The sequence below is a fragment of the Argiope bruennichi genome, chromosome 6, assembly GCF_947563725.1.
Source record: "Argiope bruennichi chromosome 6, qqArgBrue1.1, whole genome shotgun sequence".
NCBI classification, from domain to species: Eukaryota; Metazoa; Arthropoda; class Arachnida; order Araneae; family Araneidae; genus Argiope; species Argiope bruennichi.
In genome coordinates, this window is record NC_079156.1 from 128610480 (window position 1) to 128754658 (window position 144179).

Here is a 144179-nt window from a genome sequence, read left to right on the forward strand (position 1 = left end):
CAGTCTTACAATATAGATGCGCTGATATATTCATACGCTACAGGATACATACTCCCGATTATTATTACACTGGAAATCAGATTCTCCTGCGTCCACAGAGAATTAGCGAATTTGAAAAAGTTAAAAGCAGTGGTTCCCACACTTTCCTCGCTTGTTTACTCTTTTCTAGACAACATCACTTATGTTTTCAAAAGAGTTCACTTTAAATATTAATAGTATCACTAAATATCAATAACTATAAAAAATTGTAAAAATAGTCCATAAAGTAAAAGAAAGTTATAATATTATATGAAAAAGTTATTAAAATTTTTAAAGATGTTTATCACAGAAATAACAGTATTCTGTTTTAAATATTTAAAATGATACTCTTAATAAAATTTGTTCTGGAATACTTGTTATAGTTTTTACATAGAACTCCAAATGTCTAAAGTATTATTATCACGCCTGTCTTGATGCTTTATTTTTAATCATCATTAAGTTTTTAATTATTAACATCTTAACCGTTCCTTAAACATCTTTTGTCTTTTCATGAATCTGAAGTTGGTATGGAGAACCACTGCTTTAGAGAAAATGCACTGCATGCATTTCTCTTATCAACTTTTCATAAGTAATAACAAAAAACACTATTTACAAAGCATGTAATTACAATTATGTACGCTGACATGTTGATTTTTGGCTTAACAGTATTTATAGTTCAGTTCAATTTTTATCTTCAAGAAAATTGATATACAATTTACAAATGCTGATGAGAACATCAAATAAATTAAAATTATTTGAAATTTTGCTACAATTTTACATAGGGATAAATAAAATTAAATCACTGAAATTTGAATCCACGGCCCATAATTGACCCATATCTTAACTTTCAATTCACTTTTGGTATGATAAGAATCAGTACTTTTTGAAAAATAACTTCAGAATCTGATTTGTACAAGATACATATTTTCCATATCATTCACATTCCTGCTTTTAAATCATACAAAAATTTGAATTAGATACAATACCGCATCTTGATCTTAAACCATTAAAAATAAATGCATTTCTTAAAATTGGCATTTTTTCCACGTTTTTTCTTTTCTTATCCATATTTTTGTTTCCAATAAAAGAAAAACGTATCAATCAAATTTAATGAAATGTTTCGGTAGCTTGGTCTGTGAATTTATCAACAACAATTATCCGAAATTATTTAACATCTATATTTCTAGGTACTTTGATTGCTGAATATTTTGGCTTACAGAAATATCTTTCTTGCAGTTTGCTAGATTCTTTCATACTATACGTATTTTTTCTTTAAAGCGCAAGTCGTTAAATTCTTAAAGAACACCTTTCGAAAAGACAGAAATTGGACTAAAGGAATCCCTGAAGACAGCTAATACCTATCAAAAGTAAGAAAAGACACTAATAGCACCACATTTAGTTCCGATATTCATAAAGTGACGCCACACTGACAGCAAAGAAGAGGGCGGGACTGAACTACTTATGTACAAAAAAACATTAATCTCCATTTACAAAATAAAACATTGCGTTGTTTCGCCACAAGGCCTGCGATGCGAGGAAGAACCTATCCGCCATTCTGCTAGGAAGACACTTTCCAGAAGACCATAAGCTGCCATTGTTCCAAATCGGTAAAAAATTTTTTTACTTCTTTTCATTTTTTTTTCTTCTTAACATCACTTTATTCTTTTTTACATTACAAAACTGAAGAATTATGGAATAAAATGTTACACGTTTTGCTAGAAACGATTCCGAACAGTTTTGGAAAACATTTTTCAGAACATAACAGCAAAATATGAAGAATTACTTTATTTGTTTTTATTTTGCATTCAGATCAACTTATTTTTTTCTTAGAATATTATTAAAAATGAAGAGTTTGCTGTGTCTGAATAGAACTTTTTTTAACTTTAATAATTTTTTTTCATCTTTGGAAGACATTTCCCAGAAGAAAAAAAAATTATATAAAGAGTCACGGTGTAAAACTGATTCGATTGTTAAAAAAATTACTTGTTTAATTTCTGTATTTATTTATTTTTTGTTTCTTTAGGACAATCTCCTTTACCCGTTTTCCTCAAGTGTTTTGGCACATAAAAAAATTGTCTTTATGAAATCTTACTCATCTAAAGTTTTACGAGAAACAATTCCACAATATTTTATCTTTACTAAAAAGAATGTAGTATTACTTTTTAATTATTTGAAGGATAAATTATTAACATTATTACTTTAATTATTTATTGCGATCAAAATTATTGGAAAACATTATTAAATTTTTTAAATAAATTAATCCGTTTTTTGCCCCCCCCTAAGGAGAATGCAATTGGGCGAAAAATTTCTTTAATGAATTTCAGCATTTTTTAAATTTACTACCAACTTAATAACTGATTTTACTTAGACTGATCTGTTGAAAGAAAATCTGCTTTTTTAGTTATCGCTAGAAAATCTTGTCTCGTTTTCAGAAGACACTATAAGAACACAATTCAGTACAGTGCATCATTTTTCAAACTGATATAATAAATAGAAAATCAGTTTTATAACTTTCTTTCTAATTTTACGATGAAGAAAACTCAATTTCATAGAATTATTTTAACATCTCACTAAAGTAAGTTTAATGTTATTTATTTCTCAAGAAAATAACAATGAAAGAATCAAAATTATTTAAAAAAAAAAGAAAAACATCTTTTCGATTCAATCCGACTGATTAAGAATCAGATTTATTAGAATTTACAAATCTGTTTAAATTCAATTTTGTGATACGTTTTTGTTCGATAAAAAAGACAGACGATCGCAAGTCACTACAGAATGCTAATATTCTTGTATAATTAGATGAATGAAGATTTACTTTGTTAAATAATATTGCTTTCACCTTCTGTTAAAATTAATTTCTTTATATTTCGATGAGGAATGAAGACTTTTCAAAAATTAGTAGATTGTCATTTTTAATAGCAGGAAATGACTAAAGCATTGCTATGATATATGATTCAGCATAGCAATCAGAATATTGTACATCATGATGATGTTGAACAATAACATGTGCTAATAGGGCTAAAATATAATGAACGAACTTTTGAACATATGTACGAACACTGACAGAAAAAATACAATTCTGAATATTATAAATATTATTAATTGCAAGAGATTCAAAGCTGATATATTTATGATTATCCTAATTTTCAATTAGGACATAAAATTACTTATAAAAAGAATGAAATTAGAGAAGCACTTTGTAATAATACTCAAAATGTTAAATATACTTAATATTTCTCTAATTTTTGAATAGAATAAAAGAACACATAAGAAGAGTTATATGCAAAAAAAAAAAAAAAAAAAAAAAAAAAAAACCTACGGATTTTTGATACAACATAATTAAATTCCTGAAAGTATAGATCGTAATTTTTTCTTCTATTCTTGAATGAAGATGGCAGATCTTTGAAAATTTTTTGATAGCTCTTTTAAAGCTGATTTTCCAGACCAAACGAACCATTTGTATTTGGACCTATTATAACTGACTATTAAAAACATCCATCTATTTATTTTTAGAACCTTATGTTACTGTTCTTTTCCTAAATTACAATGCACTTATCTGGTTATGACATTACTTGCAAGCACGTATTTCATTGGACAGAGTTATGCTTCTTTATCATCTTTGCTACTGAATAAATTATTTTAGAATATTAAATATTTCAGCTTTCTTTTAAGTAGGGGGATATTTTTTTAGACCTGATATGAACGCTACTAACTGATGATTTCTAAGAGCCACATAATGAATCATTCAGTCAAACAGTTCGTGAAAAAAATGGTTACACGGCGAGCTTTTGTTTGATTAAATGTCCACTTTATCCTATGAAAATGCAGCAAAAGTGGCAGTATCCACTGGACCAGGCTCTTCACATCAGCAAGCAAATAGAGCTACTGATTTCAGTTGGATAGGTCCCCTCAGCAGGGTTGTTCAGAGGGGTTCACATGACCTTCTGCATACCCCTGAAGAGTTCCATGGGCAGGGGGAAGACGATGGTCGAGTTCTTTTCTGCAGCAATTGAATTCAGGGTTTGCAGGTATCGTAGCTGCAGAGCTGATGGCGAGTCAGCGATTACCTCAGCAGCTTCCTTCAGAGCACGAGACGCCCTCTGTTCACCTTCAGCGGCGATTACCTAAGCAAATAATAGATAGATATTAATGTAATATATAATCAGAATACTGTATGTGAGCACAGCTACACTGCCTTTACAAAATAGTTTGTAGAAATCATACAGAGCTGAAAGTCGGTTCGCAAGATAAAAAAAAAAGTATGTCTCTTTGGCCTGTTTATATATGGAACATCTTTATAAAAAACTGGCAGCCTTTGATTAGCCCAGAATACTGACTTTTCTAGTTGTTAAATTATTAACACGAAATATACTTATTAAAATTTCACTATGTTATTTAATAAGACTGAGACATTATTAAATTACTGTTTGGCCAAATTAGAATGTGTATATGTTACCTCTAAAATGAATGATTCAGTTATTTTATACAATTCTTAGTTATTTCGTAAAATATATTTTATGAAATAAAGGATTTTATGCTTTAACGATGCACAAACTCGTTTCATCCTCGCCATCTAATCCAACTTTAAAATTTCGACATTTTTCCAAAAGTCCATGTGAAGATTCAACTTCAAGACGTAAATACAAGAAGATTGTGTTTAAGTGATACAATTAATATGTGCTGCAAAAACTTTGATTTATAATTAATTTTAACTGTTCGTTCATGAGCATTCTATGCCAAAATCGATCGATTTCGATTTCTTTCCTTCCATGCCATTTTGAACGTGCCCAGTTGGTAAATGTGAGTTGAGAAGAATAGTGTTACGAATCTGTGATGCTGCTTCCCAGCATAGTTGCTTCCATCATCAGAAAGACTGATTTACAGTCATCTGTATTGGACGGAGTCCGGGTGTCGCGTCGGAGGTCTCAGAGCTTGGCGACGAATTCGGCGACTTTTGCGTCAAAATAGATTATACCCGAAACATCGAGAATTTTCCCGATCCGTCCATTAGGAACCGAGATACACCTCGAAAGTTCCTGATTGGTTGAGAGGCTTCTAGCCCCGCCTCCTGAGACCTATAAAAGGAGGCAGTCTGCAGCTGCCGGAGGAGTAGTCTGAATCGACGCTAAACAACGGCTCTTCCAGAGATTAGCAGAGCAGCGACGGAGTCAAGCTAGTGCTGAACTAAGCTGTGCGCTACTGTCTGCAGTAGAGTCTTGTTGTGTGTTGCTGTGTGCACGTCTCGGCTGAAGATAATTGTCTTCTCTATGCTGTATATAGTTGTCGCCTTTGTGCTGACCTGTGTGTCGTAGTGTCAATAAACGTGTTGTGTGTTCGTCTACTGAAAGGATTGATTATCGTGTTGTGTATCTCCATACCATACACAACCACTAAATACACACAAGTAAACGAACCCGACGGATTGATAGTGATAGGGGGAAATCCGTAACAATAGGTTTCGACTTCATGGCGAATGTGAGAAGAAGAAAGCATGGTTCGTCCTTCAATGTACATAATAAAGATACCATCCACTGGTAATCCAAATTATTGGATGCAATTCATTTGTATTTCTGTTGTTGTGACTTTGGAGAAATATTGAGGATTTCAAGAAGGCTTTCTTTAAGTGATGGCCTGTTTCTCGTTTAATAGGAAGATAGGTGAACGGGAAGATGAGGAAGATGGTCAGTGCTTGACCATTTTGTAGCTAGGGGCCAATTGTCTCGAAGAGGATGTCAGTCTGGTGAATCGGTCAGTGTTATGGATAGACTAGGCTAAAGATAGCAGTCGGCTACAACAAATCCTGTCGATACTGCTACGTTCAGTGGTGGCAGGGTGGTCGGCTGTACACAAGAAGAAGTGTACATATTCAATGGAAACGCTGAAGAATAGAGTGATCTCAGATAATGGCCTTAAAATAGCAAATGAAGTTAATGGCTAATAATAATAGTTATTAAATGGCTAAGTTGCTTCATTTATCATGTAACAGCCATTACGCATGTAACGATTTTATTAAAATTTGTTAAAAATTTCAGTGATGTTTTTACAGAATAAAATATGAGGCACAAAATTCAGTATGGTTGGTGTAAAATAGGCATCCAATTCGTGAAAAGGGGTAGGGAAGGTGTGATGTACTCTAATGAGGTCTTCACTGGAAGATTGTGAAAGGATGCAAGCATGATTTAGCCTTCAGTGTTCCAATTAAATGGAATGATATCGAATGATGGTCTTAAAAGAACAAAAAGTACCATGGCAAGTGTTGCTAATGGTACTTTTATGGAATAAAATATGAGTTAAAAATTCATTGTCTATAATCAGAGAATTCATTAAGCATTTAATGCCTATAATAAGAGAATTCATTAAAAATTCATTGCCTATAATCAGAGAATTCATTAAGCATTTAATGCCTATAATAAGAGAATTCATTAAAAATTCATTGCCTATAATCAGAGAATTCATTAAGCATTTAATGCCTATAATAAGAGAATTCATTAAAAATTCATTGCCTATAATCAGAGAATTCATTAAGCATTTAATGCCTATAATAAGAGAATTCATTAAAAATTCATTGCCTATAATCAGAGAATTCATTAAGCATTTAATGCCTATAATAAGAGAATTCATTAAAAATTCATTGTCTATAATCAGAGAATTCATTAAGCATTTAATGCCTATAATAAGAGAATTCATTAAAAATTCATTGTCTATAATCAGAGAATTCATTAAGCATTTAATGCCTATAATAAGAGAATTCATTAAAAATTCATTGTCTATAATCAGAGAATTCATTAAGCATTTAATGCCTATAATAAGAGAATTCATTAAAAATTTAATGCCTATAATCAGAGAATTCATTCCTACCTTCGCTCTAGCTTCTCGCGCAGCTTCTGCTTCGGCGGCCATGGCCCTCTGCAACTGAACAGGCAGACGAACGTCTTTTCTAAAAGAAAAAAGCAGAAATGGTTATTCAGACGAACATGCGAATCAGACAATTTTATAAACGTTTTATTCTCATGGATTCTTATTTTAGATTATTTTTGTCTGGTTTCGTTCAAGTTTTATTTTTCTCTCCCTTTTGTGCACAGGAGTTATTATGTCGACAATACTGCACTAGACTAAATGGTAAAAATGTATCACAATAAAAGCATAAACTATAACGGCGCTGTAACTGTAACCTAAAAAATATCAGTCAAAACTGAATAACGTTTAAGTTAAGAATAAAACCCTGCGGACTACAGGAATGAGAAAAAATGAACATGATAACTTTTTCTAAGTAATTTAGGTTTTTATTTTGAACAGTTGAAGGTCTTTTTAAACAACTGAAGGTAATGTTAATAATTAGATTTTCGATGTTTGATTAATTAGGTCAGCACATTAATTATTAATTAGAATTTCAGGGTTTGCAGAAAGTTATGAAATACTAAATATTTTAAACACCATACATTTGCGAATGATTTTTTTACACAAATAACAAAATTAATTTTATGTTTCTAAAGACGGAAGTGAAAATTTGAATGCAATTCGAATTTTTATACCTTTTTTTTAAACATAAGAGATTTGAAATTTTGTATTTAGCAAAGAATTAACGAGTTTTCACTGAGATTAAAAATTAATCGATTAAGTTTATCGATTGAGCAAAATTTTGTTTCTTTATGTGTTACAGAGCCACCTAATAATGAATTTCTGGAAAAACATTTATTCCGTTATTCCATAATGTTTATAATAACAATGCATAAAAAATATTAATAATAGTAAATATTTAAAATAAAAAATATTTCTTTCAGTACATAAATAAAAGTGTGTTATTAAATTTACTATGCAATTTTTTGCAGTTATTGACATAAAATATGTTACAAGATTTCTATATACTTCGATCAGTCTCAAATGATAACACACACTTCTTTTACCACAGACAGTATTACTAACGCAACTCTTCGTTTCTCCCGTTTGATGCACTTTCGTTGCCTGGAGACATAGGCATTAATAACATAACTAAGGTGGAGCAGGCAACGCATGTGTTTAGGGAGGCATTATCAAAAGGCGCGAAATTGAGGAATTAGCTTATGCATTTAAGCGAAAAGACTTTTTTCTCCTTCCTTCTTAGATTCCTCAGATTCTTTTTTTTTTCTCTCAAATTCTTAAAAAATTTAAGTTATTTTAGTCAAGTGAGGGAAGACAAACAGAATGCGGTTTAATTGATAACCTGAGAAACGAACTCACGCTAAATTTCTCAAAACAAAATAACAAATAGGAATTTTTAATTACCAACCAAAACTCCATTTCTGAAAATCTAAGATACTTTTCATAAATCTGAAATTCTGAAATTTGAGGGGGGAGGTTTGATTGTCCACCCTAAGATCTTTTAAGAAAAAAGAAAATTATAATGGCTCATTCTAAGAGTTACAAGAAGTTTCTAATGGTGTATACATGGGGATAAAATGATAAAACTTCAAACTTCTTCCAATAGGATATCAGATTTTTTTTTCTGAAGAATTTATGCAAATTGGGAATGTAGTATTATTTCTATTTTTTAAGAGCAAGAAAAAAATTTTACTTGCTTGGTAAAGTATAAAAAAAGCAAGTCCAAAGTTATCAATATTGGAATCTTCTATGAATTAAAAACTAATGTCTAAGACTTTTTATTTATATTCACACATATGGAATTTTTTTACTTGTTTAAGTATATTGTGAACATCTGAAGTTTTTAAGTACGAGATTAATGAAATGCATGTTTTTATTATCCAGAAAATTTTCCACACAAACAATTGCACTAATTTTTTTATACAATATAATAATTTATTAAAGCATTGTGTATGTATTTATTATGTAAAAAACTTTAACTTTAATTAAGCCTTTTTTAATGCACTTTAAGCAATAACATATAACATCCTTATAAGATATAACCTATCAAATTTTATAACTTATCTAATTTTGTGAGGAAGTATAGTAATTTTTCATTCAAATTTTCGAAACAATTTTATAATTTTTTTTAAATGTTTTGGGAATTGGCCTTATAATACATTTTAAATCGTAGAATCATTCATATTCAATACCTATTATGCAATTATATCTTTTAATATCAAAAGAGAATGTGACTGTTGTAGACTTTACATTTTGTTTACGACATAATTTTTATTTTTTTCATGCTTCAAAATTTAAATTAAATAGTAATACAATTTTACTATGCGCTGTTTCTCCCTCTCTCTCTCTCTCTCTCTCTCTTTTTTTTGTATTCACTAATTCTTCATTGCTTGGAGCAATCAATATATTACGAAAATTTAAATAAGTTCAGTAATTAAATTAAAACTGGATAACATTAAAGAATTAATATTAGTTCGTAAAATGTACATCACATAAGTTCAAAAATGCTTTATATATTATTATTATTTAGGTTTTATTGCAATTTTAATCTTATTGCTTACTGGCATTAAGATCCAGAGGGAAAAAAAGAGGGAATTGTGCAAATTGCAATTTTTCTGAAGATCAGTTATTCTGAATTCTTATATCACATGGTTGTGACGTATTTCATGTCATAGCTAAGATATTGAAATGAATTTGTTTTTAGTGCAGTAGTACTACTACTTGCAACAACTATAAAAATTATATATAAGATATGTCTTTAAATTTCTCAACAGAAAAATTACCTATTGAATTCCTTGCTTTGCTTATGAATTTTCAAGAAAGAAAGTTGAAATTGATTTGTCTCTTCCATTCTGAATGTCTTCCAACATTTCCGCTGAGAAAAAAAGTTGGGTAGTGGCGCTGTTTTGGTATTTGCCTTGGGCGCTATTTTATGCAAGCATGCCTCTGATAGGTATATAATTAAGCAATCAAAAGCTTGAAAAAATTCCAAAATTACGGGCATCTAAATTCATAACGATCAAATGTCGAAGAAAATTCATAAATTTTGAGCTAAAAGCATTATCTTGCTGAAAGCATTTGCTATACTTCTCATTAAAAATAAAAGATAATCTTTTAAAAAAATACCATTGACTTACATTTCTACACGCTCCACTTTGACTCCCCATGGGTCCGTCGCTTCATCCAAGCTAGACTGAAAAATAATAAAATTTTGATTTTATAGCATTTTTATTGCAAATAAAATGCTTCTTTTATCTTAATTACACAATTTTAAATAATCATTACGAATTAGAACAAGTAAGAACAAGACTAGGTCAGAATGTAAGCCTAATACAAGAATCTATATACCTGCATCACATGACTGATGGATTCCCGCTCCGAGAGGATCTCCGAGAGATTCTTTGTGCCGAGAACGTTTCTTAGTGTGGTAGCTGCCAGTAATCGAGTTGAGTGACCGTAATCTTCAACATTGGATACAGCGATAGTGGCGTTGCTGATGCGGTAATACACCACTGCGTCTACAGCAACAGTAACGGAATCCTTTGACAGAATCTGAAAATGAAAGTTAATATTTTCATAGAAACATTTTCCATAGGAGATAAGTGTTCGCAATGATTGAAAATTTTTTTTAATGATGAGTTGATAAGCTATTGCACTTCAGTAATACTATAAGTCAGTAATACTATAAAAAATATATATTGTTGAAAAATATGTCGTGTAGATGGCCTCAGTTTTAAATATTTAATCAAGGAAACTGATTTTAATTCCAACAAAACTTTCCATATCTAGCTATCATAGTTCCTATCTAATTAAATGAGATCTATTTTGAAACATTTCTATGTCGAATTAATGTGAATATTTGCTGAATGAAATGTTTATTCTCTCTTTAATAATCATCATATTAAAATAAAGGAATACATTTAATTAATTAAGTAGATCTTGAAATTTTTATTAAAATCATGCTTCAAGAAATGTGGAGAATTTTTAAAGATATTCACTGATGAATGACGAAAAAAAGGTGCTATCTTCTGATTACTTCACAACAAAACATAACAAATGTTTGGATAGAAATATTACAAATATTAAAAAATAATAATTACACAATATAAACTCTTTATTTTTTTTATTTAATATATCTATATTTTTCTTTTTCAAGATTTTTATTTAAAAAAAAGATATAATAAATTCTTTTTTTACATTGATTATTTGGTTAATATAGGGATCTAGAGTTTTATTTTAGTTTTCTTGGAATACTATCTTTAAGGGGAATAATTTTATGGCTGTATTTTAACTTTTAGGGAAAACATGCTCCTCCAAAAATATATCAATATCATATATGAAAGTTTTGAAAAGTAGATTAATATTTTTCAACAAAGCTGGCATCGTTTATTTAAACAGATAAATAAATGAAAAGAAATGAAAAAAATATATAGTTATTATAATATAGTTACCCATTAATTTGATTAGTGTGTCCTGTTCATATTTTCAGCCATTCATTTATTTATCTTATATTTTAAGTTCATTTTTTCTTATATTTTGATGCCATGTATTTGTGAAAAATATCAGTTTCAGCATTCGCACCAAAGGGAAAATCACCAAAGGGAAATCAGGGCTCTATTTAAAAGCATCCAATTCTCTAGCTACCAATTGAATATTAAAATTGCATTAAACGTAAAAAAATATTCCATGATATTTTTTTTAAGTAGATAAGAAATAATCAGATTTCGAAAATCTCGAGAAGTTTTGATGAGAACTAACTATATGAACTAATGTCGCAACTAAAAATTCTTGTCTTAATGAGAATAGGATTTAAATGTGGAGACATTAATCAATATTAATCAAAAAAATCTTAATTATCATTAAAATAAATCTAATGTTAAAGAAAATCGAAATAAAAAGAGAGGGTCACATGGAATAATATATAAATATTAATAAAGTCTAACTACAGGCAATTATTTAAAAAAACTTTTATGAAATAAAATAAGACATCAAATTTTAAAATAGAGCATATCCATTAAAATACATCAAAATCAAAACTGCTTTTATTACAGCGATTTCAAAATACACGGTCATCTTTAGAAATTCATTTTTTTGGATTTACTTTCTCTTTTTCATCTACAATACAGGAAGTTTCGGAATAATAAAGTCATATGATTTCATAATCATGCAATCTCATGCTGCCTGCGATTTAATACTACTAAGCAGAAAATTTAAGATGCACAATTAATTCCAAAATTAAATTGAAATTTCATAATTAATTATCAAACGAATCGATTACCAAATAAATGGAATCAATTCCTGTTCATATAATAAACAAGTGATCCAAGCCTGAGACTTTTAAAAAATTTCCCATAATACACCTCCTGTTCGTAACAGCATGAACAATTATTTTATTTCTTGAAATAATTGTTTAATTTTTACTTCATATTTATTATAGGAATATGATTCTAATACGTTCATTAGAAGCTAATTCAGATTCGGAATTTTCTAAACTTTATTTAATATCTTTTCTATTTGCATTTGAAATATTCTTTTCATAAACGTTCTGAGATAAAATTTATTTGGTTTATGGAATCTTATCATTAGATCATAAATTTTCTAAATTTTATTTAATAGTTTTTCAATTCGCATTTGAAATATTCTTTTTGTAATCATTCCAAGATTAAATTTATTACAAATTGTATTGATAATTTTTAAATTTTGATCTATTTAGTTCATTTTGCATAGATTATTTGCAACATTTATTTTTATTTTTTGCAAATTCGATTGTAAATACGTAAAAATTGTTTTTATCATGAATATTAGAATTAGGAATTAAAAGAACAAATTAGATAGTTTGAAAAAATTTCTCAAATTTCTTTTTCTCAAAATGTCCTTTTCCTTACTTTTGTTACTCTTTGATTGTTAATTAGAAATTTAAAAAACATTACCTTAGAACAACCGTTCTTTGTTTTCTAACAGCCAAAAGATAAAGATTAAGATGTTTTTTACTTAAAAATATAGTCCAAAATGTAATCTAAGCGTAGAATAGTAATGATAGTCGTTTTCTCTCAAATCTTTCGATTTAATATGGTTAATATGATGTTCGATTTAATATGGCCTTATGGGATGCGGAAAAAGTAGTACATCTCTTGTAATAAATCCGATTTAAATTTGCTTTATTCTTTCTATAATAATTGTGTAGATGGGTTGGAAATTTAAGAAATTGTTCGATTTTAACACAGAGAGAATGAGAAAACACAGAATGCTCAGCAACACTACTGCTGGGCCACAGGCATTTGACACATACACATGCAACATGCAAAAAACTGGAGAGGGAATAGGGTACACCGGGAAGGAAGAGTAACTCTTGAACATGCTCATATTACCCAGGCCATCTCCCTGGATTTCCGTCTACGTTTCGTCTGCATGGGAAATAAGAGAAAAAAACCGGCTCAAACTCTGGTTATATAACAGTAACTGCAGTCGAACCTCCTCAACGCGAAACTAGGGAGCGTTTCAAAAGCTAATCGCCAAAGACATTTCAGGTAAGATTTACGATGGCTATGTTCGAATATACATTTCTCAGAGTTCTAAAAGAATTTCATTTTATGGGGTAGAAATTCTTTAGCTAATTCTCTAAATTTAAGAACATATTCAAAAAGAAAAAAAAATCCTTAATTGGATAATAATAAATATGTTAATATATAAATTAAAAATATAAATTCTTTAGTATATAAATTAAAGATTCTGTTAGTATATAAATTTAAAAATCCCTACTTAGCAAGAAAATAAGTTTATGTAGAAGAAAACTGATAAGCAATCACTTAGGGTTTTTACAACTTAACAAGTAAATCCTAATTATTTGAAAAGTACAAGTTCCGCGGTAATGAGGTTCGACTGCACAATGATTTTAATTATTAAAACTAACTTTAGTTATAAATAATTGCATTTTATCTTCCTTCCCAGTTTTATTGCATGCTCAAGTCAAAACAGTACAAAATTCAAGATGAAGCAAGTTGATATATAAGAGCTTCATTACGTGAAAAATTGGCGTATAAGAGCTTCATTAATTGAAATATTGGTATATAAGACCTCCATTAATTGAAACATTGGCGTATAAGAGCTTCATCAATTAAAACATTCGTTTCATCACAACTGGAATTTGGAAATTTAATGAGTAACGAATTTTAAAAACGATGATTGATTATTCATTTATTTATGATAAATTTACATAAATATTGTAATACAAAATTCTCAATGCTTTTTTTTCTCCTGACTAACCGGTGTTAGTGTGAATTTTTCATTCAATGATGTATTAGTCAAAGTTTTCAGAAATAGTTAAAATTCAAAAATGCTCATATAAATGAAAGGAATATGCTATTTTCGCAAATAGAATAGAATCAAAGCCTGATTTTTAGTTAAAAAATAGAATTTGTTGGCAGCAATGTTTTACATTCTATACAACAAAATGGTGCCATAGTTCGTAACACTAAACAGCATGAAAGATATGAGGCTGGACAGAATGAAGGTTTACAAATGTTCAATGTATTATTAATCACTTATACCTCGGTTCTTAACATTTAGTTAATATGGTAGACACCAGATGGCGTTTTCCAACGTTTTCAGTGATACTGATTAGCCACGGTACATATTTGGCATCAAGAATCTCTGCAGACAAAGGATCACCTGGTTTGTGATAAGATTTGCAGGATAAATTACCAAGAGCATGTTCTTTTTGTGGTGGTAATACATAAAAATATGTTATAGCATTTCATCTGAATTTGTGGCCTTTATTTTCATGATTTTGGATTAATGCTGTTCTGTAATAATTCAGCTGCTAAACTAGTATTTTGTTTGACAGTAAATGGAAATCAACCCAACTTAAGCTCAAGCGATATCTGCACAAACTACACCATTTGCTACAACTGAAACCTGACGACTTTTCGCCTTTATGCAGTATTATGATTGACTGCGTAATCGTATGAAAAAGAAAAGGGATTGGTCGGACGAATAAAACATATTTGTTTTTTTTTATCAATGTCACCACACATTACTATCGGGTACAGAAATCTACAAGTATTGAAAAACAATCCCTGAAGTTAAATGTTAAGCAAAGGAGGTTTTATGCTGCTTCGAGGAAATTGGAGATTCTCTGTGCGAAATACTTTATATCATTGATAAGTGCTATGCAGCACGTTCATGGATCAGCGTCATTTCAGAAGTGCATTCAAAACAAGCACTATCTATCAAATTATTATGAAGCCTGAACAATCTCAAAGCATTATTTCTTAAAATTTCTTTCAAAGATTGCCATAGAATTTTTCTATGGCATCTAAATCTCTGGTACAATGAATGAATAACAAGGAGATTGTCATTGTATTGAATCAAGCTAATAAGATAATATTTCCTGTCGGCATCCGCTTTTCATATGGTTTAATACAAGATAATCCATCCATGATTACAATAAACGGGTGATCGCATTTTCCATAAGAAAAGTAATGTTTTAACTCATGTTTCAATTAATATCTAAAATTTTTCTTATTTTGATTAATGGTGAATTATATCAAAATATTTACTGAAATTCCAATTATTTACTGGAATTTTGGTACTTGCAGAACATTTCAGATAATAAAACTTCTCTGTATGTATGCACTTTTAATAAAAAATTATGACGATAATAGCAACAATGTATGAGTTCTATTCATCATTGAAGTGCAATAATTGTTGCAGTTGAGATTTATCCATAAATATAGACAGAATCGCAGACAACATATTCTGCAAGAGTCTTAAGAAATCTTAAATATTAGCCTAAATAAAAATTTGGATAGAAGCTACACTTTATTAATTTCTCTAACCAAGAGCTGGTAGACACCAAAATAGCTGAAATTGATTTATCTGAAGGGAATGACTTTTTCTAGATCATATTCTGTAGAAACTTAATAATTCTTTATGCTTTTATTAGCATGAACATGCAATAGAGAGATGCAAAAGGAGAAAGGAAAAGCAAGGAAGGCTATTTTTGAGAAGTGTGAAAATTTACATGTTGTGCATGTTGTTAAGTCACACATTAGTAGGTGTAACACAATTATTGTTCTGAACGTCTTTAAAATATTTCATTCTCGAAGTTATACTTTCAAAGCGAAATTTTAACTAACTAATTTCATCAAAATATCAATTAAAATACATTAAACTATTTTAAACTTGTTTTATACAGTAGATTGCCAATAGCTTTCTAATTTAATTTTAAAAGTTAGGAAGATTATCAAAATTCTGTGCTGCAGGATTTTTGGTTCACAAATGAATTTATTTCAGCAAAACTTTCACATTTACTATTCAAAACATTCTTTAAAATTTTATTTGTTGTTTGACATCTTAAATAAATCTTTCTCTTTTGAGAATGCATGAAATTTTTGAAAGATGGTCTTTCATAATTTGGAACCGTGGTCAGGTGAAGAGGATATCTAATGATATATTTTAATCTTCAATTGCCGTCCTAACAACAGCATCTGCTGCTGAGATCGATAATAACAACATAGAGAACATTCTTTTCACGACAACCCGACTTATATAAATAGTGAATATTCATTCGTAATTTTCGACCGCAAAAGCAATACTATGAGGAAGTCAGTTTTAATTCCAGTAAAAATCTTCAAAATAGCTATAAGTGTCTGAATTGTGTTCTTGAAACACTTTCAACGCAATTTAAAAGCCAATAGTTTGGATTCTTTCTCGGGGAACAATATTACAGAATTGGAATTCAGATTTAGACAAATGCAGAAATACAAAAATTCCCGGAAGTTTACGAAGACTTTACGAAATAGTCCCTTTGGTTCCTTTTTCAATAATCTTTAAATGAATTTCGAAAATCTCTTGAAACGTTTTAATTTAGAAATTAATTATTTCATTTGATTTTCAACACAAGCAAGTTTTGGAAGTGAAAGACTCACCTCCTGAGGAGGAACGTCAAAAGAAACTGTTCGCAGATCCACTTTGCAGTAGGTATCGATGCAGGGGATGATGAAGAAGATACCTGCACAAAATGAAAGAAGCACAGAACATTATTATTAAACCCTGATACTTTTAAAATTCTTAAACTCATTGTAAAATACTTAATAAGGGATATTTTTAAATTCTTGATACAAATTTAAAGAGAAGATAAAATGTGACGAGACAAGCTAAAAAGCACAGTTGTATCTTAAGTCGATAAGCATTAGAGGAAATTTCCCAGTTTGAGTTATTCTATCAAACGGCCGGCAAGTTCATCAATATTTTATGCATCAATTTTTATCTCAGAGGTCTTTCAAAATACCTCGATCACTAAGACAGTTCTATTAATTATGTTGAAAATCACGTAGTAAGAAATTCAGTAGATGTAATAGCTATTTGAGAAATGACTGATGTTTTCGTAACTGTACCCTGGTGACTAACGACGGATATTTTCGTAAAAGTATTCTGGTGGCTAATGACTAATGTTTTCGTAAATATACTCTCATGATTAATGACTGATGTTTTCGTAAATGTGCTCTCATGACTACTGACTGATGTTTTCGTAAATGTTTATAATGACTAATGTTTTTTTTGTAAATATATTCTCAATGACTAATTACTGATGTTTTCGTAAATGTTCTTAAATGATTAAGTGGAGAAGAGATGAAATCAGTAACAGTGTTAGATGCTGAAAGTGTACACAGTTTCTAAAATTATCCACAAAATATGTCCTTTCATCAATTTCATCCCTTCTCCATCAATCTTGTACTTTTCATTTCAGAACGAAGCAAATAGCGTCTCTGGTATACCATCACTTAGATTAAAACTTTGCATTGGATAGCGATAACTGCTTAGCATGTCACCTTTAGAACTTATAATAAATGTTTCGACTCGCTTTGAGCATAAGCAATTTCAGTTTAAAATAAACAGGTTCAATTCTAGACAAAATACAAAACTTTTATCATCTTGGTACAAAAAGTTTACGTCGTAGTACCACATTCAATGGTGGAATGACCGTCATTTATATAAAAAAAATCATAAATAATTCAGTAAAGTTTTCTTATTTGATTAGTTAACCTGCTTTTGATCATGTATTATAGTCATGATTTATTTGTTCTGGTACGAATCTGAAAATTTCCTGAAATAATTTAATTGTTTGCACTCATATTTTCCTAGAAATCATCTATAAATTCAAATGTTTATTAACAGAATTTTCTATAACATTATTCTGGATTTCAAATTTTCCGGATTTCCCATGAATAGAAAACAGCATTAACAATAAGACAGTCATGATAACAAAGGATCTCTAGTCAAGCTGCATGGAAAGATTTCTAAGGGAGTGATTTCACGTAGTACATAATATTTTCCCATACATGTTTTGTACTGCCGACCTTATGCTACTCATTACTGATTGGAATAGAATATAAAAGGTACGTGAGTCAAACAATGAAAATACGTTAAATAACTGCACGAGCATTATAGGAGATGAAGCTTCTCCGTTTGCAATTTAAAACAAATTTATTCCCTAGGAAATACATTATCACTTAATGCATATTCTCGATATATTGTCATGCAGGTTCTTTAGTGTAGAACTCAATGATACACACAAGAAGTAGAGCTAAATCAATTTATTAACTCAACTCTGAACTGAGAACACCGTGACTGACAGATCTTCTGCTTTTATACTAGCAAGGAAAGTACCAGAATACTTTTCTGGAGACAGTAAGAAAAGTCCAGAAAACTTACTTCTCTAGTAAACTAAAGAAATGTCCAGAATCTTCTAGAAAATGAAATAAAGGAAAACATAAAATCAAAGAATTAAATATTTACACAGACGGTGAGTCGTACTGCCTCTATCGGGATTCGAACTTATGATCTTTTGATTAAGAAACCAGTGCTATGACCATTAAGCCATGGAGAGTCGACTGCCTCTTTTCAATGCGGCAATATGATGCAGATTGCGAAAACTGCCTTTACTATCAAATATCTTTGCTGTTGTTGTTTTCCTTCAAAAAATATAGTATCTATCTTATTGTGACCTGTTCGCTGATTTCTAAGCTGATACATTTAAGCTTATAATACCAACTGTAAACATTTTAAATTACCTAAATTATATTTTGTTGCAGTAACTACTGCATATATATATATATGGCGCACTAACATTTTAAACAGGAAAGTTCTACTTAATTATGATCAAAACGAGTCGAGTTATAAAGCTTTTGAATATCATGATTTTACAACATTTCAACGCTCAATGAAAATTTCCCATTTCTTGAAGGCGGTCACTTATTGTTCTAGCGTAATGAAATTCAAAACTTCATTACTCGGTCAGTTTTGATCGCAGACGAGGGAAATATTTTTTTTTTTTTTTTGACATATTGGTGCGCCAAAACTATTTACTAAATGTGATTCATATAACGATAGCATAAAAATTTATATGTAATATAACACAGTATAAAAATTTAGAATAGACAATTAAATTGGCCGCATATAATGGCTAATACAGCATTTTTCATTTTTTTTAATGCATGATAATATTTGTGAACCAAAACAGTTCTTCACTATTATTTAATAATTATTCATTATGTTTTAATATGGACGTTTCTTGAAACGGCACTTCCTCATGCTGCACCTCATGTTTGCAATGAAACCCAGGATTTCCTCTGGTTCGTTCCTTATTTTAGTAACATTCCGCGTAAATAACAATTCGTTCCTTTTAAAAGTATTTATGCCTGCTTATACAATTTGCCTCTAAATAATGATTTAAAAATTCATCATCTAAGAAATATGTCACCATTCTAGTAATGATTTTTTTCTTTTGCTTCGCTTTCTGTCTCTTTATTTTTCAACTGTTCGTTAAATATTCACGATTTATTACACTGCATGTCTTAATTATCATCTAAGAAATATGTCACCATTCTAGTAATGATTTTTTTCTTTTGCTTCGCTTTCTGTCTCTTTATTTTTCAACTGTTCGTTAAATATTCACGATTTATTACACTGCATGTCTTAATTATCATCTAAGAAATATGTCACCATTCTAGTAATGATTTTTTTCTTTTGCTTCGCTTTGTGTCTCTTTATTTTTCAACTGTTCGTTAAATATTCACGATTTATTACACTGCATGTCTTAATTATCATCTAAGAAATATGTCACCATTCTAGTAATGATTTTTTTCTTTTGCTTCGCTTTGTGTCTCTTTATTTTTCAACTGTTCGTTAAATATTCACGATTTATTACACTGCATGTCTTAATTATCATCTAAGAAATATGTCACCATTCTAGTAATGATTTTTTTCTTTTGCTTCGCTTTCTGTCTCTTTATTTTTCAACTGTTCGTTAAATATTCACGATTTATTACACTGCATGTCTTAATTATCATCTAAGAAATATGTCACCATTCTAGTAATGATTTTTTTCTTTTGCTTCGCTTTGTGTCTCTTTATTTTTCAACTGTTCGTTAAATATTCACGATTTATTACACTGCATGTCTTAATTATCATCTAAGAAATATGTCACCATTCTAGTAATGATTTTTTTCTTTTGCTTCGCTTTGTGTCTCTTTATTTTTCAACTGTTCGTTAAATATTCACGATTTATTAAAATGCAATAAAAATAATAAATATACAGTTATAAGGTAGTACAAAATCAAATCCATGTAACACATTCTCAGATCTCCCAAATTATATTGTTGTTTCCATTTTTATCAACTGAAAAAAAAAAGCAAACACGCACAACAGTTGTTTCCACTTCATTTAATTGAGGTTTTTCGGTCACCGGATTTGTCCATCTCCGCCCACCCTCAATGACGCTCGTGTCTGCAAAAGACAAGGGCGTGCCTGCACTCATTTTTTTTTTTTTTTTGGAAGAGTAAGATGGAAGCCACATAAATCAATGAAAGAAAACAACAACAAAAAAGGAAAAAGCAAACAAAAAAAGTGCAAAAGTAAACAAAAGAAGTGACCAAGAATAGCGAAGAAGTCCACTCCGCACGATCGATTGCGAGATGCAGGGGCTATTTTTAGCCCCAGCACTTACCCGGTCCTTTGGCTCCGCCCTTCATGAGCCGCCCCAGCCGGAATATCACCGCGCGCTCGTACTCCTGGACCACCTGCAAAAGAAACAAAAGGCAATCAGTCACGAGTGAGAACTCGTGACTACCCATACATAACTGCGCCCTTGCAGAATGCAGGTCGCAGTTAAGGAATTTGCAAAAATAGTTTCGTAAAAATGCATAAAAAGTCACTTCATTCTGATGATATCAGAAATATTGTCAAAGAATTTTAAAAATGCGATTTAAAAAAAAAATCTTGAATACTCTTTTGCAGAACAGTGGATGCTGCATTACGTTAATAATTCATGTCAGCACCTCATTGCAGATTACTTCATGCACTATAACAAGGTCAGAGTATTAATTGAAAACAACTCGACAATAACAGCAAATTAAGCAACTGCATAAGAACCTCATAAATTTATAGAAAGAATTGTTTGCAGTTTTTATGTTATTTTGTGATTTTATTTAATTATAAAAAACGTGCAATCTAACTTCTTCAAATTAAAATTAAATACTGGTTAAATTAATTTTGAATCATTACTTTACATTTTTGGAACATATGATTAATTAATTATCTCTTGAATTAGATGTGTAAAGAGCTTTAATGCCTAGGCACTTTTACTGAATTTGAGGTAGTTGGTAGCAGAGGGAAAAACAGAAGTAACGCACCATGGGTGCGTCAGTTGGGTTAAGATTTCTTATTTGAGATTAAACTTTAACTTGAAGCAATTATTCAGATGCAATTTGAATTTCGGTGGAAAGGGGGAAGTTTAAGGGAACAATGGACTTTGAAATAAGCAAAAATGGACGAAAATGTGAAATTTTATTTTTATCTTTTCATTACCAAAATATATATTTATATTCAACTAAGTGTTATAAAATGCTTTGTTCAATAAAATAAATGTTTGAAGGGTTAAGAGGAAAAATAGTACATCTTAATGACTTTCCTCAAAATGATATTATAATGAGATTTAAATATCTTTGAAATGTTCCAGGTGTCTTAATTTTTGAAGAAATTAAATGAAATTGATAATAAAGATTTCGGGCAAACATCAAAAGAAAACGGGATATGCATTTTATTTTTCAAGTTTTTTTAGATTGTTAAAAGTCAATTTTAGTTCAGAAAAGCATAAAATTCCTATGAAATTTCAGTAAGCGTGCATAAAAATATTTCTAAAAAAATTAAGTTTAATTGGAATTACAAAATTATACATAGTTCTGTTGAAAAAATATTTGCATTGGGTAATAAGAAAAAAATTAAGAAATTTGATGCATTTATATTTTAATACATATGCGTAAAAAATTTCCGAATCCTAAGTGAATAATTCGCAAAAGTATCTGAGTCCATCGTTCTTTTAAGCGGCAAAGTCCGTTTTGTAGTAGATAAAGGAAAGGCACATATTCCAGTGCCGCGCGCATAGTTAATTTGTTCCTTGATTGTAGGATTTTTATGAGTTTTGTGTTGGATTTTTTAAAAAAATTTCTTGAGAGTAATTATCTTTGGAAGTGTTAAGTTATATTCATTCATAATTCTAAAAAGATGTGGTATTTTATAATTCTAAAAAATGTCCAATCTTATTAATAAATATTATTTAGACTGCATTAAGAAAAGTTTGGCCATATATTTTAATAACTATTTTGTTTAAAATTATTTTTAGTTTTCTGATTGCTTTTTTTATACGTGATGTACTGAAATCGACTTTTTAGAAAGTAATCTAAATTTAAGATGAATTTATCTGTTTGTCACAATTTGCTACTTTAAACAACTTATATAAAGATTAAATTAAAATGGATAAAAAAAATTGATTTTTGAATGTTTGGATGCAAAGGCGGTTCAATGATTTGCTTTCTTTAAAGGTCTTTAGGAGACTTAATATTGTCCTGCACAATAAATTTCTTAAGTAAGCATTTGCTTAATAAAATCAATCAGCAGGACATCACTTCCATATAACATGCAGAACTACGTATTCTATTTATATATTACTACATACTGTCTTACACTGTGCTGTGACATTATGTCCTTTTTTTATGTATAAGATGCATAATGGATTGCAAAATTAAATAGATGCGATGCATTCAATACATTTCAAGCTAGCATGCAAAACTGGATAGCTGTAACCCAAAATAAACGCCATGCTTTTAAAAGATTATACATAAAAAATTAATTAAAAACAGGCTAATAACATTTTTTTTAATCTGTCAGCCTGCAGCACAACTCAACTCAGCGGCACTATAGAGATGTCTAATCGGAATTCCATTTCTAGGCTAGATTTGCTTTCTGAATCACACCGAGAATTCAAGAAAAAATAAATTCTAGAAGTAATTAAAATAATAAAAGACTTAATATATTGTATTAATGTTGTACAAAATAGATCTAATTGTCACAACGAGTTTATATTTAAGACTGGAAATCATAATATCATGTTATAGTAGATATTCAAGTTTCTTATTTCCATAATGAATCATTAATGAGTGAATGAATATTTTAAGAAAAGCAAATTCTTACTATTGCAATAATTGCTAACTTTAAGAATCGACAGAACAGCTTGGATTACATATTTTTTTAAGGAAGTGGTACATATATGTAAAAATATCTCTTAATAAAATTTAAATCTTAATTAATTTTATAATTATGCCAACGTCCTGGCACAGGGGTAGCGCTTCTTCCCCGTGATCTGGGCGTCCTCAGTTCGAGTCCCGGTTCGGGCATGGTTGTTCTTCATTTGTTCGATCTCTGAAATGTGTGAATGTACCCCCTTGTAAAAAGGAGCTGTGCAAGCGAATGTGATACTTGAGTAGCTAAGACGTACTCTTGTCTCTAGTTAGCGCTTCTGAAATAAGATACGCTCTCTCCCGGCTTAAAATCGCTGAATTTGAAATCAGCGGGCTTGTCCATGGCAAGTACCATCAGAAACAACAACAACCTTATGTTCAAGGAATGTCGCGTTGACGTCTGATTATGTATAGATGGAGCGAATACAACTTTTGAAGAGAATTTATTAGAAGAATCATCAGCAATTAGGGTGTAATTACAAAATGGTAACATACAAAAAATTATAACCAATCTTTTTTTTTTTTCTTTTATAGAGGGGGAAAAAAAGAAAAAAGAGAAAAACTTTTTTGTAGAGAAATATGCCCTTTATTAACTTGTTTAATTTACATGCAATTTAATTTGTACATAATCGATCATTTATTTTAAATATGCGCTCGCACTCTAAATAAAAGTTATTCAACAAATTTTAGATTTCTTTCTTTTTTTTCCCAGCCATTTCGCGAATTAACAGCTGATAATCGAGATTTTACTGTGCTTCGATTTTCTAACCCTGTTATGAAATTAAATTTAAAAAAAAGCACCAAACTTAACGATACTAGCATGCTATCATATCTGTTGCCATTCTCTTTTATGATATACATTTTTAATTTTTCCTTCTGTATCCCTTGGTATGCTTGCTAAATGATGTCATTGAAAACTTCGCATAATGGAATTGGCATAAAACAGCTATAAGTCATGCTGATTGATTGTCATCCATCAAGCACGAATCATGGAAATTTTGAAGCCCACATGCATACCTTTACGCAGAACAGCAATGAAACGGGGAAAGTGATGATGATGATGAGGTAGGAGAAACAAGTGATCAGGAGTGCACACAGACCCGGGCCTTCGTTCGTGTTGGCTGGAAAGAAAAAAAGATGAGTCGTTACTTCAAAGAGCTAGAATTAAAAATAGCATAAATAAATTCATAAAAGTCAATGCGTCTAATCATTTAAAAGAAAGCAGACACGAGAGATTATACACAGTCTTCAGAAACTGACAACTATTTTTTTTAAAAAAATGGTAGAATGTTATGAACTATAAGGATAACAGATATAAAACTTTTTGGAAAATGACGTGGCCAAGAAAATAGTGCACTCTTTATTCAGAATTGTTTGCTCTAAACTTGCCGTTGGTTTGTCTCGAATATTGGTTGCACATGATTTCTATTAAATCTTTTTAGGCATATCTTGATGCACATGACTCTCTCAATTAAGTATCTTAAGTATCAAATTCGGGCTAACATATATATTATTCGGCTTCTAACATCCTTACACCTATTTTATTTTGTACATGCATGAACCTTCCAAATGGAATCGAGTCCCATGACATCATTCCGCAGCAAAAGCTTGTGTTCGGGTAATCTATCTTCAAATTGCTCACTGTCTTTCGCAGCACTGTAACTCTTCTTTCTTATTCCTCAAATAAATCACACAAATAATAAATAATATCTTTCCTCCTTAGCATTCAATAAAGGAAAAAAGTATGAGCAAATAATTATTTAACGAAGCAATGAAAATTGAATTGCATTGTAAAAATGAACATTATTGCCGAAAAATAAGCATATATATATATATATATATATATGTGTGTGTGTGTGTGTGTGTGTGTGTGTGTGTGTGTGTGTGTGTGTGTGTGCGTGTGTGTGTGAATCAAAATTTAAGAAAAAATTTCATACCTAATAAACTGGGGAATTATTAAAAAGACAATTTTTTTTGTTGCAAAAATATGTTCGGAGTTTCTGCTAAAAACATCCAAATTTCATTAAATTTTTCATTAATTAAAATTTTAAAATACCCACCCTCCAACGAATATTTGTATCAGATTTTGCATCTCCAGGTCAAATGGTGTGACTACTATAACGACAACATACACACCTCTAATATTAGCTGAGATCGAACTATCTTACTCGAAAAATTATTTTCGTAATTCCAGAAAGGAATCATCCATTAATGAAGCGGATTGAACGAACAATTAAAAACCAAAAAACGAAACAAATTTCTTAAAACTGTCGAAAGAATCTGTTCATGATACCAACAGGAGATATTTCGCTAATGAAACGAATTAAGCAAAGTATATGAAAATAAAAAATAAGAAAAAATTCTCAAAAAGTTTGGAAGAATCCATTCGGAATCCTAGGAAAGAATCCTTCACTAACGAACAAACTGAACAAAAAATTTAAAACAATAAACGAATCAAATATTTTTTTTTTTTAAATCTCAAAAGAATCCGTTCGTGATACCAAGGTGGAATCCTCTTCTAATGAAACGAATTAATTGAGTTATATGAAAATAAAAAAAGAAAGAAAGACTCCTTCCGGAAATCTATCTGAGGAGGGAATCCTCTATTATTGACACAAATTTGGACGAATGATTTAGTAAGCGAAACAAATAAATTTTTCAAAAAGGTCGCAAGAATCCGCTCATGATGCCCAGAGGGAGTCCTCCTCTAATAAAACGAATTGAACAAATGACGTGAAAACAAAAAACGAAAAAAAAAATCTCAAAAAGTTTGAGAGTCCTTTCAGATTTCTAGGAGGAAATCATTCACTAATGAAACGAATCGAACAAACGATTTGAAACAATAAACGAAATAAATAAATTTCTCAAAAAGTTCGAAAGAATCCGTTTGGAAGGCAAGGAATGAATCCTCCTCTAATGAAACAAATTGAACAAACGATTTAAGACGATAAACGAAAGAAACACATTTTTCAAAAAGTTTGTAAAAATTCCTTTGGAATCCTCCACTAATAAAATGAATGATTTAAAACAAAACGAAACAAAAAAAATTATGAAAAAGTTTGAAAGAAACTGTTAGGAATCCTAAGAAAGAATTCCCCTAGAAACGTAACGAATTGAAGAAATGAAACGAATTGAACGAACAATTAAAAAATAAACAAAACTAATAAATTTCTGAAAAAATTTGAAAGAATCTGTTCGGAATCCTGGGAAAGAATCCTTCTAGAAATGTAACGAATTGAACGAAAGGAAACGAATTGAAAGAACAATTAAAAACAATAAACGAAACTAATAAATTTCTGAAAAAGTTTGAAAGAATCTGTTTGGAATCTTGGAAAAGAATCCTCCTAGAAATGTAAAAAACTGAACAAAATGAAAAGAATTGAAGAAATAATTAAAACAATAAACGGAACTTATAAATTTCTCAAAAAATTTGAAAGAATCCATTTGAAAACCTATAAGGGAATCCTTTACTAATAAAACGAACGTTTTGAAGCAATAAACGTAACAAATAAATTTCTCAGGGAAAGGTCAAAAGAATTCATTCGGAATTGCAGGAGGGAATCCTCCACAAAACACGCCTGGTCTTTGTAACCTGGAAGAGTGAATCATAGCGGTGTCTGTCAACAAGGAACGCATCTGTTGAACGGTGTTTGTGTTTAGACGAGCGCTTCATTCTCACACACGGAGCTTCGTTATTCTCTCGCTTCTTCCTCAACGACGCAATCCTTCTCCGCCCTAAATATATCCCCCAGGTGTTCCGACGCGCGAACGAGAGGATGGTTTTCCCTCGATGCACTCACAGTTTCTGGTATTTTTTTTAACCTATTCTTTGGCAATAACTTGGGTGGCCCGAAAATTCTTAAAATATCACTATCACGTGAGAAACGTAATTGCGCATGTCTTCTAAACGAAGTTATGCATTAATTGATGCTGAAATATGTCTGGCATTAATATCTTAAAAGTTTGTTTACAATTTGTACAATTGTTCGAATAGAAAGATTTTCGCATTTGATAACTCTGAGTCACTAAAAGCACAGACTGCGGAAATTAAGACAACTCTTTACAATTACAACAATAGCATCGGGGGGCATCTCAGATATGGGAATAAAAAGCTGCCATATAAGTAAGCAAGTTCTCGCTTCTCCCATGGATACAAAATGGCATGGAGATACGACGCGATATTGTCGCTAGACTTTCTATTTTTGTTAGATATTACAAACCAAAAGTTCGACGAATTTTAAGAAACTTGACCTATTTCGACAACTTTATTCACCACTTTGCATATATAGCAAACGAATAAAAGTGCTCTATGTTAATTATTCAGGTATAATTTAAAATAATATTTTCATTTCGCGTGGTAAGGTGTCTATTAAATTTCACTGACATTACTCAATTAAGGTTACTGATATGGCGTGTGAAATATTGATCACCGAAGGCGGCAGTGTGTATATATTTTAAGCTTAAATTTTATATATTTTTTTAATTGTTCAGCTACAAACAAAAGGTCTTTAAAAGACAAACAGAAAGAAAAGTAAGAAAATAATCAAAAGCGTTTATTTATTTATTTTTATGAAAAATAATTATAAATTAGTAATCGCTTAGTTACAGTTCCTTTGTTCAAACGTGTCCGTAACAAATCACTAAATTTTTTTTATTTTTTTTTATTTTTTATTTATTAACAATTAAATCTTTCAAAATTAATTAGAATAGTAAAACTTCCAGGCATGCCGAAAGATATCACTGCACAATGTAAGTTAAATTAAACACCCCATAGTTATAATTCCCGAGTAGCCGGTGGTTTTTCTCATTTATTTAGAAAATTTGGAATCATGCCAAGTTCTACGCACGAAAATAAGGTCACATCCTTCCCTCGAAAAGGGATCGCTAGAGAAAGAAATTTAAGAACGAATAAGCTCGGTGAATTGTGTAAGTCAAAACATTGAAGCAGATGCATCAGAATTTTAACAATGAAACGACTTTTGTATGGAAAAGAGAAAAATGTATTATTCAAAGAAACAGAGAGCTCGTGCTCTAAGGAGAATGGAAAATGTTTACTTATTGTCAAACACAGTAAGCTAAAAGATTAAACGCAGCTGAAAAAAGTTGTTAAAATAACATCAAGTCAGGTGAAAATGAAGCCTTCAAACTGTGTGCTTTAAAAGCTAAAAACATTGTTAAACCTCGTTAGTACAAACTATTGAAGAAAAAAAATGAGTTGGCATTGAGATATTCAGTAAAAGACGAGAGATCTTACTTATTATTTTTTTTCCTTTACTTAAAAAACTCGTAATGTATTTTTGGAACAAATGTTTTTGAAAGGAGGAAGGAAACATTTTAAAGACTCTTTTAGCATGTGGCAACCAATCGTGAAAACATTCTTTTCCTGAATAATCGTTTGCTTTCTTTTTTGCGTATGATAACGAATTGCGGTTTATTGTTTTAAAAATTTCTAAAACATTTGTAAATGCCGATGCTGATTATTCAAATTCGAAAAACCAGGTACTGTGTAATGATAGGTAAATGCTTTTAGTTTCAAGAAATTCTTGAAAGTGAAATTGCAGAAACAATCACCAGGAAAAAGTATTGAAGGCGAATCATCAACGGCAAGGTTCTTTGTTTTCGATCACAAAAATAGCTTTTCATTAATCGAAAGGAGTATTAAAAGTATCGTGTTTTCTCTCTTCAATTTTTGCTATGCTTCCACAAAAATATTTATTTTTTCAAATGTTATTTTCAAATGCGTTTTGCAGCTTAATGTTTGGCATCCTTATTTTAATTTCCAAATTAAAGAAAAACTCGATGGATTTAGTTTTACCATAGATGTTTTATCGCTTTTTTTAATATTCTTTAATTTTGAATTTTTGTGGCATTAATTTGAAAACCTTAATTTGAAGAAAACAGTTTTGACGCCTTCTAAAAATTATATATAAACTGGAAACTGAGTAATATGTTAATTTGTTTAAAAATATAATTAATCTACTCTTTGGTATACAAATTTAAAAAGATAAAGTATTGTAATCATCAAAAAAATTCTGATCTCAAGATTTTGACGAATCTCCTAAGCCGAAAAACGCATTTCTCGTCTTATTCCTATATGTGATCACGGTAGCTGAAAAATACTTTGAGCTAGAAGTATGAAATTTGGTATATAGACTTAACACTACATTTACAGATATCTATCAAATTTTGGCAAAAATCTATTCATAGGTAATCTGTCTGACCGTTTACAAATGAAAAGGATAGATAGAAAATATATAGATCAAGATGGATAAAGTTTGGTACACAGGTTTAAGATCTAATATGTAGATACGTATCATATTTGGGATCAAATCCATTAAAAAACTGACCGTTTGTCTGTCTGTACTTGTCATTCATGTAAACGCGATAATTCAAAAACATAAGAACTTAGATAAAGAAAATTTAGTTTATAGATTGAATATGAAGATTATTATCGAATTCTGAACCCATTCCGTCAAGAAATTAATCGTCAATCGTTCTACACTATCACATATATGTAAACTCAATAATTCAAAAACACAATGTTCATATAAATGAAATCTGACATGTGGCCTTGTGATTACAAGAGTGTAGTTCTGTATCACATTTCAGTTTCATTCTGTCAAAAAGCAAGCATCCAAAATGCATATTCGAGTTTCTGGAATTTGTGTATTAACCGAATATAAGCCAATAATCCCCATGATCTCCAGATTGGCGCCAACGATCGATATTCCAAACCTATTCCGCCAATGGCATGAAATTCGTACACAAGTACAAGTCTTTCTTTATACTACGAAGCATACAATTCTCATGTGTGGGAGTCTGAAAATAAAAATCTGAACATGCTTGGCATTCACGGTCTTGCCCACAATACATACATTTTTTTCAGTGAGGTGGTAGGTAACACCTTTTATTAGAGAACACGCGGGAAAATTCTGGGGAGACAACATCTTCTCTTTTCTTCTATAGAAAGAACTAGCACTCAAATAAAAAATAAATAGCAAAAACGAAAAGTAAATAGTAATAGCTAAAAATGTATGACGCATTTTTCTTGATTTAGCAGAATTATATTAAAATCCAGACTTCAAGCAACATGAAGGCTATTTTGGGACGGACTTCGCGATTTTCATCCATTGGTAGACAACGAGAACGACATCCGAGCCATCACTCTAGAAACTTTCTTAACATAATGATAAGAGGGCATTTGATCTTCAACGTACTTGAATATCACGAAACCAATACAAAAAAAAAAAAAAAAAAAAAAAGAAGAAAAAAAAGAAGGTCTCGAACCCGCAGCCCTCTGATATAGATGCCCAAGACGGCACGAGAATATTGTGATTTTAAAATATTTAGATAGATAAAAGTTGCAAATAAATATATACAGATATTATAAGGTTTTGAAAACCATCGTACTTTTTATAGATTTCTTCATTTTTTTAGTTAAAATAAAACGAAAAATAACTGAATAAATATTCAAGAAAAAATAATGACTTGTGGATGATTTTTGAATGTGGCCGTTACACAATAATAGCAACACTGCATAAAATATTTTATATAACAACTGCTGAAAAAAGTTTCTGCTTCGAACAGTAGAATGATCCCTCGGAACTTTCTTGATGCTCTCTAATAAATGTGCTCGTGAATTATTCAATATGTTCCATTGGCGAACAATAGTTACGAAAGAATTTGTTAGAACGGAATCTATAGATTTTTTTCTTTTTGAGATTAATCGCTGGGATAACGGTCAACAAGTGATAGAAAACTGAATGTATGGCTGTTTAAACCAAAATCTGAAGCAGAACTACAATTGTAGTCACAAAATCGCATCCCAAATTTAAGATATTTATCTTAATATATTATATATATCTTTATATATATGTATGTATGTATTATATCTAAATATTAATATATAGATCTAAATATACTATGCATAGCTTTCCGTTCTTAACATGTACGTGAAACACAGCAATTTCCGCCACTGCTGTACAGAAGTACTCTTAATATGTACATGTGTAGTAAAATATGTACCCTCTGCTGCCGTCGCATTTCTAAAGGCAAAAAATGTTAAGTACAGGATTCTACCAAAATGTTAGCGATACTTGCGATGAGACTTAAAAATGTGGGTGTTGAATGCTGGGGCATATTATACAGGGTGTTCATTAATTATTGTCGGGGTTTCCGTACCTCATAACTTTCGAATAAAAAAAAATTACGCAAAAACCGATTACGTATTCGTAAATTACAACTCAAAGAATTTTATTAACGATATTAAAGTGTAAAGCTTGCACAATTTGCATTCAGCTGAAGGCGATTATGTATTCGTAAATTCGCTGAACAAATTTTGACTCGAATTGAGGATGATGAAAATTACCTTCGGAAATGGTTCTTCAGTGACGAATCCACTTTTCATGTGACAGAAAAAGTGAATAAACATCACTGTAGAATATGGGGTTTGGAGAACCCGCACGATTATCAAAAGTCAAAATTTGTTCAGCGAATTTACGAATACATAATCGCCTTCAGCTGAATGCCTACAAAGTGCAAATTGTGCAAGCTTTACACTTTAATATCGTTAATAAAATTCTTTGAGTTGTAATTTACGAATACGTAATCGGTTTTTGCGTAATATTTTTTATCCGAAAGTTATGGGGTACGGAAACCCCGACAATAATTAATGAACACCCTATATTTCAGTTGCTCCTAACACGGCCATATGGCTGAAAGTATCGAAATAATGACTTCCAAAATATTGCCTTATAACAAAAACTCCAAGACAGACATTCCTTTGAGCGTGAATACATTAAATCACATTTCGTGCATTACTTGAATCATATAGGATTAGCTATGGTTCAGTTCAACCCATTCTAACTGAAGATTTATAGATGAGACACGTGTTAGCCAAATGTGTGCTGAAACTCTAACTTTCTATTTTCTTCAAAGTGCTGAAATCGAAGAAAAATTTTTGAAAAGGATTTTGACGATGATGAATCTTGCATTTATGGCTGCGATTCAAGGAAAATGGATCCTTTTCAACTGAGCTTTCTCTTTATAACAAATGCGACAACAGCTGAATGCATGCATGTTTCAATGTTGCGCTGTACAGAAGTGGCGAGAGCTTTAACTTTTATTTCATGCGTGGGAGAGATCAAAATTGAACTACATCTTTAGATCGAGTTTTCAAGGTAAGTTTTAAAGGAAGGGTTCCCTTCCAGAAACATCTTTATTAAATTTCGTCATCCTCTCTATATTTATCATCTGTCTATATCAATTTATCAAACTTTAAAATCTGTATCCTTTCTATATGCAAAGAAAACTATTAGTACAATTCTATGCCAGCATCTTATAAAATAAGAGAATTTTACTGTGTAATATCTATAATCGGCAAATTAACATAGGAAGAATTGTATTGTTACAGTATCTATACCAAATCCTAAAATATAGAATAAAGGAGATAAATTGTACTAGCATCTATATCAGCTCCTTTACATAAGAAAAATTGCATTGGCACGACATCTACACCAGCTTCTTGTTCAAAGAAGATGGTACCGGTATATTGCTTATACTAGCCCCATTATGCAAACAAGGGATGTTCGAGGGATATATTCTACACCATATAGATGCTGCAGTATCTATATCATAAAAAGTAAGATTTTGGTAGTACCGATGTTTGTAACTTGTATAATGTTTGTAACTTCCCTGTATAAAAAGGGAGAATTGTACAGTCAATTGTACAATATCAACTCTGAATATAAGGGAAGAAATTGCACTGCGTAAAGAAAAATATAAGCCCCGTAAACATAAGAAAAAATGTATTGATACAATATTTATACGAGCCCCGTATACAAAAAAAGATGATAATGGTATAATATCTATACCAACCCTTTATAAAAAGAAGAGTTCTTACTGTCAATGTCTTTTCTATTTTGTCTCAGTATGGGTGGAAAAAATTTTGTTGGTACAGTATCTGTAATTACCATGAAAGAAAGAACTGTATTGGTGTACAGTATCTATACCAAGAATGTATGCAAAGCAACAAATTTACGGGTGCAATACTTGTGTTGCTCGTAAGCAAAATATCAAATAAAATTTGACTAGTGAAAGAACCCACCTTAATGAAATCATATTTGTTAATAAAAGAAAATAAAAACCTTTTCTTACATCTTTTATTAGTCAGCGTTATGCGCAATGCAATAAGTGAAGAAACGTGAGGTAAAATAAATCATACTTTGCAGAAAAGAATATTACAATGCCTACATACAGAAGTATAAGAAATAAAGAATCTCTTATATCTTCTCAATGAAAAGTATAATGATTCATATAACGTATTCTATGTCGGTTGTTTTAAATGCCAAATGCTGGTTTTATTGTTTTTATTTTTTGTTTGCTTTTCATTTCACTTTAAAAATCTTGAAATACTTGAAGAACCCATTTTCTTTTCCATGTACACAAACATCCTTTTTTAAATGCGAGAGATTCCATTAAAGTCCATCTGATAAACTGTCATTAAACTTCGAAGGGGGGGTCTATGACGTCGTTGCTTGGCAACAAAGCTGTTCCAGAATCAAACCGTGCCAACTTTCTCGAAGCGAAATAAATTTTTACGAGGAGCCAACCATTGTCAAACGCCCACAAAGAAAACAGTTATGCAATCGCACGTGTAAGTAGAAGTACTTCACTTTAAAGCTTCATAATGGAAGAGCTTTTATGATATTCATGTAAATTCGCAGTGGCCGAAATCATAATAAATAACTGCTAATTCTTTTGTTTCAATAGAGATTAAATACAAAAAAAGATATTTGTCCTCTGTTGTTTTATTATTTCAAACTTTTTTATTTTATAAAAGAGGCCACACTTTTTACTTTTACTACCAAGTCTTTTTTATTTATTTAATTTTACCACGTTTCTTTATTATAGAGATAATGTCTTCAGTTTCAGTTTTTCTGTACATACATGGCAAAATAAAATAGGCAAGTGAAATTTTAAATGATAATAAAAAATAAACTGATTACTGATAACAGATGTCATTTGAGTATTTTTAAAACTCATACATTGATTGATGATCTAAAATGTAAAAGTAGTTTTTTTTAAATCTTTCTGTTTTATTTTTCAGGAAAATTGCCAACTACACGTGTCAGTTTTTTAAAATAAACTCTCAACAACAATTATTAGAAACAAACTTAGGAAAAACTTATTAGCTTTTTTTTCCTAATTTTTTTTTTCTCATTTAAATAATCATTTCACATTTAAATAATCTCTCATTTTAATGTTCATTTCACATTTAAATAATCGACACACACAATATAAAATAAATATTAATAATGCATTTATTTTTAAAAAATAATCTTTTTCAAGACATAACAGCAGGAATTAAGAATATGTGCAATTCATATAAACTGATCACTCCCCATCTTAAAAGAAAGCAAGCCAATTTAATTTGTGAGGCTAATTACTATCATAATTTGAAGCAATATGAGAATATTAAGATATGAACCTCTTCCGTGCCACGACCTCAAATGATGGTCAGGCCAGTGGTACAACCTCTGAGTTACCACATCTTTTTAGTAGTTCAGAGGGTGTAGATTTAATATGATGAATCTTAAAAGATTTTATCTGTCGAATAAAATTTATCAGGCACTGACATTGATAGCAAAGTTACAGAGAAATCGTGTCATGAGACTGAGATGATAATCTAATCTAATTATCATGCAAAATAGCAAAAGTTGGAAAAAAGTATATTACAACAATTTCGTTGTCTTAAATTTCTTTTTAGGCTTTCCAAAACAGGTCTCTGAGTTTAAATACGGATATGTTATCATATATCTAAGTTTTAACACCGAATTTTTGAGTTTAAATAAAAAATTATAAAACTCAAAGAAAGAATTTTAAATAAAAAGTTATTCAAAATGCATATACAAACAGGAGTATAAAGCATAATAACAATTAAATCAGGAATATTTTCTTAAAAGTGCTAAATTGGCCAAAATTTTCCTGTTTTTTTTATTTATTTATTTGTATAAAATTAATGGAATTCCGCTTAATATAGAATATGAGAAGCACTTATAGTCAATCTATGTATAGAAGGGGATAAATGATGAAATTATCTTTCTCTTATATATAGAAGGGGATAAATGATGAAATTATCTTTCTCTTATATATAGAAAGGGATAATTGATAAAATTATCTTTCTCTTATATATAGAAGGGGATAAATGATGAAATTATCTTTCTCTTATATATAGAAAGGGATAATTGATAAAATTATCTTTCTCTTATATATAGAAAGGGATAATTGATAAAATTATCTTTCTCTTATATATAGAAAGGGATAATTGATAAAATTATCTTTCTCTTATATATAGAAAGGGATAATTGATAAACGCTTCAGCATTATCTATCTGCCTTATTTTTTGAAAAGTTTGAATGCATTGGAAAAAATAGGAGTATCGAAAAATGCATGTAAGTACTTTTTTCTATCAACTGGTATTAGAGGATCCTCTCCGGGAAAAAAAATCCTGTTCCAAAAATTTCGGCCTAAGATATCATAATGCTCAAATTCGGAAAAAAGCGTTTTTTTTTAAAAAATCGCTTAAAATAAATTTTGAATTTAATATTCTGCCACACTTACCAAGTTTGAATCATTTTCCAAAGATGGCACACTCTGATGACTCTTTTGTTTTTAGAGAATCCATCGCCCAAAAGTAAGACATTTCCTTTTTTTTCAAATTTAATTTTCATCATTTTATTTGAAAATAGACCATTATGATATCATTTGAAATCGTCTTTTTAAAGTGATTTCTCTCTTTCTCTTCCCCTTTAAATTCTGATTGATAAAAAAAGCATTTTTAAACATTTTTCATCAAAGTTTTTCTTTTCAATGAAGTCGAAGTTTTTAAAAAAAATATTGCAATTAATCAGAAATTTTTTATAATTCTCTTTTATACCATGCATTAAAAGGAATTCCAGAAATTTCGCTCGCATTTTTAAAAAAAATGAAAAAATCTCTTTAATTTTAAAAATTTCCTCTTTATTTAATGAAGCTGTCATTATGTTTTATATCTCATTGTACAGCTATTTTGGATACCTATTATTTCTTATTTTGAACTCTTACTCTGAGATTAATTTTTTTTTATTTAAACGCAATAATCGATGCTAAAACTCTATTTCTTCTCTTTCTTATTCGATAACATATCCGAATGCAAACTCAGAGGCGTGTTTGGAATAGCCGACTCAACAACTTAAGCAATAAAATTGGGGTTGCGCATTTTTCTATGAAAAATAATTTCGCCAGTATTATTAGGTTATTATAACATGATAACTCTTGTAGGCTGACTTTATTTCAGTAAATTGTTTAATACAAATGAAATGTAACGATTGATGATGATGATATCGTATCCGCATTACCACGGAAAAGAGGGGTGCAGTAGCTTCTGACGGTAAAGACCCCTGAGCACCCGATGACAGAAGTCTGACTTCTAACTCATATGAAGATTAAACTCACACATTCACTTGCACAACCCCTTTTTACACGGGGGCACATTCACACACCTCACAGATAGAACACAGATGAAGAACAACCATGCCCGAACCGGGATTCGAACCCGGGACGTAGCGATTGATAATATCCAACATGCAGAACAAATGATTATTCCTCTCTATTTTATCGCGTCGTGCACTTTATTATTTTTATTCTAGATTTGTTTTCTAAAAAAATTTGTATTATTAATTTTTAGTGGCTTTTTTCCAGTTTCCTGAAATTATGCTGATATATTTGTTTCTTTTTCCTGAAAGCATTTTTTTCGGACTGTAGGCTCTGATTTCCAATATTAGAACTTATGTGACTTCATAAAATAGCATTTTATTAACCTCATTGCAGATAGAAACAATATTCCCTATTCTTGTTTTTTTATCACTTTTTTCAAAAGATTTTTTAAATGTAATAATGCTTTTGTTATAGAAATTTTTGATTTGCATGTAAAGTGAAGTCTCAAATATCCTCATTTTATAAGGGTTGCCCAAATGAAAAGTGGACACTTGCGATTGCGTTAGACTGACTGCAGCTACAGCAGCGTCACCGAACAGGGATATAACGGGCGTGCAGGAAGTGTGCACTGCATACGGCGTTCAACAGCGAAAGCTGTTCGTGGCAGAGGAAATTGTTTCTTCGACTGCCATGGACCACTCTTGATTGATTTCCTGCCCCAAGGGAGCACTATCAATTGAACACAATACTGCAGTATTCTGACGAAACTACGGAAAGTACTGCCAAACCTTTTCACACAACAAGAGATCTTTCTCCATGACAATGCTTGCCCCTGTTTCCTGTAAAACCCAGACGACAAAAAATTTCAGTTGGGAAGTGCTGGAACATCCGTCGTACAGTCCGGATTTGTCACTCTGTGACTTCCGCATCTTTGGGACACTTAATAGAGCATTACAGGAAACACGTTTTCCCTTCGGACGACAAAGTGAAGGAAGCTGTGCAGAACTTCCTCAAGAATCAACTACCATCTTTCCACAGGAAAGGCATAGACCTGCCTTGCTAAGCGATGGGACCTGTGTTACAAAGCCCATGGCAATTTCTTTTGATTTCCAATAAAAGTATTCTTTTCATTCAACTTGTCCACTTTCCATTTAGACAACTCTTATAGTTTCGGATAAAATGTTAATCTCCATTCTTTAATCTTTTTTTTTTTTTTTTTTTTTGAAAAGGAGAAAAAAAATGTGTAAAATTTTTTTATTTTATTGATGACTAATTTATCACAACGCAACCATTTCAGATTATTAATTTCTTTTAAGAATTCTCACCTTCTAGAATATATTTTAAAAAGATTATTTCTATTACTTGATAAAAAAAATCAACACATGGAACGAACAACACATGGAACGAATAAGAGACACTCGACAGTTAAAATCGAAGTTAAAGATGCTTTTATTTGAAGATCTATCTCTTAGCTATCTAACAGCCGCCATTTACTTGTTCCACGGACGGTGGAAAGAATGAAGGCGATAAGAATCTTTAAAAAGGTGCGACTACAAAAACAAACTCGTGACTTAGCGCCGGGATAAAAAGTTCTCTGTGATCAATCATCATCCATCTAAAACTTTGGAAGGCATTTCCAAAAAACACTGAATCAGCATTAAAACTACTTTACGGCTAAAGTATTATGGATAGTGGTATAAAGAAATAAGAATTCTTCTTTTGGATGAAATTCTTTGTCGTCAAAACTCAAGTATTTCTCTGGTCATCTATATGTTAAGAGAATGAGCAAGATTCTTAAACTTTTATTTTCCCAAACACGACAAATTATTCATACCATTCGGTATGTTTTTATTGATTATGTGTGACTATTACATTTCTTTATTATTTCAACATAACTGATAATTCGAAATTAATAAATATTTTTGACAAATTCTAGAATGTTTTTTTAACGCTAAAGCTATGTTGGAGTTTAATGGCAGAAGAGTGAGATATAATGATTTTAAAACAATAACATTTCAGGATAAAAAGAGATTATACGAAAAGGAATAACGATACTATTCAGAATAAAAAGAAAAATCAAACAAAAACAAGTAACTGCACGATTCAGGGTAAAAGGAAAAAGAAAAAAAAAGACCATACAAAAATGAGCAACCACACTATTAAGGAGGAAGAAAAAGATCGTACAAAAACAAGTAACCACACTATAATGATATCATTAAAATTTAAGACGAAGTTATGGGAAAGACATCTTTCCAGAAAAGTTTGTAGTCTTAAGGTCAATGAAAATTCAGTAAGTGAAAAAGTAAAAAGAGTTAATAAAATCAACCCGAAAACAAATACTTATGGATCAAACAATAACGAACATTTCTGCAGTCTTTTTATTTTGTGCTTTTTTTTAAATACTTGTTAAATATGGGTGAACTTAATGATTCATGACAGAAGGTTTAAAATCTGGAATTCGAAATCGATCGAAAATTAAATTCTATCGATCGAATTTTTATTCGATTCAATCTATTGTCTAAGGGCCCACGAAATTCTTTATGCAATTAAGCTTATATCAATTCTAGCTTATATTTATAAATAAATAATCGATTATTGATTTGAGAACCTTTGAAAGCAGCTTATCTGGCATTAAAGATAGAGCCTTTATCGCATCCAATAAAATATTGAAGAAATTCAAATAGGATTCTATTGCATTTTGGAAAATGGATAATTATCTTGAATGGGATTATAATAAAATACCGGAAAGATTTAAAAAAAAAAAAAAGAAGTCAAATTAGCTTTTAAAGTTCTGGTGATTTGTCGATTCAGAAACAAAGCAATCGTAAAATAAAGTTCTAAAAAATTATCTTTGAACTTCTTTTTAAAAAGAATTCGAATATACAGTTTCATATGTTAATTTATTTTCATTTTAAGTTTACTAGGAATATGATTAAACGGCTGTTTTCTCTATTTTGTGGCTGTTTAACGCAAATGGGCAGTATAAGAAAATGCTCGACATGTATTTATTTCTCTCTCTAGAAAATATCTGAATAGTTATATCTATCTGAATAGTTACGTATTTCTCTCTCTAGAAAATATCTGAAAAGTTATATCTATCTGAATAGGTACAAATTTCTCTCTCTCTAGAAAATATCTGAACAGTTATAACTATCTGAATAGGTACCTATTTCTCTCTCTAGAAAATATCTGAATAGTTATATCTATCTGAAAAGGTCCTATACACTATCCTATACACCTTGAAACTTTATCGACTAGAATTGAGATTTGTGTAATGGCAATAGATTTGCATAAAGAAATTACAGCAATAACCCATGAGAAACAAATTCTTATTACCTTTAATTGCTTTAAATCACTGAAGCCTCAACGAGAAAAGTCAGAAATTATTACGAAAAAAAAAAGTTTTTAGAAATAATTACTGGTAGTGCTGCTGTTGACGTGCAGCCATCTTGTTCAAGTAAATATTAGTAAGAAAACTACTACTTGTCAAAGATTATCAATTTTCAAAGGCTGCTGACTAATATTGTTTCTCAGAAAAATTTAATGAGGGTCCCTCATAACTGTAACCTTTCTTCTGTCATCAGAAAATTGGGTTAACCTTATTTTCAAACAAGTGGATTAAATGATGGTAATTAAATCAGAAGATGCCACAGCAATTAATTATATTAACTCAAGTATGTTGGAATATTATTCAACTATTACTTTCTGAGCTTTTATTTTGTTATGAAAAGATTGACTAATTAAAGAATTCAGTCACTGTGTGTGTGTGTGTGTGTGTGTGTGTGTGTGTGTGTATGTGTGTGTGTGTGTGTGTGTGTGTGTGTGTGTGTGTGTGTGTGTGTGTGTGTTTCAAGCCTTTAAGAATAGAATTTTCAATGATATTGGAAATATTATAGGGTTGATGGTCCTAAACAGATGATGCTTCAACATTTGTTTCTCTGGGATTGTATTCAGTACCTTTATTGTCAAAATTGTAAGTGGACGTATTATCTGAGGCCGAAGATTCAGATTAAGCAGCCACAGCAGAAATCAATTTATTATGATCATCTGTTTCAGCTCCATCTGCTTTTCCTACCGATTTTGGTGAATTAAGGACGCATAAATGTAGGTTTAAAAAGTTGAGAAGGATGGATTTTCAAAAATTTGAAGGTTACAACAAAGTCCTGTATATTTTCTGCATCCGCGACAGGTTTCAATGGGTTTTTAGCTGTTTTCATCTTTTCAAAAGTTTTGAAATCGATTTCTTTCCTGGGAATCAGTGAGAACATTGGAAATCGAAAACGATTTAGGCTATTAGCTGGGAGAAGTGGCAAAAGTTATCGTAATAGAGCTCGAAGAGTAGGTACTATATTCAGAATACATTGAAAGTTTCAATGTCAGGTTTATATTGGACATTGAAACCGTTATGAGGCCTGGAATATCGTCACAATAATCCCACATTGACTACTCCGATCCTCCCTGACGCACATGAATAAAGTCTGAAAGGCCGGACCGTTGCTACGGCGTCGGGGGTAAGTAAGGTTGAGTCCTAAGGGCCATCTCGACCATGCTACAGCCTTTCCCTTCCTTTTTTCACTTTCACTGAAGCACTTTCTTTCATCGATAGGGGGTAGTCGACTTAACACCTTTCCTGCACCCACCCAGATGGCGAGAACTAACCACCATACCGGAATGGGATCGTTAAAATTAACAAATTTTCTGGCTTGAGGGGAAAATGCAGAATGAACTCTTGTTCTTAATTAAAGAAAAAAAAATCAGAAAATAATGTAACAACGTCTAGCAAATTTTTACCTTGCAAACTGAAACCTAAAACTTCTGCCAAATCCCTAAAAGGGTTTAAACCTTTGGCTAAACCATTTAGCTCAGACAATGTGAAATGTTTGATTTCATCATTAATGGTGTCATATATTTCATAAATTTCACATTCAGATTCAGCATCCGAATATTTAAAAAAAAAATCAAACTATCTAGAGGGAGGAGAAATCGGTATATCAGGTTCCTGAAGGAAAGGGCATATGACAGACGGAGTGATAAGATATTTGCTTTTTGTTCTTTAAATTGAAACCTTTCACATCACAAGTAAAAAATAACAATCACCACTCTGATATTTTGGTTCTTTCCATTAGTATATCAAACTTTAAAGATTATTTTTTTATCTTGAATTTATGACTTAATTCTTCTGCACAAATGCAACAGACTTTGCGGGAAGCCTAAGGCTTATCTTGATCACCTAATTTCATGTCAAAATAAACGCAATAGACTTTTTTACAAAATCCGAAATGCTTCTTTGTTGTTTATTCATTCTATATTGTTTGCCAATGGATTCTAAAACCCTCTGCACTTTTACGCTTGTGTTAGGGTGGGTTTAATTAGCCAAAATAAGGGTGAAAGAAAAGATGAAAGGAGGAGATGTTTACATTTAACAATAAAATAAACTCAGATTATCGCAGACTGAATTAAAGTAAATTAATACGGTCTGAAATGACACAATACTCACATATACGTGAAAAAAAAAATTGGAAGAAAAAGTATTTAATAGGACAGAAATCAAGGTCAAAGAATGACGAAGAATTCGGGAAATGCGCCTCATTCCTCGGTGGTGGAATTCCTCGGTCGCATAGTGGTTGTTTCAGAATACTGAAACGAACAGTAGTTGCTACAAATATAGTATAAAAATTAAGTGAATTAGAACATCCTCTGAAAGGCATTAATCTCCAATAAAATAAAAGATAGAACTAAATATATAATAATGAATGCAATAAAAACTAGAACTAAAAATATAATGATCTTTAAATTTCAGGTCGAAATATAAACACGTGTATTCGGTATAGAACAAAACAAATAAAGAAAAAGACATTGATAGAGGAATAGAAATAAGGACAGTGAAAAGGCGGACAGCAACACGTGCAAGCAGGAGAGGTATCCTGTTTCAACTGATTTCTTCAGTAAGAAAATTTACAGATCCAGAGGAATATTCTGGGGTGAAATATTTTCTTCGTTCTTTTCCTTGAAATCTACCAGTTTGTTATTTTAAATACATAAATATGTTTATCGAGTTCATATAAATAATACTTTTCTGTCCAGAATATACTAAATTCATAAAAAAAATGCGATTTATTATAAAACTGTAAATAACGGAATTTTTTTCATTATTTTACGTAATCAGCATCGAAAAAACACCATTTGCATTACCAACATCACCAACAACGCAAATCTATAATAGCATGAAATTTTTTTAGCAATTTTTTTATCAGACTAGATGGCGCTAATTACGAAATCAAAATTTTATTTGAATTAATTCAGTAACTATTCATTAATTGTAAAAAGTCTTCAAAATTTTAAAATTGTGAATTATAATCGGAAATACATAATAGTATGAAATTGCAGAATTCTGGATATCGGCAATAAGCGGGGGGGGGATAGACAAATTGAGTTGGGTTTTTCATTTTACACGACGCATAAAATAAAAGCGTGTATCGATACCATGTATGCATTTTTTGAACAATGCTTTTTACTCAATTTTAATTTAACGTTTTTTTTTTTTTTTTTTTTTTTTTTTTTTGCTTGAAAGAGCATTATTATGTAGTTAATACAGTAAATTATTTCAAACATATTTTAGTGTGCAATTAACTGAAATGATTTAAATATTTCTGTTAAAAATATGAGTTGTTAAAATGACGAATTATGATAGTTACGAATATCAGAATTAACGAATATTGAACGAATAACGAATATTGAATTAACGTGTGAATGAAATAAAATATCTTTTATAAAACATGAATATTAAAAAAATCCTAACTTATATTGAACAAGTATACGTTAAAAAATTCTGAGAAGAATGTGTAGAATTTTCGTTTTCAGTTGTATCTTTCAACTGCTTACATTATCTTAACGAATGCTTTTTCTATGATAATGCTCTCGATATTTATTATGAATGCTCTCTCTATTTTTCTATTACGCTTTTCTATGACTGAAATGAAATTTGAAAATTCATAATTATACATGATTTTATTCAGATTTAAAACATCACAATATAAATTTGAGCAATGTTTACAAATAACTTTTTTTTTGCTTAACTTTTTTTTTCTTTTAATGTATTTTTCTTTTTATTTAAGATTAGATATCACGGATTTTGAATGTGTTTAAACATTCCTAATTGTGTATTTGTCTATTGTTTGTATTAAAATTGCATAAAATGTGTCACATTGACCCATTTTTTTATTTGTAAATAAACAGCTTAATTTTTTTTTAATGGACTAGATTTTATCATTACAAAATTTATTTCAGATCATTTCTCTTTTAGAAGTTTTATATTTGCTATGGGGATGAATCACTGAGATGGAAAAACAGTAAAATCAGCGGTGAATTATATTATTCTGGTATTTTAAATCTTGCAGCCTGTTTGAAGTTTCCGAAAATTGTTTAATTTCTGCTTTTAATTTCTGTTTAGTTTATTTATTTTTTTTAAATTTTATTCCCCTCTCATTTTCGCTACCAGTGTTCAAATTCTGAAATAAAAACAAACGGTAGTTTAAGTTTATATGTTTTATAATTATGTTATATAATTATAATTTTAATTTCGAATGTCGCTATTCAGGGCTATATTAACAGATAAGCAAAGTAGGCAACCCGAGAACCTTTAAAACTGTTTGGGATGAACGAAATCTCTTTTTAGTACTTTCAAAACAATATGAATTCTTTCTTTCATTTTATTATGGGCAATGTTCAAGAATATCTCTTTATATAAGAATTGTCTACAGACATTCTTACCGCTGTTTTGAGGTCTAGCCATCTTCTTTTTGACGTTCTTTTGCTACGTGTGCAAATAATGAACGCAAGCAAACCCAGAAGTGTTTATGAATGTGCATATAGATAACTCTGACTTTTTTCTTTCTTTCTTTTCTATTCAGCATTTTCTTTTATTTTGTATTTGGCAGTGTATTTTTTTTCTATTGATCATCATTTATTTCAATGTGATTTTAATGATTTGCTCAAACTTCACATTTTATTTACATTTCTAATTTGTGCTGGACTATATTAAATGTTAATGAGCTGAGCTCTGCTAATATTTGCTTAAAAATTTTTTTTAATTTCTTAATTTTTATTTATTTTATCATTGCATTTTTACAAAAACGCGGATTGCAAAATTTCTTGAATCAAATTTTATCTTTCTTGGATTTGATTAATTTTTTTGTCATAATTTTACAATATTTTTACTATGTCGTCGTCATTTTTTATAATTTTTTTTCATTTCATTGTTCATTTAATCATACTTATTTCATTTCTCTGTGTTTATATTTGACAAAATTCTTTATTTAAATAGTTCATCTTTTTTTTTTCTTTTTTGTTCCAAGTCTGTAATATATTTGATTTCTTTTTGATAGTGGGTCACCTCAAGACAAATTAATTAATAATTCAAATAAAATATATAATTAATAATTATTTTTGATTTGAGTATTCGCAAAGCTTCTTAATTTCTTGAATTCTCAATCTTCATTTTTACTTTTAATATTATTATTTATTTGCATCTAAATGAACTAAAAACAATAATTTTTCTTTATTTCTTTAGCACTCGGTCAAAGTGTATGAGATTTTCTAAAACTTTCGTTAGTTAAGCTATGATAAATTAGTTAAGCTATTAACTGATTTATCGTTTTATAATAAATAACAGTACATGTAGATAAGCTCATCTTTCAGTATTCAAATAAGAATCAAGTAACATTTAAAATATAATACACTATTTTAAAGTTATTCTTCCATATTTTCTAATTCCCTTGAAATTCAGTGTAATCAACCTTCTCCCCTCATCTTTCCCTTTCCATTTAGCTGACTGATTCATGGTTAATAGCCCTCGTAAAATTTGGATTTAAATAGTTTGATTATTTTTATAAAGTTTCGTAATTTTTTTCTAACCATACTGTGTAACATAACTTCATCTTGAATTACTTAATTTTTCACATGAGATATTAACCATTCTGAAGGCGACTCGCATTTGAATATTTTGTCATTTCAATTTATGGTAATATTTGCTTCTTAGGAACTGCTTTTATTGAAATTAAATTAAAATCATGAAAATGCATAAAATCATGAGAATTTGGAAGGGAAAGTTAGGTCTCATTTTGGCAAGCTTGCCTTATGAAACAATCCCATGCAGAGATTAATCCAGTTCTGCTGCCAGTTATTGCCTTAGGATGGTCTCGTAGCAAATTATCGACACACACCGTGCAAAAAGTGGACAACTTTTTATGACGGTTTTAGCACTCACTTATGTCTGACCAGTAGTAATACTATACTAATTAAATACCGTAGTTATAAATTTCACAGTCGAATTTGGCTATTTAAGCCGTGTCCAAGTGCTGCATCTCCTAAGAACAATCATGACATCTAATTGTTGCATCACAAACATTTTATTTCCACGGACGACATTTTATTAGAGTTTGTATCGAAAATTAACTGCATTTCCATCATAAAAATGAAGACACAATCGAATTTGCAATGAATTTGAATGTTTACAAACAGCCGGGGAGACAGAAGAGGGGGCAACAAGTCTCCCGCAGACAGCATTCTTCCCTGGCAAGTGGCCTCCGATTGTCGTTATTTCTGGCAGCCCCTCCCAAGTAATGGGGCTCGAAATAACCGTCCCACCCTTTCGACCCCACTGCTGTCACCATCATTCATGCTTTCCACCCCCCCCCCACCCCCAACAATCCTTCAGCCTCAGTTTTTGCGTCACTTGGACCTTGAAATTGAAAGGGTAGAACTCTCTTTTTCCCCCAAGATTTATGGGAATAGGTGCATTCTAGTTGTTCTGTTAATAGCAAAGGTTGTAAGTTTTAAAATCATGTATTAGAAGGTCAAGTTCAACTGAATGATGGATATCTGTTAATGACTGGGGCTCTTTGACTCCAGATTATCGAATGATGCCCGTCCAGATGGCTAGTTTCAGAATTGAAAAGCCTTAAACCATTTAGTGCCTTTTGGCAAATATTTATGGGAAACCAAATTATAATAACAACAATAATAAGAGAGAGAAAGAGAGTAATCGTATTGTAGGTGAATAAAACAATATCATACACAGGCAAGAAACACCCAACGATCGTTTTTCCACTCGACTTTTTCTGCATACTAACCTTTTATTTTATTACCTCATACACATGCATATATATGATGAACGAATTTCTTAAAGTTATTAAAATGGATGGTCAAAAATGCATTCGAAGTATAGATATACGAAAAGTGGTTCAAAAAGTAGAGCAAGAAGTTCACTGAGAGAAAAGATATATTCACGCCATCAAACAGATAGAGAACGATAGAAAAGTACTGGTACGAATTACTTTTTCATACATCACCAGGGTTATTGAAGCTTTTGTGACAAACTGGTAAACAAGAAAACAGAATCCAGGTCGCAAAGTCATTTAACGGTAGTTTCCTACACTTCTGAATCGATACTGAAACATTGACCAGCCAGGTGTTTCTTTAACGGTCCGAAACGAAGAAAATCACTTGGTATGAGATCTGAGCTGTAGGGAGGGTGTTCTAATACAGTCTGTCAAACACGCTGTGCCAAATGAAGCTTAACCGAGGTCTTATGGGGTCGGGCATTATCGTGCAACAACAGAACAACTTTCAAGAACAGTCCCTGTCGAATTACTTTATTATTTGCAATATTTATTTAATCATTATACATCACACTTCAGTTGCCAATAATATATCCGTCAATGCTGCCATCTTCTTAAAGATTTGGAGTGCTATGGGGCAACTATCTTCAAGTGCCGGTGGCATTTTGAATGCTGTGATCGTTCATTCTATTTAAACATAAACTTCATTCGCAAGGGAAATTTGTGCGCCCATGAAGCTTTCGTTACTTTTTGAAGCAACTATATAGATTCAGTTCATCAGAGGAAGACACGAGTGAATATATTAATTCATTATTGCTTGTTGAGTATTATATATAGAAATTCAGATCCGAATAATGAACAATTCGCAGAATACTCCATATTTCTCAAATAAGTTAGTGTATTTATAGTCTATAATAATAATATTTTTTTAAAAAAATCTTCCCTTCTCTCTAACATATACACGCAGAATCCACAGAGTATTTTCCTTCTCGGCATTCTTATATGCAAACTGAAATATTGTGGAGGTTTTTTTTAAATTTTATTTATTTATTTATCGTTTTATTCATATAGCCCAGGGGTGGCAAACCTTTATGGATGAACGTACCATTTTTTCTAAAGAAATGATCAATGAGGTATAGACGTGACCGTCAAATAATTTTGACTTGTGATTATTGGGAAAATAATAAAATTAAATACTAATAACTCAAAACTCTTTTTTTACTACGAGAAAATACATTTTGCTCTGTATAATAGTAAATGTTTTAGTTATGTGTAATTCAAATTAAAATAACATGAGTGTGACTTCTGTTGTTGCAGATTAGATGACAAATATCTTATATTATGATTGTAAGGTGTTACTTTTAGCAGAATGCATGCTGAATTGGTAGTCATTTGCCAAAAGATTTCTAAGCAAGTCTGTTATTCATCTCTGTAAATAATGACTCGCAGGCATAAGTAGATGAAAACATGATTAAAATAGCATGAGCCAGCTTCTTCAAACAGTTAAATGCGTCTGGAATCAAATTGCATATTTCCAAAATTTCGTTACTGTCATTTTTACTTATATTGCTTGTTAATCTTTCTGTTTCAATCTATTACAACTTTATCCTCTTTCAACGAATGTTTAAATCCACATTGAACAGAGACTGGAAATCAATCAGTTGCCTTTCAAATTCTTCAATTTCCAACCAATCGAATTGGGATAAATTCAGTTTATCAAATGAAATCTCATCGAGGTACATAATAAATTTTTGATAATTCTTCCATAAGGAATTCTGAGAAAACATCGCTGAAAATTCCTTGATTGAAAAATAAATTACGGATAACTTTTTCATCGCCTGGTTTCTCATATACATCTAAATCTGATATATAATATTGATATTTTTTTCAAGTTTGGAATGTGATATTTTTTTTCAAGTTTGTAGTTTCTTGTAATAATATCGTTTCTGAAAACACGCAGTTTAGCGACAAAAGTGCGAATGAGATCCATCATTACGACACTTTTTTTTATTTGTGCCTTGAAGTTTTACGTTCAATTCATTGAAATGTTGGCATGTACGTAAAAAACGTCAATTTTGAAAGCTACATAATATTCAACAATTGTAGGTATTGTTCAATTTCCCTCTCATTTTGTAGAAACAGTCTAATTTCTTTCAAGCAATCAACAAACCTTTGAAGTACGTTCCCGCGGCTCAATCAACGAACATTATTATACATTAGTAAACCATTATACACCGAATTGACTTCATCCAACAAAGCATCAAATTTTCGTTCATTTAGAGCCTGCGACGATATGAGGCTGACTATTTTTGTGACTAACGCCATTACATTATCAAAAGTTGTTAAACCACCCTCAGCACACAAGGCTTGTTAGTGAATAATGCAGTGTAAATCCAGAATTGAATGTCCTACGTCTGTTTGAAATAAACTAATGAAACCCTTTTTTTTTTTTTTTTTTGCCTACCCTATTTGGAGCACCATCAGTTGTTACTGAAACTTCTTTTCAAATAAATTCCTTTCTCAGCACGCGATTTTTGAACATCCTTACAAATATCTGTCTCTTTGTAGTTGTTAGCAACGATTATTATTGCAATTAATTCTTCCTTAGTGACATTTTCTACAAAATATCAAGCAAAAAGAGCTAAACGTGCAGATTTAGTGACGTCAGTACTTTCGTCAAGACGTAGCGATATAAAAGGAGCGCAGTTAATGTCATCTATTACATTTCCGGCCAGTTTTAGGATTCTTTCTTTTATTGTGTTTCTGGATAGAGGAATATCTTTGATGCGCTGAAATATCTTACCTTTATTATCAAAATCCTCAAAAAATGAGGACGCTCATGCTAACCAGACTTCCTTCAAAAACTGGACCTCTTGAAAAGGCTTACTATGCCGATCATTGACATTAGCAGCCGAGTAACTTGGCGTGCTCATATGACAGTTTTTGTTAAAATATTTAATCATAAACTCCGATTGTTTATTTCTGTCATTTTATTGTACTTGCAGGGAATGGGAATATGCACCCCGCGCACACACAGCGATCGATTACTCGCGTTTGTTCGAATTACTTCATAGTGAACTTCGATATTTTGAACTAAAAGGCAAACCGTTTTGATCAGTGACGTGACCCAAAATATTGTGTCTCGTGTCACTGGTTCGCCATTCCTGATATAGCCCATCATTTGTCGATTTCTTCAAAAATTTGGAACACATCTGTAATAATGATGGAAAAGACACTAGCTGGTTGCGATTTTGAGTTATAGTGAAGAACACATCTACAGAAATAGAACGAAGGATTTCATCCAAAAAAAATTTTATATAAATCCACAAATTTGATGGAAAGTCCACATAACAAATTTCATTTATCAAACTCATTTCATTTTTGAGCTACCGACATATTACATAATTCGAAAATGAATATGAGAACAAAGGAAGTACTTGGACATATATGTACATTCTCTTTTAAAGCTACGTAAGTTTTTAATTTATTCTTATGAAGGCTTATAGTCTGCAGTTATATGCTAAGACAGTTCATTTTGATCAAAAGATAAAAATGTAACTTATATTGATTTATGAATTAATAAAATTTAAAGAAAATGCCAAAAATTTGCGATTTTTACTGTTTCCTTTCAAATATGCAATCACTTTCCGAAAAACCTTACATGATAGAAATAAATGAATTTTATTTTTAGAATCAGCACTAACAATTACATAAAAAATCAGTCATAAAGATTAAAACAATTTTCAAAAAAAATTACTTTTGCAAGTCTGTGTATTTATTAAAATAAGTTAACATAAAATAATAAAAATAATTTCAAAAAATACATTTACATCAATTATTTATAAAGTAGAATCAAAGCATTTTTTTTAAGTGGTACAGAATCAGTCTAGTCAGAAATAGCTGCCATTAGGGAATTAAATTAAAAGGATTGTCGCGAGATAAAATTCCTAAATAGTCACTGAAAATAAAAATATTTTATAAAATTTATTACAATCCAATTTATTATAAATGCCTTAGAATTTTATAATTTCTGCTACGCTCTCCTAATTTTTTATATAGAAAATTATATATTATGTTGATTTGAAAGACAGATTGACTTAACAGAATAATTCTTCTAAATTCAGCAAATAAATATTTCAACAAAGATAATTATTAAATATGAAACGTGTATTTTTATTTGAATACGGAACAACCTCATTCCTTCTACTTGGTACCTTCTTTTGCGCCATTCCACAATTTTTTTCTATTTTCTTCCTTTTCACATCTAAAAACAATAATTTTGTATTCAAATTACTTTGGTGTGGTTTTCGGATTCCTTGTAAGAAACAGTCCAACCCCATTTACAAACAATGGAATGTACGGGCATGAAAAAAGCAATCGGCTTCGCTACCTAGAAAATAAACTTTAAATATTCATTTTCCCATTCTCCAGAACTTACTTCCAAATGTGCGAGGAAATGCACAGGGAACTAGATTCCTGAGGTTTTGCATTTTCAGCGTTATTCACTAGAAACACTGTATCTAGCAGAAAGTTATGAATTATTTAGTGTTTTTCATCGCTAGAGACATAACTGAATAATTCCACGAATTTTAAAGACATGAAATGAATCTAATAAAGGAAGTTTGATCTTTCTGACACGAACACATCAGGTTTTAAAAGCAGTATGCATTTATTCATCGATTATAATAAACATTTCCATTAAAGATAATCAAAAGCAGCGAAAAGTCGACGTTGTTAAATCGTTTGCATTTTTATGACAAACAGAAGAGAAACAAAAAGGTAGAAATTTTTATAAATATTAGTTGATGTAAAAATAATTGCAGTTTTGCCGTCAGTGGAATTTGGCAGCAGTTTTAGGAAATCTGTTTATTTCTTCATTTCTATTCAAAGTTAGATATCACTTCAAAATGCGGGATTCGCTCTGTCATTTTATATGGTAGTAGTTTTAAATGAAAAATTTCATCAAAAGGAGTGAAAAGTGACGGCACACTTTTGTTTATGAATATGAAATATGCGTATTTATTTGCGCCAAGCCGGAGAGAGATGTGTTGATACTCTACGGACAAATGTTTTGATTTAGAATCATCAAATTTTGTACAAAAACACTTAATGAATGAGAATTATCGAATATTTTAAAAGTTATTGTTTTTTTACTTTTATTTTTAATTAATAATTTAATTTTTTAAATTATTTTTATAATTTAATTATTATTATAATTATCTTTAATAATTTAATTTTTACAATTTATTTTTTAATTTTATTAACTTTCTAAATTTATTTTTTTTTGACTTTTTTAAATTTTTATAATAAAGGTGTGTTGATACTCTACGGCCAAACGATTTGATTTAGAATTATCAAATTTATCACAACTAAACTTAGTGGATAAGAATATGCACTTAAGTGAGAATTTTAATTAATTAAAAGTTAGGCAAGAATTTGGTGTTTATCTGAGATATTTTCCAAAAATATTATAACAAAAAAATAGTTTTTATACCTCTTAACAAATAATAAAACAATTTTTTTAATGATATCAATCTATTTGTCGGGGAATTTTAAAGGAATTTTGTCAATAATTAAAAAAAGGTTTTTCATATAATTTTCGATAAATAATTGTGACAACGAAATTCAAATCCTTTTCATTCTTTCATTAAATATTTCACCGTGCTATTTTCTTTTATTGCATGCTAATTATCGTTACTGTGTAGTTTACTTCAAGAATAAGGAAATGAAGTAATAGTACCACAAAAGATGACTAATCAGAAGATATATCACAGAGACAATTATATTTCTAATGCCAATAATGTCATAAGACTTGACTCCGTTAGATGAAAGCTAATTTATGCAATGAACAAAAGGGTGTAAGTCTATTACGATAACATGTCTTTAATATATATCACAATTTGAGGCCTTGAACATAAAACTATAGATAAGAGATTTAATTGAAATTCAACGTAATGTCTCCAAAGGCGGCTAGTTGCAAAATAAAAATTAATCTTGCCAGAAGAGTAGTAGAAGAAAGAAATAAGAAGATTAAAAAATGAAACACGATGTAAGCACCACTTGACCTGGAAAACGTAATAAATGCCAAAATTGGTCTGAAACGTATTTTTTTATTTCCCGGGAAAAAATTTCAATTTGGCATTCTTTTACGTTTTTTATTTTCATTTTTCAATTGATGAGCTAGGGGAGAAACCAAACAATTCTTGCTTTCTATTATTCAAACGGTCTTAAGAGGAATTCTTATTTTGTTCTTAAAACAGTTGTGGTTAGCTTTAATATGATTCTTACAACAGAACCAAGAACTACACTATCCACATGCAAAACAATAGTATAATAATTTCAGAAAATGCGAAGTAGAGTAAAGCAAATCGTTGCCAACAAAAGGATAAGAAACCAAATAATGATAAATTTAAAAATCTAATATTTATTTTTCACGAGTTACACGAGAGCTAATAAATGATCCAAGAATTGTTCTATATTCTTGCACGTGACACTATTATTCGCGTAAATGTTGAGATGGAAATCATTTTACAATGAGCATGCGCTAAATCCATCTAAATGTATTCCTTCTTCATCTATAATTTATCTTTTTCCTAAATATAGACACGTGCACGTATTATTATTATTACTTAAATGGATAAACTGGGATTTTTAGCAGCAATGGCTGTCATTCCCTAATGCCGGAGAGTCACTGTTAATAAATATCAAAAGACTTAAGTGGACGAAGAAAAATTTGGAGAAAGCGCTAATAAAATAGAATTTTTGGAGGGAGAATTTTACGAAACAAAATTTCTTGGTGATTGAAAACGAACTTGTTCCAAAAGTATGTTCTTTGAGTTGAATACTTCAAACTGTGCACGGGAATACGTTCAATGTCATTTTCTTGGTTACAGTAGAGAAGTCAGGATTGTTATAAAATCCAAATGCACGTGTACATTAAAAACAAAAACCTCACAAATAGGGCAAATAACAAGAAGAAATTTAAAAAAAAGACTAATTTGTTCAGATAAAATTAATTTAGTGAAAGAAGCGGTGACTTATGAGAATGTCAGTAATTTCTATCCTCAACAACAGCAACAAAAAAAAAAAAGGAAGCACAGTATGGAATGTTGAAAATTACAAATTTCATTCAAAGAAAACAAAGCAACTTTTTATATTCGTCAAAAAAAAAAGAAAAAAAAAAACGATTTAAAGAGTTTTAGTGTGATAAATATTTATAAACAGGCGCCCTGCTTGTAAAATGTGAAAACGTTTTTACTCAACAAGTAGTTCACCCAATTAGCAACTAGTTACCATTTTCTACAAGTAATTATTTTTTGATTAATAGGTATTAAGAAAGAATTTGCAATATTTTAAATAGATTTTTAATTTAAAAAATATTTAAAAGTTTATTAGTTTTCAATGACTAAATAGCCTGTTATTGAAAACCAGAGAGAGGCCTCCCCAAACTTTTCCAAAATACTCTCTATTAAAGGTATAACCTCCGTCCTATGTGCATAAAATAATGGATCTTGAGCAAGACTGTGAACAACACAAGTGCTCCGATTTTTATTTTCAAACTCCCACACATGAAAGTTGTGTGCTTCGCAGTGAAGTAAAAGAGCAATCTAAGGATTTGGTACTATTTGGTACTATACTAAATTTCATCCATATAGCTCAAAACGTTTTTAAGTGATCCTGTTCACAAACAGACATAATTAAAAAAAGAAAGATGTCTGAAAAGTAGAGATTTGTCAAAATGATTTTTTTTGACGTATAATATTTTCTCTTTGTTATATTTCGTATATGAGAAGGAAATAAAGAGGAAAGGAGGGAAGGAAAGGAGGGAAGGAAAGAAAGAATAAAAATAAAAAATAAGCCATTTTTGAACAACCGTGAAATTTTACAGATAAACTTTTCACTAATATCAATTTTATTTCCATATTATTTTTTCTGCAATTTTAATAAATTTTTAAAGGTATTTTGAGCATATTTTACAATACTTTTCATTTTTAATTATTGCGTTTATAAGCTTATGCATTTCACCTATATTAAATACATTTGTGAGTACATGCTATCGCTGGTATTTAAGTAAGAGAAATTTTTAAAAATAAAAAAGATAGATTAAAAATGACTATAAATATTTTTTGAATTCTAAAACAGTTTAAAAATAGATTTAATCGCTGAGGAAAAATGTTATAATTTTAATTAATGTTCCGAAAAAAATCTAAATAAAATTCATAAACCTTTTTTTTAGTGATTATCTATTATCCAAAAAGTAACTACCAAATTTGTTACTCTAAATACAATGATAGTTATAGTGTTTGGAACGCGTTTTTCATCTTTCATATAGCACCACATTGGTTGTTGTTTACAGGTAGGATGTAAGCGTTTTAACATTATTATGCAAAAATGTTGAAATAGATATTATATCGTTACATTTCATTTTGTTTACCTATAATGGCTATATTATAATAAATATATCCTATTTGTAATTAAAGATACCATACTGCAGTCTTTTGAGTTCAGAAAATTTGTGGCTGCAGAGTTAAACTCAGAACTGGATAATTATGTTGGATTTTCAATTAGCTTTTCCCCAATAAATAATCAAAATATTATTTTATATTAATAATTATATCATGAAAATATTAATTAAACAATTATACCAAATTTCATGACGTTACAACTAGGGATTGAAATATCGGACCAAAATTTCAATACCGGTATTCGGTATTTTTAGATCTTAATACCGGGATACCGGTTTTAATACCGGTATTAGAAATTTTAGAAAATGGAAGAAAACACAGGTGTTTCTTTGTTTTATTTGCCAGTTTTATTAGAGAGTGTAAATATCACAAAAAATAATTTGTAACTTATAAATTATAAATTCTTTTTCCAAGTATTTACCTCTAAATCCATCATCTTCAAATAAATCGATTTCTCGTGGATGGTTTTGGATATAGCTGATTTCTGTATTGCATTTTGGTTCGTTGAAATTTTTTTATTTATCGCTAATTCTAATTTTTATTCGTTCCTTTTATCCTTTTCACTATTGACATTAGTGTCATCATAATCTTCGATAACTTAACTGAATTCTTCTGAATGTGGATAGGTTTGTGGGTAAGAAATTTTAAGAAAATTTATCTAAACTTAATCAGATTTGAATGGGTTATTTTCTTTTATTTTTCATTTTCATTTTTAAAATAATTATAATTTTGTAAATATACCATAAGACATTTTCTATTTCGGTATGCCTTTCTTCTATGCGATTTTTCAATGTAATATATAATTCTTCAGATAGTGATGTATGCTGTTCTTTCAGTGACTGCAACATGAAATGTATTGTTGCATTAGCTGTTAATAAATGAGAATCTCTCCGACCCAATGCCTTAACAGCCAGTTGGAAGTAGAGCTGATACAGTTCTGGATAATAAGTCGAATTCACTATCTGAAAAATTCATTTACAGGTTGAAGTCGATTATTGCTTTTTGGATTGGATTTCTCAGTTTCAAAAATAGTTCCATCATTAGGAGTTAACTGTTTCAACGTGTTTTAGAATTTAATATTAACATATATTCTGTTTTATTTTCAGTTAGTATATATTTTATTAATATGTCATTTTTTATAGGGGAACGTTTAAATATCTTAACAATTTTTCGAACTTTATAAATTATAGGAAGCAATTCTTGATGGGTTAATATTTCATCGTCATTAGCAATATCTTCAACAATTACATTGTCATTATCTTCATTGTCAATATCACTCTCACTCTTACTCTCTTCAAAGTTGGAATCCGAAGTTTCTATATCCACAGTATTTGGATTCTTCTGTTCTTTATTTTTTTGGTATAATACATTTATTACTCGTAATTGAATTTCATGCGCATAGCACAACTGCTGATTTGCCCCAATCAACTTTCCAACTTTTTTCATAATTGTTGCTCCATTAGTCGTTATGGATACAATATTTTCTTTCATGGATAATCCATGTTTCGCTAATTTAGATTTAAGCAATTAATTAAGCCATTAATTAGCTAATTGATTTCACCCGTTCGGGAGACATAAAAACAAAAACGTATACTATTTTGCTATGTTGGTGATCCCTGAACATATAGTGGAGACAATCTCAAAAATTTCTTGTAAATACCGAAAAACCGGTATTTAAACTTGTGAATACCGGTATTACAAAATTGTACAAATGGCTCAAAATACCGGTATTCGGTATCCCGGTATACCGGTATTGCAATCCCTAGTAGTAATGTAAGCAATTTGCAAGAAATGCAAAGCACAATGATTGCGTCCTTTTTTCATCGGTGCTCAAATGAAAAACAGCCTATGCATAGTGAATGCCCAACTGGGCCCAACAGCTGGTGCAAATTTCAAAGAGCTGAGTGTAATAAATTAAATTACAGCGACAAGTCAAAGGGACTCCCCAAAAATATTTTAAATGTCGTAAAACTATAATGCATGAAACTATGTGATAAAAACTTTTAAAGAAATGCTTACACGGAAAAACGTAAAATCGCAATGATTTTTCGAACTTTATAAATTATAGGAAACAATTCTTGATGGGTTAATATTTCATTCTCATTAGCAATATCTTCTTCAACAATTACATTGTCATTATCTTCATTGTCAATATCACTCTTTCTCTCACTCTCTTCAAAGTTGGAATCCGAAGCTTCTATATCCACAATATTTGGAGTCTTCTCTTCTTTATTTTTTGGTATAATGCATCTATTACTCCTAATTGAATTTCATGTGCATAGCACAATTGCTGATTTGCACCAAACAACTTTCCAACTTTTTTTCATAACTGTTATCAGTCGTTATGGATACAATATCTTCTTTCAGTTATAATCCATGTTTCACTAATTTAGATTTAAGCAATTAATTAAGCCATTCATTTGCTAATTAATTTCGCCCGTTAGGGTGACATAAAAAAACCTATACTATTTTGCCATGTTCGCGATCCCTGAACATATAGTGGAGACAATTTTTAAAATTTTTAGCAAATACCGAAAAACCGGTATTTAAACTTGTGAATACCGGTATTACAAAATTGTACAAATGGCTCCATATACCGATATTCGGTATACCGGTATTGCAATCCCTAGTTACAACGTTATGCGCTCGTCTAAACTAGATTCAATTCATTTTAATCTTTCCCTAAACTTACAAATTATAATTTACTATTCGAAATCATGATATGGAAGTGACTACTTTGTAACATAGAGTTCCGAAACATCACGACGTTGCCCTCAAGAATGTACATCCAAACAAACAAAACGATGACTTCATATCTGCTAGGATCAATAAATATTCGTTTAATCTTTTATTTCTTGGGGAATAAAAACCAAAAAATAATCTTAAAAGAAAGTTTACTCCAAATAGCAATTTAGAAGAAGCATAAATATTTCCTGTGATAACGGCTATATTTTATTTTATCAGTTTCAGATCGTTAAACAGAAATGCTTGTTGATGACATTTTTCTACTGATGAATGATCCTTCAACTTTTAGAAGCACTCCTTCAGTGGGAAGAAATCGAATCTTGAAGGTAATTTTTTAACTTATCTTGTTTTAAGTGACTATTCAGATTTTGCTATTTAACTTAGAAAATTTGTATTTGTAATCAGAGTTGTGCATTAATGGATTTGGAAAAGGATATTTTAAAATAAATTTGAGTTAAAAGTTCTTTTTTTTTATAAAAATAATGATTTCTAAATTAAACTTTAAATATATGAACAGGACTTTTTTTCAGTAAAATTACATTTCGTTTACTTCATATGTCACCTATAGTAAACTATCTGAAATTTATCATAAGAGTGCAACAAATATGATCTTTTAATGGCTATTTTAATAGAATTAGTAATTGCAATGCAAAGCATTAATACTTATAAAAAGGTAACATTAAAAATCTTGTCATCAAAAATCAGATTTATCCAAGTATTTCATTTTTACGTGTTGTGTTTGCACTCTAATCGTGACTTAATAGCTAATTTATAGAGCATCAAGGATTAACATTTACTCTCATTTAGAAAAATGCTTTAAATAGCATAAAATAATTATAGCATTTTATTCAAAATGCATTGTTTAATAAAAAAAGTTAGTCTATATTTTTATACAATCACAGTTCAATTTTCACTCTCTCAATGTGGTTTGCAACATCATATTCCATTGCAATTTTTGTACCTTATGATGTCTACTGGCAACTTTCTGAGTTTGTCTGTTCCAATATTTACTTGATATTGATTTTAATAAATCTTGTATTCAAATTAAAACTGAAGGCAAGTTGAAAACGATGAATCAATTCTTGGTAAAATAGACGGTAGGAATTCATAAAATGTAGATAGATCTGTTTCATAATCTCAGTACCAAAAGGGTTTAAGGCAATCTTTATTTCAGCCACATTCTCGCTAACCATGGAACTTTTAAGCCTTATTAGGTCAATTTTTTTTCTTTCATTAAAATGATAAGTGTTTCTGTAAGAACGCAGTATGAATACGATTCAACATATCATCAAAGAGCCAGACAGCTTTGAAATAGTCAATATGAACAGTAGATTTCAAGCTGGATAGAAATGGAATTGAAATCCTTATTGAAATTCCAAACTATAAGGAACGTTGCCATCCTGATTGTTAAGAAACTGCTGATTAAAGAAATGAACGATGGATTAGTCATTATAATTATATATATCATTATGTTTTCCGCATAATCTTTGGTATTTCTATGTTAATATTGTTACGGATTTCACCGCCGGGTTCGTTTGATAATGGGTGTATGGTGTGAGAACACAATCAGCAGGCCTCAATAGAAAACAACGACGTTTATTTACACGAAGGACACGAGTACACAAACGACAAATATTTATTTACGGCCGATACGAACACACAGCAGCGCACAATAACAACAGTAGCCCACAACTAGTAATCGACCTCAGCACACAAAGCGACCAGACAGAATCCAGCAGGAGAGGAGGGCTCCTCAGAGCTTCGCTCTACGGTCTCTCCAGACGAGTGTTTAGCTGCCGAATCACTACTTCTCACAACCGGCTACTACACACATAGAGCTCGACGCTGCTTCCACAGTAAACAGGACTCGATGCTCACAGCTCAATTCAGCACTCGCTTGACACAACGCTGATAATTCGCCGTACCAATATTTTACTTCTTTTACTCTTCATTTTTATAACCATTTTTTTATTTTCTATTTCTAGAATTATTTTTTATAATATCTTATTACGCTGATAATTCGCCGTTGCTTCGCTATCCTCTCGAAGACTCGTTACTTATCGGCGACTTTGACTGCAATTCAATTTACGACGATCTGCAGCTTGAGAGTGCCTGCCTATTATAGTTTCCGGAAGCGGGTCGAGAACCTTCTGGGCCAGTCAGGGCGTATCTGGGTGTATCTTAATTCCTATTGGATGAATCGTGAAAATTCTCGAAGTTTCCAGCATTATCCATTTTGTCACCAAGTCGCCAAGTTTATCACCAAGCTCTGAAGTTACTGAAGCGTCACCCGATCAGCCCCCACAGGGCTAATCATTAAAACGGTCTTTCTTACGATGACACTATTCATGTTGGGAAGCAAAATTACCAGTTCGTACCAATATTTTACTTCTTTTACTCTTCATTTTTATAACCATTTTTTCATTTTCTATTTCTAGAATTATTTTTTATAATATCTTATTTTCGATTTTTACTTTCTTTTTTTGTTTCTATATTTTGGGCATTCTGAAGGACTATTATTTTCTTTGCTGCCTTGCTACAGGATCAGATGTTTCATGGTTGTCCATCCTTCCCCGTTTAGCTTCGACTTGAGCGGCGTTTGGAATTTGTGCGTATGTCATGTTAAGTATAATAAATTAGTGATTATTTATAATTACCAATAATAATTTTTAGCTGGTATTATGAATAATCACCCATAATTCAGCAGATAAATCACATTTATGGTAACATATATATACCATATTAAATGGAATTAGGACCGTCATCCATCAACTCTTGTTCCAAGAATAGTAACGATAATACTTTAGAACTGCCCTCCTTAATAAGGAATTATTATCCTTCCTAATAAAAAATGATAATTCTTTAGAATTTTATTTTTGAAATTAAATCTCATTTAGATATTTTAATTCGAGATTTTATTGCTTGTATGTATTTTAATCAGCGACATCTATCGGTAAACATGCAAAGTATTTATTTAAACGACAATGGTTTTGGGTTTTACCAATTTATTATTACTTTATTGTTATCCTTTTGAAAGTTTTCCATTTATTATTATTAAATTATTCAGCATACAAAAACCCCAATCACGGAACGTTCCAAATTGCATTTTCGGCATTCATTGCTTTTTTGGTTTGATTTGAAGAAATCTGCTGCCGAAGCCCGTCGGACACTTTTATAAACATATGATAATGCTGCTTCGTCATTATCCCAGTTGTCGGTTTTGGTTTCAATGATTTAATTAGCGTGATGATTTCGATGTCAATGGAGGCTTAGAGGACCGAAAAAAAAATCGAAGACAATCAATTGCAAGACTTATTGGACGAAAATGGGAAAAGAATGAAGAAAAAGATGGAAAATATTTTGATTGATATACATTATACCAATTTTTCCTAATAAATGCCTTTTTAAAATGAAAAAATGATCAAAATATCTAAGTTTACTAAGAATACGCAAGAATATCTTATTCAAGCTTTGAATAAATTTAGGGCATTTTTTAGTCAAAAATCAAGATTGCTGTAGCCAATTTGAGATATTTAGTCACTTTAAAAATGTCAAATTAAATCCAACCATTATCTATTATCTCTAAGATCCAAATGATAGAGGAAGTTGAAGGACCCGTGAGAAAAGAAAAAAAAAACGATGGACTCCTGAGAAAATGTTGTTATCGTTTTGAGAGTAAAGATAAAATTTGGTTTCCTTTTTCACATCTGAGTGTCCTTCAGCTTCCGCGTAAAGAAGACGTAATCTCCCGCGATTTTACGAACGATCTTCCTAAAGTGTCTCTTGAAAACGATGGATGAGGAGGTGGCGACAAGAAGACAAAAAACAGGTGGTGTCTGTCAATCTTCTCTTTTTGTCAGTGGCCCTGGAAACTATCTTAACCACTCTCAACCATTCTGTTTTGAAAGGATGAAAGGACTTTGAACTGCGGGTTGGCTTGCGTTTGGTTGGCTTGGCGCCTTTGACGAGTTGCCAAATACGGTGGTTAGTAAAATTTCGTGCAGCTAATTATATTTTTTACTTACTCGTATAAACCAAAAAAAAAAAAAAAAATCGCGAAAAAAATTTGAATATCAGATTTTTAGATAAATTACCATGTTTTATATAGCAGTGGTTAATAAAAACAACCCACTTTAATTTTTCATGGTAATCTGAATTTAAAACTGATTAATAAATCTATTGAAAACTGGGTAATTTTGTTATTTTATAATACGAACGCTAGATTAGATTAGTGTTTTTACTATTGCGTCATCTTCATGTATGAAATAATGTTAGATGATGCATTTTCATTGGTCACTAGGTTTTATTACGAACACTGGATCGGATTAGTGTTTTTACTATTGCGTCATCCTTTAAGTGATTACGTCAGCCTCGTGTATGAAATAATGCAAAGTGATCCATTTTCATTGGTCACTAGTACACCTCTCTCAATTAAAAAAAATATTTTTTTTGTGAACATTATAACTAAAAAATGAAACAAATTAAATGGATGAAATTTGGTGTGCGGCTATTATATCAAAATTGCAGATATCTTTCCAATTTTAAAAATTCGTAGACAAGAAGACCGTCTGTCTGTCCATTCGTATAAAGTGAACGCAATAACTAAAAAACCCAAAAATTTAGATAGATGAAAATTGCTGTATGGTTCAATAATTAAAATTATAGATTTGTATTAAAGTTTGAATAAAATCTGTTCACGGGTTCATTGTTTATCGATTTTTCAATTCGTAAGCATAAGAACGCGGTAGTTCAAAATGAATTTTAACACTTATAATCTTAAGCTAACTGAATTGAACTCATTTTTTAATTGGTAATAATTTTTTTTTTTCATTTATGTCTTTAGGCCTTTTCAAATAAGCTGTTTCAAAAATGTAAGAAACAATATTAATGAAATTTGGTATGTGGTTTTGACTCCCAAATAGTAGAATTATACTAAGATTTGGATACCACTAGTCAACGACAAAAGATACAGAATGTTTATTCCTTTCTTCTTTACTATATTACAAAATTCCACAAAAAAAAATGACATAATGTGCAAGTATAGGATAAAATTCGAAGAAGAATACTCCAGTTGATTATGCTTTTTAATGTTTGTGCATTTGATTGATGACGGTTATAACTAGTGATTTATTAACAGGGATGGTGGGACTTTATCGGATTAAGGCCATAAAAGGCTGCATGTAGACTAAACAGAAGAGCGTTTATTTCACTTCATGATGCCAAGTACGACAAAGATGAGAGAGACTTTGAAGATATTCGAATCTCTAGTCCATTTTTTCCCTTGCTGCTCTTGATGCATTTATTATCTAAATGTGATTTGATTGCATCAGGCGCTGCATTATGTGCATAAGATATCATGCGAATCAAAGAATGACATTATCATGGTTTTTATAAAAATCATCCATCAAAACGTGTGTCGTGGCAATGAGCGTGTTGACTACAATTTGAATTTTGATTTGACTACAATCAGAATATTTACAATCATTTGACTACAATCAGAATATTTACAATCATTTGACTACAATCAGAATATTTACAATCATTTGACTACAATCAGAATATTTACAATCATTTGACTACAATCAAAATATTTACTTTAGAATTATAATTTTTCAGGTATAATGGCGCACCAAAGAGCCATTTTCTGTCAACCTCATTGTAAACTTGAATTGCTACTACTAACTATAAAACTGGATGGCTAAAATCATTTTAAGCGAAGTCGGATGAAGAAAAAAACCAATGGTCATACAACCACAAAAGTATGCATATCGAAACAAACAAGGCCATAAAGAAAAAAATTCACAAGGAAATATCTATTAAATTATAACTGTTATTCACTTTAAAGTTTTTATCTTACTTTATAGAGCATACATTTACCCATCTTAAACAATCACTTGTCTAACTCTTATACAGAATTTCAAAATTTTTAGCATGTAAACCTGTAATGAAGTTCAAAATATCAATAGATTTAAAATACAAATATACTTGATGACGTTTAAATGCATGCCTTTTCTGTTCTTTCATGATTTCATATAAAAATAAATAAGCTTAGTAGCATGAGTCATCTAATTAGGAGAAAAATAAATAAATATATTTGACCCGCAAGGACAGATGGTAAATTTTAATATCAATTTCACTTCTATATTAACTATAATTCGTAATTAAAAAGCATCAAGGGCATGCTCATTTTATCACACGTAGACAATTTATAATGTTTACACTAAGAGTTGTCGTCTATCTCTCCCTTATCATTCATTTTTGGAATTTATTTTTGCATAATTTATTTCCTCTTGTTCTGAAAATTATACCTTTTATATGACTCTCTTATTTCTCTCTACATTATCATGAACATAAATAATTTAATTCTAATCACCAAATCAACATAATAATGGAACAAATTCTTAACAGAACAGATTAAATCAAGTAAAATGTGCACGCGCTTTATTTTTATTTCACAAGATGAAAGAAAGTTACACATGACAGATAAACAAACAAAAAATCCCAACAACTACGCATTCTGCGAACTAATTTTAAAATTAGACTGTTAAAATAAAATATCTTGCGCAATGTCGGGTAAAGAAAAAATAAGTGGCCATAAAAACGAAAAGGTATGCATATCAGAACAAATAAAACACACAAAAGAAAAATAATTAATAAGAAGAAATGTTTATTAAACTGAATTAGGATTGGACAATGAAAGATTTATTAAAAGAAAGAAATATCAATTAAAATTATTCATCATAAAGGCAGCTTTAGAAGTTTTTAACTGTAAATCAAAGTGGCATCTTGTACATAAAGGTACTAACGCGGCAGAGAAAAAAAAACGTCCACTGACCACCCCCCTAATCTTCTCTTCCTCCTCCTACCCATTTTGCCCGGTTCCCACAATCCTTAGAAAGTTCAAGGTCAAGCACACTAACGTTCCGTCATAGTCTACAATTTTGTCGATCATGAATAGCATTGAAGCATGGCTGTCTAGAAATCTCCAGATGCCATGATTGAAGGTGCACTGAAAGTGCCATATTCATTTTCATCAATGTCTTGGCATTGACATTACTACCAGCCAACTAGCTGAGTTGTTCGGTTTATTTCTTATCAAAATCATACGAGATACATTGTCATATCAGCAACATAAAACTTACTCATTAATTTTATTGATGATATACAGCCGTAATTTTAGTGAAAAATTCGCAAATTCAAAGTGTAACAATTTTTTTTCATAAGATTATGATGTATATTATATTACATAAATTTTTCACACATCTCGTCACCTTGCTTTTTAGGATTCTAAACAAAAAAAAAAAGTACTGCTCAAAACAGAATCAAACAATTGATTATTTAATATATCTTCTGCTGAAATTTCAATGCTATCATTTTTTCAGAATAGAAATCGTCAAAATTTGAAATCTACTATCGCAAATTTCAAGTTATCATGTGATATATATATATATATATATATATATATATATATATATATATGTGTGTGTGTGTGTGTGTGTGTGTGTGTGTGTGTGTGTGTGTGTGTGTGTGTGTATACGCCTTTCCATGCCTCTTCTCACTGTTTCGTGTTGATTCCCGTTTTCTGTCAGTGCTTCTTCGAGCGAACTCTGCCCTTTGTTAGCCAGACAGGAGAATCGGGTACATAGCGGACATTCGAGCCAAGTTGTAAATTTTTGTTGGCGATAAGTCGCCAAATGTGACAACCTTCTTTAACATTCTCTAATAGCCATAAAAACGAAAAAATTGATGCATCAAAAGCGATAAATCGTCAATTTTCTACCCGCGCATTTTGTGGCTTCAAAATCCTCAAACCAAAAAAATAAAATGTTCTCAGGTGATAAAAAAAATGGGGTAACTAATACGCTTATTAAGCGTCTTTCAATGATTCATTGACGCCAAACTTAGGAAGGAGCGAGTTAATTCTTTCTAGATCTGTGTGAAATTAGCTTTTCACCAATTCATCGATCTTTATATGAAGTTAGGTAGGTTGCCGTAAAATCTAACAAATGTTTCAATCATTAATTTTTTTTGACACAAGCAACTTACATACTTTAGTTTCTGATATTACGTAAAAATGGCGCTTTCTGATTTGCTACTTAATAATAAATTAACCAAATTAATTAATTAATCAAGTTAAATTTATCTAATAAGCTAAATAAATCACTTTTTTTAAGCCAATCTCAATCTTAAAAATATTTAAATATACCATGACTATAAAAATAATGGCCTTTTAAAGGGTTAAGACACATTTACCATTATAGTATATTTCGTTGAGTAAAAAGAAGCATGTTTTCTAAGCTTTATCAAAAAATTTTCCGATAGTTCCAAACAAACTTCTCTACATCCCTTTGCGTTACTATCCGAAGAATTTCATTGGTTTTACTTAAACATATTTTTACTTTGACAGGAGCAAGAAAATCAAATTTCGTCTAAATTGGTCCAGATATATTTATTAAAAACTCTACTTCACCTACACAGACGAGTGTTAGGCTATTTTACTCTTATAATATAGGGTATTTATAAATGCATATCCCTATTTTGCAGGTCCATTAAAGAAAATAAACAACCTTGTTGTTCATCGGAAATCAAAAAGTACATTTGATAGTTTAAATTCAATACAGTTATAAGTATACAATATGAGTCCCTCTAGAAATACAAAAATATGGAAGCAACACGATAACTCATCCCACATTTTTTTCTGTATTTCTAGTGTGAAGCTTAAGAAGAATAGAGATATGCGTGTATGGCTATACTTAATTTTTTTCTCTGGGTTTACATCAAACAGCAGGCGTTCATTTCCTTGCTACCAACTGACGTTGATAAACTTAAAATATGCATATGTGCAGGTTTTTACATCATATCATAGATGTTGAAACAGTATGGGATGAGCTATCCTATATCGTCTTGACATCTTTTGTATTTTTGAAAGTATTTATAATGAACACATATGACAGTGTTCAAGATAAATTTTCAACTGGTATTTGTAACAATTGAAACAAGATTATACTTTGTGTTATTGGACATTATACTTTATTTTGGTTTCTTTTAACAGCCATGCCATGTTGGGATATTCATTTATATATACCCGGTATTTGTTTTATAAGCTATTAAGAAACCTCTAACAAATTTCATTAAAATCACTGCTGTTATTTAGAAAGAGTACTATAACAAACAAACATATGCATACATATATTGAATATTGTAAGCACTATTGCGATCTCATATTGGCTCCGTCGTGGCCAAACGTTCTCCCACTGAACGGAGAGGGCTGCCAGCTCAGGTGTTGTCTTCGTCATCTGACCATGGTTCAAAATTATAAGGTCCGTCCCTAAATAGCTGTTCTTTAAAACGGTACATTCATATAAACTCAAATTAACTAAACCAAACTAAACAACTCATGCTGTCTCTGTCAAGTTAAACATACATCGGTTTCGGGTTGGAAAGGAAAGTGCAGTGAATTTTCATGAATAGGTTCCAAAAATCAAGCCTTAACTTCCGTAAAGCCGATATTGGAAAAGCGAAATTAAAATAAATTTTACTAAGCAGTAAATACACAATAATTTGACGTCTTAATAAAATTGTAAAATTTCTGTTAAATTTGGAATATTTAAACGAAAAAAAATTGAAATAATTATATTTGAGGAAATAAGTCAAATGGTCTAGGGAAAAAAAAATTTTTAAAGACATAACTTCCATGAAAACCAGTTGAATGCCCCATGCCGATTGAATACTGCTCAAATGTTGTTGATAATTAAACCATTATTACTGGATGGATGAACCGTTTTAGAAATACACTCCAAATATATAAAGATTCATATTGGGATTATCATTCTTGAGATAATTGATTGATATAACACAAATTATTGTCAGGAAGTTCATAAGGAATCAGCAACAATTACATGAAAACACAATAAAGACTAAATTTGAAATAACAATGAAAATTGGATTAAATTTATTTAAAATCAAATTTTTTCAAACATTTATTTTCCTTCTTCTTAAAATAAAATGAAGAAATTTTTCTGCAGTAATTATTATCATTTTGACGAATACTTTAATTAAGAAAATTACTATAGAAAGTCGAGGGATCATTGAATTAGATTAAGAAAGCAAAATTTTCCCCCACAAGTTGCCCACGATGCACCTGATGGAATGATTCGATCCCCACAATTCAATTTACTCTGACATGAAACGCCTTCTATTATATCCATCAGCTAATTTAGTTCTGCCATTTCGCGAGACACCTAATAAAAGTAATTCGAACGAATTGAACCCGAAAAAGATTCATCCTATCAACCCGAAGAAAAATGAGAGAACAGTTAGATTGGTTTCTGTAACCGAATGTTGTCTGTTCTTTTTTCCATCAAGGCAGGAGAGCCATTTTTCGGCAAAGAATCTTGAAATAAGACTTTCTTGCATTCCATCTCATTTAAACGGAGGAAATTGTCTACTGAGCGAACGGAAAGACATGGAAATGAGATGTCCAAGGATTTTTCTTTTATTTCTCAGAATCCCACACATTTTAGAAATAGAATGCGATAGACAAAATATCTAATGACGCAAGAGACCAGAAACCTATAAAATGCAGTGTTTTTGTTTGGCAACAGAAACTTTTGTTGCTTCAATTAAAATGAACAGATTGGAAAAGAAATTTCCTGTATTTTTGTAGCTTCAGTTTTAATAGTTTACCAAAAAAAGTTATATAATAATGCAGTGAAGACATGTCTCCAAGACATTTTGAGATATACTTGTTTCTGAAAAATTGCACAGAAAAATTCAGTCTTTTTATTTTCCAATATAAATTATTGCATTTTAAAAAATCTGTTTAATGTATGTGTGGTTTGTACCTGTTCGATTCTGTATTGTTAATTAATCAAAACTATTACTATTTACAATGGTGAACTCGAATTTCCTCAAGAGGTGAAATCGTGTTATAGTATCCAAAGAAATGAATTCACATAGCGTTACAGTCATGTCCCGTAAAGAACCGATTTTTTTTTCTTCCCAATGTAAATTATTGTATTTAAAAAAATCTTCTATGTAATGTGTGTGTCGTTTGCATCTTTTCATTTCTGTATTGTTATCTAATCAAAACTATTACAACTTACAACGGTGAACTCAAATTTCCTCATCAGGTGAAATCGACTTATCGGATCTAAAAAAAAATGAATTCATATAGTGTCACAATCACGTGATAAACGCAGAAGCATGTGGTATATGTAACACATAAATGCACATTATTTTCTTCCTCCCCCCAAAAAATAGTGTCTCTGCAAGCGGGGATAAAAATGTGTCCAATTCAGTACACAAGTTCTCGTTTTCCTCCAGGATACAGAAATATTAGTTAGGCCAGAAAACCATTAACAGTGACGGCACATACATCTTTGTGGAAGTTTTGTGCCGTAACTTTTCCTAATGAAGTCGATAACTGTGACCATATTGTGACCGGAATAGGAGTATTTATCAGGAGATTTTGGACTTCCATCTATAATTTCTATTGTATTATTAAGCTTATTTATAAACAAGATTTAGGAAGTGCTTACAAATTTGGAGCTTTGCTTATATTTGTCAGGTATTTTAATCTAATTTTTAAACATCTATGTCATAAAATATGCTGTTTATTTTATGACGATATCAATGTGGTTTATGAAATAAATTTTAAGAGAAGGTGCTGCGTGTTTGCAGTGAAAATATAAGTGTTAATAATTCAGATATCATCATTTTAATATTTTATCAGACGACAAATATTCCTTAGACTGTTTTAAAGTACTAAGTAACAAAAATATTGCTATTATATTTTCAGAGGCGAAATTTGTTTAGATATACTCTTCAATAATGATTTTGTTCAAATAATTTAGATTACTTTTTTTGTTGTTGTAATTCAAAAAATTGCTCAGATCGAACTCTAAACGACTGAATGAATTGGACTTTTAAAAATCCATAAGAGTATGATCTTGAATTGGAGGAATAATTAGAAACCAGCTATAATCAAAAAGACTCATCATAAATTCGAAGTGTAACAAACCTAAGCAAAATGAATTAACAAAATTACATCAAATGTTATTTTTAAAAAAGCAGAAGCTTATACACGTAATATAGTACTGTTGTGAGGAAACAAAGAAAAAAGAGCAAATGACACAGTGTACAAAATGTCTTACTTGAGTTACAATATGTGCTAATGCGAGTTTGAGAATCATCTGCTTTAATCGTGTTGTTAAAGTTATTGATGGTTCATTTTAAGGAATTTATTTATGTTATTTAATAGATGACTCGGGGTTTTTTATTCATTATTTTTCTAAATTAAATTGTAATTCTTAAAACAAATTTAATTATAACGTTTTAAAGGTAAATGAATTACAAATAAATTCAACTAACTTTTTTATCAAAATTATTTATTATTATTCTACTATTATTAAAAATGTAGAGCTAATTCAAATAAGGAAACCTTCTGTTTTCTTATCTATTATTACTATTATTTTACTATTATTAAAAATTAAAGCTAATCCAAATAAGGAAATCTTCTGTTGTCTTTTCTATTGCTATTATTATTATACTATTATTAAAAATGTAGAGCTAATTCAAATAAGGAAACCATCCGTTGTCTTATCTATTATTACTATTATTAAAAATTAGAGCTAATCCAAATAAGGAAATCTTCTGTTGTCATATCTATTGCTATTATTATTATACTATTATTAAAAATGTAGAGTTAATTCAAATAAGGAAACCATCCGTTGTCCTATCTATTATTACTATTATTTTACTATTATTAAAAATTAGAGCTAATCCAAATAAGGAAACCTTCCGTTGTCTTATCTATTATTACTATTATTAAAAATGTAGAGCTAATCCAAATAAGGAAACCTACTGTTGTCTTATCTATTATTACTATTATTAAAAATGTAGAGCTAATCCAAATAAGGAAACCATCCGTTGTCCTATCTATTATTATTATTATTTTACTATTATTAAAAATGTAGAGCTAATCCAAATAAGGAAATCTTCTGTTGTCTTATCTATTATTATTATTATTTTACTATTATTAAAAATGTAGAGCTAATCCAAATAAGGAAACCTTCCGTTGTCTTTGAGTAAGTAGGTTAAATAAATGTGTATGTCAAAGGGTTAAGATTGAAATAATCTTAAAAAAATCGTCCATTAAAAAAGTCTGGACAAATTTTACAGTCTTTTCATTAAACAACAATATACTAGTTAAATAGAATATATTAGCAATGATTCAAATGAAAGTTCATATTAACTATTCTTATGACATAGCATTATCCTCCCACTATAAATTCCAACAAACCAGTTCAATTCCTGGAAATCAGAGATATTTGTAAGGGTAAAAGCTATACCATGTGGAAGAAATGTCGCCTACGCAAGTGCATCCAGCTGCAGAAATGCTGCCATATATTCAGCTGTCACAGAAAATTAGTAGACAAGATCATCTAGTTCGCAGACTGGGGTCATTTATGAGACATTTATTCCACTCATCTTGGGGATAAAAATGTCGAGGGTCTCTCTCTTTTTGCTCCGCCATTTATCTCTTAACGCTATTCATTTCCAGTGAATAGTTTTCTAGATGTGTTATACAATGGATACTCTAATCAGGTATATGAATATAAGTGGGTTTTTTTAATAACATAAAAGATGTTTAATAGATGAATTAACTAGTTAGAAAAATGGCGGAGAACGTGAGATGGACTTCTAAGTTTAAATTAAAAAAAACACTTTTAATGTTATTTTTAGCTTAAATGTTCCTACTCAATTACAATGCTGAAAGCAAATCTTGAATTTAAGTAATATAGTTGAAATTGAATAAATAAGTTTAAATAAAAAAATAATAATGAAATCTACGATCGCAAATTTCAAATTATCATGTGAGAACATTATTATTTTTTAAGTCTGATAGTCTCGTGATTGTTTCAAACAATTTTAAACTGGTTAATGACTTAAATCAATTAAGACAATTCGTAAGAATTCAGAGAATGAATAATTTGGAAAGTTAGTTGTCGATAAATCGCCAAATGTGACAACCTTCTGCATTAATTTCTAATAACCTAAAAGCGAAAAACTGATGTCTCAAAAGTGATAAATCGCCAATTTGTTGCCTACGCCTTTTGAGGCTTCAAAAACCTCAAACCAAAACAACATCATGTTCTCACATGATAGAAGTTAACAAAATTAAATAAATTGGAAATTTCATTAAAAAAAGGTTATATTAAATTCTTCATGAATTGACTGTCGATGATTCGTCCCCCCTTCGTTAAAAAAAACTACTTTTTTGTTGATTATTTTACACCAATCTCTCCTAAATAACAAATTAAAAAAGCCATTAATAATAAATTTAAATACATAATTTAAATCGCACGATTACCACTGGCTATTAGAAAAAATTATCCAAAGCGAGTAGTGATTTTAAATAATATAGTTTAAATTCAATAAATAAATTGAAATAAAGTTTTAAAAATTAAATAAATTGCAAATTTCATTAACAAAGATGTTACATTAAATTTTTAGTGAATTGAATTTGTCGATGATTCATCCCCCCCCCCAACCACCAATTTTTTTTTATTAATGATTTGCATCCATTTCTCCCTAAATAAAAAAGTTTAAACAACAAATTTAAATCCCCATAAAAAATGAATTTAAACAGATAATTTAAACTCCACGATTACTTCTGGTTATTAGAAATAATTATTCAAAGCAAATGGTGAGATTAAATAACGTAGTTTAAATTAAATAAATAAGTTTAAATAAAGTTAAAAAATTAAATAAATTTCAAATTTCTTTGAAAAAAAAAGGAAAGAAAATTCTTTGAAGTTGGCTTTGTCGATTATTCATCGCCCCCCCCCCTCGAAAAACAATTGGGTTTTTTTAATATTGTTTTGTTTGTATAATTTGTTCTGTTTTATCAACTTCTTCCTAAATAAAAAAAATTAATAATAAATTTAAATGGATAATTTAAGCCTGCACTATTATCATTGGCCATCAGAAGTAATTATCTAAAGCTGCCTTTAAAAACAATTTAATTAAACATTTGCAGACTATCCATTCTCAACATGAATTCTTGAAGATATGTACTTTGATTATGAACTTGGTTACTATATTTTGATTAATTGATTTTAAATTAGCAATGTGATTTATTGAGATGGTAGAACTATTACGATATTATAATTTTAAACATCTACCATAATAAGAAATATTCGATCCAAACGGAAAATGTTTTTTTTTTCTAATTTCATTTCTTAAAGCAATATTAAAGCTTCATTAAAAGGCCCGCTGTTGTCCAATTTCAATGTATTTTCGGATATAAAAGTTTGAGCCTAAATAATTGCATTATTTAAAGTTTTCGCATTCCTTTGAAAGGAAAGAATTAATTACATTAGTAATTATTCAATTTCTTCTTTCGTTGTCCACGCGTTTTAATAAACACACCTATGTATCTACAGCAATAATGTAGGCACGTGGTCACGAATATAAAATCCTTAAATTGTCTGATTTTAATAGGAAGATTACTATAAGAATGATGGAAGCTCGCTTAATGTCAGTATACAGACTGATCAAATTTTCACAAAACTGTGTGTTTAGAGGTCATTAAAAAAATGTACTGAATTAAAAACAATACCGTTCCGTGTATATTTCGCCCGTAGAGAATCTGTCTATAAAGAAAACCAGCTAGAATAGTCTCCTCAACATTCTTCCATACACTTTAACATGTCAGAGAGCGCCTTGCATAGCATTGGCGTGCAATAAATACAAAATATTAATATTTGGCGCGAATTTAGTATTTTTACTGAATCTATCGTGCCATCCTTGGCAAGTTATTTGGAGATTAATCAAAGGCGTTCGTTAATCGTATCCAAAAATCGAATTTGGGTTTTAGATACATTTTTCTCAACCAACTGAAACAAAAATTTGCACAAAACCGTACTTGTCACAGAATCATACACTTAATTTAACATATTTAAGTCATTGTATTTTTGTATTATCGCGTTTACATTTTTCTAATAAAGATAGACCGACAGACAATCAACCCGTAGTTGGATTTCGCTCAAAATTTGACAGATGTCTACACGATATATAAATCTGTGTACCGAATTTTATGCATATAGTTCTCTTCGTTTTGTCATTATCGTGTTAACTTATATTCGGACAGACACACTTCCTCTGAAAAGAGATTATTCAAAATTTGAAGATATCTTCAAATTTAGTGTAAAGACTGTATGCCAAATTTCAACCATCTAGCTCAAAGCATTTTTGTGTAATCTTTGTCGCAAATAGATGGACATTTACCAGAAATGTGTTTTTCGAATTTCTCATATGATTACTATACTTCCTCTGTACTACGTAAACGAGAAAGTAAAAAGTTGCTCTAAAATATAAATAGTTAATAATTAAGATTTAATGACTTCATCATTAACTACAAGCCAAATATATAGATAAAAAAATTATACAATGTTTTTTTACAGCAATTATGATTCATTCATCCAAAAACTAAAAGCGACAGTTAAATATAAATATTTCCGAAATATGCTAATTACATCACAATGCCATATTTATATAATATTTTATATAAAAACAAAAATCCTTATATATTTTGTTTAATTTTTTTCATCCTTATATCCGAAGCAGCTGAAATGATGAATGGAATCGAATTCTTTTACATTTGGCCTAGTTACATTCAACCAATAGCGATAAGTACAAAATTCTTTAGACATTGATCGATTATTGAAATGGATGACTTCTTTGTATTCAATCTTTGGATCTGTTTAGCTGAACTCAACCAGTACAGTTAAGCACAAAATACTTCAAATTGACCGATTATTCTGAAGGATGATATCTTTTTCATATTTGGATTGAATAAAAAATTCAATTTTTTTTCATTCTTTTTATATGAGCTACCTTCGTATGCTGTCGGAAATGATTATTTTTTTCATTTGATAGAAATTTAGATACAGATAGAAATTTGCCAATCTAAATAAATATTAAAAAGCTTTATTTATTTTATCGTCTGTGTTTTTATAAAATAATTTATCCATCGAATCTAAATCGAGTTAGCACAGTGTTTCTCAACCTTTCAGTATTCGCAGCCCAGTTTTCAATCATAATATTCATCGCCCCCCCCCCCGCTTACAATAAAATGTATACAACAATAATGCATATTGAGTGTTTTGGATTTTGTTTTTAAATTATTTTTAACTAACTGCTAAAACAAGAGTAAAAGCGAGCCAACATTGGCGAGAAACCACATGTGGCCTTTTGCCAAGCGGATGGTGTACAGATGAAGCGAATGTAAGCGAAAATTTAAATATTATATTTGAAATGAAAGCCAAACATGGAGATAACGTTAAAAGAATATGAAAGTAGAAAAATTCTTTAATGAAAGTTAACCTAGACGAGGTGAGCTAAATTTAGAAACAGGGAATACATTTTTTCGAATAATAAAAGAAATAAAACAGAAGCACGACTAATCAATCAAACAAACAAAAAGTTATGTTTGTGGAAGGGAATCCACACGACCGATGCCGTCTCGAGCAGGCGCAGAGCAAATGTTTTCTCGTAGAAAGGAGGAAAATGTTCGATAACGCAAGTTTCAATTCCTGCCAGTCTCATTCGAGTCGATTCTTCTATCGCTATCGAATCGAACGTGAATGTGTATGTTATGCATGTTTTCGTGTTAATTGCATTATTAAATATTCAAGGCAGTAAATTTATGCAGACTCGTGGATAAATTTTTAAGCGGAAGTAAGCGAGAATTAGACGATAGTCAAGCACCAACAAATACACAGAACAGAACGCCGTCTCATACCCCCGTATCCGTGACCATTCTGGTCACTGAACGGTTTGGTACGCATGTTACGGGAATTTTATTTAATTAACAAAATATTTACAGTAGGAAAACGAAACAAAAATAACTATTTACAAAATTTACAATTATATAAAAAATTATATTATGATGAGACCGTTTACATAATTTTTCAACTTAGAATTACAATTTGTAGTAATTAACTTAGAAATATAATGCAGATTGAGAGATAAAATTTGTAAAAATATACATATAATCTGTGTTCACATTTTTTATGTTATAGTAGATCAAGATGCAGTTTAAAAAAAATCAGATGGAAAATGATTTGAGAAATGGAAATGTAGACAATCTCTGTTTGATTGAAATGTGTGACAGGAGACTGCAGTGCTTGTTTTTCCCCTTAGTCTTTTTTGGTATGAGACTTGATGTTGAGTGTTATGGAGGCGAGAATAGGTCTCTATTTCCACTTATAAATTTAATTATACTGTGTATTTTTTGCCTGGAAAGGAAGTTGCCGGCGACTCTTTTCAGCCATTCCTGTTCATGGCTTGGTGATGGTTTTTTCATATGCCAGGAGATTGTAAGGATGCATTCCGTAGCATAATGAAGTGCGGTGCCTATCCCACCACAACTGCAGACGAGCGTGGTTCCGAAAATAAAACCAAGAAAATATTCTCAAGAATACTTAAATGTTGGGTTTATCAGTACTGAAGTAAATGAAGAAGAAAGGCCCATGTGTGTAATTTGCTCAAAAATTTTAGCCGCAGACAGCATGAAACCTAATAAACTTAAACGACGACATCTGGAAACGCTTCATAGTGAGTAAAACAAACCCAGATAATTCTTCGAATTAAAATTAAAATCATATAAAAAGCAAAAATTACCTTTTAAAGAAACTTTGTGAATAAAAAAAGCTTTAATTGCATCTTACAAAGTTTCATATCAAATAGCCAGATGTAAAAACCCTCACACCATTGGTGAAGAGCTTATCTTGCCAGCAGCAAATTGAGATTGCAGAAAATATGTTCGGAGATAATTTTTCAAAACAATTGCAGTCCATATCTCTTTCAAATGATACTGTTGCTCGTCGAATTGGTGATATAGCTGAAGATGTACAGTATCAGCTTTTCGTGAAGTTGCGTGACAAATTGTTTTCAGTACAGCTTGATGAAGCAACAAATAGTAATAAAGATGCTCATTTAATCGCCTATGTTCGAATTTGTGATAATATATCAGTAGTAGAAGAACTACTTTTCTGCAAACCAATAGAACTCAAAACATCAGCGCTCGCAGTATTTGCTATTTTAAATGATTTTATGAATGAGGCAAAAATAGAATGGAAAAATTGCGTCGGAATATGCACCGATGGTGCTCGTTCAATGTCCGGAATATTCCAAGGTATACAAGCACTTGTAAAAGAAAAATCGCCTCAGTGGGTCTGGATACATTGAAGGATCCGCAGAGAAGCTTTGGTTTCGAAAGAAATGAGTCCTTGTATGAATATTGTGTTAACTACGGTTGTAACCGTAGTAAATTATATAAAAATAAGACCCCTGAAATCGAGAATCTTTTCCGCACTTTATAAAGATATGGGTTCAGTATATTCAGCGTTACTATTTTATTGCGAGGCAAGATGGTTATCGCGTGGGAAATTTTTGCAACGTGTTTATGAATTAAGAGAACTCGCCATTTTCCTAGAAGAAGAAAACATACCGAAGGCTGACAATTTTCGCGATGGTTTATTTGTGATGAAATTAAACTACTGGGTCGACATATTCTAGAAATTAAATAACTTGAATCTTCAACTCCAAGGAGCAAACAGACATATGTTGTATACGAGTGATAAAGTTAATGCTTTTTGTAGAAAATTGGAATTGTGGAACCGAAATTTAAGGCAAAAAAACCTGACAATGTTTGCAAATGTGGATGATTGTACAAAAATTTACAAGGCTAAAGAAGAACAGGTAAAAGTTGCTTTTGTAACCATTGAAAATCATTTTCATGCTGGCAAAGAATTTTAAAAGGTATTTTCTTGTTGACGACAAACTGATAGCAAGTTACGAGTGGGTTAGGGATTCATTTCATAAGACTCCCGAAGGACTCTCAATTGATGAGGAAGAAAAATTCATAGACTTCACTACAAGTGGCGAAACTAAAAGACAATTTAGTAATAAATCACTATTTGAATTTTGGGCAGGAGTAGAGGATGATTTTTCTGCACTAAAAACAAAGGCATTTCGCATGCTATTGCCATTTTCAACATCCTACCTTTGTGAAACTGGATTTTCTGCTGTGGCTTCTTTGAAGACAAAATACAGATCTCGGCTAAATATAGAAACATAACTGAGATTGGCTATTTCTAATATTAAGCCTTCCGTCGAAAAATTTTGCTCTGAAAGACAGGCCCAAGGAAGTCACTAATAATTATTAAATTTGTTTTTAATTTAGTATGCTTTAATTAAGTAAATTTTGATTTAGTAAGTTGTTTTACTTTAATAAGTTATTAAATATGTCGAAATGTATTTTGTTTTATATGTGTATGTTTGCTTTCTTTTCAGTCAGTTGATCAATTTTTTTAAATAATATTTTATCTTGGATATTCTCGCGACCCCCCTCTAGTGTGTTCGCGCCCCCCTAGGGGGGCGCACCCCACAGGTTGAGAATCGCTGAGTTAGCAAATTCCTCAAATTATATCAAAAACTTTTGTTAGAAAGAATGCTATCGTCTGAATTTCAGTAATATTCTACCATTGTTCCTAAAATAAATTTAAAAATTCTTATAATTAAATCAAAATAATACAAGCTACAAGATTCGATATGTTTCTATTAAATTTAAAATAAATAATCAAGCAAATCTTAAAAATTAAATATTTTCAAAATATCAGTTTTCTTATTTTTAAATCAAATGCTAAATTGTGAAAGTCCAAAACAGGGTACTGGATATTACCATAGCGAATTAATGGTAAAAATCTATTCTTTCAGTGGTTATAAAAAAAATTGAAAAATTTATTAAAAGTAAAGGAAAAAATTACAGGATATAAAATCAGTATCATTGTAAAGCTAATATTCTTAATTTGAAAGTAAAAGAATACTCCAAAGTTATTCAAGCTTTCAAATTTCATTTGATTTTTAATTAAATGGAAACATAAATAAAATTTCGAAAACCAAATCTTTAGTGAGCATTTATTACAATATATCATATGGTACGTATCCTATTAGTAGCTGGAGGATCCATCAGTTTGCCTTTATAATTAGCCTGGTGATCGATTTTGCAGAATTTACTCAAAATATGCCAGCCTAGAAACATTATCATGCTGAAAAATATAAATAAAATATCCAGAGTAGTTTTTTTTTTTTTTTTTTTTTGTATATATGAGTGAATATTTTTTTTCAAATCTTTCAAACGATTTTTAAAAAAATATTTATTCATTTTTTTAATTTTTTTTTGTCCAAACTAATCTTGTAAGTTAAAATATTTCCTTAATTATATTTGTTTACAAATATTGATGCACCATTTAAAAATTAAATCACTTTTTCACTGCAATTAAATATGTACTATTTAAAAAAAATCCCTTTTTCCTTAAGAGAAATATTAATTAGCAGAAGAGATTACTTTTTGTTCCAATTTATTTCGTTTTCAATGCGCAACACAAAAAAAAATCTTTACTTTTTTTTTTTAATTTTGGGAATTATTATGTTTTATTCATGCATAAGTAGTGTTACCTCTATTAAATGCCAACGATTCAAATACGTACAAAAATAAATCCTAAATTTGAAATAATTAAGGAAAATTATCATCATCAAACAAAACGAATTACTGAAATATAATTAAAACTAGACACATAATAAATAAAATTTATAGAAGAACATTTTATATAAAGTTATAAATTTATACCTTTCATTAATTAATTTTTAATAATGATATAACATTTTTCCTCTATATTTTATTTATATATTTTTTCTATGTATACTATTTTATAGTACTTTATGTATTCTATGTACTCTATTTCTTCAATAGAGTTGATCTTTTGTATCTGAAGTACAGAGGAAGCATGGCAATCGTCAAAAAATTGGAACGCAAGATTTTGATGGTTCTGCACTTTGCAAATCTCCTTGAGTATGAAAAACATATTTTTGGCATTATGTCTGTCTGTCTATGAAAACGATAATTCCAAAATGCTTTGAGCTAGTCAACTGAAATTTGGTATGCAGAATTACACCCAAATGTACAGATTTCTATAAAATTTTGAAAGAAATCCATTCTCAGGAAATCTGTCATGCTGTTCCAGTACTCAATAATTACAAAACGGAATTTGAATGGATAATTTGATGTACAGATTTAGCATCTAAAATATACATATTTATTAAATTTATTAAATTTTCGCATGTATGCAAAAACAAGAACTAATAAACGCAATGGCTCAATGAATTTTATTATGCTATCTTGTAACTATAACTGCAGTTTCATGTCAAATTTTGTTGTCAATCAGTAGGCACAAAGAGGTCAAAAATATATATTCTCTCGAAAGATTCAGTGAAAATACGAAATCCACGCCAATCTACGTATATTTCGCAACTATCGTCCACCAATGCGCTTACAAAGTATTCGCGTCCTTACTTGTCCTCGCTTTTGCGCGGAAAAAGGGGATAAGATATTTATTGGTGAATATGTGAGAAAGTTTGAAAGTGACCACTCCCACTGATTTCATGTATTAGTTGCATGAAAAAAATAACTGCTTATTATCTAAATTTGCAACTAAATGGTATACTGTATAAAGCGTGCATTAACATTCTGTATAAAATATTCATTAAGCGTCGGTGATTTTATTCCCTGTTTTCATGCGGTTTAGAATGTTTATATTTTGTGTATACTTTCTGAGAAAAAACTTATGCATTGGTGTTCTAAATCTCTATTCCAATTTTAATTTCTTTACCATAGAATGATAATGTATTCATTTCTATTCGTCTTTCTTTGTAAAAAGTTACTCTTAATTAGAATAAAGATAATATGCGCACAAAAAGAACGACGCTTGTAATATAAACAACGCTTGTAAATATAAACAAAATATACATAAAAAGGTTGCTGTAAAGCACATTTAAAATTATTTGACTTTTTTTTATAATCAAAGAAAAATGACTCTTTTCTCTCTAATTACTTAATTAGATTTTTTAATTTTTCATTAAAAATCTAATTATCCTTTGAAAATTAGTATAAACCTATCTTTGAATATTAATATAAAAGGAAACTAATTATCCTTTTATTAGCATAAACCAACTCCCAAGAACTAACTAACTGTCAAATTTGGTAACTCGATTAAATTTCTATTAAGCATTTAATAAAAATCTAATATCTTTTTGAAAACCCCTTTATAAATATAAAGATATTCTCAAGAACTAATTGCCTATTAAATTTGATAACTCTATTAAATTTCTTTTAGGTTTGTATTAAAAATATAATAACCTTTTGATAAACTCTTTATTAGTATAAACCTATTCCCAAGAATTGCCTGTCAAATTTAATAATTTGCTCAATAAAGTATTGGGCGTGATTTTCAAGTATGCATATCGCATCGCAGATTTTATAGATGGCATCAATCCTATAAGCATTATCTTTTCAAAAAGTAAAATAAAGGATCTTATATAATAAAACGTTTCAAATCAAGATGCATTTTTAAATTTATTTTTATTCATTTAAATATCTAATGGGTGTACTAAATAATGAAGAAATTCGTCATGCAAGCAACCTCATTTCGAATCACAATATATATCTCCATGCCTCTATGTAATTCTTAGAGCCTGCAAAGATAAAGGAAATCGAAAATCGTTCATATTCGATGCAACCACAGTTTCAAAACCCGCAGAAATCGAATTGTTGGCGGCTGTGGCTGCAAGTAACAAGCGTTCGACGATGTAAAAGGGAGGAAAACTGAATTGCATCTCACCTGTGACATTGTATCCCGTCCTCATCACCATCTTGGCGCGGTATTCACTGTTCTCGTCTGCTTCCATGTTGCGGCGAGGCACCTGGGGACTGGGATGGGGGTGAGGGGCAACAAGGGGGTTGGGATAGCGGTCGCTCGACTCATACATCCGAACACAAACCCTTTCCCGCGCGGAACGATCTCTGAAAATCTCCGGGCTCCGACGTCCCGCCTAAGAAGATCACTTTGGCGTTGAGGGAAGGATGCCAAGATGATCGCCAAGGGATCGCTCTTTCGGTATAGAGATGAAAGATGTTCATCTTTAAATGTTTTGAGCGCTTGCAGCTTGGGTTTAGAAATGCTTGATCTCTTAGTTATATTGGAAGGATTTGGCTTGGTGGATCTTAGCTTCAAAAACGGAAGGTTTGCAGGTGCAAGCTCCAATTTAAATTATATTGTGCTTAAATATCAAGAGTATATTAAATCTTCCGCACATTAAAACTCACATCAACAGATGTGGTGTGGAAATATTAAATGTGGATGTCATTTCAAGTGTCATCTGATTATGATGTCAGAAAACGACATCATTTAAACTAAAAATGTAATCCTTTGCACTCGGAAAAATTATTCGATGCATAATTATTCATCTAATATAAAAATTTGTTTATTGCTCCGAAAAATAAATATATATGTTTTAAGCTTAATCGATATCTTCTAAGTACTCTGCAGGTATTTTTAACAGTTAAATTAAAAAAATAAATAAATAAATAAAACATCAATATGATGTGCCGTCTTGAATGTTGATAGAAAGGAAACTTCTAAATGCAAAGGGTTAACTTTGCACTCGATTAAATCTATGTTCATATTAGTTGCTCTCAGCGAACAATTGATTCAATAGGACATTTTGTTGGGTTTAATTTCAATTAGTTTTTAAATACAACTTTATATTCATGGTTCTCTAAACAAAATATTTTTTGACCACTTAATTATTTTGCATTCCGTATTATCTAATTAAATGACAACTTTCGTTTCGGAAATGTACAGTTTTAGTGATTCAATTAAGAATTTGTTGAATAATTGAGGGGTTAGTGGAGTATGTGTAATTTGTATATAGAACTATCATATATAATACAAATTTAATATACATAATATAAAAATAATAAATTTGTATAGAATTACTTTGAATGATTTAATTTCAACTTATAGGTGTAATAAGCGATAATTCGATGCCCGTGTGCTACACAGGCTCAACAATTAAGAAGTTAAATTTCAAGTTCTGATATGAATTCGGTTATCTAACATTAGTTAAATTTATTCTACATATGAACATTGTTGTAATATCGGTCAAATGCCGATTGTTGTAAATGGTCAAATGGCAAAATCAAATGGCGTTACATTTGCATGCAAATTTTATTGTACTGTAATTTAACATTTAGTCCCACCGGGGCCCACCTCAGATATGAAGATGAGAAGCTTTTGGCATTGTGGTTGGTTCTCGCTACCTGGGTAGATAGAGAAATGGTGTGCTGTCAACTACTCTCTACTGCTGATGGAGCGAGTTTCCCACGAGAAGGGTGTTTGTTAGCTCTTAGGACTCAATCTTAGTTCCCACTAATGCTGTCGCGGCGGTCCGATCATTCAGATTTGATCCATGTGCCACAACACATTCTATATTTCGTAATTAGCATTCGCCAATGCGATGCAAAACATTCATGGCTTTATCCAACATCTTTACTTTTATGGTGGGGAGGATGGTAAGACCTTTATTAGAGAGTATGCGAGGAAGTTTCAGGGAGACCAAATTCCGCTGATTTGTAATAGAAATATATATATATATATATATATATATATATATATATATATATATATGAATAAAATATTACTAATGTCAACAGTATGTTTAGATAAATTTCATTTTGACAGACACTTAGGTAACAATGATTCTCATAAAAAAAATCTATTGAAATGATAATTTAAAAAACTACGCACTTATGATAACGAAGTCCTTAAAGAGATAGTTATATTATGTTTGAAAGTTATGCGAAACATTAAGAATGTTTTTTCTTAGTATGTGGAGCAAAATATTCTAAGAAAAAGAAGACCAAGAAAATTTATCAGCAATTTACTTGATGTCCTATGACACCAATGTGGTATCTGAGAGAATCTGAATAGGCTAAATTAAAACGTGAAGTAATAAGAAGTTATCCCCCCTCTTCCTTTTGTTTTATTTTTTTTTCTATGGCCATTTGAACTATCAAATGAGTCCAAATAGTCTCTAGAAACATCTTTTTCTCTCCTCTTGGTTAATTTTCTTTTCTTGAAGTGGGTTTTAAAATTGGGGGCTCTTGGGCAAGGCCGTGAACGCTATGGGTGCTCATTTTCACAATTCCCCACGAGGATTGTTTGCATTATAATAAAGTATGTAACCGGACATCTTTTCTGGTTTGTCAGCGGCCTCTCGATAAAAATTCAGCCTGTGCTCTGGAGTCATAGATTAGGCATGATGTTTAACCTCGAGAATTGTACTTTTCCTTAAATGTTTGTATTCATTGTGTGTCCTATTATTGTTTTTCGTGTGTTATGTCCTTTGATGTTTCATTAAAAAGATTTAAATCATTTAATATTCTTTCCTTAAGAGTTTTTTTTTTCCCTAGCCGGAATAGTTTTTGGCGCCCAACGGTTACAAGTAAAGAAAATCGGTGCTTTAATAACAATTGCATGTCACTAGCTAACAATAAATATTAAAGATTGATCTTATACGTGAATCTAGCATTTTTATTGCAACTAGCATGCGATCTTTAGCCACTTTTTTAGGGCTAAATTGCAGATATGCGGTTAATACATAAGTATTAGAAAATAGAATATGTGTTTTGGATGCCGTTTTTCAGATTCATTGAAACCAAAATTTGTCATGGATCTACAATTGTAGTTAGAGAATCACAAATTTAAATCACAGCATTTTTTGAGTTAATTTTTTTAATATGCATGCAGAATTACAGACCGAGGACAATCCTTCGTCAGATTTAATTCCAAATTTGTTATGTATCTGCACTTCAGATGTTACGCCTGCCAGCTAAATTTTATCTATACAGCTCTATGCTTTTATTTATTGTGTTTGCTTATACTCGGACAGACTTCCTCTGAATGGAATGTTTTGAAAAAAAATTGATAGATATCTAAGAATTTGGATAAAGACTCCAATCAAATTTCATCTGTCTAGCTCAAAGCATTTCTGAATAGTCATGTTCACAGACAAATAAACATAATTGAAAAATGTGTTTTTGGAACTCAGGCAGATCTGAAATATGGAGATTCTTCGAAATTTCGAGTTCATCTACATTATTTTCTGTTTCAGATAGAAAAAAGTAATAAAATTAATAATATTTAATTTTTTAATTAAAGGGAACATTTAAATTTAACAAGTAACTTTACTTGTAATGCCGCTTTTTTTTCTAATAACTGCAACGTTAGGAATCTAAGAGCCCTTGAATTCAACAGCTTCGACAACCCCTTACTCATGGGAATAGTAATAAATAATATTAATGCATTTCAATTTGTAATAAGATTTAATTAATATTATTACTGTATTTAAAGAAGCTCAAACAGAAATCGCGATTTAAATGAAGACCTTAACTGTTGCCTTACATTAGGTGTAATCCTCACGAAATAGAAAAAAAAACAGTCGTAAATGAATGGAAGAAAAGTATTTCTGTGTTTTAGAATTTAATTAAAAGAAAAAGAAAAATTATTTCTGAATAATATCTAAAAGAGAAAAAAAAATTCAAAGTAGAAATTGATAGTTAAATTAGAGATAGAACAATAAAGAATTAGATTAGAAAGTCAAAAATTTTATTATTAATTTTTCTTACTAATAATTAACTTATTCAAGATTAATTTAAAATGCAAAAATTAAGTAAAACCAAAAGTATCACTGCACAATATAGAATAAATTATAGTATTTGTCACTCTATAACCCCTAATTTAATCCAATGTGAAGATTTTTTTTTCATTCAGTTTCGCCAGGTTTGTTGCTGCTCCGTTGCCGTGTTGCCATAAAACAAAAAGAAAAATAGCGTGTAAATTTATTCTTGCGTGTAAGGGTAGAGAGCTGCAGAAGTAAACAGAGAAGAAAGATTTACAGATGAATATTTTTAGGCAACGCTTTCGTGCTCATAGTGTTCCAACTAGAGTGAGGCAATAAAAATAATGAAAAGTGATTCGTTCTTTAACTTTTTGCTAACTTCTTTGAGGTAAAATTGATGTTTGCTCCCCATTGGGAAATTCTGCTTTTTCAGGTCACTAAATACGAAGTTCAGCGGAATTTATTGTTGCTAGTCGGTTAGAAAATCAACTATCAAAACAAGAGTATTGTCCTAAAAACTTTCTCTCATATTCTCTAAAAAATGTACTATTAACCGCAAGCCGTTGACAAACGATAATTCCCAAAGAGTCTATCAACATTCATATATAAACATATTTGAGCAGATACCTGGCCGAATAGAAGAAACTTTTGAAATTTTAAAATATCGATTTATTTTATTACGTACAAAGAATAAATGATAAGAAATAAACGGGCTGCCTATAGCAAAACAGAAGAGCAGAAGAGACCAAATTTTTCCCCTTCAATGATTTTACTACAAGATTTTGGTAGGAATTTCTTTGACACGTGTAGGAAAGGGAATCTTAGGTATTTTTAAAAGAATGTTCAAACATTAAGAATTTTTATCCCTTCACTCCCCTGATTGTGTTTGAGTTACCGCATTTGCATGGATGCAAAATGTGAAAGCACAATGACAGATTTAGAGATTTTATAGATATCTGCACTTTAGATGTTGAATCTGTGTACCAAATTTTACCCATCTAGCTCTCTTCATTTTGTAATTATTGTTTTAACTTATATTCAGATACGCAGAAATCTTCTTGATGGATTTTGATCGAAATTTAATCGAAATCTAGAAATTTGTTATAAAAACTAACAAACTAAACATAATTTATCCAGCTTAAATTATTTTTGAATTATCATATCCACCTACAGACAGACATAATTCCAAAAAAATTGTTTTTTAGACTCAAAGAGATATAAAACTTGAGATTTATCAAAATGTCAAGTCCGAATTTTTTGAAAAATTTTAGTACTTTTTCTTTGTATACTTCGTACACAAGGAAATGAAAAAACTACTGCGAAATTTATTTTTTTAAATATAATTCTAAAAATTGTAGATGAAAATAAAGTAAAAAGATAAAAGAGGAAGTAAAAATAAAATATCGAATCGATGGTAGTTAGTTTTTAAAGTTAGTTTTTAAAACAAAATTTTCCAAATTTTGTTTTAAAAACTAACCATTTATCAAAAGAAGAATCGCTATAGTTAATTTCGCTTTTTTATTATATAAATATTTTATTAAATATTTGTTATCAAGTAATCCATTGAATTTTTTGACGATTATAATACTTCCTCTTTACATACTTTTTATATGAGAAACTATAGAATGTCCCTTTTATTCATATTTAGGTTAATTATTGAGAGTGATTAAAATATCTAATTATTGAGAATATTGTATTATTAAATAAGAGAAAATAGTGCTCATTTGTTTTACAATGAGAATTGGCTTTAGTGGATAATGACGTTTTAAATACCACTTTGACTATATAAAGTTTTATCTTAATGAGTATTTATAAATTTCAAAAATGTATGCCGTTCTTAAAGATTTAATTTTTCAAAAGAGCGCAATATAAAGTTGCTTTAGAATTTGGCCAATTCAAACATTTTAAGTTCGAATTTTTATTCTAGTTGCTTGAATTTTCCTTTAAAAAATATTAAGTATATCTACCACCTGTTATATGTAATTATGTACTTATTTTGATTAATACGGAATCAGCTATAAAAACTAAAAAAAAATAAGTAAAAAAAAGGTCTTTAATCAGAATTATTTTTAGTAAATGAACAAGTTTGTAATTTGTGTCTTCAACAATCGTAAGTAAATAAATTTTTAATATCTGTAATTCCGCCCAGAATACGATGCTATATAATGCAATCAAAATATACGGCTTTTTAAAAACTTTCAATTTAGACTCTAACTGATGAATTGTACTATTTGTTTTGAAGTTTCATCAAGTATGTGTCGGTTTCAAAATGCTGAATAATTTTTGTTTTTTGAATTCGTTATTTATTGAAATTATTATTACAAAAATCATAAAGAAACGTTTCTCATTATTATCACTTTATTTTTAAAAAAATATTACTTATATTTGATGGTCTATATCAGCGGTTCTTAACCTTTTTAAGCCGCGACTGAAATTTGAGAAATATTTGAGAAAAAGTCAAAATTTTTTCATTGCTTTATTTTAGATCGTATTTTTAAAAAATCTTCAATCCTACGATGATGATTTTTTTTAACTTACAAATTTTTTATTTATTTTTTAATAATAAAGATAAATAAAAGTACTCTTCGATCCAAGGAAAATTTAATTAATAATCAAGTGTTTTTAATAATTTTTATTGACCAAATTAAAATATATTTATAACTTTTTGAAAATAATTGACATTTTAACTTATTTACGTTTAAACATTGACATTTAAACCTGGATACTGCACATAAACCATGAGTTGAGCATCTTTACTTACATCTGTCGTTTCATCCAGTTGAGTACTAAATAAACCAGCAATTTTTATAGCAGAAATAAGTTGATTCTTAATATCAAATGACATATCATTAATTCGTAAACGAATTGTATCATTTGATAATGGTATCTTTTGTAATTTCTTTGAACTTTCATCTCCGCACATGATACGTGGCATGTCAATGGCAGCAGGTTTTATAAATTTTGCAGCAATATTATGGGGTTTCTTTTGTCTTGCAATGCTAAGCCACATGAAAAGAAGCAAGTGTAGCTTGTTTGGCAGAATTTATAAAACCACTACTACTTGGTGCATCCAAACGCTGTCTTTTTAAATGGGCTTCTTTTCTTTCGAAAAAAGTACGATCTTTTCCCTCAAAGGAAAAATTTTTATGTTTTGCATCAAAATGTCTTTTAAGTTTGTTCGGTTTCATCGATTCATTACTTAATATTTCACTGCACAGCACGCATTGCGGCTTGTTCACTCCTCGATCATAAATGCAAGTAAAACCTAATTCTAAAAATGCTTCCTTGTATTCACGTTTTGCCATTATTAGGGTGATTACAATTTTTTTATAATTCTTTACAATTACAATTTAGAAACGTGTTTTTGACAGAGAGCTTACTGAGTCTGCGCTTTGCTCCATTTAGTTCTCACAGTTATTATCATCACACGTACTTTTTTTGCTCTCGCTTGCTGATATTTTTTGATCTTGTTAATCACATTCATTTTCGATTGTTGATATTTATTCAAGTCGTCATTTCTAAAATGTCTGAAATTTGGTGTATTACTAACTTTTTTGGTTCGACTCAGCGCGACCCAAGAAATATGCTTCACGACCCAATTTTGGGTCGCGACCCATAGGTTAAGAACCGCTGGTCTATATAATAAAACTTATAAGTATATTAAATAAATATTCATAGCTATCTTTCATCTAAAAAATTTTTTATTCCGATTTTTTTTTCAGATAAATTTAATTTTTATTGAGAACAAGGCAGTTTAAAATAAATTAAATTCCACGGTATCTCTTTTATAATCTAGTTGCAGGATTCGAAACAAGATGAAAACGATTATCATTATTCAAATTCTTAGACTTTGATTCTGAAAAAAAAAAAAACAATATGAAGAAAGAAATAACATTCCATCGATGACAGATAAAAATTTCGACTTTTACAGACACTTCGAATTTCCTGAACTTTGAATTAGTTTACATTTGTTTTATTTCAGATGATAGTTCCATTATAATAACATTCCTTAAAAGCATTATCATTACTTAAACTGTCTTTAATGTAAATATTTATAAAAGTTGAATAAGCAAAGTATGCATTCTGAGCGTGGTCGAATGTCTAAAGCAAGATAGGCGAAAATTTCATATTGGGAAAATGTTCTAAAGGATGTGAAGTACAGGGTGGTTATAATTATAAACAGCATCCTACAACTCAAACGGATGAAGGGATTGCAGCGAAATTTGGTATATAGGCTATGCACGAGATGCGCTCACGGAATTAAAAAAAAATAGTTCCAAAATGTCCACCAGATGGCACCTTTTCCGGAAAAAACATTAAATTTAACACAATAAACGCCGAAAACGGAATGCAGAAACAATATTAACAATCCAGAACACGAATTATAGAGTAATAAGATATACATTCGGGAACAGCTGTCAATTCTAGGAAAAAATGTCGAGATTTGTATTCTTGCGAAGAAGAGGAAGCATTATGCAAAACAGGTTAGGGTAAGAAAAGTTTGCAGTCGTTATCATGTTTGATATCGATTTTTCCGGCTGTAATGATGACGGTATCCTGTTGCGACGGTGTTTCATCATTGAATGACTTAAAAAAAACTCCATAACGCATCATGTGCATCGCAACTGATCTGTTACGATCTGCTGTTGAACACATTGTCCATCGACTTGAAATTTTACAGCTGAATGAGGATGGTCACAAGGAGCATCTTTCCGTACATCATCCTGGATACGATTGATAACTGCTCCTCTTATGCAATTCCGTCCTAACCTGTTCTTGTTTTTGCAAATCGAACTGATTTTTTTTTCAAACCACGTATTGTTATTTTTTCCTTACCTTTACTTAATGAGATTTACTTTCGATGACAGGGTGATCAGAAACGAGTCAATAAATGTTAATATAGTTTCTGTATTCCATTTTGGTTGTTTATTGTGTTTAAATTAATGTTTTTCAAAATGGCGCCCTCTGGTGAAGATTTTGGATTTTTTTTTTTTCAAAATTTTTTGAGCGTATCTCGTGTACAGTCTATATTCCAAATGTCCGTTCACCCGTTTGCGTTGTATGATGCAGTTTATAGAGGATGTTTAATTATAACCACCCTGTATTATACTTTATGTTGTTTGAGCAAACAAACGGAATTCGGAACATAAAATTACTGAGTTTAAATTTTTATACAGCATCTGGACATCTAGACCTATTTGTGATTTTAAGTGAGATTGTAGGACAAACTAATATTATTTTTAAATTAATCATTTAGTGTTTAAAATGGATCGAGTCATGAAATTTTAAATTTCATTATTTTAGACTAATCAACGGCCGCTTTCAGGAAATATCCAATAAAGTACAATGAAAAGCTTTATATTTACATTAGATATTTAAAGTTTTATATTTAGGTTAGTTTTAATCAGAAAAGTGTAGATTATTTTTTTTGTTTAGCTTGTTGCTAAATAATTCATTAAATATTTTTGATAGTATAGCTTGTGGACTTTGGGTAAGGAAGACTTCGCATACTTCGATAACGAAGGCGCATAACGATAACGGTATTGGGAACAATAGTTACGAAATATAGATGTGTAGCACGAATCTATCATTTTTCTAAATCTATACAGAAAATATGTATTTTAGACGCCCTTTTACCGCCCAACTGAACCAAAATTTGATACAAATCTACAGTTGTAGTCACAAGATAATTTGCCGAATTCCATTGATGCGTCTTTGCGTGCATGAGTTATTGCGTTTACACGCATGAGAAATTACAGACAGACAGACTGTCAAATATTTGACAGGATTTTGTTCAAAATTTGATTATTTATATTTTAGATTCTAGATTTAGTATTTATATTTCAGTGTACCCAATTGCCTAATTCTATGAGTTTTACATTCATCGACTTCACCCGAAAAAAACAGCCTTATATAGATATACTTTTAAAATATATATATATGTGTGTATATGACAGTTTTTTATAGAGGAAATATGGTACTGAGAGAAAGGATTACTGTTGATTATTTTTCTATGTTGCTTGACTCATGAAAACTTTAGGCGCAATTTCGATTCAATAGTCGCCGTTTAATCTCAGATTTCACTTTTTAGAATTTTTAAATCATCAGATGAGATTTCTGGTACTTGGAATTTTTAAATTATCGTATACATATAGACTGTATGATAAGCCTCTTCAGGCCCGAATTAAGTATTCTAAAAATATCATACAAGTGTCTAAAATTTGGCATAAAAATAAGACACTGTATCGAGAATCAAAGTGATATAATCATATAGAATTTGTTTATAATAATTTCATTTTTATTATCTTTAATTTCACATGAAATGTATCCATAGTCCACTTGGTACACAATTTTTTTTTATTCTACTGAAATTACATCATAATATATTTGCCTATGATACTACACAAGCAAAGAAATTCAATTAATTATTTTATAGTCAACTGAATTTTTTACAATTATATATATATTAGTGTTGTAATTTATGAAACATAGAAAATAATCATATAAATATATTAATTTCCAAAGAATTTTACTATTAAGCTTTAAAAAATCATAATAATTTAAAATTATTACATCTACTTCATGTAAATTAATAGCATACAAATTTAAAATTATCATATAGAAGAAATATTTAAAGCAAAATTATAGCAAAAGTATTCAAATATAAAATACTCGTTTTTTAAAGTTTCAAAATAAAAAATAAAAAAAATTTCTGGGGTTATAATATTTTAATAAAGCAATAAATGAAAAGAATTATAAATTTTGATAATGACTGTTACTGCTGTTTGAATATTTTCATCGCACATACTATTACAAATATTTTAAAATTTAAAACATGAAATTAAATGCATCTGTTTATTAATATTCATTTTAAGACGAAATTATCAAGTTTCAAAATTAATCAAAATTATCAATTTTATAAATTTAGTAACAAATTTAATAACAATTAATAACAAAATATCTGCAGGCATACGGTGCAATTCATAACCGTCAAATAAACACATCTTCAAATAAATTCATCTCTTGATATGCAAATAATCATTCTTTTTTATTCGTGTTCTAGAACAACCTTTTATACATAACACCTGCCAGATCTAATAAAAGCAGGTATCTTGTACTCCAACCATCCCACCTCAAAAATAAAAGAACAAAAAGAAAAAGAAGGGGCTCTTACATCCCAGATCGTATCCAGTCTGCTTCGGCCGGGAATCGTTCGCTGCCTCCTCCATTCTTGCCAAACGATTTGTGAGCTAACCTCTGGACTCTGCCCACATAAACAACTCGGAGATGGATTTCGTCACTCTACCCTCCTTCCGCCCCGTAAACTCCTCAACACCACTTATCACCCTTCCTTCCTGCCTCTACCCCTCCCTCTAGCATCCTTTCTTTTTTCTTTTTTTTTTCTTTTTGGTATGTTTGTTTTTTAAACGTCATTGCAAAAAGCTCCTAACAAATGTTTTGGGAGGCGCCAATGGACTTTTATTATGCGAAATTCGATGCCCCATCTCTTTCTTTTTAATATTCATTAGCAATTCATCTAGTTCTTAAAACTTGTATACATAAATGTCTTATTTGGGCAAGTTATAATCAAAATATCGAATTTTACTACTTCCTTAAATTTCGGATGTTTAAAATTTAGACATTATCTTTCTCAAATATTATTTTAGAATATCATCCAAACATTAATTATACGGGTAATATCGAAAAAAAATGTGAACAGTTTTGAGTATTAATGGTTTGAATGAAAAGCATATTGAATGCTAGTTGTTGAATACCAGTTGAGTATTACTTGCCTTGATTCAGTAAAAGTAAATCAGAACATCCTTCTAAGATCTATAAGCGGTTTAAAATTTTAAGATAATTAATGTAATTCCTTTTTTTTTTCGCTTTGTCGTATATGTAGTAGAGAGAAAGTAAAATAATCGTCAAAATATTCAAACTCGAAATTTTGACAAATCTCCTTGTTTTAGACCATCCTAAGTTCGAAAAACACATTTTTGGAAAATGTCCGTCTGGCTGTGACAAAAATAACTAAAAAAATGTTTAGAGCTAGATAAATGAAATTTGGTATACCGTCTTTGCACCAAATTTGTAGGTTTCTATCAAATTTTGGGTAAAATCATTTCGGAGGAAGTCCGTCTGTCCGGCTGTTGGAATATGATTTAATATGATAACCAATAACCACAGAAGGAAGAGAGCTAGATATATAAAATTCTGTATATGGATTTAATATCTATAGTATAGATAGCTATCAAATTTTGTTCCAAATCCGAGTACGGGCTGACTGACTGTCTGTCTGTTCTTTCACAAACAAATAAACGTGATAATTCAAAAATGCAATAACTTAAATATATCAAGCATGATATGACACTATGTGACTGCAAGTGCAATTTTGTGTCAAATTTTTGTTTCATTCAATTGAGAAAAACGTGTCTGAAACACAAATTCTATTAATTTGATGCTATTAATTGCCCAATAATTCGCCAAGGATGGCACGAACGATTCAATAAAAATGCTAAATGTACATATTTCTGGAACTGAAAGAGTATTTTTAGAATCTGGCCTCTATCACTGGCACCAAAGTAGGTAAGGCGCTAAAGGACTATATATGTGTGTGTAATGATTTTCCTAATCTAAATTAAATCTTGATTAGTTTTCTAATTTGAATTTTACTCTTCATGTTTTCCAGTTATAAGTTTCGCAAACGTACAGATTGAAAAATAAATATAATTCCAAAAAGGCTTTCTTAGGTCTCAAGCACAAATAACACTGATCATTCAAGATCACTCGACGCCTTGGCAATTAAGAGATAATGCCACCTTGCCATCAACGTGAATGCTTTATTAAAGCATTACGCAACCCCTTTCCTCCATGTATTGCAAGATTCTTTCTCTTCGTCTGTTTTCAGTGAAGTCCATTTTTAAAGGGCGCGATGAAATTTAGAATGAGTTGGCTATCCAATTCCTCCAGTCCGTATCATGCCAATTCCGACATGTTCCTGCCATTGGTGATCCATTTTGAAGTGGCATCATTCGCTTAATCCGAGACTTTGCCAAGTTTCGACGTCGAATTTTTAAAGGCTTAATATTTTCTTGTTCTATACAACTGGTTAAACGTATCAAAGCATCGCCCCTCTTAAACGGAAGTGGTTTAGTTTTAGAAAGTTAATTGTTGGTAAAGTACATGTCTCTAATATTAATAGACATGAATATGTATAAGTGTATTGCTCTACAGGCCTACTACCTGACCTTAACATAGAGCTACCACATTTGGCACTTACATAACTTGGAGTATGGAAATGTGCTCCAATCGGCGATTTTTTAAAAGTTTCCATTAGTATTTTAATTATTTAAAAAAATAAGGCTGAATTTTTCATTACTTCCGAAATTATTACAGCACAAAAGTTGGTTTTATACTGTTTCAAAATTTTAAAAACTGTCTTTTCAGTGATAAACTTTAAAAATCATGCAAATTTTTTCCTAAATGTTATCAGCTTAAAATTTTTTTTGCCTGATTTCTGATAATACATTACATAGATGATGTGAAATTCACTTTTTTTTTTGTTTCATCAATTTTTATTGTTTCATCAAATATTTAATTGAATGACTTGCTTTCATTATTAAAAGCTAAAGGAAAAAGGGTTTTGTTTTATATCTGTATAATTTATAAAATGAATTTTAAAAAATTGAGTTACAATACCGCGAAACACAGAATACAGATGAATTGTACTGTTAATAGTGCTATGATGTCATGGGATTGGCCTCTATTTCAAAGGCTCCTATACGAAATGCAGATAACGTAAACAAAACAGTTAAAATAACACAGATCGACAGAATCATAAACATGAAAATATATCTAAACGATTTAATTGGAATTAACTGCTATCAATATTCTCAATGAACCAACTGGTAGTTAAAGGCATTAAGTCTATATAAATAGATGCATGTTTGTTGATGTACATTTTGATGAGATTTGGTGTATGTATTTTTCAAAAATAGATGGAAATCACCGAAAATTTTTTTAAGTTTAAAAGTTAATTAAAGTATCAATTAATTCAAAATTGAGCGATTTTTTTTTACGTTTACCAGCTATATTTACCAAAAATATTATCCCACAAAAATTATTTTTTCATGATTTTAAAACATAAAAAAAATGATTTTTACTCGATTTTAATACTCACTCAATATTAAGATAATTTCCACAGAATTTAAATCATTCAGTCGCATGCTTTCTCAAATGTTAAAATAATAATAAAAAATTATTTCATTTAAACAATACTCCGAAGTAGTTCAGTTCGGAGCATTTATTTTGTTTTATATAGATTTTTTTTTAATTCGCACGTGCAGAAATTTATTGTAGTATGATTCATTAAATTCATACTTTTCAAATTTATCAAATAAAAAAATGATTTTTTAAATAAATACTTTCCTTAATAATTTAGTTAAACAGTTAAAAAGCCAGGAAAGACAAAATTTTTGACCAACCAGATTAAGAAAATATGAAATAAATAAAAAGCTATTTTATTGAGAAAATATAATTCATCTATTTTTATTATTTATTTAAAATATAGCAACTTATATAAAAAAGAATATTCATTTAGAATATTCATTCATGTATTCCTCCCTAATAAACACAGTTAAAAACATTGATTGTAACTATAAAGGATCATAAGTTATATGATAAAGAATTCCTTATATTTTCCAGAATGTTAATTTTAACTTTAGATTTATTTAGAAAATAACTTCAGATTTAACTTTGAAAAACTTTCAACAAAAATTTTATTCTAAAATGTCATTATCCTAATCTTTTAATTTTAAATTATGACTTAGATTGCAAATAATTTTTTATCTATTAAAAAATGAAATCTGAAGTGGTTGTTAATAATTTAAAAATTCATTAAAAAAAATTCTTTTTCAAAATTTTGATTTCTACACGATAATTATATTTAAGAAATATTGAGGTGCACTTAAGATTTTAAACTCATCATGGATAACGTTTTTGTTATTTGATGACCCGAAATTGATAAAGTAGAATATCGTAATATGCTAAGAATCGATATTTCAAATAAACTGTAAAACAAAAATTTGGCCTAAACTTTCTCTGGTGAATATTTTTAATTTTTTTTATTTCCTTTCAAATAAAATATGGTTAAATAATGTATAATTAGATATAAAATATAATATATGTAAGACAGTGTTTATAGTTTCTTGTGGATTTCTGACAATCATTTTTATATGCTTTAAAATTATTTACTTGCATTCGAGAAATGAATGTGATGAATTAATTGGAGTAAGTATTCCAATTTTTTTAAATTAATAAGTTTAATTTATATCGTTTCCACTAGACGGTGTTAATAATAGTTATATTCAATGACAATTCAAATTGATGTTACATAAAAAAAAATCATGAATGATTGAATTGTACGTAAATGCTGAAATATGGATGGAATGATGGATAATGAGAAGAGTTCCACGAAATAAATCCGTAGCACTCCAATGGCGCTGCTATGGCGACATGAGGTTACATGCATACTTTAAGCTTACAACACATATAATTCCATTTCTGATTGAAACAATATAGATAAATTGTTACAAAGATCACAATCACAGATTTTTCATCCCAAATTAATTGCACCTTTTTTAAGGGATTTAATCGGCAATTGTGCAATAGAAAAGCATTATAGGTATCCTTTTGATATTTGTACAGCAAAAAAATATTAAAAATTAAAGAACTTTTATTTTAAATGCAAGCAGAAAAAAATGTCGATAATGGGCGGTTAAAATTAATTTTTTAAATGTATTATTACTTTGAAAAATATTTAGGACTAATTTATAAGATAATGATAAATCGTTTTTTTTTATGATTGTATAATTATGGTTTATAGTTAATTGTTTCTTGTTTTATTTCGTTTGCAAATTTAGAGAAGTTTAATTTGAAACAATTATTCTTATAAATTTTGATCATGGTCAAAAGCTGCTGGCAACACTTAAATGTGCGAAAGCTCTTCCAAATTTCATACTAAACCAACGTAAGAATGTTTCGCCCATGAAGACTAACTAATATATCCATAACATGTGTAAAATTTGTGTCTCTAAAACAAAACTATGAAAAAGAAATATGTTTCATATATTCTTGATAACATTATTTGTTTTTAAACGCTTCTATATTTTATGTTTGTGGAATTTCGTAATCAATTTTCCACTCAATTGCTCAAGTATATAATTCTAAAATTTTTTACAGTTAAATTTTTTTACAGTCCTAATAAGAGAATATTTTAATAATTTTAGAATTCTTAGTAATTAATTAATAAAAAGTGACAGAAATGGTTCCCCTTACAAATTAATTAATGAGTTGTGAACTATACATATTAGAAATAGGAAATATTAAAAATAAAAAAGTTTAAAGTTCAAATAAATTTAATGTTTTATTAGAGTAGTAAAAAGTTAGAAATAATTTTTTTATCGGAAATCGGACAAAATTATCAAGAAATTAAAACACAAAGTAACCATAAAAAGGAACTTCATTAAAAGTTCAAATACAATTGTTACTGAAATTTCGTTTTAACTAGAAAATTTATAGCAAAATCGTATACTTTTATAATTCTATTTTGGTCTCTATTATTTTGATAAAAAATAATCAAATTAAAATATTTTGTATATAATAAAAATGAAAGAATTAAAAAGTATTTTCAGAGTATAAATTTTACTAAGTGAGTTAGAATATTTTGTATCCTAACAGAATACTAAACATATAGATATTTACTAATTTAACTGTCTAGAATTTGGGTAGTTAACTTTCTTCACCATGAGCATTTTTACGACTCAATAGAATATGGATGAAAATTTATAGAATCACATCCGATTTTCTATAATAGTGTCCTTGAAATAGAAGAATTTCCGAATTCCATAATAATTTCCGATTCCTTGAAAACCATTAGGCGTTTCACATATATTTCTTGAAACCGCAACAAATTTCAGAAAAAAAAATTAAACACTAGAAAATAATTTTAAAAAATATATTTATAAAAATATTTTTATCAATACATTATATGAAAAACAATTTTTTTATTAAAATTATGAAGGGCAAAATAAAAATCTATTTTTTTTTAATAAAAGTTGTAATCTACAGTGAATAATAGGACAAGGCTTTTAATTCACAATAAACGTTAAAGAAACAAAAAAAAATCTCAAAATTTAAACATAATAGAATTTAAATTGTGGTTTTAATTTACTTAAAATTTTCATATCTGCGCCTGAAATTTTTCCTATTTTTGTTTCCATTTCCAGATTTTTTATTTAAAAAATATTTTTTCTTCTTACTTTACTGATAAAGAATTTTTTTAAAAAAATGACATCTCTTATAAATCATAAATTTTACTCTCATATCAGATAAAAATTTGATTAATAATTGCACACAGAGATTTACAAAAAGAATGTCGTTAATTTTTCTTTATATATTAATGATATAAAATGCTTGTAATAGTTTCATGTAATACGGAAATTAAATGCAAAGGTTGCTGGTTGCTGTTGCATAATTTTTGTTGGCACATTTAATTAATTCATAAACATGCCCATTTAATTTTAGAATTCATTACGTTTATAGAAATAAAAGAGGCGTTAACCTTCAATACTATAACGTGCAACCTAAATTATTATATTCGCCATGTTATAATAAAGTTATAACAAATCCATTCGATCTGGATAAAAGAACCCATTATTTTATTCTGTGCAAATATTAATAATTATTTTTATGATCTTAACTTTATTTAAAACAAAACAAATAGCGAATATTTCTTGTGAAAGGTCAAAATAGTTTTATCCATTTATTTTGAAGATTTTAAAGTTAAAAATTTGATTTAGAAAGTTTAATTTTTAAAAACCTGAAACAAAATAAGAATAATCAATGTTCGTTCTACTCACAGTAATCTACATTATATCCTGTGTTCCACTGCCTGTACTGGGAAGCAGGAGTGATGTAGATCCCAGGGGGATCTCCCAGCAACGGCACCCCTGAAATGCCCGGAGCCATGATGGCCTCTCCACCCTTCACTTCTCGAACTGGATCTAATTGCATCTTTCAAGCTTACAGGTGTTTGAATGCAATATTTTTTAAAGTTAAGTCACTTAAGAATTTGAAATATCTTATTGCAATTTATTAAAAACAACTTTTTTCGATGAAAAGAAAACAAAGTATTCAATATATTTCAAAGAAAGAAAAATTTAAAAAAGGCATCAAAGAGCAAAACAACAAAAAAATTGATGTCTAACCAAAAGAAAATCTGCCACAAAATAAAGTTAACAGATGTAATTTTGAAAATAATTTTTGACTATTCAAAAAGTGAAAAGTTAGTTTTCAGGCTTTCTTGAGACAATTAATCGTATGTTTTTAATACAAATAAAAACATATCTTTTGATGATTTGAAATGTTGAATTGACTAATTCTGCTTTGGATTTTTCCCTTTTTCGTATTCAGAATAATAGATTTTTTTCCAAATTCTACAAATCGTTTATCAACAAAACTAGAGTTTTTAGCTTGAAAATAAGCAATCTTCGACTAAGCACTTAAAAATAATACAAACGCATACACATTATCTTTCAGTACTTAAAAGATTAAATACTGCTTTGCTTTTTGGGAGTTGGCCCTTAAAATCAAGCAATCATTCTAACAGCTAAAACATCACAGGATCTTTTTGGCAGTTTATACTTTAATGGCCGATTCACACATCAATATTCGTTTACACAAACACAATATCAACAGTTGCAAAGATTAAACACGTCCAACACTGATCACTTAAGCACAGCACTCAACAATGGATGGCTTGTCAACATTGTCTTTTCAGCGATCACACATTAGCGGCAGATCTAATCATCCAACTTATACAACATATTGCTCAATATTAATGGAGGAAAGGGGGGAGAGACACCTGCTTGATCTTTTGGAAGAGCAGAACACACACACACACTCACTCACAAAGCAAAAAGTGACTCCAGACCGCCGAGCCTTGTCACACCTTGGCATCCTTCCCTCTCTTGAGATTTTTGTCTCTCCTGCAAACCTCAAGTTTTAACAGTTAGGCGTTATTTGTGTTTCTTTCTTTCTAGCCTTCCGGGTGACGTCTGTGACCGACTATTTCTGCTGCGTTTTCGTGGGGTATTTTGGGGAGACCTCTTTTGTTCTTAGGTGGCATGAGGGAGGGGACATGAAAAAAAACAACTATATATTCTTTTTCGAATAGCTATTGTTTCCCTGGAGATTGGGGTCGACGCGCCAGTGGAGCCAAACTGGCGCACAGGAGCATTCCAAAAGATAAATAATTTTCAGGAATAATAATAATAAAGGGAAAATAATAATTTTTACAAGCGGTTTTGAACTAATTTAAACTGATCTTATAGGGGGGGGGGGTAGAGTTAAAACGTCCTACTTTAGAATATTTTTGAAAAAACTGGGATCATATGAATCTCAAATACCAGTTATCTGTAATATAAACATTGTTAGATTTTTAAATAGACAATTGCTTACGGTCTTATAACTTTAAGGCCCTAATTGAGATTTGTGTGGTATTTTGGAAGTTATTTTATTTTGTGCTTATATTTTATTATAAAGATCTTACAATCGAACTTATTCAAATCCAACTCAAGCGTAATATAAATAAAGCTTTTAAACGTTATTCTGCTTGCATTCCTAATTATTATATGTAAGTTTTATATTATGTGCATATCTATATCTTACTTATAATTCTAAAACTTTTTGATGCTACATAATTTTTTTAAAAATCGAACATATTCAAATCGAAATCAAGCACAGTTTAAATAAAGCTTTGAAACATTACTCTGGTAACATTCCTAGTTTAGTAATATTTGTAAGTCTTATATTGTGTTATTTATAATTCTAAAAAATATTGATATTTTATAATTTAAAAAAATGTTTGATTTTATTATTAAATATTATTTAAATTATGTTAAGAAAAGTTATATTATTTGTTTTTACTATTTTGAATAATATTACTTTTAAATTTCAGTTCTGCTTTTTTTATGCGTGATGCATTGATACCATCTTTTTAGAAAGTGATCAGCAAGTAACTAAATAATTTTGCTTTTTATTTGGTCAAAAGTTTCTACTTACAGCGACCTATATACATAAAGATTATTATCGATCAAAAGATATTTAGTTTTGAAAATTTGAAATGTAAAAATAGGCCCCGAGATTTGCATTGTTTAAGTGCACCAAAAAGTCTTTATTTAACCCTGAATGCTTAATATGGAAAATAAGCGATGAAATAATTATTTAAAAAATAGAATTTTAAAAAACACATTTTATTTATCTACTGAATAAAAATCAAAATATGAATAGAGAAAGAACAAGACACTATTAGAATAGAAATGTTATTAGAAATTCGTATTTTAATGAATCAGTAATAAAACATTATTTTCATTGCATCTTATTTCTCATAATATTTCTTGTATAATTTAATTATAGGTTTGTCTTTAGTATCTCACATTTTTGTGATTTGTGTTTCATTCTTCAAATTCTTATAAAAATTATTTTCTTCCTTTTAGCGCTTTAATAGAAAAGGATTTTTTTTTTTAATTTCATTTCAACTAATATTATTTTCAACATTTCAGTCTTTAATATGCTTTATTATTTATTATGATTGTTTTAAATTTTATTCTCACTTTTTTTCCGAATTTAATACTCGATAGCTCTTGCAAACAAAATCAAAATTTAATCAAAATGAATACATTAATTGAAAATAATGTTTCGAAAATGTCAAAATTATTTACCGCTATCGGAAACAGATAATGGCGCAAATTTCCAAAATTTGATGATCCATAGTTCATAAAGTGACAAAGTGTAAAGTATAATTTTCGAACCCAGAGAACTCTGAGACGTGGACAAATAGCAGATAAATTTTTAGCAACACTTTCGAGAAATTTTAACAACTCTTTTTCTTGGTATACGTCTAATATTAGAAAGTAAAAAACCAACAGGACTTGAAAAACGAAACTAGGTGGAGACGGATAATTTAAAGAATATTTGCTAAAATGATAGAAAATAACTCAGAATAATGAATTCTTTTATGCATAAAGTATAAATTAAAGAATATTCTTGAAGGCTTTTTGACATAAAGTAAGGAATATTCTTCAAGTCTTTTTGGCAGATATGGAGCACTGGCACATTAGACAAAGAGAAGCAGTTTCACCTCGTGACAAATGCATGTATGATAATTGAGTGTGATACAATACGGCGAAGTTGCTAAAGGGAAAAGAAAGAATTTAACTAAAAAGAAGAATTAAGGTTTAAGCAAAAGGAAGAAGGAAACATGGAAATTTTCAGCGGCGTTATTAATGCTTATATGATAACGAAAAATTATAGGTGTCAGTTATAATTTGACTTTGTTGCGCATAATAAACCTGCTGTTCTATAAAAAATGTTGATTGAAATATTGTTCTTTTTTTATTTCTCATTTTTTATTTCTGTATAATTTTTCTACTAATATTATTTTCAACATCTCAGTCTTTAATAATTTATTATGTTTATTGTAAAATTTTATGGTCTATTTTCTCCCAAATTTACTACTGGATAACTCTTTCTTGTAGAATCAAAATTAAAAGATTAATTGAAAATTATGTTTCGAAAATATTAAAATTATTTACTGCTATCGAAAAAAGATATCAGTACAAATTTCCAAATTTTGATGAACCAAAATTCACAAACATCCAGAATAGTTTTCCCTCGTGACACATGTATGAGTATTAACTGTTCTTGACACAATATTTTAAGTTGATGAATTTTAAGCAAAAGCAGAAATAAAACATGAAAATTTTCAGTGGATTTATTCATATTTACATGTGTAAGGAAAAGTTATAAATGGTAGTTATAATTTGAATTTGCTGCTCACAGTAACCCTGCTGCTCGCAACGATAAAAAAAAAATGTTGATTGAAATGTTGTTGTTTTTTAATTTCCCATATTTTTCTGCAGAATTTTTCTGAAAATATCCAATTTGCACATTAAAATTTGCATATTTTAGAGTTTTTAAATTAATTTTTAAACTCTGTTTAATTGCGTGATCCAAATTAATCAAATGATTTTAGGTAGCTCCTATGTAATCTCTACAGACTAGCAAAAATTATACAATATTCACCTAAAGATGTGGTAACGATTTTCAGAAAATATATATATATAAGATCATTTGTTAACCCATGGGGGAAAGCGACCTGGTTGTGAAATTAGATTGTTTATTTTTGAAAAACATCTGCAATAACTTTTCTCCTAAAAAATATGCTAAGTAATTAAAGATAAAAAATATTTATTTTTTAATCTATTGGGGGAAACGACGTTATTGGGCAAAAAAAATGTTTATTTTTGAAAAATATCTTAAACAACTCTTCTTTTTTAAAAAAATGCTAAGTAATTAAAGATGAAACGAAAACAGAAAGAGGTTCATTTTTCAATCGATAGGGAAAAGCGACATTGTTGGACAAACGAAATTTTTATTTTTTAAAATATCTGCACCAACTTTTCTTTAAAGAAAAAAAAAATGCTAAATAATTAAGCTGATAAAACTCGGCATAAAAAGAATTTAAAAGTTAACGAGTTATATATTTCGCAATAATTTATGGGAAGAAAATAAAAATTGATCAATCGCTAACGAGCAATAATCTGTAACAATAACATGTTACACTTTAATAACTCTATACTTGGTTTGACATGCCCTATATCAGTAAGAATATTTTAAAAAATTGCTTGTCTTGTACAGTGGCTCAACAGCATTATTTATTTGCAATTTAAAATCAAAAATTAAAAATAAAGTATGCATATATCTTTGGGGAGCATGGAAGAAATTATTTTATTGGTACCTAGAGCAGGTTAAAGAAGATTCGGTGAAAAGACATTTATAAATGACTTACCATCTCCGAGTCCAATGATGTCCTGGAGATCTTGCTTGTAGTGATTCATTTCACCCTTGTGCAGCAACTCTTTCTCACCCTTCGCCTCGTCATCTGAAAGGAAAAGACATCTGTTATTCTACAAATGCAGAACAAGTCTATTTTTTTACTTACTCATACACGAAGTATAGAGAAAGTATCGCATTGTAACCGTCTAAAAATTCGAAAAGATTTTGACGAATCACCTCGTTTTAGACCTGTGTGAGTGTTGAGACTTATGGCACTTTACAAGCCCGCTAACAGTTATCTGTCAGCGATTTAAGCCGAGTGAGCGTCTCTTGTTTTTACCGTAGCGCCAACTAGAGCCAAGAGTACGCCTTTGCTACTCTCGCGTCCCAACCCTTTTTACGGGGCGGACTTCATTCATGCATTTCATTCACAGATCGTAATTTAGACCTGAATCAGAGAACGATCACCCCTTATCCAGTGGTATTACTCTTGACATGGAGGATTTTGTGACCACGACAGATTTATACGTTCTCCAGTCACCCCACACACGGAATATAGAGAAAGTATCGCATTGTAACCGTCAAAAAAATTAAGAGATTTTGACGAATCACCTCGTTTTAGGCCTTCTTGAGCTCTCAAAACATAATTTTAGCATTTTATCTGTCTGTATGTGATAAAGATAACTTAAAAAAACGCCTTGAGCTAGACATATGAAGTTTGGTATATTGAATTACGAGCAAATTTGTAGATTTATATCATATTTTGAACTAAATTCATTTGCAGGAAGTTTGTCTATCTGGCTGCACGAGTATAAGTGAACTCGATAACTATAAAACATGGAGTTATGTAGATGAAATTTAGCATCTGAAATATCGATACTTATCGAATTTTGTTCCAAACCCATCAAACGATTGACCATCAGTCGATCTGTACTCTCGCATGCATATAAACGCGGCAGCTTAAATCAATGAAATTAAATATGTCATCTTATGACTGCAACTGTAGTTGAGTGTCAAATTTTGTAAAAACTGTAAAAGCAAGAGACGATCACTCGGCTTTAATCGCTGACAGATCTGTCAGCGGGCTTGTAGAGTGCCCTAAGTCACAACAACATTGTAATCGTTAGAAATTTCTAACTGAAGAAATTTTGACGGATTTCCACGTTTTAGATGTTTTTGAATCCAACAGATGAACAGATGAATTTATGTCTGTTTATCTTCTGTGACCAAAATGTCAGAAAATTGCTCTGAGCTAAACCCATGAAATTTGGTAAAGGGTTAATGTAGATTTGTATCACATTTTGAACGAAATGTATTCAGACGAAATATGGCTGTCTGAAATCAAGTGAACACGCTATCTACAAAACGTAAATAAAGTGTATCATATCTAATATCTCTCTGCATCTGATAAACGCGTCTTTAGAATAATGTCTGTCTGGTTGCGAACACGGTAACTCAAAAACGCGCCAAGCAAGAAAAATAATCTCCCAATTTTATGCTTTATTATAAAATATGCGAGAAAGCTCAGGGGAGACCTCTGCCATTATTTCAAAATGCAAATCTTCATGCCAGTACACTCTGACCAATAGTGGCGCATCCTCATAATTAGGTTCCTCTTACTAAAAAGATTTACTGCTCTAAAGAATAACAGCATTTCTTCATTACCGGATGATGAATAAAATCAATCAATTCTGAAGCAGCTGCCTAAACTCGGGAATATGTGTTTGTTTACCAAACAAATTTTTCAATAAATGTAATAGAGGGGAGGATCTAATGTTAATGGATGGTTGCTGTACCGATATCAATAATCTTTCTACAGAAGTGTTAGAAAACGAATTATGGAATTCTATTCATCTGTCCGTCCATATTAATGGAATTTACATTTTCTCTCAGAATATGATAATATGTGTAACATTTAGATCAATCTGTTCTAAATACGTCAATTGATTAACTGACGATAATGCACAGAGGTAAAGTGCCTTGAGTTCCATAACTACGTGATATATCCCTCAAATAAGCAATCTTATTTCTCTTGAAAAGAAGCAAAATCTCTCTTCTTTAATATTCAACAACAGAATTGCAAGAATGGATGTTTGAATTCCAGAATGAGATGAATCGTTCATAATTAGGCAAACTATTAATTTAAATTTCCTTTTCAAAATTCAGAAAAAAAATGAAAAAATAAAACAATATATCATAATTTTTGTATTGTAAATAATATATAAATTTTGTTTTTGCTGTAAAAGTTTTGAAAGATTATACGAAAGATTAAGAAAGATTACACGAAATAATTATGTAACAATTTCGCTTACTTTTTAATTAATTTGAATTGAAATAAAAAAAATGGTTCGCTGCACGCACTTCCAATTTTTAACTTATATTTGTGCATAATTTTGTGGTTCTAAGATAAAAGGTTTGCACTATAGAGACCGACACACACATATACACATTCTTCTTTAAGTATAGATACTTATTTTCTCTCTGCCCTAGTATCTATCATACGAGGTAATAACAAACTTGTAGTAACAAAGTATGAAACAGCACTGTTAGCATTTATTCACGCGGAAGATCATTAACACGCATATGTTACAAGTTTTTTCGCACTTACAACATGTACTTTTAACAAAACCACTCTTGGAAAATAATGAAATTGTTCTGGCTTCCGGCCAAGTCGGGGTGGGAGGGGAGAGTTGACAATTTCGCAATGCAATGCAATTGCAAGAAAAACCAATTGTGTTGGCAAAGCTCACTTGCTTCTGGATTTCAAAAAATTGTTCTTTCTAGCAACAAAGAAGCTTTTTTTTTAAACAGAACGCCTTTGTATTCCGTTCAGCTGATGTAAGATTTTTTTTAACCATTACTAGAAGCACAATATTGGTAATCCATGATTTTCCGATATTTTTCATTATTCGTAATGATGTAGAATTTCGTAGTAATATTGAAGAGTATTTTGTATAATTTGGGTTGCAATTTTAATATAGCATCTGCTACATATAAAATAGTCTCTTGATAGTTATTTGTAATAAAATAAAGAAATAAGTTGCTAGTTTTCAGGTCACATAAACTAAAACTATTACATAAATTATGTAAATGTTGTATTACATTTATAAGCTAAATAACTCACTTTAATTTATATTTATGAAATTTTGAATAATATATATTATAGCGGCTACATAACTCTACTATTTTCTCTTTTGATATAATAAATTACGTTACCTTATTAACATCTAGGTATATTCCCACGATCCTTCTTGGGGGTCATTGTTAGATTGTATTCTAAGTGAGCGTCCTGTATTTTCGTATTCGTGTTTGTTTTGTCTTGTGAAATGTGGAACTTAGAAAATAATTAAATAACTGTTCTTGAAACTCGTTTATCATTTTCATCTACCTCATAATGAAATTATAAAGAATCTGGTTCCTCTACAATATATATTATTTATTCATTATAATAAACTAAAATCATATTTTCCTTAATTGCATATTGAATATTTTATAAATGCTATCTACTTTCTGGATGTTTAAATACTTCATTTTCTCTCTCAGTTGAAGTAGTAAAGGATGAATTGTTGTAATTTTAGCTGAGGCGTTTATGAATGAACCATTTTTGGCGTTTATAAATGAGCCATTTTCTAAGATAGTTATGACTGGATTAATTTTTTTTACAATCAATTTCTATGGAATAGAAGAAGTTAAATTAATCGAATTTTTTTATTCTTATTGAAAATTAAAATAGCCTTGTTTTTAATAGAACTAGTCTTAATCCTCAATAATAAGTACAGGGTGATCAAGAAATAACAGGAGGTGTTCGGAGTCTTGTAGCGTGTTATGGATTGAACGAAATGTTGCAAAATATGGCCACCATACACATTAAAGTATGCGGTTTCAATTCATCAAGAAAAAAAAATTAGTACCAAAAAACGCCGATAGAGGAAATCTTGGCACTGAAAGCGCATAATGTGTGGAAAAAGAATACATAACTGCCAATACCAAGAAACAGTAAATAGCAACACACCAAATACCAATGAAAAACGTTTATTATAGCAACTTACAAATTTGGCTCAAGCTGACCACCAACTTGATGTTCCAATAATTGCATGTGAGGGTTTCGACGGTGACTAGCATCATATCTGCCTTTGATCATCTGACATGTAACGTTATTTGATCTTTTAAAGTAGGAATGTCAGGAACATGTCCTTGATACACAACGCCTTTCAAGTGAACTAGAACCGCCTCACAACTAGAAATTGCCAAGATTCCTATCGGCGTCATCAGTTAATGGGTGTTTTACGAATAAAATTTCAGGATCTTACGCAATATCATCGCATTCGTATGTGCACAAATAGCTATACTGACAGACGGTTAAATCTTTGGCAGGTTTTGGTCTTGCATGTCATAGAGAGCTGAAAATAAAACGATGCAGCCTAAGCTAAATTCAATCCAACTTATTCGTTGTGTTTTCGAAATGTTTCTTCGCATGCATAACAGCAGGTAAATACAAAGAGTTCTTGTTAACGAATTTTATATAAAATTTAGTTTAAAAGTCACATACTACATTTCTTTATTCAAATTTGTAGCATTTTTTAATTATAATTATTTTCGAAAAGACAAACAGCCATATTTATGAAAAATTGTCTTTTGGTAACTTGTTAAAAGGATATAATATTGGGGATGCATTTCAATTCGCTGTCGAATTTACTAACGGTTACAGTACTTTCTAGAATTATCAAAATAGAAATATTTATAGAATTATTATTTTTTTATTTATTATTTATTTTTAAAATATTTCTAATGTGAAATATTGTTGTGAATTGACATTTTTCGTAACTATAATCCCTTCTTTGTGTAAAAAAATCCAAGTATTTTAATAACTTGACAAAAAATTATTCTGGAATTTATTACAATTTCTATTACATAACTCTTAGTTGAAAAAAACTTTTAAAAATTATAAAGATTCTGATTTATAAGGAATAAAATATTATAAAATTCTTCAAAGTCTAAATATTTTGTTATTCTGAAAGATTTTGCAATTAAATGCGTTTGTACAGTTTAATTTTTCTAGAATTGTATTTAATTTTTCTAGTTGTGTTTAGTTAGCTGACTAAAATATAAAATATTTTTTAAAAACGCTTTTTCTTGAATTTATGCTATGTTGTTATGAGTCATGTTGTTTAGTTTCTTCTAAAATTCAAGTAGTGAAATTAATAAATTCGTTTTCACGTTGGTTTTATTATTTATGTCATTTTTAAAACGACTTTAATTATATATTAGGACATTGAAATAAAAAATAACCATTTTGTTAAAATACCCGTCTTTTAGTTATAAATTTTGAGTTAAAAACCAAAAATATGAGTGATGCGTTTATGCATCACCGCATCACTCATATTTTTTGTTTTCAACTCAAAATTTATCCAGTTCCAAGATAAATATCTAGTTCTGAGGCATAACTAAGCTTAGTTTTCCACCAAATGATGAGCTTTTGAGACAGACAACTAATCTCTTTAAATTGATGTTGTTTTTAACCACAACCCTCTGTTTCTGAGGCAATAATAATGTGTTTTGTTATGAAACATAGAGAAACCTCGGTTAACAAGCACATCTCTTAATGAGCGATTTGCATAATGAGAAAATCTCATTGTAAAAAATGTTTTGCTTAACGATGTTTCGCGAAATAAATTCTGAAGAATGATTGATATCATCAGTCTATGTTAAGCGTTTGCTTAAAGAGGTCCCTTATTTTAGCATGGAAGAAGATTTTACCGGATAGCGTTGTCGAATGCGATTCCGAGAAGGTCGAGCAAATGCCTATAAAGTCTTAATCAACCATATTGCGTTTCAAGCCATGATTATAAGTTTAATGGGGATAGTAACGTTGCACAGAGAGCAACAATGAGCTGGTGGAAGAACATGACCAGAACTTCAGTAGAACTTATGGAGCTGCATTTTATGTTACAACTGTAAAACTGTGGATGGGATTTGGTCAAGAGAGACACGAAGTAATAGAATGAATAGAGCAACAACCTTCTAGTGAAATAAAGAAGATTACATGTATCATTGAGAAACATTACCCTAATAAGATTGTAACTTCGTACGCTGCAAATTCATTTAACGGTAATGCTATTCTAATTTTTGCCAAATTTTGAAGCGTGGACACAGACAAATCTTTTCAAAGAGCTTTCTTCTAAATAAAAAGGATACATTATAAAAAATAATTGCATTATTATGAATTTGTTGGCTTATTTTTTTTTCCCCAAATGGAAAGCATTGTCCTGTTTTATATTGATTTCTTTAGAAAAAAAAATGTTTCATTTAATGAATGTTTCACATTACGAGTAAAAATCGGGAAAGAATTATGCTTGTTAGTCGAGGTTCCACTATATTTTACAAAATGGGGCAGAAGCAATTTCTATAACTTTTGAAAAATGTTTCTAAATTAACAGCAGTCTTTTTTTTCCAAAATAGTTGGTTTATCTATGTCTTCTATACTGTAGGGTCATAGTTATATATTGTTATGAGCGCAAAGTATAGTGTGTGATTCTCTCGATGTTGATCGATACCTTGAATGCTATGGGTTGATTAATAACCCCTGGGCGTATGTTTTTATTTAAAAATTCAGGCAGAAATAAAATGATTTCAGAAAACATTTTATATAATTTGAAAGATAATTTAATTCCTTAAAAGACAGTGTTTTAATTATTTAATTTTAGTTGCTTTCGTTTGGAGAGATGTCACCATAAATAATTTAATTATAATTCCGTGTAATAGTTCGAATAATTTATATTGTTGTTAAATTAAAACTTCTATTAGTTAATATTTAAAAAATAAAACTCTGAAAATAACCCTAGAGTTTTTATTGTACAATTGTAGTATTCACGAAATGCTTGTAATGGCCTATATAAGCGTAGCCAATTCGAAGTTGAATGCTCTCCTTCATGCATCATTTTTGGGAAAGATAGTGTAATCTGATTTTATGCACTTCTTTTAACCCTTTCAAGGGCCGTGGAAAGTATGCTTCCCACCAAATGTATCAATATTCGAAGGAAGTTACATTGATTGGGATAAGCTCTAACGCATTTTTCAATAAGACAGAAACTTAGATGCTTCAGTTCCTTATCTTGCACAAAATTCCATGTTTTGATTTGTTACTTAATTATTAATCAAACAAATTAATTAATTAATCAAATTAAACTTATCAAATAAGTTAAATGAATCACTTTTCTTATGACAATCTCAATCCTAAAAATATTTTAATATACCATGACTAGAAAAAAAATGACCCTTTAAAGGGTTAAATATGTTCATTGTTACTACCGTTTTATAAATCGCGAGTTAGTTTTATTGGTTTTTGTTTCTCCTAAGTCGAATGAAATCGAGCAGTTTCTATTTGCTTGTTTGTTTCAGATAGCTAAAATAAACTGCCAAGTAGACCAAATTTAGCATTTTCGACAGCATTTTCTCGATGCATTTAATTAAGATTGATAATATGCTCCTAGTTTTATGCTGTATATAAAGGAGGAAAAAAATGCCTTAATATACTGCCAACTGCCAATTTTCGTACATTAGAAAATAAACAGTACATGAATTAAAATCTTTATTAAATGGTCAAAGAATTTATTTAAAAAATGAATTTTAAAATTTTAAATGAAAATTGAAATTGAAAAGTATTTATTAATTGAACGAGTTAAGGTAACAATAATTAATGTAATGGTACTGTATTATTCGGATACAAAGTAATTATGATAAGACCATTTTAGAATTTCATAGTTGAAATTTTCATTTGTTACAATTTAAAACTAAACTTTAAAAGAAAAAGTTACTTTTATCATTGTAGCTTTAACACTACATTTATACATTATAATTACTACAATTTATAAATAATTTTAAAATTAATTTTTACAAATTTTTCAAACAAATAAGTACACAAATACCATAAAGATGCCGTATTGTTATTAAAATGTATTATCTTGTCATAATATTATTTTGTGTAATTTGAAAAATGAGTATAATTTATGGTAAAAAATATATTAATTGGTTTAAAATTAATGTTTTTAATTATTTTGCTTTACTTTACTTATTTATATAAATTGCACATTAGATATTTAAAAAAATGAAAGCTTTGTATTGTTGACTTAAATTATTTCAAAGGCTTTTGTTTTTCATTCAAACTATAATTAAGAATACATTTGTAACTTCAAAAAAAATGATTTTTCAATTTCAATCTAATAAAATTTAGGTCATTTCACTTATTAAAGAATTTTATAATTTGTATAGATTTGAAAAATCAAAAGTTTATAAATTACCTTTTAACAGTGAATCTAACTGGAGCTTCTATGGTATAAAAAGTTTTTTGCCTTTTTCCCGAAACATGTTTCTTTTTCCCTTTCAAATTTCATTACTCATAGGGCACATTCCATTAATTACAATAACACGAACCATTATACAACAATATTTACAAATATTTTACATCTGTTAAACCAATTTTTATTTTTTTTCTGCGCAATAGTATTAAATTTTAAAGGCTATTTATCATGTAAAATATCACATATTTTTTTAAATTTCCAAGTTAAACATCCTGCATTTTTTTATAATTTTATTTTTAGGGTATTTAAATCCAAATAAGTTCGCTGTAATATTTAAACGTATGCTCAGATATTATGCTAACTTTGGAGTGATTTTACTCATATTTATTTTTTCTGAGGACACTTTTTTGTAATTATGAACTTGGAAATTATTTCATCACAGCACATATTCGATTCGAAATTAAAAAACAAATATTATAAGAAAAAAATATGTTTTCGCTGTTTTATACCTAAAATAAATCATTCATTCTATAAACTCTAATTTTTCCATCAAATACAAAATTTACATGTGAAAAAAATCTCCTTTATTCGCAGCTGGAAGTTCAATAATTTTACCTGTCGAAAACGCCTTAATTTTTCTTAAGAAAAAAATAATCCATATTTATTTTGGAAAACTCCCATTAAATTAACATTAATATTTTTAATACTTTTCTACTAATATTAATTATTTTTAATACATCATTATCATACATTTCAAATCCAGTTCCTTTCTACCACTAAGGCGAAAGTTATTTAGCATATTCTAAGATTATTTTAAGCATGGATGAAATTTAAAAAATGTACAAAAATAAAACTTGTTTCATTTGAGAGTCAGAAAGTCGCCTAATTTCCGTTGTCACAACTCCGCTTAAGAGATAATGATGGTAATTAAGAAAATCGCATGAACGCTCGTCGTCATTAGTGCCGTTTTTAACGAACTTTCCCTTCGTTGAATTTTCACTTGGGACAAAAATAGGAGTACGTGACGTAAGAAAATTTTGTAATCCTTATCTGTTTTTTCAAAAGATAATTTTAATTTTATTATTACTTCATTTTAAGGCCATATATCAAGATGCATTATCAATCATTTTTTTAAAATAAATAGCAGCTTGCAGGAGGCTTCTTTTTGCTAGATTTTTTTAAAGTTTCATTTATTGTGGCCTTGAATACAAGCTTGAACCATTTATTCCAAGTTCTGTGTCAAATGAATTATTTTCATTATAGCTTTCATTTAAAATGTCAAAAATATCTTCTGCTTTTTCAGACACTCCCTCTTAAAAGTGTCATTTAAAACGTGTGATGAAATTTGATTTTGCATATGTATTAAACAACCAAATCTCTTGCATGTCAACCGAAAGCATATTCTGAAAACAATTATAATAGAATCTCCCATTCATTGCACATTTTTTTTTTTGTCTCTAATTTTTTCGTATTACAAAACATCCAAAATATTGCAGTCACAAAATATTTGGACTTGAGAAGGTGATGGGTCCTCACTTTTAAGATCTTTCTGAGACAAAAAGAAACTATTTTTGAAGTTATGTCAGTCTGTGAATACTATAATAAAGAAACGTTGGAAATTTAACGAATAAAATTTAATATGCGATCTCTAAAAATCTGTCTTTTTTAAACCAATTTTCGAATAGTTAAATTAAGTAGTTTCTTGTTTGTAAACATGTACTTATTTAATCAATTTTATGCTTATTTCCAGATGTGCTAAAGTTTTACATTCATTTTACATTTGCGAAAGGTTGATAAAAATTATCTACCAGTTAGTCGAGGAATTTCATTAAATTTTGATTCGGTACTTGTGGCACCATCTGATAATGGATTTGTGAAAAAAAGTGACTTTAGATTCCCTAATGTTTTCACAAATGAAGTATATAGTCAACACTAAAAAGTTTTCTAAAAAGTAGTTATAAAACAGAAATCTTTTTTTTTTTTACTAAGCTAACAAAAATGGGTTTTTAAACGCTATTTTTATTAAATCTATTTAAAAACATTTTCGTAATCTATTTCATTTTTCTTCCTCGGGTCTATTTACTATAAGTGAAATTGGTTCATTCTGAAAATATCCACAATTGTGTTTTACATGTTTTTAAATATTTTCTATTTTCGAATCTAAAGCTTAAACATGCTATTTCAGAAGAGAAATAATAATTCTATTTCGAGAATTACCTTCTTGTTTATCTAGATCAAAAATTCTCATTCAGACATTCACACGTTTGTATGAATGTTTATACAATAGCATATTTTTTTTCGCACTCTTGCCCTTTTTACTTCCCAATCTTTTATAAGAGGGATTCTATAAAACAAATGAGTCTAAGTAAACAACACATTTTTCGGTTTCAGGAGCATCTGAAAGCAATATATAGAATGATAGGACAAATTTTGAAATTTGTATGCGTGCTTTTCCATGAAAATACTCTAGTTTAATACTTTTAGAACTTAATTAATAATTGTCCATTAAGTAAATTGAATTTTGATTCTGCACCAATTGCACCATCTAGTGATAATTTTTAAAAAAAATTGATATATAGATTGAAAAATTGGAAATAGATAAAATAAAAATATTGAGACTGCTTAATATGCTAGCGTAGTCTGTTTTTAAAACATTGTTTTTCATTAATTTTTTTCAGTTTTAGAAAACAATGATCAATTTATTTATATGTGAAAATCATAAATAAAGTCAGTCAATTTTCTATAAGACATCTGACAGCAAAATGTTGCTAAACTACTCTTATTTCGCTTAATCGCCGTTACTTGGTGTTGCAGTTTTTTTCCTCGCGAGTTAATTCTAAAAATTAAAAAAAAAAAAAACTTATGAATTTGATTCTGGTATATGAAATATAGAGGAAGTAAAGAATAAATAGGAATTGTAATCGCTAAATATTTGAATTCTAGATTAAATAAATCTCCGCATTTCAGACCTACCAGGGTACGAAAAACACATTTTTTGGCTTTATGTCCTTCTGTCTGTCTGGGAACACTATAATTCAAAAACACTTTGATCTATATCCCTGAAATTTGGCATATGGAACTGCAACCAAATTTTTAACTTCTATCAAATTTTTTTAAGAAATCCATCCATAAGAAAATTTGACTACCTGGCTGTTCTAATATAAGTGAACTCGATAACAACAAAACACAAAGAGTCAGATAAACAAAATTTGGTTCACAGATTTATTCAAAATATAGAAATTTGTCAAATTTTGAACCAAATTCATCCAGCCGTTTACTGTCTATCGGTATGCGCTTTCGATGTATAAAAGCGCGAAACTTATAAATGTTACAACAATAAAACATGGTATGGTGTCTTGCGTCTACGACTGTAAATTTGTGACATATTTTGGTATCAATCGGCCGGAACAAAGGCATTCAAGATAAATATTTTTTGCGATAGATTCAGTAAAAATACTAATTCATGTGAAAAAATCTATATTTCGTAACTATCTTTCACCAATGTTATGCAAGGAATACGCCACCTTCCTTATGATCCCTAATGTTATGTAGAGGAAAGGGATTGAAAAGTATGTGAGAAATGTTTGGACAGACCATTCCCGATGGTTTTTTATGCGATAGTTAATTAGTTCTATTAGATGAAATTTTTTTATCTTGTATATTTTCAAACAGAATGAATTTCCGTTTAGCATTTGGCATAAAATAAAAACAAAACACCGAAACTTGGAATCAAACATTAGCATTGATCACAATTATTCTTTAATTTTTATGCAAGATTTAATTATTATGCTGCGCCTCACCCCCAATTTCGATACAAGACTTAATCGTTACAAAATGTTCACCCACTACTTTGCTGCAAGACTTGATCACTATAAAACGCTCACCCGCTACTTTAATGCAACACTTAATCACTATAAAGGTCTCACCCACTAATTGGATACAGACTTAAAGTATCCGACTACGTTAAAAACACTGGTTTTCGACCACATTGGCGAATTCTTCTTTTATTATTATTTCTTGTAGTTCAGGCTTTCCTCTTTCCAAAATAGTATTTTCTTGGAAAAGGTCTTGGAAGGTCTGATCTATCATCCAGGAGAATTTTATACAATTTTTTAGCTAAAATTTTTCTTTAACTTCGATTTTCTCAAACTTTAATTTTTATAAAAATTATCTACCGTTAAAACTGTCTCAAAAAATAATAGAGGTATTTACAAAAAAATGTCAGCGTGTGTTTTAAATACTGTGGGCAATGAAATGAACCAAAAGTTTTATTGTTGGTGAAATACTTTTTCATTTATAGGTGTTTTTAGAAATATTAAGTTGTAAATTTATGGAAAAAATGTATATATACGTATATTTTTACCCATAATTTCTTTGCAACTCAAAATGTTTCGTAGGTTTTGGTTCATTTTATTCATCATTATATTCTATAATTTGTGTACAAAGAAAAATAGGATAGCTGCATTACAATTTTGTGTAGCGTGTTAACCATTTAGGTTAAATTTCATTAAAATTTACTACAAATTTTCCTATTTCTCAAATATATTATATTTCCAAACAATTTTTTTTTGTATATATAGTGTTTATAATTGACAATGCATCTAAAAACCATAAATAGTTTTTAAAAAATCCAATTTTTCAAAAATATTGCTTCGAACGTAGTCGGTTACCTTAATCGCTACAAACGCTCATCCGCTATTTTAATGCAAGACTTAATCGCTGTAAAGCCTTCACCCGCTACTTGGACACAAGACTTAATCGTTGTAAACGCTCACCCGCTTCTTTGATGCAAGATTTAATCGCTATAAAGCGCTCACCCGTTGCTGTATAACAATTTTAATTTGTATACGAAAGCAATAGGTGTCGAATAAGCACTAAAAATATTCTTTTATATCTCGTTTTATCAACGGTCTGACTTCGGATAGATCTTGACTTCACAAGAATCTAAAGAATGTGAACGAACTACACCGAGTAGGTCTGCATCATAACTACTACACATTCTAAACTGGATTTTAAATAATAATGTATAAATGTAATTTAACCCACAAATTAGACAATTTTTAAAAAATAAGCTTTCTTTGACTTCCAAAGTGAATTTTTATATGTTTCTTGTGTCATTCAATATAAGGAAAAAAACTTTTAATTCGAAAAATTATAACAAGTTCACATTTGTGAAGTCTACGGATAAAATTCATAAGCTAAATATTTTTGAATGCATCAAGTAGGTAAACTCCAACGAAACAATAAAAAAATTATTTGAATATTTTTGTGGCAATGAATTTTTTTGAAAAATGAATTAAAATTTCAATATTAATTAATATGTATAACTGAGTTCAAATTTTTTAAAAATATAATTAAATTCTTTAATTCTTTTCTTAATTCAGTAGGAAAATACTCACTAGACCACCGTATTAAGAAATAAAAAGAAAACAACAAGAAACACGTCAACAACAAAACACGTTTATACATGTGCAAAAGAAAGCGACAGTTAAGAAAGAAAGTGGGCTATTTTTGAAACAAATTTGATACACCGTTTCAGAAGTTTAAAGAGGTGATAAACAGAGATTTGCCATTTCTCAAAATGAATTGAACAATTTTATGAGAGTAAAATGAATAAAAGATAAGCCATATTACAACTAATTTATTTCATTAAATATAAAGTGGTCGTGAGCGAAACGATGACGTCATGTCTTTGTTTAGGTGTTTAACAACACAAAGTTCATCCCACGAAATTCAAACTAACTTTCGATAAAGTAAGATAAAAAGATAATAAAAGGCATGTATGTCAGATATTAGCGTAATTAAAATATTATTTTTCTTGCAAACGATTTCAGCTAATACTTTGTTGCGTCATATAACATTCGGATTTTTTTTTTTTTTTCATAATACCACGCAAGATGCTTACACTTTAAAATATTATGCAAACAAATTAAAAAATTACTATATTTTGATTTAAAAGCTCCTTGACAGTCCAAATATCTTTTTCTACATTTGACCCTTTTTCAAGGAGTTTTAGTTCAAAACTTTTCAGTTTGTTGATGAATGTTTCTAATGAGTCATCCTCTCACGGGGTCGACGCAATTTTGGATGCTGGGGCTGAGATTTGGACCTTGAAGCGCCATAAGCTTGCTGCAACCCCTTTGGATATATTGTATCAGTTAGAAAATAGACATCTCGCCCAAATAAGATGATACCCTTTTGTCCAGAGGAATAAGGAGCCATCGTGCATACCCCGGAATCCGGGGGGCGTTGCGAGAGAAGGAAAAGAGAGCTCTCACCTTTGAGATCCCGTTGATCAGCGTCCATGTCTGAGCTCCGGTCAGCCGGGGCTTCTGCGGGAAGAGGCCGATCGATGGGGCAAGTGGCGCCGTCTCGTGATTGCTCCAGACATCTTCCACTCCAAGCGTTTTTGTTAGGTTTCATTTAAACCAACGCTTCTTTAACTAAGAGGCGGATTCCAAAAGGAGAACAGAGAAACATATTGGGGAAGAGGAAAAACTTTTAGACCCTCCCTCTTCCGAATTCTTCTGTATTTTAGAACAAAATGTTTCAGGAAACGTGCTTGGGTTGAAATAAAGTGACCAGATGTCCCGGAAAAGTTAGAATTAACCCAAATTCGACTGCTCGTCCGAGTTGGGGAAAAGTAGACGATTTCGTTTTTAAGTTATTTGTTCTTATTTAAAAATATCAATTTATTAAAGGATAAATAAACAAATTTTTAATTCTTGCTCTATGCATTACTTATTCATTTTTTATATCTCATTCTGATTTTTTTTGGGGGGAGTGGTTAAAAAAATGTACCGAATGTGAATCAAATGTCACAATCTGATCATTTTTATTTAATATTTAATTTAAATATATTTTATATTTAAAATATATATATATTTAATATATATATTATATATATTAAATATATATATAATATATATATTATATTTTATTTTTATATTTAAAATATATATTATATTAAATAACAAAACTAAATTTATTTATTTAAAATTAACCTCTGAAGAGTTATTCCTCCTAACTTTCGTTCTATATCAAATAGGATTTCTTACTATGACCAAATTGGATGAATCAACCTAAAAGAAAAATAATTACAATAATAGTAATTTATATACATTGTTAAAATTCCAACCAGACAGAATAGATAACTACCTAGGATCTCTATGCTGAGATAGGGTAACAGGCATAATTCAAAAACTTTATTTTCCTAATTACCAAAAGATAAGTTTATAAAAATTATTATGAAAAATAAAATATTAGGATAATATTATTACATCTATCATTGGCCAGTTTTCTACATATTTTTTATGTTTACTTAGTTATTAGAATATTTATAAAACTGAACATCTATTTCAATAACACTATCTTCAAACGTAGAAAATCGAAGTCATAATAGATGAATAAAAGAACATTCGTTTTTAAAAAGTTAATAAAACAATAATTTATTAACTTAAAATAAATCATTAACATGTTAAAAATGTTCTGAAATGGGAAATTATGTTATCACTATTATTAAAAAAACGGGTCATAATATGCGCTGCTTAGCCCTAACAAAATATCAAAATCAGCTTCCGTTTATATTATTTGTACTCTTTTATGTCTTTCTTCTGTTTTGGACAATTAGTTATTTCATTGTTTTTTGGAGGTTTTATTTTATTTTATTCACATATTTTTGAAATCTGTTCAATTTTCTCTGTACCTCTCCTTTACCCGCATTTTCGATTTAAAATTCAAAAAATTCAGTCACAAAAGTTAAAAAATTTCGTTAACATTTTATTAACAGATGACATACGGAACAGCTACACCAAAAAAGAAGATGTGCCATTAAATGGCATATCCAACATAACTGCACAGATCAGCTAATGACATCTTCCACTGTATTGTACCGTTGCTTTCTTTTTTCTACTGTGCGGTGCTTGATGTATTCCCATTAAATAGGCATGACACTTTTCACATGCGTTACATGAGATAGAATTGAATCATATGAACACAGATAAGTAATGGAAAATTATCTCATTCAAAAATGTTACTGAATTTTCAAAATATTACAAAGAAAATTTCTGCAATTTCAAAATTCGTTATTGCATTAGAAATATTCTTGTTGTGCAGGGGATTGGAGCTAATTCGATACAGCATAATAAGCTCCATGAATAAGATATGGTTATCAATAATCTATAAAATAATGATTGGTTTACTCAATTACCGCGACAATTAACCCTTCAAATTCTTCTCAGATTTCCTGTTTTTATTTTCTCTCCGACGAAATATATAAAGGAAAAAGTATTATAATCATCAAAACATTCGAACTCGAAATGTTGACAAAACGTCATGTTTCAGGCTTTCCTGAACCTATCTTTGGAATTATATCTTTCTGTCTACGAACATGATAATCCAATAAAAGTTTGATCTAGATGACTGAAATTTGGTACGTGAACTTAATAAGAAATTTATGTATTTTGTTTTTATAAAATTTTGAACGAGATATAAGAAGTTTGTTTGCCTGAAAGCAAGTGAACACGATAATTACAAAAAATAAAGAGCTAGATATGTAAAATTTGGTGCACAGTTTTAATGTAGTGTATGTAAATCCTGTGAAAATATCTCAAAGTTGATGTTGTTTGTAATGGCACTTGTCATAGACAAGCTCACTGGCTTTTGAAGTCAGTGATTTTAAGCCAAGGATGCGTCTCTTGTTTTTTCCGTAGCGCCATCTAGGGCCAAGAGTACGACTAAGCTACACACACGTCACAACAATTTTTACGGTGCGAACTTCATTCATGCATTTCATTCAATCATCCATAGATTGTAATTTAGACCTAAATTAGTGAACATTCACCCCTGATTCAGTACCCCCAGTGGTATCACTCGGCTTGGAGGATTTTGTAACCACGACAAATTTACACGTGCTCCAGCCACCAGACACATGGACAGTCTTCGGCCGGCGGTGTTCCAACTTGCAATCCAAGAAACGCGACTCCAACGCCGTAGCAACTTGGCTATTCCGGCCCAAATAACTCAAACTGTAGATCTATATTGGATCTGTATCAAATTTTGAACCAAATCTGTCGAAGAGTTGAATGTCTGTTGTTTTGCATCCTCGCAGATATATAAACGCAACAACTTAGATAAAGGAAATTGCTCAAGCTATCTTGCTACTAAAACTGTTGTTCTGTGTCAAATTTTGGTTTCATGCGACCAAAAAAAAAAAAAAGGCACCCAACATTGCAAATAAACCTTTTATTGCAAAGTATTGCTAAAAAGCGTCTTAACTGTATTGCTAATGACAAAGTATAAAAAACGCATTGCTAAAGACATCTTAGCATTGTTAAGATGCCTTAATAGAATGTGCTAAAAACATCTTTATAGCATTTTAAAATTAAAATAAACTGTTCATTGATACGAGTTTTAAGCCCATAAATATTTTCTCTAACTAGTTTAATATAGTTTTAAAAGAGTATACAAGTACATTTTGTAACAATATTTTCCATTGTTTTAATTACTGGTTTGTATCTGCGTGCATTGTGATAATACTAAGTTGTAGGGGGCGAGATTCTTTTTATAACTTTATTATGATGTAGACGAAAAAAATGGACGAGTTTCAGGAACAGTTATTTAATTATTTTCTTAGTTCCACATTTCACAAGACAAAACAAACACGAACACGAAAATACACGACACTCACTTAAAATACAATCTAATAATGACCTCCAAAAAGGATCATGGGAAATATACCTTGATGTTAATAAGGTAACGCCATCTGTTCGATCAAAAGAGAAGGTAGCAGAGTTATGTAACCGCTACAAAGTGTATTTTATAAATGAATTCTATCGCTCCTATATAACTAAAAGTTAAAGATAAAAATAAAATAAAATCATATGAATCAAGCTTAAGAACTAGAAACTATTATGGTGTTTTGGATTATAGGTTAGAATTTCCTTCACATTTGTTTTAGTACCTTGAACACGTTTTTGTAATTTCTTTTCAAAATTGAAGGAAATTGATTGGAAATTAACAAATGAGAGAAGTCACGAATTAGCTCTTATTTCCTGCATGCTTTTTAAAAGCGGCCTAATTAGTTCAGTTTTCGTGTAAATCATCTAATTTGGTAATGTTGTGGTGTAATTGTTAAATGGTATATTAGTAGGTGGAATTCTGCGTAGGGAGAAAATCATATCCAGAAGTCTGGCTATTTTGTCTTTCAGGACAGATGCTAAATAGAATATCCACTGTTGTTGAGTGTTTTGTAGTTTCACGAATTTGTAATATTACTTTCCTGCATACTCAGTTTTAAGGTAACGAAGAGAATTTTACGGATGTTTTAATCGCTACTGAATGGATGCCAGATTGATGGTCCGTCGGCTTAGCGACTATTCAGTAACAACTTTGGTGGCAAAAATAAAGGACGGAGAGTATTCGAGAATCTTGGCGATATTTCCATTAGTATTTGAGTTCCGATGTTTTTTCATGAACATTCGCTGTCCTGTCACGCTAGCTATGAAAAGCGAAAACGTACAAACCAGCCAGCAATAGGAGGAGAAGGAGTGAATACTATCTTCAGAGTAGTAATCCCCAGTGAGCTCTCTATAAGCGTTGTGTGCTATTGAGATTTTTTTACTAACTATTTGTTGTTTATGTGTATGCTGTTGATCTTTACAAGTGCTGTTCTTATATAAGCTTCAGCTGTATTCTGTTTGCTGTGTTATCATGCTTTTTTGTTGATTAAAGCATCGTTATCTAATATCGAGCCTGTCGAACTTTTCACTTATACCCACCAGATTTTTTTCCCGTCACAATAGAAACGTATTTGTAGAAACTCAACAGGTTATCTGCCCAATTGAGAAACAATAATCAATTATGGATTCTCTTTAAAGAATAAATGAAACTTCGTGACTTTTAAAGTTCATGTTTGAATCCAAGATTCATACGACGCCTTATTTTTCTTTAGATGATTTTGTCTATTGAAAAATTTCAGTTGTCCATTCTCTAAATTGCGAATTAGATAATGCGAATTTCTATAAATCGAATATTTTTCATACTTAAGGCTGAATTCCCTCTTTTATCTATTTTTCTGAAACATTCACCAACACTATCATTATTTTTTTTATCAAATTTGTATTTGAGAAATCTATCTGCTCATAACTAATTATACATTTATAAGATATATATATAAATATCACATTATATTAATATAACTTTGATGGATAAATTAAATAGAAAGTAATTAATCTTTTAACAGAAACTCTGTACGAAATTTTTGCATACCTCACTTTTTATTACTTTTTATTGATTTTATGAAATTAGTGATTGGTAAAATCCTAGATGGGCCCACCTCTTAGCGACTTATTTGAAATCTCGCCAAGTTGACTACTAATTGAATATTTGTTATTATTATTATTTTTCGATTAAAAAACGATACTTGAAGGCCAGAAATAATAATAAGTAAAATAAAATAAATATAATAAATAAATAAAAAATAAATATAATAATAAAACAAAATAATAAATAAATATAATAATAAAAATAAAATAAATAAATGTAATAAAAAAAATCCGTCTAGGTTGCCACATTGGCGATGTTATCGCCACTCGTTTGGCGAGAATTCAAAAAGACGCCAAGAGGTGGGCTGTGCTGGGATCCACCCCAGTGATTTTATGTTTTTTTCCTTGACAACTGAAATTAAATTCACAGCGAAGTTTATCCATGCTATTTACAATTCCATTTGTATGAAATATGTCATGATATATTGCAATCTCCTTGAATTTCAGAATGTCAATATTAATAAACTGGTATATTTTCTACCTGCATTTTGCGACAAAGAATGTGAAAAAAAATCGTTTAAAACGCTCTAGAAAGAGTTTAGCAAACCGTTGAAGCTACAGTGAGCGGGTTTGGCACGAAATTACTTCTTAGGTAACACACTCTCAAGAGTTTTCAAAATTTTAATTTGATTTTTTTTCGAAATGTAATGTAAATTATGTTTTTACTCAATAAATTCGTTATATATATTATCATATAAAAACCAATCTGATACTGCTTAACTATTATCAACAATAAAAAAAAAATTCAATTTTACCAATTTTATTTCTATACAACTTTTTCTCTAATTTTAATAAATCTTTAAAAAAATATTTTCAAACATATTTTACAACAATATTTTCCATGCCCTTAGTAATTGAATTTATGCCTCTACTCTATTTTAAAATTTTAGATTTTATAAAATAACCATTTTTAAGAAAATAATACTTAATACTGACTTCAATGAATTATATTTACATATTTTTATAAAACCAAATTAACTATCGATATTTTTTTTTAAAAATTAATTTATTTTTAATTTTTTAAGGAGAAACACATTTTTAAATAAATTGCATAAAATAAATATAACTTATACTCGATACAAACAGGAAATAAAAACGGCTTATAATCAGTATTAAGTAAATGAAAAATTTTTACTTTGTTTAGAAATATCATCCAACATTAAACAGTTTTTTGTGAGTGTCCATGTTATTTTCGCTGTGATTTATAAATACTTTTTAAAAACTGATATAAAGATAAGGCGAATCAATTCCACGTCCTATATATTACGATGCTTTTAATTAAAGGTTTGAATTTTCGGATAATTATTTTCTCGGCCATTTTCGGTAATATATACAAAAAAATTTTTTATTAAAGTAAATTATCCTTCATAGGGCTGCTTAAGTTACAGGTGATTAAGAAAATAATGAAAACACCTGTGAATAAAAGTGTCATTTTTGAAGGTGCTTCGTAAGCATTAAAATATAATAATAGCCACCAGTTTTTTTTCATAAATAGCAATGTATATATTCTGGTAGTATGTGTTATCTTTATTGAAATTCTGTAATTCTAGGATTTTTTTCAAAAGCGTAAAATGTAGGAACGCTCACATTTTCAAAGAGGCCAAATGGTAGGAGTCCGTCTAACTGGAGCAAGTGTGACCGAAACATTCCAACTTTTAGGAGTTTCTAGAGGTATGGTGTCTAAAGTCAGGACAACATACACACAGCGCGGCAAGACAAGCTCGGTAAAGCAAATTAGTGGGCTGAAAGAGAAACTCAGTGAAAGAGACCGACGGGTATTAAAGTGGATTGTTATATCTAAAAAGCGAAAAACTACATCAAAAGTGATCTCAATACAAATCTGGATTCTCCAGTGTCAGAGGTTACAGTTAGAAAGCACCTTCATAAACAGAACATTTAATTCAGGGCCTCAATTCCAAAGCCAGTTATCACAGATCGTAATGGTAAACGTCGTCACTAGTGGTATCACACTCACAAAACCTGGTCGATTGATAAGTGGAAGAAAGTAATATAGTCTGACGAATCGTGTTTCACACTTTTCGCTACAACAGGACGGGTTGCATTTGGAGGACACCTGCACAAATACATGATCGTGATTCTCTCCTTCCAACCTCAAGCATGGAGGTGGATCTGTCATGATATGGGTGGCCGTGTCTTGGTTTTCTGCTGGAACCTGAAAGGAAGAATCACTGGGGAGAAGTATAGAGAAATTTTAGCTGACCAGGTCCATTCTATGATGTAAACTTTGTTTCCTGCAAGAGATGGAATTTTCCAGGATGATAATGTCTGTAGTCCATGTAGCGAGACTTGTCCAATCATGGTTTGATGAACACGAGGATGAAGTTAAACATCTGCCTTGGCTCGCACAGTCACCAGACTTATATATAATTGAATAGTTATGGTCTATTTTAGAGCGCACAATGCTGAATCGATATCTTCCACCGGCATCTCTCCCATAACTTTCACAATATCTCCAGGAAGAATGGTACAATATTCCTCTAAACACTATTCAACCTTTGTATGAATCGATACCTAGGCGAATCCAAGCTGTAAAGGTGGTCCTACACCTTACTAATAAAGGATTCTTTATAAATCTACAGTGTTTCCATTATTTTGATAACCACCTTTGCATGTTTTATAAAGATTAGTTTTGTGAAATAGAAAGCCGGAGAATTGCGCATTCATGGTATCGAAAATATTATACTTTTTAAGGAAAAACAGTACATTTTATTGTTAATATTCATTTTCTAAATGCTTGGATAGTTTCCACTAACTGTATAATGCCTAACTCGTGCACAAGAAAGTTCTTGTTTAACGGGAAATACGCGACTCAATAGCTTTGGTAAAATCAACGATGCACTCTCATATCTTAATTGTCAGACTGTCAATTTATCGCAATATCTGTAATATTTTAATTTTTCTTTTAAATTAAATTTTAAAAGATAATTAGGTTTAATTTAAACTGATTAGTCCGTGTCAAGAAGTCGGTAAGGATTCCTATACACTGGTGCCTTATTCATTATTGCATGTAGTGCCGTATTTAGACATTTTACTGACCAAGAGAAACAATATTACGAGGCCCTTCTTTTAATAAAGTAGTTAGTTTAGTTCTGCTTTTCAGCAGATTTTATCTTAATCAGCATGTTATGATATATTCCAGATTATTTTTATTTTGGTAACATTGCCAAGGTACAATATTGCTTTTTATTTTTTTATTTACTTATTTATTATAACATATGACTGCACAGTATTCACATTGAGAACATACTTATATTTGAGCAAGCACGTGGTATTTATAAATACTCTAATAATTAAGTAAACGAAATCAAAAAGATAGGAGCTGGCGAAACATATTTGACAAAGTGTTATTTTAATCCAATATTTTATAGAATCTATAATTTTTTTACAGATTTATTTATGTGACAAATAGTTATATATTTTTGTAATTTTTCTCTCTATGGCCCCTCTCATTTCAGTGGTCCCAAATAGTTGCCATGTTTGCCTAGTCGGAAATCTACCACTGTCTCTACGCTTCGTATACTCAAAGAATGAACCAGTAGCTGATTTCCAATGAAACAAATTAAGCAGCTGCCTAAGACCGTTAGGTTAAAGAGGGTCGCAAGTATATCCATTTAAAAACTGGTGCTATTCCACTCTTGGTGGTGATGGTATTACAGCCAATTGGTTTAAAAATCTTAGCATCACGGATCGAATAAACATCACATCCGTCTTTCAAGAGGTTCTTACAACATCTTTTATTCCGGAGGAATGGAAACATTCAATCACTGTCCCAGTTCCTAAATTTAGCAAAACAAAAATATAAACCAATAGCTCTCACCTCTGTTTTCTCAAAAACTTTTGAAAGAATTCTGATTCAGCGTTTTATCCATCACTTAATAATTGAGAGAAAAATTCCTCCTTTTGTGAATGGTTTCCTTCCACTCGGGGACAATCAGATTGCAGCATATAAAATTCATACAACCATTACGGAAGCCCATAATCTAAAGAAATACTTTATCGGAATCATTCTCGATATTAAAAGTGCATATGACTCTGTTTATATTGATGGTCCTATGCTGAAGTGCCTTCAGCTTGGTATCAAAGGCAATATTTCAAATGTTATACACAACTTTCTCCAAAACCGAACTTTTCAAGTTCGTTGGAGAAATTCTCAAAACCTTATATCTGGAGAAAGTTGAAAATGAATTGAGCACAAAAAATTTGAAAACTACTATGAAGCATGACAGCTGATCAGTAATGGTCTGAGGGGTTGTTTTCAGCTACTGGGCCATGAACCTTGGATTTTATTGATAGGAGAATGAATCAGAGTGTATACCTCAACATTTTAAAGAAAAAATTTCCACAAAAAATCTACAAATGAAAGTGAAACAGGAAATAAATTTGTTATATCGGGAATTGGAACTAAGCCAAAAAATAGGCTAGAATATATTGATATTTTTATGGATGGGAAAAAAATAAAATTTCTAAAAGATTCAGGAAGTGAACTCATAATTGTGAACAAATCATTTTCTCCCATCAAAAAAACAAGGGAAATATACAAGTTAAAACTTATTTTGGAAATGAAGTTTCTGCTCAAACGGCAACTTTTTCATTTGCTTTTAATGAAAAATGTAAACCCGTTGAGATTGAGGCAGTTATAAGTGATCAATTATTAATGGAGGGAATTTTCCCGCCAAAATGTCTGAATCTTATTCAGCAAAATGAATTGGCAAGCGCCGAACATAGACAGGTAGATTCTATTGAGGGTAAACTTCCATTTTTTGCAGAGGTAATTGAGAGCGAATCACTCGATGTTAGACATATTGTTGATGATAGTTTACGTGATCAGGTTTTGCAATTGATAAATAATTATGTACCATCTAAACAACCTCGAGAGACTGATTTACGCCTAAATATTGTACTGAAAGACGATATTCCACTACGGCAACGGTCTAGAAGATTACCTTTCACAGAGCAAAAAATTGTCGATAAACAAATAGATGAATGGTTAAAAATGGGTATAATCAAACATTCTTGTTCTGAATACGCGTCCCCAATTCTGTTATGCAAAAAGCGAGATGGTACACATAGGTTATGCGTGGATTTCAGACAACTGAACAAAAAAGTAGTTAAAGATTCTTTTCCTATGGCTCAAGTGGAGGAGGTTCTCGATCATTTAGGAGAGGCGAAAGTTTTCTCAACTTTAGATTTAAAAAATGGGTTTTTTCATGTTCCAGTTGAGGAAAAATGCACCAAATATTTGGCATTCGTTTGTCATGCAGGTTTATTTGAATTTTTAAGAACTCCATTTGGTTTGTCTACAAGTCCTAGTGTGTTCTTAAGATTCATATATCATGTTTTCAGAGATCTTATTAGGGATAATACAATTGTAATTTATATGGATGATTTCATTATACCTTCAGGTAATGAAACAGAGGGTTTGGAGAAACTTAAACGTGTTTTAAAAGTAGCTTCCGAATATGGATTAGAAATTAATTTTAAAAAGTGCCAATTTTTAAAACGAAAAATTGAATTTTTAGGCTATGTTATTGAAGAGGGCACAATTCGCCCTTCATCAAATAAAACGGTTGCCGTTCAAAATTTCCCTGAACCTAAGAATATTAAACAAATGCAAAGTAGATGCATTGAGTAGGAACGTAGTGTGCATGGTCACCCGTTCCCAAAGAGAAATTACATCTAAGATCCGCAACTACACAAGAAGCTGACGAACGTATTCAATTGCCTAAAAGGACTCAGAGATGATTACCATATAAAAGATGTCTTGTACGTACAAGTGGATGGACGTGAACTCATCGTTGTACCGGAAGCGATGGAACTAGAGATCATTCGCGGAATCCACAACAAAAGACACTTTGCTCTGCTGAAAACTGAAGATTTGCTAAAAAGAGACTTTCATATCTCGAACGCAAAAAGGGAAATAGAAAAAGTCCTAATGAACTGCGTTGAGTGCATCCTCTGTAATAGAAAACGAGGCAAAGGAGAAGGTCTTTTGAATCCAATTACAAAGGACAATACAACTTTGAGCACATACCATACAGATTTTATTGGTCCCTTACCATCTACAAGCAAGAAGTATCAACACATATTTACGGTAGTAGATGCTTCCACCAAATTCACTCCCTTTGAGTTGATGACAGGTATGAAGATGCGAAACAAAACAGACCTAAGAATCAAAAAAATTCTAGATCAAGAATACTTGCACGCCATGATTCAAGAAAAAGAAACAATTTGTGAGGAGGCCAATGCAAATATCTTCAAAGCACAAGAAGAGAACCGACGGCAATATAATAAACATCGAAGAATTGCCCCACTCTATAAAATAAACGACTTGGTAGCAATTAAAAGAACCCAGTTAGGAGGAGGTCTGAAGCTAAGACCTAAGTTCCTTGGACCTTACAAAGTGGTCAAGATAAAGTCACATGATCGTTACGACATACCAACAGTAGGATCTAATGAAGGGCCTGAGGCAACTTCAGCTGATCACATGAAGCCCTGGACTGATGCAGTTGCAACTTGAGATCAATACATTTCTTTCTTCGTCATCACCCTTTTTTGTTTTTGTTTTTTAAATTTCTATCCTTTGCCTTCAATATCCTCTCTTTTTTTCCCCTCCATTTGTGTGTTTCAGAGTTCGGAGGATCTCACATGTCGATGGCCGAGCGATGTGGTAAATTAACTTCACGAGAGGGCGCTCTGCGTTCTTCCGGTGATAGCCAGCAGTCGGACTAGCGGCTAAATCACAACACGCTGTGTATGAGACGGACGAGTCTGTAAATAACATTTAAATCGCAGAAAGAGCGCCTTTAAATGGTATTTAATCAGTAGGTAATGTACCTGCAATATATATTTTCATTCAATCGTAGTAAATTATTAGTAATATAAAATTAATTTAATTCACTACTTAAATTTTAATTAATTTTTTATTTTAAAATTGTTGTGGAAACATTCACTAAAGTATTCTGATACAGATAAAAATGAGCTGGTAGATCAAATTGTAAATTAATTTATAATTTTGAATAGTGTTTATTTGATAAAGTGATGGAAAATACTCGGTTTCGTTTTCGGATGCAGTATTTCTATAAAAAATTACATTACTTGAATTCTATTATTCATAAAATAAATTAAGAAAACACAGATGTGGAGATCCAAATAAATAGGCTTTAAAACAAAACAATAAAAAATCAATCTTTAAAAAAAAACAACCCAATCTGCCTTTTCAATGAAGTAAGATTCCTTCAACCCTCGATTATGCTTTAACGCTTATCCAACAACATAGCTGCGGACGAAAGCAGCAACACGGTTGCGTATGATAACCGGACTTACCTACGAATAAAATAGATTCGCCCATCCAATCCACAACCGTGTTGAGCTTTAGCCGCTAGTAGCAGTCGGAGGGCAGAGTTCAGAGTTCACTAGACTGGAGGAAAGAATGGACGTCCGCCGAGAAGGTTGCGACCGGAAATCGAGAAGACATGATACTCTGAAAAAAGGCCGAACAAGAATTCCTCTGCAAATGCGTAAGTGGGAAAGATCCTTTCAACAACATCAACTATCCATCTTCATGTAATATAAATTCCTTCATCGTTGTAAAAAATCATCATTTGTTAATCAAGAATAAAAAGATTAAGAAAATCCAAGTGGACTGATGCATTAAAACCCATCACACCTACAACCATTATAATGTTTTTATAATTTATGTATTACTGAAATCAAACGAAGCTGTTTGATTTGAATTATTTTTTAAATTGTCTCTCTCCTGAATTTTGTTTTATTTTAAAAATATAATGTAGTGTAGAATTATCTTAGAAGATAGAGTTCTATTACAAATTATATTGAATATGCAAAATTCTGTTCAAATAGATAAGTTACTTTCAGAATTTAGTATGATCGTGCTTATTTTATTAGATAAGATGATAACACTATTATTGTAGTACTTTTGCAATACTGTCAAGTTTATCTGTCTAAGAAATAAAAATTTCTACTAGCAGTGTTGTGAAAACAAATTACTTCTGTTTCCATTATCATAAGACATTTACATTTTTATCAAACTAAAATTGGGTAAATATAAAAAATAAAAGTAAATATAAAAAAATAGAATGTTTGTAAATGTTGAATATCTTGGCCGTTACACACTGTGTACCTTGTAAATTATTTTTCTATTCTGTTAGCCTTGATGTGTGAAATTTATTTGTATAATTTTATTATTTATGTATATAAACATCAGTATTATATTGTTAATATAATACTGATGTTGAGGCTTTCCTAATAATATATTCAAGCTAAGAAAGTTGGGAAAAGAAAATATCTGATATTGATAAGACTAATTTGATTTATTTTCTTTCATAGTTCCACTTTTGAAAATCCATTCAATTGAATTTGAAAAGAGACAATAGCAACATGGTTATGTGAATGGAATTATAAAAATAGAAAATGCTGATGTTATTCCAATGGGTAAGATTATTAAAAATCTTATAGAGAATGTGTTAGAGAAAATTATTTTTCAGTAATCGGCTCCTTTAAATTAGTAAATTCTCTATTATATGTAATAAAATAATAATAGTGTATATATTCTATTGATTGTAAAATATTAATTTCTTTAAGTGAAAATGCATGTGTCAAATTTTTTGGTTAAAGAATTCCTAAAATTTCATTGATATAGAATTTCAATGAAAATTTTTCTTGCCAGCTTTTTTTTTTTACTTCCCGAGAATTTTTCTTTTCTTGGTTCCAGCTCTTCTTAAATGTACATAATTATTAATATTCCATATTCTAATTTATACTGAAAGGGTTTACTTTGAGTATAAAGCCATTTTTTTTACATAAAAGTACTTTTCCATTTGTTATTAAAGAAACTTCCTTTTATTAGCAAACAAAAAATGCAAATTAATAAGTTCTTCATATTTATTTTCTCCTCTCTGTCATCTTTAAAGAAAAAGAACTAGAGAGCAATTAAAAACTGAAAAAATGCTTAGTGATAATTAGTATATGATGTAATGTAGTTATTTTTGATATTGCACTTTTGCATCTTTTTGGTAATATGAAAGCATGCTATCAAATATTGCTACAAATTTATTCTTTATTGAAGCTTTTTTTGCCATTGAAATTGTTTTGAAATATTCATGCATGTATGTACATAACAATGTTCTGATGTATTTGAATTTATGTCGGTTCTTTTTCCATACTAGTTTTCAGGATTTTTTCAAGGAGTTACATTTGTCCTCCTAACACAAGAGATCAGTTATTTTTGTTTAAACCTCTCACTACTGTTGGAGCTCAACTGGTCCTGCAAATTCTATCCAGGCAAGGCAGTTTTTATTTCAAATGAAGGGTGTAGAATGTAAAATGAGTTATTAAAGGTTATCCACGCTTTGCATCCTGCACCCCTCGTTTGAAAGAGAAATCGGTCCACCAGGATAGAATTTGTACTGCGGGTTCAACTGGTTCAGTAATAAAAGAGTTGAATTATGACAAAAATATAAATTATTTTAAAACATATGAGAATAATATTCAGTAACCAAACATTATAGTACATCTTGTAATTTCTGCCATATTATTTATTTCTGATTCCTGCTTTGTTATTTTGTTTGGGTTTTAAATTTGTAGCCTCAGTTTTGCCATCTCTTTTTTTTTTTTTTTTTTTTTTTTTTTGTCAGAACCACCTAAAAATCAAGTCAAATAGTTGAAATTACAATTCTTCAACTTAAATATTGATTTACAATTTTTTTAGATATTTTATCATGTATTGATTAATATTTCAAGAAAACTTATTATAAATATCAAATAAGATCATTTCAAATATTATCACATTAATTTTAATGAAATTGTTTCATTTTATTTTTATCTGATGTATAAATGAATTTTAATTGATTTCTTATTTTAATAATAATCATAATTAAACTTTCCAAAACAAAATCCAAAGATATATATCTTTAATTTCATCTGTTAAGAAACATTTTCACTTTATATATTACTTTTCCGAATTATTTATAGTTCTTTTGATACATTATTCTGTCGGCAGGTGTGCAAGAATGGGCAGTCAAGGAATGAAATAAATACAAATTTTCTAGTCCAGCAGTAAGGGAAAAAAGAATTCGGAAAGTTCAGTAAGTTTATTAATTTTTTGAAATCTCTTTTTCTGAAAAACATCTAAGACTAAATAAGATATGCTATTAGGAATTTTATTTTTAATGCATTTACATGCTCTTTAGATTTTATGAAAATACTCATAAGTGAAGCTACTTAGTTCCTGCTTCCATTGCTAGTTTACATGAATTTTCTATTTTAAGAAAAATACATTGTTTTCTCTTCTGTATGTTTAATCTTGGATATTTTGTGAATTCTTTTTTGTTAAATTTATGACTAGCCTCGTAGCCTATATTAATGATGTGGTTTTAAAGAAGTAATGTAAGGTATTAAAGAAGAAGGTATTGAAAGAATGTATCTTTTCCAGAGTGATGGGGAAAACCTTTCTACCCCATGAAGAGAAAACATCAACAAGACTCTAAGGTTGTTTCCTGATTGTAAAGACGACGATTACTTGCCACCCCTAACACCTGCAGTGCCTCAATTGGTCGGTTTTTCCCCCTCGTTTGGAACAGGAAAAGATTCCACAAGACTATGTTCCTAATGCAGAATCTTTTTTTAAACCCCAAAATGAGAAATGACTGCAACAAGAACTCCAAATAGATTCGTATGGTTTCAAATTGCCCTTTTTACCATCAAGTCTCAAGAACCAGTTTCTTGCACGTATCGACAGTCATCCAAAATGATGATGATTAATGACTTGATTAATAATTGTTATTTACAAACTATATTCTATGCTTGTGAAATTTCTTGTAAGCCGGTATGTTAGTTTCTATGCATTCTAATGCATAAAATTATGTGTTTAATTTACTCAAATAAAAATATCTATATTATATCCACAATTATGATTGGTAACTTTTTAACAAAAGAAATCCTGTGTAATATAAAATTATTTATAAAGAATTTTAACCCTGAGGTTTCTTAGAATACAAAATTTGGACTTGCTTGGTTGTAATATCCTGCAGTCTAAAATCTATGTTAAGAAATTTTGCAGATGGTTATTATATCGGAAATTTCAAAGGTGAAAGCTGAAATTTTATCAGCCCAATTCAAAACTTTATTGTGTTTAAACTAAGTCCAAATGTTATTTTTCTCTTGGTCTTTGAAGCAAAAAGGGAAATGGTTGTTATGAAATTGATATTAATTCCCCTCAAATATCTTTTTTTTCTTTCTCTCTCCCCTTCAGTTTCTCTTGATTTGTCTTTATTCTTCAAATATTTAATATATTTTTATTTATTTATTTTTCAGTTTTTCTCTGTGGACTTTGAGCAATTTCTTCTATAGATCTCCACACAATCCATTGAATTTGGAGCTGATACGTTTGGTATGACTAATAAAGCTGGCTTTGCAGCTTTGTAAACGATACAGAACAACATCCTTTGATTTGCACTTGGTCTCCCACGGTGGACACCTCTCAATTTTATATAAAATATGAAATGAAATCAATATGAAACTTAGGTTCGAAAAGAAAAACGTGATATTCTTTGTGAATCAGTTCTCAGCCCACGAATACACAGAAGTATCGAGATCAATATCAAAGGTGAAATCTGTAATCTCTAACCGCATTTTCCAAAGACTCCCATGTGTAGGCACATTAGAAGAATATTGCCATAATAAAAACATTTCTCCTGGACCAACTAATCCCGATTATGGTTCCGGTAAGTTGAGATAATTGTAAGCATTTTGCTATCAAGACCCGTGACTTGAGCTTCCAACAAAGCTTGGATCTGACTACCATTAAACATTTGTTTGCCGAGTTCAAGTCACAGCTCCCCCCGAACCAATTATCCCGGCCACAGATGCATCCAAGAATGAGAATTCTACTGCTGTGGTGGCTGTCAACTGCTCCTCGAATGTTGTCATTAAGGGAACAGTTCACAGCATTAAGTCTTGTGTTTTCATGGGAGGGCTTCGCTATAGCTCTCGCTGTAATGAACTTTGTCGAAGAATATAAAGATTATATATTATTGACTGGCAATTTATCCAATTTGACAGCACTGACATGCCTAAACTTCCATTCTCCCAGAAGTGCTCTTTTTGTGGCCCAAGTTATATTTAATGCTTTAAAGATATGTTTCTCATTAGAGCTGATATACATTCCTGCCCACGTGGGAATTGCAAAAAATGAATGGGCTGATGATTTAGTTAAGCAAGCCTTGTCTTCTCTTAATATCTGCATCTGGATCTCGCCCAAAGACACCTGTTCGGTATGTGCTAAAATTGTATGACATAAACAAAACTTAGAATGGGAAAATTCTAAATACTATGAAAAATACAAATGGCTTGATGGTTTCAATTTTAAAAAACTCAATTTATCTAGACGTAATGAGGTCTTAATTTTTTGATTAATATCTAGGACTCTTCCAGTCAATACAGTTCTTCATGAATGTAGGCTCATTGAATTATCAAATTGTGTCCATTGCCAGATTCCAGAAACTTGTGAACATTTTGTCCTCTCTTGCCGTAAATATGAGACGACTAGAGATTCTCTCCGTGCCAAGTTGGGTTGTATACCACTGTCTTTAGATTGGATTTGTGATTTCGCCCTTCAGGGTTGTCATAAAGTGAAGGCTATTTTAGCTTTCTTTGTTGATTCTGGCAGATTTTTAATTTTTTGTGATATTCGTGTTTTGATTTGGTTAATCTGGCACAAGCTAAGAACTGGTTCAGGAGCATACGCCGAAAAACAAACCTCCATTCCTTCCTTCCTTCCTTCTTAAATTTCTCTTCTTTCTTAAGTTTTTTGTTTTTGCTATGCTGTTTTTTTTAGTTGAATATGTTATGTAGTATTTTTTAATATGTGTTTTAAAAGTTGTCTTTTAAATTTGTTATAATTTTTTTAACTCTTTAACCTAATTTTGTATCATACTTTAATAATTTAAAAAATTTAATTGTACTTAATTAGCATATCATAAGTCTTTACTGTAATAAAGTGTTTTCAAAAGATTTGTTTATTTATATACTTTTTTGGCATTTCCAACACTCGCATTGCTTCTTATTTTGCAAAAATTATTTACCTACATTTTATTTCAATTTTGTAACTGCACGAATTCTGTTTTAGTAGCAGTTGATCTTTAAATACCTTCTTTGTACAATTGAGTATTTTGTTGTTACAACTATTCTCTTATTCTTCCGATTAATTTCATCTTTATAACTGAAACTTACATCAGCTATACATCAAGACACAAACATTCTCACAGCTTTAAAATTGTTGCCGAGAGGCAATTTTTCTGTGTTTCAAACCTTGAAAAGTTTATCTTAAATTAGAGAAATATTCATAGAAGAGCAAACATTTATTATTATAGGAACAAAACTAAACTGAAAGATCGTATTGGTTTGGACTCCCAATTTTTGGAATGAAAAGGCGGATTCTCTTACAAAAACTGTTAAGGAGGTGAACTTGTATTATGAAAGTATTGCAGTTAAAAGTATTTTCACATATTAAAAAAATCTTGCTTAAGAATATGTATGAAACTTGCCAAAACAACAAATACAAAGACACTAGTGGTTATTCCTTCAGTTTCATCACTTTCTGTATGAGGAAGGATGATAGAGAAATAATAAAAAAGAATAAATTGATATTTAATCACCCAGATGTGTATTACACTGGCCCTACTGAATAAATTTGGACCAGATAGTCTTTATTGATAATCCTGCACTCAAAAAAAACATTAACTATACTCTCTTGAAAGGTTTGAAATATTCATAGAACCAAGCCTTTGAATAAACATAATCACAAATTAATATTGCCGCATTCAAGAGAGTCAGTCGACTCTCCATGGCCGAATGGTCATAGCACTAATCGCGTAATCAAGGGATTGCGAGTTCGAATCCCACTAGAGACAATGCGATTCACAGTTTTTGTAAATATTTAACTCCTTGATTTTATGTTTCTCTTTATTTCATGTTCCAGAAGATTCTGGGCCTTTCTTTAGTTTACCTGACAAGTGTTCTGGACTTTTCTTACTGTCCCAGAAAAGTATTCTGGAACTTTCCCTGCTAGTATAAAAGCAGATTTGTTAGTCACTGTGTTCTGAGTTCAGAGTTGAGTTAATAAATTAGTTTAGCTCTACTTCTTGCGTGTGTCATTGAGTTCCACACTAGAGTACCTACGTGACAATATTAATGTAAATTTTTTTTCCCAAATAACTTTTTAATAAGTGACATATACAAATTATTCTTTCATCATTGAAGATTTTTGACACATTTTAATTTTGGTTTCCTCATAATAAAAAGTTTTTTGTGTGTTTGCAAAAGATCACAGTTAGTATCTTTTTCTTTATATTAAAAAAAAAATGAACTATTACATATCTGATCCCAAAGAGTCTTTAAATTGTCTTCTCCTGATATTATTAATCTTTCAAATTAAAATTTAATCTTGCTTAAAAAAATGCTGTGTACCCAGATTCAAGAGGAAGGACTTAAAATTTCTTTTTACATATACAGATCAGGTACTGAAGCTAAATTTTTTACATCAAGATTCTTTTAAAGTTGTAATTATGATCGAAATTAAAATCACTGGATTAATCACTAATATAAAAATTCTAACTTAAAAGCTTTTGTTTTCTGTTTTTTCACACATGCATATAGAAAAAAAAATTGATACAGAAGGATCCGCTGTTATAATGACTTATAATTATTTATTATATTTGTTTATGTGTAACAGTGATATGCATATTTGTTTGATTTCTATAACAAGCATGGTTCTTTACAGGATTTATTATTTGTTTTTAATAAAAAGTGAGCACTATCTTCATGCACACATTAAAAATAAACATTTACAGTATCTATTTTTGTATGATAAATATAATGGCTAGCTAGAAATTAGAAACAATTTAGTATAACATTATTTCAACAATTTGCAAAACATTATTTCAGTATTATATATACTGAGATAATGTTTTGAATTGGTTTAAAGACTATTTTTAGAAAAAATCTGCAGCTACATAATGAGATCATAAACTCCCAATAGATAATGGGCATTCATTATCAGTTTGTGATAATTATTCTTATGTTAAACAGAGCCTTCCACAAATAGCTTATTTCATTTAAAAAAGAAAATTTTTTTTTTTCAATTTATGCTATATATTTCTTTTAAAAAACTGAAAAAGAGACAGAGATGAATATTTTCTATAAATAAACAGTGCCCAGATATTGTGTATTCTTGCAAAACTGACCTATATGTTTACAGATAAATAATATGTATTTCACATTGGAAAAGTTTGATTGTTTTCATTTTTTAATTTTATTCAGGTTCCCCACCCACAGTTGGAATTGTATTTAATGATAAATTCTCTGGCTTTTGGTAGAAGGTATGCTCTTTTGGCTTTGTTGGCAAATGGATAAATGTTAATGACAGTGACAGATTTCCAAATAAGCAACCACTAATGTTTGGTCGACTGTAGAAAGCAGAGGCATGGTAGGGTAGATAAAGAAGGCATAGTAATAGATAAAGAAGGCATTTGCCAAATAAGCAAATTTTATATTAAAAATGCAATAAAATAAGTTAATTGTATGGTAAACCAAATTGTATTAAAATGGAAAAAAAAGCAAGTGGAAATTAAATTTTCTTTCTTTTTTATTTTTATTTATCCTAATTTTTATGGCCTAATTTTTGTAGAATAAAGATTCATTTGACTGGGGAAATAAAACTTAGTTTCATCTTCTTTTTAATCTCATTTGAAATGAGTTATTTTGAAGCTTAAGGAATGGGTTAGATTTCTTAAAAGCGAGTCATAATAATATTAACACTTGATTCAAATATAATGAGTTTAATTCTTGTATTTCATTGTGTTTACTTGGTTATTATAAATACTGTTTACTTAAATAATATTATGAGCAAAATTGGATGCTGCCCAGGTTTGAAATGTACATATTTTTTCTGAGTTAGTAAAATAAAAAAGATCCAAAATAAATCATCAATACTTTGTTTAAATTAAAAATTTGTTGAAATACGAGATTAAATTGAACAATTTATTAAAAGTGGGTATGATAATATGTGCAACTTAGGACCATAAATGCCAAAATCTATCACTTTTTGTTGCGTTGAAGATATGATTAAATATTGCATAGAATATTTCACATTTCTGTCTGGAATTCTGGAAGTTAAAAGAAAAAAAAATGAAGATTACAACAAAAAAGTAACTATAAGCAAGCCTTACTGACTTGAGTTGTCTCATCTTGACACAATTATGACTAGCAATTGTATATATGATACTTACTCACTAAATTCTTTCATTAAATTCTTTAATTCATTATGGATTATTTATTTTTCTGTAAAGGGTTCTCATTTAATGTGTATTGTGTAGAAGAGGGAGACAAAATTGCTGTCATTTTATTTTATATATACAATGTAAAATATGTATTCATGTTTTCATAAACAATATTCAGATTTAAACTTTGAATAAATTTTAAATGTGCAATTATATAATGTATCATATTTAGTGTAATGGCTGATTATAGCATTCTTTTGATTGCTCCTGAGCCTTTTCAATAATATAAAAAAAATTGTCGAAACAATTTACTGAATACATTAATGAGTTAAAGAAATTGATTTTAATTGTGAATTAGTATTGTAAATTGCTTAAAAAATTTATATGTCAACTTGAATAGTGAATTATTCAAAAATAGTGTATATATTAGTTTATTATAGATACACATTTGAATGTTTTTTATTGTTATGTATTTATTTTCTATGTAACTTCTGTTTCAGTTTAGATGGTTATTATTTATTGTTGAGCTATGGATTTCTGCTAATAAAAGGCAGGATAAAGATTAAAAAATTGCAATTTATACTGTAGTTAATCATAATCCAAATGCATAATAGTAAAGTCAGAATCACTGATTAAAAATATCACTTACTGAATTCAGTTTGAAACATACTGATATTTGACTCTCTTTTCATGCTGCAAATAAATAATTTTGAACCTTATTTTTAAAAGAATGATATGAACCGGTTATGATTTTAGAAAATATAATCTGAAGCTATGATTTAATTGATTATGTCCATGCATGCACCAAGCTTATTGTAAACTAAGTAATTTAATTGGTTTATCTGCTTAGAAAGTCCATAAGATATAGATTGGTCAGAAGCAACTGTGATATATAAACGATATTATATTATTAGATTAATTACTAGTATCTGTAAATAATATAGTTTTATGAAGAAATATGTCATTGTGATTTATTAAATGTTAGTACAAAACTTTAAGGAATTAAATAATATTTGTATGTGCGTGTAAGAATCCAAAAGAAAAAAATCATATCACTGACTTTCCGACCCGCCTCGAAGGCACACGGATAAAGAGCTGAATGACCGGACTGCCGCTACAGCCATCTGTGGGTTGTCTCGGATGCTATGCACTTGGGCCCCGCGATCGAGGGGCCGCCAACATGATTAAGAACTAAAATAATGTTCTGAACGTTAATAGCGGGATGAAGAAAGGAGGAAGAAATTTAACTGGAACAATAAATGGGTTTTGAAATATACGGATATATTACAGTTTAGTGCAAGTGTGCAACTGGGGATTGCAATACCGAATACCGGTATTTTGAGCCATTTGTACAATTTTGTAATACCAGTATTCACAAGTTTAAATACCAAAGAACAGAACAATCCAAATACTGTGGATATAGAAACTTTGGATTCCAACTTTGAAAAGAGTAAGAGTGATATTGACAGTGAAGATAATGACATTGAAATTGTTGAAGAAGATATTGCTAATGAGGATGAAATAGCCTATCAAGAATTGCTTCCTATAATTTATAAAGTTCGAAAAATTGTTAAGATATTTAAACGTTCCCCTATAAAAAGGATATATTAGTAAAATATATACTAACTGAAAATAAAACAGAATATACGTTAATATTAGATTCTAAAACACGTTGGAACAGTTTACTCCTAATGATGGAACGATTTTTGAAATTGAGAAATCAAATCCAAAAAGCTATAATCGACTTAAACCTGTAAATTAATTTTTCAGATAATGAATTCGACTTAATATCCAGAACTATATCAACTCTACTTCCAATAAAACTGACTATTGAGACATTTTGTCGGAGAGATTCTAATTTATTAACAGCTAATGCAACAATAAATTTCATGTTGCAGTCACTGAAAGAACAGCACACATCACTATCTAAAGAATTATATATTACATTGAAAAATCGCACAGAAGAAAGGCATACCGAAATAGAAAATGTCTTATGGTATTTACATAATTATAATGATTTTAAAAATGAAAAAGAAGAAAAGAAAAGAACCAATTCAAATCTGATTAAGTTTAGAGTAAATTTTCTTAAAATTTTTTACCCACAAGTCTCTCCACATTCAGAAGAATTCGGTTCAGTTATCGAATATTATGATGTCACTATTGTCGATAGTGAAAAGGAATTGTCTCTTTAACAAAAATTAGAATTAGAGGTAAATAAAAAAAATTCAACGAACCAAAATACAATGCAGAAATCAGCTATATCCAAAACCAACCGACGAGAAATCGATTTATTTGAAGATGAGGGATTTAGTGGTAAATACTCGGAAAAAGTATATCGCGCATTGCTAACAGTACCACCAACTAGCGTAGATGCCGAAAGAGCGTTTTCGACAGCTGGTAATTTTCACACAAAATTACTTTTCAGGCTTAATGACAGTACAATTGATGCATTATGTTTTTTAAGATCACATTTCAAAAATTTGTAATAGTACCACAGACTTAATAGTGATATTTACACTTTTTTTGTGTTTTAAATAAATAAGATGTTTCTTTACTTTTTTGTGATTATATACTGTTATAAATTACAATTTTTTTTTTTTTTTTTTTTTTTGTGATATTTACACTCTCTAACAAAACTGGTAAATAAAACAAAGAAACACCTGTGTTTTCTTTCTTTTTCTAAAATTTCTAATACCGGTATTAAAACCGGTATCCCGGTATTAAGATTTAAAAAATACCGAATACCGGTATTGAAATTTTAGTCCGGTATTGCAATCACTATATGCAACATTTTATAAACATAAAGCACAGTCATTTACGTCACCTATTAGGTTAAATTGCATTTATAAATTTGATAATCCATACTATAAAATATTTAATATTGTTTAGATATTATCATATCCATGCCAAGGAAGTATCCCTCTAGGTGTCGAAACTTGACTTCAAAAAAAGAAGAAAAGCTAAATTTCGAAAAGTCATGAGTGTGTCCCTTTTCTCATTTACAAAGTAATTCTGGCAATGAAATTGCTTCGACTTCAGAAGTTACAATTCAAGCTTCAACTGGCGAAGAATGTTCCTCACAAACTTCATAATCTTGCAATAAATGAGTAGAATTTGTAAAAACCTTTGAAGAACCATATGTTTATACAAATATGATTGAATCAGAAAATAACGACGAAAATGACATTAACAAATGTGATCAAGTACATATAAGTGATTCAGGTTTATGACCAAGCATTATAACTGTTAAGTTTAAAATGTTTTTTGTTAAAAACAGACCTGTGTGACACAAAGGAGTTTTTGCTAAGAATGCTGAAGGTAAATTATTTTCAACTACTTGCTACTTTTTTTTTAAAGTACCGAAAGGTGAAATGCAGTTTCACAGCTAGTTGATTTATTTAAAAACGCAAGACTCGGTATTTTGTTTTTGCTGTACATTATTTTCCAGAGGAAATGAAATTTCTCTATCTATAGGTTCCACGTAATAACTGGAGATTGCT

The 144179-nt window shown here is 30.0% G+C and overlaps 1 protein-coding gene and 1 long non-coding RNA gene across 6 annotated transcripts; one reads left to right on the forward strand and one right to left on the reverse strand.

The window, feature by feature from the left end:
* Nucleotides 1-3321: 3321 nt before the first annotated feature.
* LOC129971124 (mechanosensory protein 2-like) lies at nucleotides 3322-119383 on the reverse strand. 4 transcript variants are annotated; one of them, XM_056084618.1, is made up of 9 exons: nucleotides 119318-119383; nucleotides 104756-104848; nucleotides 24471-24574; nucleotides 20885-20957; nucleotides 16806-16888; nucleotides 10225-10428; nucleotides 10014-10069; nucleotides 6877-6955; nucleotides 3322-4142 (listed from the first exon to the last, which is right to left on the reverse strand). In XM_056084618.1, the coding sequence occupies exons 1-9, from the start codon at nucleotides 119343-119345 to the stop codon at nucleotides 3951-3953; spliced, it is 912 nt and encodes a 303-aa protein (XP_055940593.1). In that variant the 5' UTR covers nucleotides 119346-119383; the 3' UTR covers nucleotides 3322-3950. The 4 variants fall into 4 exon arrangements, with proteins under 4 accessions (XP_055940593.1, XP_055940591.1, XP_055940594.1 ...); XM_056084616.1 differs by lacking the exons at nucleotides 104756-104848; nucleotides 119318-119383 and adding an exon at nucleotides 99765-100084; XM_056084619.1 differs by lacking the exons at nucleotides 104756-104848; nucleotides 119318-119383 and adding an exon at nucleotides 93020-93123.
* An 11931-nt stretch (nucleotides 119384-131314) lies between these two features.
* LOC129972992 (uncharacterized) lies at nucleotides 131315-137377 on the forward strand. Of its 2 annotated transcripts, XR_008784924.1 has the most exons (5): nucleotides 131315-131901; nucleotides 132731-132835; nucleotides 134403-134487; nucleotides 134835-135227; nucleotides 135716-137375. It is a non-coding gene; the product is annotated as an uncharacterized LOC129972992 (long non-coding RNA). The 2 variants fall into 2 exon arrangements; XR_008784923.1 differs by having other exon boundaries at nucleotides 131326-131901; nucleotides 134835-137377.
* Nucleotides 137378-144179: the final 6802 nt, after the last annotated feature.

Bases quoted from the DNA above. Each gene is read 5' to 3' on its own strand.
- LOC129971124 (XM_056084616.1), bottom strand. From the start codon at position 99,918: ATGCAATTAGATCCAGTTCGAGAAGTGAAGGGTGGAGAGGCCATCATG. The intron at 24,575-99,764 runs GTGAGTAGAACG...TTTTCTTTCCAG, and splicing joins AGGATATAATGTAGATTACT to CCAACACGAACGAAGGCCCG. The intron at 10,070-10,224 runs GTATATAGATTC...ATTATTTTTCAG, and splicing joins CCATCAGTCATGTGATGCAG to TCTAGCTTGGATGAAGCGAC.